The 144,179-nt window shown below is 40.2% G+C and overlaps 5 protein-coding genes across 8 annotated transcripts; 4 read left to right on the top strand and 1 right to left on the bottom strand.

The window, feature by feature from the left end:
- The first annotated feature begins 4,138 nt into the window (after positions 1-4,138).
- Positions 4,139-6,656, top strand: LOC145443521 (uncharacterized). The gene is made up of 3 exons (XM_080321477.1): positions 4,139-5,464; positions 5,521-5,729; positions 5,816-6,656. The coding sequence occupies exons 1-3, from the start codon at positions 4,139-4,141 to the stop codon at positions 6,654-6,656; spliced, it is 2,376 nt and encodes a 791-aa protein (XP_080177603.1).
- An 18,274-nt stretch (positions 6,657-24,930) lies between these two features.
- LOC145443348 (polypeptide N-acetylgalactosaminyltransferase 6-like) lies at positions 24,931-54,667 on the top strand. Of its 2 annotated transcripts, XM_080321326.1 has the most exons (12): positions 24,931-25,733; positions 29,756-29,976; positions 30,976-31,142; positions 34,320-34,469; positions 34,541-34,667; positions 37,466-37,676; positions 38,095-38,277; positions 43,236-43,370; positions 43,644-43,745; positions 44,434-44,580; positions 47,552-47,611; positions 54,325-54,667. In XM_080321326.1, the coding sequence occupies exons 1-12, from the start codon at positions 25,524-25,526 to the stop codon at positions 54,499-54,501; spliced, it is 1,890 nt and encodes a 629-aa protein (XP_080177452.1). In that variant the 5' UTR covers positions 24,931-25,523; the 3' UTR covers positions 54,502-54,667. The 2 variants fall into 2 exon arrangements, with proteins under 2 accessions (XP_080177452.1, XP_080177453.1); XM_080321327.1 differs by lacking the exons at positions 24,931-25,733; positions 29,756-29,976; positions 30,976-31,142 and adding an exon at positions 31,201-31,337.
- Positions 54,668-59,297: 4,630 nt separating this feature from the next.
- Positions 59,298-77,331, top strand: LOC145443350 (polypeptide N-acetylgalactosaminyltransferase 6-like). 2 transcript variants are annotated; one of them, XM_080321329.1, is made up of 12 exons: positions 59,298-59,706; positions 63,670-63,890; positions 65,008-65,174; positions 66,916-67,065; positions 67,137-67,263; positions 67,710-67,920; positions 68,404-68,586; positions 69,732-69,866; positions 70,368-70,469; positions 73,367-73,513; positions 73,892-73,958; positions 75,772-77,331. In XM_080321329.1, exons 1-11 carry the CDS (start codon positions 59,497-59,499, stop codon positions 73,940-73,942), a joined length of 1,704 nt encoding a protein of 567 aa, XP_080177455.1. In that variant the 5' UTR covers positions 59,298-59,496; the 3' UTR covers positions 73,943-73,958; positions 75,772-77,331. The 2 variants fall into 2 exon arrangements, with proteins under 2 accessions (XP_080177455.1, XP_080177456.1); XM_080321330.1 differs by lacking the exon at positions 66,916-67,065 and having other exon boundaries at positions 59,299-59,706.
- A 5,708-nt stretch (positions 77,332-83,039) lies between these two features.
- Positions 83,040-101,560, top strand: LOC145443349 (polypeptide N-acetylgalactosaminyltransferase 13-like). Its single transcript, XM_080321328.1, has 12 exons — positions 83,040-83,396; positions 88,334-88,554; positions 89,599-89,765; positions 90,951-91,100; positions 91,173-91,299; positions 93,584-93,794; positions 94,243-94,425; positions 98,025-98,159; positions 98,226-98,327; positions 99,416-99,562; positions 100,425-100,463; positions 101,093-101,560. The coding sequence occupies exons 1-12, from the start codon at positions 83,187-83,189 to the stop codon at positions 101,231-101,233; spliced, it is 1,833 nt and encodes a 610-aa protein (XP_080177454.1). The 5' UTR covers positions 83,040-83,186; the 3' UTR covers positions 101,234-101,560.
- Positions 101,561-105,065: 3,505 nt separating this feature from the next.
- Positions 105,066-141,477, bottom strand: LOC145442289 (ATP-citrate synthase-like). 2 transcript variants are annotated; one of them, XM_080320184.1, is made up of 26 exons: positions 141,218-141,477; positions 139,761-139,946; positions 138,251-138,364; positions 137,196-137,272; positions 136,648-136,727; positions 136,532-136,584; positions 135,294-135,490; positions 131,462-131,660; positions 130,767-130,884; positions 127,630-127,787; positions 126,950-126,961; positions 125,115-125,250; positions 124,327-124,444; positions 122,890-123,086; positions 119,004-119,080; positions 117,302-117,498; positions 116,536-116,617; positions 116,394-116,475; positions 115,275-115,431; positions 114,631-114,724; positions 114,410-114,564; positions 113,366-113,439; positions 109,027-109,103; positions 108,825-108,968; positions 108,015-108,128; positions 105,066-106,181 (listed from the first exon to the last, which is right to left on the bottom strand). In XM_080320184.1, exons 1-26 carry the CDS (start codon positions 141,371-141,373, stop codon positions 105,927-105,929), a joined length of 3,309 nt encoding a protein of 1,102 aa, XP_080176310.1. In that variant the 5' UTR covers positions 141,374-141,477; the 3' UTR covers positions 105,066-105,926. The 2 variants fall into 2 exon arrangements, with proteins under 2 accessions (XP_080176310.1, XP_080176311.1); XM_080320185.1 differs by lacking the exon at positions 126,950-126,961.
- Between the last annotated feature and the right edge of the window lie 2,702 nt (positions 141,478-144,179).

The raw sequence follows: 144,179 nt of genomic DNA, 5'->3' as shown, positions 1-144,179 counted from the left end.
TACTGGCAGCTGAACGACGCTTCCGCCTAATCGGGCATCTAGTGCGGCACCAAGACGAGCAACCAGCCGCCGCCATCATCAATCACATTCCGACGGAGCCATGGCGCAGAGGTGGCTGGAATCGGAAAACATGGCGCTCGACAATAGAGACTGACCTAGCGCAACGCGGGCTGTCGCTTGAAGACGCCCACGACCGCCTACGTTGGAGACGCTTAATACGAGCCTAAAACTGATTATCTTGATGTTTTTTTTGTTTCCTGTTTTCTTTTGCCCTTTTCATTTTACTCTAATTGAAAAGTCGATATATATATATATGCTTGCCAGCGAGTCCAGTGGTTAATTAGCGATTCCTCGGTCTCGCTTCAATATCAACTATTCACGAATACGCGCGCGAACAATTGAATACGCAACCTCGGTGACGACGAACTATCTTTTGATAACTCGGCCTTAAAACACAAATCTTCTGATGTTTTAGTATTAGCGGTAATAAATTAGGCCTACGGCCGTTCGAGTACGTTCGTGGCCAATTGCGCAGATTCAAAGTTATTCAATTTCACGCTTTCAGTTTCAAGCCAGTATGACATACCAATCGCACAACTAGAGATAGCAGGCAAATCATGCGAGGCCTGTAGCAGACGCTATAGTTTAGGCCAGCGATGTAATCACATGCGCCTGTCCTGCTGCAGACTCGATAGTTCAGGCAGGAACGATATCAAGCCTAGCCTGATGCACGTGATAGTTCATGCCAGCGATTATAGCGCGACCCCGCCACCCCGTAACTCGTCGCCTATGCCCTGGATTACATATTGGTGTATCATTATTTGTAATTGCGAGGATATTTGATATCATCATTTTAAGTGTTTATATATATGTAATGTCATTTGTTAGTAACATATTAGTGTGATTTATACAAAAATAACTAAATCAATCAATCGATACATATATAAAAGCTCACTGGTCAGTGCTTCTATTCGATTTATATTTAGAACAGACTCGCGGGCTACTCATCCGGTCCTCAAGGGCTACATGGGGCCCGCGCCCCCCGGGCACCGCGTTGGTGACCCATTGTATAAAAGTACACACGTTATAGACGACATAGCAATATTATAATGCCACCAGCACTCACAAATTGATGTATCAGATATTTATGATAACGTATAGACGCAGAGGCAAAGCTCAAGTCGTTTCTGCCACACCCGGTACAGTTACCGCATTTTAAAGCAGGATATTTGTACGTTCAATTTTGGGTGTAAAATATTCAAGATAAGTTATTCCAGAACACCAGTGGACAAACATCGATATGCCTATTATGGTATATCTATAATTTATGGTTTATATTCAACATGTGAACATATTAGGCACTCCATTGCCGCCTCTACTAATCGAACATTGTTGTGCTCACAAAATTCCAGATTATATCAGGTTGATCGTACCGTCCGTATTAGCATTTACTTTCAGCACACTCGGTTATACTAGCGCAGTCGTTCGTGTTGTAGAAATTCAACGCAAAGATTTTATTTCAATGAGGCGTAGGAAAGAACGTAGGATGGTATGTACGTAAGCACGTAGGATTTATGAGCGCGATATAATAATAATAATAATAATAATAATAATGACAATGCACCACATGCATCACCCAAAATCTGATACACAAAGACTGTACATCCCCAGAAAAAAAGGTGGTCGAGGACTACAAGAAATTGAACAAACTTTCAAAACAGAAATCATCGGCTTGTCACAGTACATCAACAACAACGAAAACATTTACTGCATACTCATTGCACAGGAAGACAAACAGCGCAAAACAAAATCTCTGAGCTATCGTCACGACAAGTACGTCAGAGAAGTCAACATGGAAACAGCTAACCTGTACACTGCTGAAAACACTGTTGCCAAACCCACAACAATAGCAAAAGCAGCACGAGTCCAGTACAAAAATGCAATGCTCAAAATGAGAGAAACGATATGGGAATCGATGCCTCTTCATGGACAGCACAAGAAGTTAACTTCACAGCCCCATGTAGACGAGCTTTCATGGACCTGGCTATCCAGCTCTGGCCTGAAACCGGCAAGCGAAGGATTCATTTTCGCAGCACAAGACCAATCGCTTCCTACAAAATACTATCGCAAAAGAATTCTGAAGCAAAACACGGACGGCAAATGCAGAATGTGCCACAACCAAAATGAAACTGTAGCACATCTCATGTCCGGCTGTGGTGCACTTGCAGCTACCGAATACACATGGAGACACAATAGGATTGGTCACTACATTCATCTTGAATTATGCAAACATTTTAACATCACCACTTCGACAAAAAATTGGTATGATTACAGCCCAGCACCAGTGACAGAAAACGAACAAGTAAAAATTCTGTGGGATGTACCAGTTATAACTGACCGCGAAATCAGGAGCAACCGCCCGGATATAATCGTCAAACTAAAAAAGAAAAGAGTATGCTTATTCATTGAACTGGCTGTCCCAGCTGATCACAACCTACTGCAAAAAGAATCAGAAAAATACTCCAAATACGCAGACCTCAAAATGGAATGTGAGAAAATGTGGCGATGCAAAATAAACATTGTACCGATAGTCATTGGTGCTACAGGGGTCGTGAGCAAAAAACTCATGAGGCATATCCAACAAATTCCGGGTAACGTTCGATTCGACATGATCCAGAAAATCACATTATTGGGCACTGTGCACATTCTTCGGAAGGCCTTGAATGCACCACTGGACTAAAATTACACTTGTGAATCACAGCATAATTTCTGTAATTTCGATTCTTCATCTTCAATCATCTCTACCTCTGCTCTGTAACCCTTGCCAATTCTTCATCTGCTGCAATTCTGTAATCTGACTTCTCCGTGTATTGCATAGGAATAACAATTTGAATGTATTTCTGAAATTTTAAAAATTTACTCCAATCCCGCCATTTTCCTTTGGGGGCAGGTTGCTCCCCGGATTATGTGTGTATCTACCAGTTTTACTGTGAATAAAGAATATAATAATACAGCCCCATGTAAACGAGCTTTCATGGACCTGGCTATCCAGCTCTGGTCTGAAACCGGCAAGCGAAGGATTCATTTTCGCAGCACAAGACCAATCGCTTCCTACAAAATACTATCGCAAAAGAATTCTGAAGCAAAACACGGACGGCAAATGCAGAATGTGCCACAACCAAAATGAAACTGTGGCACATCTCATGTCCGGCTGTGGTGCACTTGCAGCTACCGAATACACATGGAGACACACTAGGATTGGTCACTACATTCATCTTGAATTATGCAAACATTTTAACATCACCACTTCGACAAAAAATTGGTACGATTACAGCCCAGCACCAGTGACAGAAAACGACCACGTAAAAATTCTGTGGGATGTACCAGTTATAACTGACCGCGAAATCAGAAGCAACCGCCCGGATATGATCATCAAACTAAAAAAGAAAAGAGGATGCTTGTTCATTGAACTGGCTGTCCCAGCTGATCACAATATACAACAAAAAAAAATCAGAAAAGCAGTCCAAATACGCAGACCTCAAAATGGAATGTGAGAAAATGTGGCGATGCAAAATAAACATTGTACCGATAGTCATTGGCGCTACAGGGGTCGTAAGCAAAAAACTCATGAGACATATCCGACAGATTCCGGGTAACGTTCGATCCGACATGATCCAAAAGATCACGTTATTGGGCACTGTGCATATTCTTCGGAAGGCGTTGAATTATAGATAACTAACCTACGGATAGATGGGCAAGACGAGAGTCACGGTCGAGTGATGCGACAACGGCAGATTTGTTGTCGCTTCATAGCATGAAACGGGAGCGTAATCGCTAATCCCATAGATGAAGACCCGAGCGCTCAAATCAAATAAAGTTGATCTTATTTGAAAGCTACAGTCGCGCTGATTCTGATAATATACATTAAATTTTCATCAAGGCAATGGAACTGTAGTGGTAGCTCTATGGCGCCACTAGGGTGTGACGACATCGCAGGTGCTTCGGTGCTTGGTCGTCACTGAATACATGGCTGCTTGAGGACTCACGTCTCGTATATTAGACAGACCGTCAGTCACGTTACTACATGGTGACAGCGTTGTAAATGCAGCTGATAGCAATTACTTAGCTACTCAGAATTATGGCTAGTGGATATACTGCCTTGCAAGGACTGCACCCGAAGCCATTATCACTGGCTGGAAACAACCCGCCTCAAGCGTGGGTTGATTGGAAGGAAGACTTTGAAACGTATCTCTGTGCTGCAGAATTATCGCAAAAGGATGACTGCGTCAAGGTAGGACACCTACTGAGTCTTATTGGTCCGGAGGGAAAGTCAATTTATAAGAATCTCACGTGGCTTCCTGCTCGACGAGAAAATGATCAAGACATTCCTGCTGAAGATAAAAATGACTACAAACTAGTCATTGACAAATTTGATGCGTGCTTTGAGCTTCGTGATGATCGCTTCAGAATGCGAAGGAAGTTTTGGCTATTCTTGAAACGGGAGGAGGACGAGTCTTTTTTGCAATGGTCACTCCGTGTTCGCGAAGCTGCAGCCAAGTGCTGCTATCATCCGCAGAGGTGTCTTGAGGAAGTTATTATGGATAAACTCCTTCTGTGTTGTACGGACACCGGTACCTTGTCAGAACTCTTCGCCGAGGATCCGGAAACCTTGACACTGAGCAAAGTTGAATCGATCATCGATAAATGCGAATACGTCAAACAGGGTGTCGCGTCCTATAAATCTGCTACGATTGATGCAGTCACAAAGAAACCTCCACTAAAAACAGGATCTACTGCTCGACAGAAGGATGGAAAGGATGCTAAGACGTCGCTGATAAAATGCAAACACTGTGGTAAGAAGCACCAGTTTGGTAGATTTTTCTGTCCTGCTGCCGATTATAATTGCTCGGTGTGTGAGAAAACAGGACATTTCGAAACTGTCTGCCGTGCTTCTGCTCGGACAAATATACGCTCCGTGGAATCCGATACTGTTGGTGAAGACGATGTGGACGGATGCTCAAGTCCCATCGCGCCAGTCTTTGTGGGATCCGTGATTGCTGCTGTAGATTTGGATAGTGCTCCCAATACCGATACAGTTAACATGGAGCCTGTAATCCCACACCAGGGGCTGACCATTAGCACGGTGGAACCAGCGGAAGATATTGGCTGGTTTGTCAAGCTCAAGGTTGCCCTTGACCTGCTTACATGGTGCGTTGATACTGGCGCACAAGTATCAGTCATGCCCTTGCACATATACAAGCGTCAATATGGATCCATCAGACCCTCCGACAAACGGTTGATGACTGCAGGGAATAAGGAACTTTCCACCCTTGGCTATGTCGCTATGACGCTCTGGTTTGAGGATAACTCCGTTGTGGAAAAGGTCTACGTTGTCCGGGATACGCCTAAACTACTCTTGGGTATCCCAGGGCATTCAAAATCGGACTCCTGCAAGATGTGCCGGGTACAGTTAGCATCCGTGCAGTAGACTGTGCAGTAACTCCCTCGCTTCGGTCTAAGGAAGAGGTCATGAAAGCTTACCCTGAACTCTTTCAAGGAGTGGGAAAAATGAAAGGACAGTACTCTATCAAACTGAAGGCGAATGCTAAACCGTTTAGCCTGAAAGTACCTCGCAGAGTTCCCATTCCTTTGCTTGGTAGTTTGACTGCTGAGCTAAATAAATTGCAAAAGGCGGACATAATTGAGCCTGTCAACGAGCCAACAGACTGGTGCGCACCGATCGTTGTGGTACCAAAGAAAACTCTGAAATACGCCTGTGTGTGGATCTAACGAAACTCAATGATTCTGTTGATAGGGAACTCTACCCTATGCCGACAGTTGAGAGCACCCTGGGGAAGATTGCTGAAGGAACTGTTTCCACCAAACTGGATGCGAATAGTGGATTTTATCAAATAGAACTTGAACCTGAGTGTCGTAAGTTAACTACATTCATCACCCCTGATAGGAGGTTCAGATTCAAGAGGCTTCCATACGGCATCGCCAGCGCACCCGAAGTCTACCAACGGAAAATGAATCAGGTGCTTGCTGGCATCCCCAATGTGATATGTCACATGGATGACATCATAATTGCTAGCTCACCACAGGATTACAATACCACCCTCGGACTTGTACTGGATAGACTCCGAGATGAGGGAATTACATTGAATAAAGACAAATGTGTCTTTTCAGCGACTAAACTGGAATACCTTGGACATGTTATTGGCAAGGATGGCATCGGCAAGGATCCTAAAAAGGTTGAGGCGATTGCCAAGTTCTCCGCTCCCTCAGACGTCCCGGAACTGAGAAGGTTTCTGGGAATGACTAATCAACTCATGAAATTCTCACCCAACCTGGCTGAGCTTACAAAGCCTCTGAGGGATCTACTGAAGAAAAACACTTCGTGGCTCTGGGGTGCTGAACAACAGCTGGCCTTCGACCAGGTTAAGGCAGAGCTGTCCTCGGATGTGATTCTTGCTATGTATAGCCCGGATAAGGAAACTGTTGTCTCTGACGACTCCAGCAGTTATGGACTTGGAGCTGTGCTGATGCAACGCCAGGTCGACAACTCTCTACGCCCTGTCGCTTATGCTAGCAGATCGCTGACTGAGACAGAGAGACGATATACGCTCAAATCGAGAAGGAGGCCCTTGCTATAACGTGGTCTATGGAGAGATGGAAGGAACTCTTGATCGGCTTGCATCAACTTCGCGTGGAGACTGATCACCAACCATTAGTTCCACTTTTGTCAACAAAGACTCTTGATGAGCTTCCGCTCAGAGTGCAACGATTCCGAATGCGGCTGATGAAGTTCCACTTCATCATATCTCATGTTCCGGGGAAACTGCTATATACTGCGGACGCATTGTCTCGTTGTCCGTTGCCAACTTTCGAGGACGTTGATGGCCTTCATAATGAGACAGAAGCCTATGTCAATGCCGTCACATCCAGCCTTCCTGCGTCTTGCAAACGGTTGGATGAAATTCGCTCAGAGCTCCAGAAAGATGACGTATTGCGCACAGTGATGCAATATGTATCCTCCGGGTGGCTGAAATGCAAAGAGACGCTGCATGGCCCACTTAGGCCATACTGGAATGATAGAGCCTGTTTATCTACTTATGACGGACTCCTGCTAAAAGGGAATCGCTTGGTGATCCCCTGTACGCTGAGACAAGACGTTTTAAGATACCTTCATGATGCTCACCAAGGGGTGACAGAGTCCCGATTCAATGCATCACAGTCATGCTGGTGGCCTGGAATTTCTAAGGACATTGAAGAAACCGTCAGAAATTGCGAAAAGTGCACGGAGCATCAGCGAGAAAGGGTGGAACCGATGCTGCCAGCATCCTTCCCAGAGAGACCCTGGTCCCGTGTTGGTGCCGACTTCTTTCAATACCAGAATTCCATGTACCTGCTAGCCGTTGACTATTACTCCAGGGACATTGAGATTTGCATTGTCTCCAAAACAGTGAACGCAGCAGAGACGATTCTGAAATTCAAGAAGATTTTCAGTAGGCACGGCATCTGCGAGACTTTGGTCACAGATGGAGCACCTATGTTCTCTTCCCGTGACTTTGCGTCATTTTGCGGAAGCTGGAAAATTGAACATATCATGTCCTCACCTAGATATCCACAGGGGAACTCGGAGGCTGAGCGTGCCGTTCAGACCATCAAAAACCTTCTGCGAAAATGTGACGATGAATATCTGGCGCTACTCACCAGTGATGAGCATCGGAGCGGAGTCGGAGTGGATTCGGAGCGGAGTTTTGCCGAATTTGTGACAGTCGGAGCGGAGTCGGAGTTTACTACAGATATTTTTTCGGAGAATTTCGAAGTATTCTAACTTTTGTCTCCGATGTCCTTGGATAGCTCTGACCGGAATACACTATTGATTATGATTACAAACCAAGACACAGACAGTTAACACCCTGTAAAGTTGTAATATGACGGGTAACATGCAAAAATGATTGCCAAGTGCATAAAAATCAGCCATCTGCACTGCTATTGCGGACTGGAGAGTAGACAATACTGTGAGGCCACCCGTATTATCACATGTACCATGTTGTACCATGTGTACCATGTGCCATGCTTGCCACTGTTTCGGATACTTGACGAGATTCACCGGAGTATCTCGGAGTCTGGGATTAAGCTTTCCGGAGTCGGAGGGAGTTTTCCTCAGACACTAAAGTTGTCGGAGGGATTCGGAGTCTCGAAAAGCACTACCCGCTCATCACTGCTACTCACATACCGCAACACCCCATTGGCTATCGGCTACTCGCCGGCAGAATTGAGCATGGGCCGCAAACTAAGAACAAGAGTACCGTGTCATCCAGACGATCTTCTGCCCAAGTCTGCCGACCGAACCGCCGTGAAGAAAGCCGAAGCAGATTACCGACGCAGAGTTACTCGTGATTACAACAAAAGACACAGAGTAGTACCTGGAGATGAGTTCAAGGTGGGAGATCGCGTCTGGATTCCGGACTGCAAATCGCAAGGTGTTGTGGAAAAACTTGACACTGACACTCAACCCAGATCCTTGGTTATCAGAACTGGGCGTGGCACCTTCAGAAGAAATCGCCGAATGGTGCGAAGATACCAGACGGAGAATGTCCCGCAAGAAGGCGTCGACATTACTGCCAGTGAGGCAGCTGAATTCTTCAAATTTCCCGATCAGGGAGGTGATAGCAGTTCGAGCGCTACTAGTGTCGATCGCGATGACCATCATGAGGCGGCGATAGTCCGACGGTCGGATCGGAACAGAACCGCACCTCGCAGATACATCGAGGAGTACTGATGTAGTTGTAGGAGTAGTGTGTGTAAATATGTTGTGTCTTCATTCACCTCCTGCCTGCCAATTGCTTCATACCTTTGTACCGCTAACTGCCTCAATTCGGATTGTTTATTGTCTTCATTCTGTGCTTGCGTTGTATATGTTTGTGCTGCTAATAAGCTTTTGTGCTTGTCCCGAGAAGGGAGATGTAGTGGTAGCTCTATGGCGCCACTAGGGTGTGACGACATCGCAGGTGCTTCGGTGCTTGGTCGTCACTGAATACATGGCTGCTTGAGGACTCACGTCTCGTATATTAGACAGACCGTCAGTCACGTTACTACAGGAACCACCCCGAAATAGCCTTCAAAATATGAAAATCGGCATTGTTCTAAACAATCGCAACCACGCACGGACCGTTGTTATGGTCATTGTGCTGCGCCGTTGCAATTGTTTTAGAACAATGCCGATTTTCATATTTTGAAGGCTATTTCGGGGTGGTTCCATTGCCTTGATGAAAATTTAATGTATATTATCAGAATCAGCGCGACTGTAGCTTTCAAATAAGATCAACTTTATTTAATTTGAGCGCTCGGGTCGTCATCTATGGGATTAGCGATTACGCTCCCGTTTCATGCTATGAAGCGACAACAAATCTGCCGTTGTCGCATCACTCGACCGTGACCCTCGTCTTGCCCATCTATCCCAAAGTCACTCAACTATGACAAGTCGTCCGACTAATAAGCGCAATGTTACGACGGTACTGGAGCGCAAAATGTTGCTCAAAAGTCCGTCGGCGCTAACCTGCGGTAATGGAAAACCGTGCTCGCCGACCTTATATTTCGACTTTTACCGGTCATTTCTCGAGAATTATCTGGCTGTGTGTGATATAAGGAGTAAAGTATGTAATATAACGACATTAAAACGAAATATGTGTAAATGGATGACCTTCATACGAAATATACCGTATATATATGACGCATTATGAATTTCGGCTTAAACCGAAAATATTACTTGTCGTGATACGGGATTATTGCTGTTCATCGCAAGACCTTCCAATTATAGTGTCCTACCTCAGTCGCACGAATGCGATGTCCTGCTATCATTGGAGCTCGAGCGCTCACTGACTGGAAAAACAGCATACAAGACAACTGGTTTTGTCAGCAGCATTCTGCTTTTCTCTCTGTGATAACTGTTTTCTCTTTAGCAATAATTCACAATTTGACAGCAAATTCACGGATGATTTCTGAGATTGGCTGGTGATATTCTGGCAGCTAAATCTGTCTGATGCACAGACCCTCAAGTACCGTATAAAACTACCACCTGCCATCAAGTTTTGCAAGAAGCATTCCATCCCATCGATAATAATACTTGAATGCCATAACCCTCATGTCAGGACACATGTGGCAGTGACGTTTATTCAACACAACAAAATCAAAGATGTAAAAACCACAAAATTTCTCGCAATAAAAATAAGCTGTTTATTAGGGTTGTTCAAAAATAACTAGATAAATTTTCATTCAACAAATTCAAAATTTTGTAGGTACAACAGTTTTGCTTCTGCAAGCTGGATTTGAACCAAGTCTGGTGTGCAACAGCAGCAAATAGACAGTAAAATTGAAAGAGAAATGTTATTTTTGAACAACCCTACCATGTATTGTCCAGTCATTTGATACACGACCTTGCAGCACACTTACCTGCATACTGTTTCTTCTCTTTGATGGCTAATGTTTTCTCTTTTGCCAGAATTCGCAATCGAATAGTGGCAAATTTACGGGTGATTTCCGAAATCGGTTGGTGGCACGTTAATTGAAATTCTGGTAAGCCAATCTTACCCATGATCATGTCTAGGGGGTTGACCTGATCATGAATTTGCTTTGTGTTTAGTCTAATTAATGCTTCAGTTTCTTGAAAAAAGCGATAGATCCGTTGATTCGGATGGCATAAAAAGTAGGTGGTGGTGCTTTCATTGCCGAGATTGCCATCTGTTCTATAGGAACGAATCTTTGTCAAGGTGGCATCTGGGTTGTCTTGGGCTGCATGACTATCCAACAGTGCACTACGACACAATGAACAATTGTACTTTTTCAGCACTTGATGAATTGCCCATCCTACAAGGTAGTACAATCCATTGGATTCGCAAGCATCCAATGAAAAACTGCCAACTTCCGAGAGCAATTCCATGCAAGTATATTCAGAGTCCTCAAATTGTGGTTGTGGGCTAGCACCAATGTTTTTAATGAAGTTGACCAAATTTGGAACGTCATCAGCATCGCAATTTGAGCCCGAGATCGAAGTCATGAATTGAGCTACAGTGATCAATTTTAACGAAGACATGAATTCCGTTGGTTTAGGATGATTGTTCCCCCTCATGCGCACCTGGAGAAAATATAACATAATTACATTTAATTAAATAACCCAAAATTATTATAGATAGCCTACCAGACTGAATAAATTTTCAAGTGCATCTTGCGTGAACCGCCCAGACAGGACAAAATCAAGGATGCCTCTTGCACACAATCGGTCATGGATTGAAAGTATGCTTGCTGTTGAGAGTCTAATCCCGGTCTGAACTGGTTTCCATGTATCATTGGGAAACTTCATTAATTCGACAAACCTCATCACCTGCAAAATGCTCAAGGTGATGAATAGTATAACGAAGCACAAGATTACTAGCGAAATCACCTCTTTAAGAAAATTAGGCTTTTGGGTTGCATTGGCAAATAATGCCTCGCTGATGCGTCTTGCATTCACCGCATCAAACCAATTGTTAAAATACTGGCAGAAAAATGCGGTGGTCAAGGCTTCTTTTTTCAAATAACCAGCATCTACCATTGTGCGAATACCAGATGATGTTCCATGACTGAGAACCTTTCAAATATCATCAGGTTTCTAATGAGTTAAAGGGTGTACAACTGTGCAACGTAAAAAATGCCTTGCCTGTGCAGCAGTCCTGACACACATCTTCTGGTATTGCGATGGCTGAATATGCTTCCTGGATAAATTAGGAGCAATTTTCAGCTGCTTTCCTTCCTGGAACTTCACTAATTCTTTTACATCTGATGAACATACCTGCTCAATTGAAGAGTAAATACCACAGCAAATACCTGTGTCTCAATGAAGTTACCTTATTTGATTCAAGTTGATACTTTTCCACAGCAAATTGTGGTATTGTAATATTATGCTTCAAAAAGGCCGACCTCAGATTTTTTAGCAGATGTGGTACATCAGCTAGAAAGTTGAGTTTTTCCTCAGAAAAGAAGGGATGCTGTATTTCGCATTTCAGTTCCAATCTACAAATAGAATTAGATGATCCGATTTGGCCATAGCATTTTGCAGAGAATTTGCAGTCTTAATTGACTCTTACCCGTTTGATTTGATTCCAGCTGCTTTCCACATTGCCTGGTTAGAAGAAGCCATATCAGAAACGACAGCAACCACCTTGAACTGTTTTTGAGCTAGTTGGATAACAATCTCACGGGTTATTCTCCAGAGTGTGTCGCCATTGATGGAATTTCCAGTAAAATAATATGCTGCATATGACATAACCAATTAGCAAGATAGGAAGCATATTGTATTAGGGGTCAACAATCAAAGTTTCATGTTTGTTCATCTCATCACTCAAGTAAATTGCAATGTTTATAACAATGATGGGCTTTTCCAAGTCAATATTCAACGACTCACACTTTATTACAGTCTATATGCTATTTGAGCATTCAATTTTTGACACTCACCCACAGTTTGTTTCCATTTTTTGTGATACCTTTCACCATATAGCACAAAGCATGAGATGCAGGCGTGTCTGGCGAGTCGCGTGGCTGTCGTAGTTCAGGGTCAATATACCCAACAAATCTTTTGGTGGATGGATTGAACTCGATGGCTTGGGAAATCTGCATTTCATCGAGCATGAGACTACACATCTTTTCCTCATCGGTGGAGTTTTCCATCGCCTGGCCCATCCATTCAATGATTTCGTGTTGTATCCCCGAATAAAATGGAAGTTTAGTCACTCTTTGACAGAGTACAGACTTGCATGGAAGGGGATAGTCCATTTTCCGCAGAAATTCATAACTGAAACAAATTCTTTTAAATTAGCTTCACTCAATATCAACATGATTATTACCCATGCGAACCAACAGCACATCTAATCTTTAGAGCTTTAGTCACAGTGTCATCACTCCAAGTTAGCCCTTGACCTTTAAATCGGCTTGCCAGTGATTTCAATTGGTCAGGGTTGAGGAATGATGCCATCGAGCCATTGATTTTGGCAATACTTGACTCTAATACTTTTATCTGAATAAAATATACCAGACTAGTAGATCTTTATACATCAATCTATATGGCCTATGGTCACGTACGCTCCGCTCCTTTAAAACTATACCGTACCTTTGATCTCAGTCGGCGGTTTTCTAGAATGAGAGTGTGGCATTTCTCACAGTTTTCTAATTCGTTGTTCACATTGCATTCAGATTCAACGTCTGAATCAGGATTGGTAAATGCCGTTTCGGGAGCAGAGTAAGAGTGCTCTTCAATGATTTCTGAATGAAATATTGTAATTGCTTCCCTTGCATGAATGACAAGCTGAACTTTTTTCACTTTGCGCTACAACTGGCACATTAACTGCGCTATCCCTGGTGAGCACCCTTCTACCACTCTCAACTCGTTTCGGAGGATTGGGTATGTCGAAAATTGTGGGAACTGCAGTTCGTATCAATACTTTCCGGTTGTCTGAATTCTGTTTAAACTGACCTGGCTCGAAGTGTTTCTAAATGCAATAATTCGATTGGAAGCATTGATCCAAACTTTCAAAAAAACCGCTGAATAAAACTCAAGAGTAACACACACTTCACATAATCTAGATGAATCTGTTGGTTGCCACTTGTCTCGTCTCATATTAACTGCCCACTTTTGACGACGTTGAGTATTCTTCGGGAACCGAAAGAGGACAGAACTGGCACCCTCAGACACTTTTCTCTTCTTTCTTGTGCTACTACTACCAGTACTACCTGCTTCGTTTTCCTGACCTATCATATAGAATGAAGCGATTGAAAAAACAAACAAATCGATGATTAAATCCTGCCTCCGCACCGTTCACTGCCTTCCTTTTACTCGTACTAGAGTTACAATTGATAGCAGCACAACCAGCCATGTTTGCGCCGCAAAACCCAACCAATTCCACATACACAGCCGTTGATATCAATGCTGAGCTTACGAGACCAGGCTTCAGTTGTGCAACATTTCTCGCTCCATGAAAATACGGTCGGACGACTTGTCATAGTTGAGTGACTTTGATCTATCCGTAGGTTAGTTATCTATAATTGAATGCACCACTGGACTAAAATTATACTTGTGAACAATGATATATATACACAATGATTGGAAACTCCAGTGAGCTCTGCGTTTGAGCGCGTCGCGAGTCATGCTTCACTACAGGTATGAAATCGATGTAAACAAACGGTTCGCCAGCAATCTTTCTTCAGGAACTGGCGTTAACGTAGTGAAAAGTTTTTTATCGAGACCTCTTTTCACGTGAAATGTGTGCATACTGTACAGGTTTTGGCCAATACCAGTAGCATGGCTTAATATTCAGACGAAACTGATGTACCAGTGTGCCTACGTGATGAACATTGTGATCGTAGGTGGTCTCGCAGTATCAAATAAAGGTGGATACTTCATAGTACGAGCTAGAGTTGGGATCAGGTCACTATCTTCAAGTCATTGCAAATTTTTAATCAAGTCACGAAGTCATTTGTAAATTTTTCAAGTCAATTCAGGCAGGTTCTAAAACTGACTCTGAAGTCAGGCCTTCTGAAGTTGTGAAAGTAGGCAAAACCTACTTGAGGATATCGCAAAAAGCATCACGTTTTTGAAGTAATAATAGTCATTATTCCTTTGTTACGGAGATTCATCTTGTGATCCGAATGCTCATATATACAATTGAATAAAAATAAAAATATTTTTTATTTGATACATATCAGGAGTAATCGTCAGCAGCTTGTAGATACAGAATACAATTGACTAACAGATGTATACAAAGTAAGTCTAACTCATTTCTTCATACTACTCGAGTACTTTTCAGTCCGTTCATTTTCTGCTTCAACAAGTAGATTTCAATATCCAATTGACTAAAAAACTGCAAAACCTGGTCTTAACCTACTTTTTCAAACTACGGTACTTCATGAGCAATGTTCCCTCTAAGCTGCGCAAGTGCGCAGTGCTGAAGCGGTCCCTGCGCACAGAAATCTAAGTTGCGCACAGAAAATCTGAAGTGATGTTTTTTTGAAGTCGTTGCGCACTGTTGTCCAAGGCACCACGCAGGCGCGCAAACTCGTGAAAAATTAGAGGGAACATTGCCAGGGGCATATAGTGTTATCGCTGAAGTCTTACATCGAGGTACAAGTGCGGCCAGCAAAGGTAAATACTGCACTCCGTGAAGAAATGAGACTTTGCAATCACGAGCGCCTAACGAAAAATCTTTTCTTTTAGTATGGTCTCGTACGCGTGAGCGATACTGATATCATTTCAATAGCGCATTATTTTCCGGGAATGGCGAAATAACATGGTTTAACATAGTTATAAATAACAATGGGCGAGCTCGAAGTTAATCTGCGAGAAACTAGCGCATAGTCTTCTCCGCGTGTTATGAACATTGCGTAAGATTTCCTCAGGACCGTATCTGCCGCACCCAAACCCTCAATTAGGGGGCCGAGATCAGGGTTGTAACCAAGTCACATGGTTCCGAGTCACGAGTCAATCTTACTTTTGTGGTTTTGACTCGAGTCAAGTCGAGTCATTTTCAATTCATCACCGAGTCGAGTCCGAGTCCAAGTCACCGTTTAAAGCAGTGGTTCTCAACCTTTTTCGACACGCGCCCCCCCTGGAGATGGTCAAAAAACTCGCGCCCCCCCTGACCTCCCTTGCATTTATCGTCATGTCAAAAAGAGCACATCATCTAATACAGAGGTGGGTAACGTTTTTGATAATGATGACCGCATTTCGATTGCTTATGTAGCGTAAGGCCGCATTCCAGAGCATAGCCGCAATGAACGATCTGGACGCAAAATTCCTACGGTAAACTGTCCATATCCATTCCCGGTGAACACCGGACTATTCTACTGTTCTCAATGGCCTATTGTACGCACCGAAATCGCGAATGGCAATGTTATGAATAGTTGCCGGGAGGTGCATATTGTCGCGCGGAGCGCGAAAATTTTTCAGGGCCGCGAACGAATTGCTATTTCTTGCCAATTCCCATTCCGGCTCAGATTAAGAAGGGCGCTACTGCATTAAAACAGAAAAATGAAGTCTTGTTGAATTGCGAGGAGGGCGAAGAAAATTTCAAGATTAACTAAAATCTCTCGAAAATGCGGGAGTGAATTCGTAATTGCAATTTGCATGTCTACGGCCGCCAACGCATAGCCTACTAATTGCATTAGGCGTCGACGGCCGCTCAAATTCCCTTCTACGGCTGCAGACTGCCCACCCCTGATCTAATAGTATACATAAGGTATATCTTACACCAATTTTGAATCTGCATTCCAGTTGTTGAGTCTTTTACATTGCTGACAAATTTCTTCAAACTTGTTTGAAAATAACAAAAAACATTGAACAAGACATCCACTAATTAATTTCAATGTAGGTCACCCTGAGACTAATCCTGATGCTGGTAGTGAGTACAGAGAGCAAGGCGTCGTTCTGTCCTGCCAGGCTGAATTTGATCAGTTTTCGAAATGAATTAATTGTGTTGATTTATAGCCTAATTGAGGGCGAAACCGGGCAGCCTATGTTGCATGTAAGTCTGTTTTAGGCAGTGCAGTTCGCAAGCTACTAACAAGAGCTGCCCAGCGCGACCAGCTTTAGGCTGCTGTCAAAGCTATGAAGCAATGAATGACTTACACGTGGGAATTGCTCTCTATATCTCCAAAGAATTTCAAAAATTTGCTCAAATGAAGTTGAAATCGGACTATACTCAGTTGAGCGCTGTTGCTAGAGTTTGTATTTTGCAAGCTTTCTTGAATATGGAATAAATTTCATCTTCATTAATCGTCTTCTCATATTGGATGTGAAACACATGTTCAGACACGTACAATTTATACTGACTTTGTCAATTTCTCGCGCCCCCCCCCTATACTGACTTCGTCAATTTCTTGCGCCCCCCCTGAGAGCCTCCGGCGCCCCCCAAGGGGGGCGCGCCCCCCAGGTTGAGAACCCCTGGTTTAAAGGGTCAAGTCCGAGTCATAGTGTTATGACTCGAGTCCGAGTCCAAGTCACAGCATTGAAGTCGTGTTCAACTCATGTTTTCGATCCTGCTTGGGTGATATCGAATTCCTTGCTTGCCAAACATGCTTATTTTGTCCCTATCAGAGTATTGGCACATGTTTGTTTAGGCAGATAACGGACAGTTATCTGGCCTCATTTACCGATGCTACAGATAGATGAGACCCCCAATATGCTAACTTCACTAATCTTATAACATAAAATCAAATATCTGTCCTGTCAGTCTGATACATCCCAAATACAAGCAGTCAGTTTTTATTACGAGCACATCGACGACGGCTCACAAATAGCTGACGGAGAACCAACGAATTCAGGTCTACGTATCAGCTGATATAGAATGAAAATATGCACGTTTATGTAGAGGTATATTTTCACCAGGCCAGCATGCTGTAAAAGTGTGCATGCAGCTATGTGGCAGTGACAAAAGAACAGATACCTTTTGATATTACTAAAGGTTTTCTCAATTGCATTAAAGACTATATCGCAGTTACATCATTGGAGAAATAATTGTACAATGGGGCTGTTAAAAAACATTTCTTTAAATTTTCTGTCTACTTTTTAAAATTGTTAGATTGCCTAAAAAACTCAAATTTGGCACAATTTCAACCGTTAGAAAGCAATGCTATGAGAGAAAATTTTGGATTAATTACGAATAGAGCGAATTTTACCGGCTACCTCATGATATTGTTAGAGTGCGTGAAAATATGATTCATAGCACATTTGGCTCAATTCCAATTGGAAGAAGCGAAGTTATTAGAGTAGGATATTTTTGATATGAAAAAATAGTCGGCTTAGTACTAGTGTGTAATTATATTATATGAAAGAATTTCTCACTAAAAATACTCTATTAATTTTCAAGTCCAAAGTTTTCTCCTCGCATATCATTGCAAGATACAGTGTTCTTTTATTGCAACGTAACAATTTTATCAAGTAGCCATCCAGTAAAATAAAACAGAAGTTATTTTTGAACAGCCCTATTGTACAAACATCACACAAAATTAGCCATTCATTATTACTCACATGCACAATGCAAATACCTTACAAAACGTGAAATGGACGGAGGGTGTTGTGTGTTTTCACAGACGGCAGATCAAATGAATGATGAGTTACACTTCAAAAATACCAAAGTGGAAAGGAGATCCTCAGATATATTAAATCGGCATGGCCTTAGAATTAATACACATCTACTGAATACACTTTGCCCTGGTGCACTAGGTGAAGGAATTGACAAGCATTTTTGAACCTCATTGAAGAGTATTGGATACTCATTCTTTCTAGTCGCCCTAAAACGCAAAGTATCACCGCCTTCAAATCTACACATGAGCTTATCAGTCTCTTCCAATACTTGACCATCTGAGTCATTGCATTGGCTCTAATTTAACTTTGCATCGATTATTTCCTTGTATAATTGAAAAGTTTTGAGTACTTTGATTGCGGAGGATTTATTATCTCTTTATCACTGGATGATTTTGAACAATGCATTGCTACTATGTACCATTGCCTGTTGTTTTTACGGCGGCATATCTGATATCAGACGAGTGCAACGAAAGCAGTGGTGACAAATAGCGATCTCGGCAGAATTCGTCAGATGCGTTGATCTAGCCATTACGATTCGCAAATTTCTTCGTCTTCAAGTCATATAAAATAAGCCGAGTCAATGACTTGGACCAAGTCATGCGTAATGACTCGAGTACAAGTCGAGTCAATCGAAATATTGACTCGAGTCGAGTCGAGTCATTTTCCCATTTCAAGAAAATGACTCGAGTCAAGTCGAGTCACAAAAAAATCGTGACTCGAGTCTGACTCGAGTCGAGTCATGACTCGAGTCATTACAACCCTGGCCGAGATCGAAAGGAGCCCAAAATTATTTCGTGAATTAACATAAATCATGGTGTATTTTTTGGGAATTTTTCAAAATATTTATCGAGCCGCGCGCGAATTAATTTTGTCAAATGTCTTGGTTATTTGGTACCCGTCCCACAACAAAAAATAGGCGTGATTAAGAGAAATGGGCACTTTGGCGTCGGTCATTACCTTATGCCACGGCGCACCAAGACATATGAAGTTATAGGCTATGTGACATGCGACTCCGAGAAGTGCGCCAAAACGATCAGCAGCGAGAAAAGCTTGGCCGAAAAGGACTGCCCTATATGCTGACCGAAAACTTCGATTCATACATATAAGTTTAATTGTCCATAGGCGCGTAAATGGCTGGCGCTGAATGTTCATGTGCTGGCGATCCGAGTCCCACAACAAGACAAATGCCATGTCGAGGGAACATTATTTGCCAGTTGAGAAATACCAATTTTAAATCGTGTTCGTGTTTTAGTTTAGTACGTTTGAGCGATTTCAATGTCTTTTGACATAGCCGATAGGAGGTCACGAAATAGCATCATATAACGAAGTCATTATACCAACGAGTGCGCGCGAAGATGTTTAATTAATATTTAGAGGACCTACCTTTTCTAACACACCTCACTTGATCAGCTTTACCAGTAAATCTGATTATGTGAGCAGAGAGATGATAAAAATGGATAGCAATAGATATATGCTATGTAATTCCCGATCATATTGACCGATTCAATCATGAATCATATAAAATTTTCGCGCTCCGCGCGTTCAGGCGAGATAGCCACTAAGCCCCCCCCCCGATGTAGATGATATCGGCAAAAAGCGCAGAGCCCGATAGGGGGTCTGGGGGACTTCGCCCCCGATAAGTTCGGTTTATCACCTTATGTGGGGGGCTGGTTGCGCACTATTGTCCAAGGGCCTGCGCAGTGAGTTAACGTGTTTGCGCAGACTCGTGAAAAATTAGAGGGAACATTGTTCATGAGTACAATTTAACATGATATGATGGTATATCTTATAAGTGTATGTGTGCGCAAGAGCGACCCACAATAGGTAGAAAGTTCCTGCCACTGTCCATGTCAGGTTTGATAGACTTGTGCACAGCCAATGATCTATAAATGATTGTTCACAGCATATACTTTGTATGGTCATTAAATTGTAATGTTGTCCATGTCCAGTCCAGTTTGTTAACTCTTACAATCATAGTTGACTTGCAAGATGGTGACTTCGAAGAATGGGATGGAATAGAGACTATCCAACAATCCCCTTCACTCAACAAATCTCCGAACTTACACATCACCATCTATTCCCTCAACGGTCGAGGTGATCATGGAAGAAGTTGGTCGAATCCGAGCATCATAACAATGTGTCATCGCATGGGTATTACAGAAGCAGGATTTTGAACAGCTTAAATACCTCACCTCTTCATGGACTCCTAAATGCTCTGATACTAGTCGTGTCTAAATTTCAATGAGGATACCAACACCATAATATCATTAAGAATTTTATACAGGGTATGGATATTTCATTTACTATAACACTTGAAAACTGCATAAACAACTTTTGTTATCATGTCAGACTTGTTGTCATCTAAATTCAGAATAACAAGAACCAAAATCCTAGACAACGGAAAGCATTTAAGTCAAGTGAATATGTAGCAAAAGAGGATTTTCATGTTTATGCAAATTACAATATCAGATATACCTATGTTTAAGCCATTCGATAAATGTACTGTCTGCATCTATTTTTGTTGTAATTTATGAAACTGTGCTGTGCTATTATGAACAATCGAATAACTATGCCTAGTAGTTGATAACGTCAATGTTTCTTGTCACGTAACAAAAATATATATTCTCAAATGTTATTTTTTCGAGCTTTCTTATCCTCTCTTAATGATAATAACAGGACAGCAGTTGGATGGTAGAGCCGCAATCTCACATGACGTTGAACATCAGAGGGCATTCAAGCATCAAGTACCATGGCATTTGAACACTAGTATGTTTCAAGCCGTTCAGTCAGTTCATAGTCGTTCAGCAAGATTATTTTTCTCTGCATCAATCGATCCAATGAGTATCAATCCAATCCGGCACCATTCGTCAAAGTATTATTCATTTTGACTACAATCTTTGGAAATATCTCAATGTCTGAAGCAAAGTGGAACATGACATGGTTGCTTCTCATGGACGGCCTGGCGTGCCGAAATCCCATAAGATAATGATTTGCACTTTTATTAAGATCCCTGAATCCTTTTGAATTTCCTCGCGGCTGTGGGTTGCTTTGCGGCTGTTTCAATACACGAACAATCTTTTCTTGAAAGTTTGAATGGACTATAATTTATAAAAAATGTTAACGATCCTGTAAAAAATTTATGCATTAGACATTTACAGAATGGGAATTTCTTATGTCACAGTTTTGCCAGTCAACTACAATTGAAATCAAGTTATTTATTCAATCCGTCAAGTATTTTCCGTACTGCCGCATATGCAATATATATGAGCAATATGCATATTCAAGAGAAAGATTTTGCATTGAATGATTGTGGAGTTACATTGCTGGAAAAATAACCTGAGTATTTGAGGCAGCAGCACATACAATGCAAGTTGATGCTCATGCTCAGGTCATAAAGCGTGATGCAAATGGCGAAAAGTTATGAAGGTTATACATAAAAAACCATAGACGTACACACTATACAATGACGAAGGTTACAAAATCATTTCTTAACCTTTCAATGAATAAGACACCATAGAATGTTGCTCGCATATGCATAAATCATCTATTTTGTACAATCCTTCCAGCTATCAATCTTAACGAGTACTCCATGTTAATTTTCAAGGTTTACAGGCAATTCATGGGGAACACTTCACAACGGGTAGTTCATATCAAAGAAGTGCCAAAACGTTTACCGGGTATATTTTGAATAAATGGGCATTGGTAGACGCTTTCGGACACCCCGGTGTGAAAGATTCAACTATTTAGAGTAGTACGACATATCACGTGCACAATACCAACTATGGAGTGATTATCCTCAATGTCATTCTAGTGCATTGTTTTGCCGATGGAATATTGTTTGGAACAATGCCGATTCTCATCATTCATGTGGAATGTGGATTGAACGGCCTGACCCGGTAAAAAAGTTATATCTGTTAGCATTTTACCAATCAGTACAATGTTAGTTTCCGGTTAGTTCCGATTTTATATTATATGATGAAGGTACAATCGCTATGCTGATACTATGGTTGCCAGTGAACTCGGCCCTGCAATATTACAACATATACTATATAAAACAACTTAGTTGCTCACACAATTATCGTAATCAACCCTTCTCTTTTAAAAAATCAGGTGACATAAATGCTGCCAGAATATTTAAAATTCTCTTTTAACAATCCTTCTAGGTTCTGCACATCTATATTGACGCTCACCCACAGTTCCTATTACTTTTTTTGGATGTGTCGTACATGCATGGTTGCAACCGATGCTAAAATGCCTCACAGCTAGTCGGTACTTTGATAAATGTGCATTGTTAAAAGGTATATTAGATCCTAGTATGCAGCACTGCCTCACTATGCTCAAGAATCCAACAAAAACTAAACCAATTGGGGAAAAGCAGTGAATTAGTACCCCAGAAAGGTCGATTGCAGCACTCCCCCACAGTCGACATACGCAATTCCGTACCTCTACTCAAGCATATCCCGCGACGGACTGATTTCGCCGGGAATTTATCTTATAGCGTTAAGGGGCGTGGCAGTTTCCAATCATTGTATATATATCATTGTTGTGAATCACAGCATCATTTCTGTAATTTCGATTCTTCATTTTCAATCATCTCTACCTCTGCTCTGTAACCCTTGCCAATTCTTCATCTACTGCAATTCTGTAATCTGACTTCTCCATGTATTGCATAGGAATAACAATTTGACTGCATTACTGAAATTTTAAAAAATTTACTCCAATCTCGCCATTTTCCTTTGGGTGCAGGTTGCTCCCCGGATTATGTGTGTATTGACCAGTTTCTTACTGTGAATAAAGAATATAATAATAATAAAGAATTAAAGAATTGGTCACCGTAAATACTATTGTATTCATAATCCAAATTTTTTGACGGCAATAACTGCGCTTCCACTGGTTGGAATTGAACCAAATTTGGTGAGCATCGTTTCTATATACAACCCAACATTTTCATGGGGTGAACAGAACATTTTCAAATTTTTTGTTATTTATTTTATATAATAAATAGAAACTTTCTTCTCCTGTAGCAATGCGGCTACTGGTTGGAATTGAACCAAATTTGGTGTGTAGGCTTAAATTAGGTAACCTAACAATTTTATCAAGTAGCCAGTACAATTTGAGAAAAAAAAGTCATTTTTGAAGACCCCCAATGCACAGTACAATGTATAGGCCTATGTACAATGTACATTGTTCAAAATATACTGTGCATGTACAGTTGAACAGTGAATTAACAGATAACATAGAAGAAAAGCGATGAAAATCAAGTCTCATGTGTCGGTAGGCGAAGCATATTTTGTGGATATTAGTCAAATAAATTTGTGTGCAGACTCAATATCGTCAAGAACGCGCTATGTCGACAAGCCGTCAACGTATGCGACCCTACTCGTCCTTGATTTTTTTGCCCTAAGGCACCCAGTATGAGATGGAAGATCGGGTATAACCTACGTGGAGAAACACGATCAAGATCATGTCGTGCTCTAATAACAAATCGAGAGAATACGCAGCGCAGCCAGACTTACACAAACTACCAAACTAGTTAGTTGACGGTATGGAACGTTCGCGCACCCGATAGCCTGCGAGGGTATTCAGCGAGTCCGTGATCTACGAATAGCAGCTTACAATAAGCTTAACTGACAGTATAGCTGAGACGAACGTCCTGACGAGTGAGTCCTTGACTAGCAGTTCAACAGACGACCATTGCCTTCTCCATATATAGTGTACGGATAAATCAAACAGTATGTTTTATCAAACACGTGACTCTCTAGTCAATATACGATATACATTGGGTTAAAAACCATGTACGAATGGTGATCACGTGATGTGTCATTGTTATTCCATAGCGGATAGGAGAGAGGGGAGCAGAGCGTTGTAACGGTTAACTAACTCCTGCGGCGGCTCTCAACCGGCGTGCCATTTGGGCTGCTCAGAGGTGCAGCGAGAGAATGTGGTAAACAAGGTCGGCGTATAGCAAAACTTAGGAATACCAAATTCTGAGTCAGGCTTGGTCGGAGCTCGGAGGCTCTATTATTTTATCGGCTCAAGACGCCCAATGTACGATGTGATGAATAGAGGGGAATGTCGAAACGACCTATTATGGTCTCTCAATCGGGCATCCCCTCAGCCTAATTCCCGATGTAACGGTGTTCGATCTTGATATTTCTTGTTTTATGCCTCCTCGCTCTTTTCATTTTCTTCCTTCAATTCGTCCTTGATTGGGTCTATCTCTGGGGCCTTTGTTGTAAATCTGATGTAAGCCCAGCTACGTCTTCACCCGGTTAATTGGACCGTGATGTTGAGGTCTGGCCGAAGGTGTTGTGTTGACCTTTTTCTAGTCACCAAATCGAACAATTACTTGAAGTAATTAGATTACCCTTTTTCCTTTATTGTCTTTGCCAAATCCTGCACTCATGGTAGCATACCTCCATACGGGGAATTTTGAAATTTGTAGGGAGGGATATTGTGTTATGTTTTACCAACGGGTCCGCCGAAGATGTTTAATTATTATTTCGGGGCTCTACATTTTCCAAGATACCACACTCGTCTCGTTCGGTTTATCACCATATGGAGGGGGGGGGGGGGGGGTAACGTTTTTTTTTTACGAAGTGCTGTTACGGTCCTGGCCGTCCGCATTCGTCATAGTTCGGACATATCTGAATATGTTTGTCCATATATTGCTCAGTCAACAAATGGTTATGAGTTAAAATGCACCTTTTTTAATCACATGCAACTTTTTCATATTTGGGAAGGGGGGGGGTGAGTATTTTAGCTCAAATATCGGCCAAGGGGTCCTCGAGTCGAAAAAGGTTGGGAACCACTTTTTAAAAAGATGAGATTTCGATGCCGAACAACTACAAAACACGTATTATTGTTTGAAGGGAATCTTGATACCGGGTTCCGTCGCGTGACGTTCTCCCAGGCATTACTAGCCCAGAGTCATCACTAAGAACAGTAGCTTAGCCAGGGGTGGGTTTTGGGTGTCGAAACCCACTCCCATTTCAATCTTGTATACTGATGTTCAAGCGGAAAGCCGATTCCGATAAAATAATGATTACTGAGCTGGTTCCAACTTAAATCTAGATAGTTGTGTTTGATTTGGTTGATTGCAGATTTGGAAAGCTCGTTAGTTTTGGTGCTGGTTGCTAGTTTTGAAATGTGATTTGTTCTAGTGATAGTTCATAAGTTTGTACAAGTCTGAGCTCAAACTCATTCTATCGCGTTGACCTCTAGCCTAGTTATGATGCACTCAGTTGGTACGACACGTAGCCTGGTACATAAATGCTTTACACGCGAGCGTGTACTCCTCAAGCGTATGCTGCGCGGTATCTGATTTCATGTGATAATCAGGAACAGGTTGGAAACATAAACGACTGCATCTTTTCAGCATACCAACAGTAGTTTGTATTGTAGCATGAAATGGTCAGTTAAGAGCCTTTTCAAGCGCGGCTGCTTAATTATCGTGGCCGTAACTGTCATCTCGTATTATTTCCTAACGCTCAAATGGAGGAGAACTTACACCGAGTTCACACTTGATTTAGCATCATCTGAAGAGATCAAGGAAAGCCTGTCGACGTGGTCGTGGACCACTTTTGATGCTGAAAAGTCATCACGTGAGAACATAGTAAGTTATTAGATTATCGTATTCGACTTGTCGGCGCTCTGTTAGTCGTTGCAATTGTGCAATAGATATTTCAATTTTTCCTTTACTGAAATATTCACTTTTTTATTGAATATAGCTCAACGAAAAGAAAAACGAAACAAAACTATTTAAGGTCATAGTTTCGGTTTTATATTCTCTATTCTCCTTTGCACGCCCAATCTCCTTTTCTATAAGATGGAAATGGACACTGTATCAGCAAAAATAAATACATCGCTCACTGATGTTAAACTTAAATGGTTGAAAACGTTATTCAGGCTGTGGAAAATAAGGGCTGGATTGATGATTGCCGATGCAAGAAGCCTGAAAGTGGGCTGCGTTAGTCTGCAGATATGGAATCATACTGTAGGATATCGGCCTGGTGTAAATGACCATTGCAGTCGAAAAACATAAATGCCACAAACAACACCAATAACGCAGGCAAACGCAAAGGTAGTCATGAAGTGGTGTTATGGGGTCGCCGAATCGCGTCTATAGATTTTATTCAACAGTTTGGAGAGGGCTGAGATGAGTTGGTTGGCTTGCAAATGTCGTGGTTAAACTGTGTATGAAAAATTCGGTGTGGCAAGCAGACATGGGGTGATTACTTCATGAATGTAATCGATTGCGATTACGATTACTTCTGAATCACGCGATTACGATTACGATTACGATTACAGCAAAATCCGCAAGTAGTCGATTACGATTACGATTACTTTGGAAAAGTAATCACGATTACTCACGATTACATTTATTTTGCTTCTTAGAAGTTATCTTTGGAAGACAACAATGCGATGAAAAGGCCTCATGAGAGAAGGTCTTTCTTTTTAAATGAGATATCATAGCGTCATTTCGTGTATATGACATATTATAGTATCATTGCATGATTTACAGAAATCGTCATTTCGGTGCCGGTTAATACCGCGCCGCGACACACCAAGACATGCTACCTTTGCCGAAACATTGTGTATTTTTCCATTGTCCATAGCCGCGCTGGATGGTCGCGACGAATAGTATTCTCAATCTCAGCACCACAATACAAATGCCACCCGGGCACCCACTGAGGAAAATGATGAACCCCGTGTAGAAATTACAATTCATGGGTGCGACTCACGAAAGTTTCTCGTTTAGTTTTCTTATCGTCTGACACGTTACGGCGACTCCAATATATTTTTACCATATAGCAGAAAGGAGGTCATGAATCAACAACATACAATACAGTTGTGGTTGTAAATTACGTGCCTAAATATTCGTCTTGGCGCGACTTGACAGCAAATACACAGCGATTCCATATCGCATCAAATCGTGTTTTCCAGTTCTTGTGAAAAAGTCCGGTCGTTAAAGGGGGGTCTGGGGAACTTCGCCCGCCATAATTTTTATTGATCGCTTTATGGGGGGCCAAAGATCAACATTTTTGAGAAGGGGGTGACGAAATGCGGTTTCGGTACGGATTCTAGCTGCAGTCCGTGCTAACATGGTGCATAAGCGGATGGCTAGAGTGGCAGATTCAAATGTTAAGTATAAAATTGCGAAATAGAAATTGTTGCCCGTTTCAAGTAGGGCCGGATGAGAATATGGTGAGGTAAACATAGACTTCTGCCTACAATCCACTTAATACAGATATTCCGAGCTGCCGTTATACGAGTAACGGAGAATAACGGCTCGGTTATGATTTTTTATCAGCAGCCGTTGGTTTTTAATGCTTCGATGTAGAAATTGTCATGTTTAATTTGACGAGTAAAAAATTTCAAATCTTTGTCCGGTGTATAAGTAGATAGGCCAATGGTCAGCAATGGTCAAACTGCGTTTACCTAAAAGCATAACAAAACATCAATACATAGTAGCCCTACATACGTTACTATTCGAAACTAGGCAGAGTGGTGATTATTATCCTGCTGCGAGGTAGTGGCGTCTGCAGCGTATTGATAACCTGACATAATGCATAGCGGGTGTTCTTACAATCACAGTACTACATGTACTTCGAATATCTATTTACTATGTGCGGATAACTCGTTACGCAATCAAGAACCAATACTTGTGACGCCATAATTAGCAGAGGCGTTCGACAATCCGTCATTTCTGCTATCCAAAACCTGTTTTGAATCGCACTCTTCATTGCTCAGTGCTCACGAATGTTCACTGTTCAGTTTATGTCATGGGCATTGTACAAATGAAAAGTAATCGTTCTTTCACAAAGAAATCGATTAGATATGCGAAGTAGTCGATTACGATTACGATTACTTCGGATTTTTTTCGAATGTAATCGATTGCGATTACGATTACTTGGAAATGCTGTAATCGTCGTAATCGATTACGATTACTAATCGCGATTACCCCATGTCTGGTGGCAAGGTAGGAATGGCAATTGCATTCTAAGCAGCGCACGCTAACGGAACGTCACCAGTATTAAATAACAGGCGAACGTCCCGATGATACTTATAGATGTATATCTTAAGCCCCGAGGCAAGTAAATATTCCAGCTCTAGTCACAAACTTATGCTATATGGCCTATATGGTCTATATGGGCAGTTTACAAGTTCTAGTGTTGCATATTGATAAAACAAACATCAATGAGCCCGCAAAAAGCTCACGGGGACATGCGATACCATTTCACACAAGCCGCATAAGACTAGCCGTCCGCGAGTTGTTGTTTGTGGTATCCATGGTGTTTGCCAGCTACAATGGATACTTCCACCAGGCCGATTTTCTTTATTTTGATTCCATAGCTGTCGACTTGTAGCTCGGCCCACTTCTAGGGTTTTTAAGACACCGCTTACGCGATGAGATGGCGCGGAGGAGCCTAGATAAACCTCCAACACTAAGGTAGAAATTCTGTAGTCGACCTCGGTCCGACTCAAACCCGCAACCATTGTGGATTATACCACTACGCTACCTCGCCACTGAGCTGTTTGCGAGTAGGCGAGGAATCGATGAAGTTGACGGGCAATCACTAACTAAGGTTCCGGATTGGTTGGAGCCTGTAATTGAAAGTTCCCGATTAGCTGAGAGAGTAATTTTGTTATCATGGTCATTGCCGACAATGATTATAATTTGCTGGTTTGTAGGGACAGTCATTCATGTTGGTAATAGCACTGCGGATATGTTTAATTATTACCATTGTTACTGTTTTTACGGCCCACAGATTTATCTGTCGTTTGTAGACAAGTAGGCCTACTACATATCCGTAGTGTAAATACAGGGCCAACCGGGGGTATAAATAAAAGTGACTACCACAGATTACTCAGTCAAGTTCAAGTACTTGCATACAGGTAAAATTATTATTTATGTTGTTATAAGTCGCGAAGAATCAGTCGGAAAATATATCACTACGACTCCCTCCGTTGCTGCGCATACCAAATTGAATAAAGGACATATATCCTGTTCCGCCACTGATTACATTTTGGCCTGAAGGATAAAATTACTTGCGAATTACTACATTAACGAATATATATCCTGCATTTGCCAGCCTATGCAGCTTATAAGGTAGGCTTACCATATTTTGGAAATCTAAAAAGAGGACACTTTTTCAGAAATTTGCAACTTGCAAATCCGGAGTAGAATTCTTAAAAACCGGTGAATTTTTCCCACTTTGCGAGCGGTTGACTAAAAAAAAAAAAAAAAGGTCATCTTCTCCGCTCTGAGCTCAAAATACCGTTTTTCTCTCCACATTGCCAGGTGGATGACTAAAAAAAAAAAAAAAAAGTCATCTTTTCGCTCAGAGCTAAAATCACCGTTTTTCACTCCGAAATACCCGCCGGAGCGTCACTTCTGTGCTAATTTGCGCCATATCACTCGCAATTTGCTGTAAATCTGACCTAAATTTTCAAAAAAGAGGACAAAAGGGCGTCCTCCGAGGACTTTCAAAAAATGACGTATGGCAAGCCTATTATAAGGTCTTCTTTATAACCATATCTGATACACTTCTCAGGTTACTGATAGAATAGTGCTGCTATCTATTGATAAATAGGCCTACCTACATACATACTGATGACCTCAATTTCCATCAGGATAGCCGATACTACACAGAGGCGGAATTGACACCATGGATAGAAAGACCGACATATTCCGGCGAATATCCCGGGAAGAACGGGGATCCGTACGTGATGAAAAATGTGACCTCCGAGGAACAGCAGCGTATCGACGAAGGATATATGAAATACGAGTTTAACGAACTGGTGTGCTCGGCAATCCCTTTGCACCGATCTATACGAGACGACAGGGAGGAATCGTAAGTGAGATACTTTAGTTGTAATAGGTCACTAACAGACACATCAAACATGAGGTCATTCCATGGATAGCCGAAAGGGAATTCCTATGTAGGTCCGATTCATTCGGTCGGATATTGAACGCGAGTGACCCATGAAGCATTCGTCCAGCAGTTGTACCCAGACACTAGCAAAATCTAGGTGCTATTCGCCCCCGCGCATGTGAGGTATGGGACAGTGAGCAGGCATTTTGATTCCTGATGTCTCATCATTAAATAATCTTAATCAAGATTTTGGTTTACGCACCTCCGTTGTAAGACCGGACTTGGAAAAAAGTACCGATAATCCAATTCCAATCTAATGTGTGAAATATTTCCACGCTCTAAATTTAATTCTAATCTAATTTCGGGTTTTTCTGAAAATGTTACGGGCGACCTGCATCTTGCGAAACGAGCCGATCTTGGCGTACAGACATTTGCCACTCTCGTGCTTGTGGGAATGAAATCTGACTTGATATGAACTGAGCTTGATTTTTGGAGTATGTAATTCTTTCTAATTCACAATTTCATTCAATTTCCAAGTTTTTTGCGAATTCAGTAATCATAATTTAATTCGGAAAAAAATATGTCGCTGCCATCCTAACTCGAATCTAATTTGGAAAAGATGAAAACGTGTGAGAGAATTGAACAATAGCGCACATGATCCCGCCACGAAGCCAGACTTTTATGGGGTGTATTCCGGACTATGATGGGATCCGAGTCTGACATTTTTCATAACTTCCCGTGCCAGTAAGTCGTAACATTATGGGCAGTTTACTTCGATACTTGATGCAGTGAAACCCGACTACAACACTGGTTAAATTCGAAAATAAAACGCCTGCAACCTGTTTAAAAAACTCGACATCAGATCAAACTATATTCCAGACCCGGTTTTCAAAGTATACAGCATCGTAACTGTCGCGCTTCATCTAGATTGCAGATGAATGATATTCAGAAGCGGAGACTTATATCATTTAATAATAGGTGCAAGACGAGAAGATGGAAGAAACCTCTTGGGACGGCGTCCGTCATTATCATCTTTTATAACGAAGCCTGGTGCACATTGATGAGGACGATATTCAGCGTGTTGGAGACTTCTCCAAAAATCCTGCTTAAAGAGATTATTTTAATAGACGACGTTAGCACTTATGGTACGTAAAATCCGAGTAAGATCATGTGCTCAATGGCACACCTTCTGTATATTCTCGATCTTGAACTTAATTCATTAGCACGGATTGTGGTTGCGTTTGTAATTTGTAGTTTATGTCGGCGATGAGGATCTATAAAGCAGTTGTGAGTGGACGCTATGGAATACAACCAATTGAAGATTAGCGATCTTTTCATAGGTATATAATATTTGCTGAATTACTTGCAAAAAATTCTTCGCGTCCTGCGCGATTTTATTTCCGATAGTTTGGTTATGTTCAAGGTCACTGTGTTAAGTAGGCTACTATAGCGATACACCCAGAAAAGTGATTTCAAAACTATAGCTTGTTCACGAAAATGTGCCGACTTTGTATGACACAAATTTGTATGGTGTTGTGATAAGGTTTGTCTGACATTGGCTTCTCTTCGAAGCTCTAACTCCGTAATACTCGGGCAGGGTCGAAGGAGGGTGATATAGCAGGGCTGTATAACTTCCGCATCTCATCTTATTTTCGAATGCGCATAATTTACAGAAATTAATCTGACAGTATTCGCAATTGTGAAAGAACGGTATATTCCAAGTATCGCTTGACACCGTCGGATACAGTTGCGATGCTTTAGTATTGACAGCACAAGTGCGGGTGCGGGACTATCACAGACAGGTATTTCGGGACCAGACCATTTCGCGCCGGGACGCTTGAACACATGAGGGCGTGAACAACATGCGGCTAGGAAAAACTTCGGTGCCAAAAAACATCGGTGGCGATGAAACGGTGCCCCGAAATCACCATCGCTGGTTTAAAACCTTCGATATTTCATGCATGCCCGTGTAAAATGTAGCAACTGAACATGAAAAATCCATTATTTTTATGTGGGAGGCTTGGGTCGCGAGATGCCAATAAAACTCAGATTTGGGTGGCGGTGTAAAAAGTATAAGCCTACGGGAAACTGCTTAGGAAAATCCGTGAATTAATACCTCTCTATGTGCACCAACGTCAAACGTCAAAGTGGACTAGAGTCGTCCCAACACTGGAAAATACGATTAACTAAAGCTGCTAATCTGTATTCTATATAAGAGTAGAACGAGCATTGTTACTAGTAGCGATAGCAGTAAGCTAATAAGTGCTGTTTGCGAACATAATAATTTTGGGAAATAGGCAGTATAATCGACCGACACCGTAGAACAGGGGCGGGCAACTTCTTCAGTCCGCGGGCCTAATAATGGAAAATGAGCACTTGGCGGGCCGTATTCCCGAATCGGTACATTAATCGCGTATTTATCCAGCTATACAAGGAATAAATCGTATTCAATGTAAACTTTAAGCATAAAGCATAGACAATCGAAAAACACTATTTAATGAATTTATTAACGCAATGTACTTCAATAGCTGTTGAAGTGAATGTGAAGTGAAACTGTGGTCGATGAAAGTTGTAAACAAGTTCCTTTAACTCAGGTGGCATGTCGATGTCCGACGTAGAAACCCTTAATAAATACTGCACGTGAACAACGGTTAGATTGGAACGCAGCTTTGTATTGTTATTGCTCATGCTTGAAATTGTTTGCTCGAAAATGCATGTAGACACGAATAGTCTTAGCTTCGCTTTGAATGTTGAAAAGATTTTGTGAGCAAAAGAGCTCTTGCCTTGAAGTCCGGTGTTCAATTCATTATATGTTCAAAGAGATCAACTAAGAACTACAAACAAAGAAACTAAGAACACAAATAAAACAAAGAACTAATGAATAACCTATATGAGTGACTCTAATTTGACATATTAAGCAAGTACTGGTGAATTACGGCAGACTGTGGCTGCATCATGTATGATCGGGAACTGTCGGCGGGCCGCTTAAAATCCTGTCGCGGGCCGTATGTTGACCGCCCCTGCCGTGGAAGTAGCATATATTCATCTCCCAATTGCTGGGCACCAATTTGACCCAATTTGGGTGTCTGATTTCAAAGACTATACACCAATTAATTTCGACGCCTGCCTATCTTTTCATTGTATCGCGATCCTGTGGTGTTTTGCAAAGGATAAATTATTACCAATGTTATAAACAATAAACCCAGAACTTGGCTGCGTCGTAAATCTGTCGGCGTCTGACTTCCTATTGCTAAACAAAATCGCCGTCTACATACATCGTCTATCTCTAGACATCGTCTATCTATTAAAATCCTTGCTTTAGCTACTCCGATTCTCGATATCTCAATCCATCCAATTCTTTGTACCTTAAACGTGTAACTACGGCTGAGCACAATGATTCGAATACTGTAATTGGAATCGGGTATTAATTGTAGCCATTGGAATAGAGCAGAGAGATATGATTTTTCGAGTACAGAAATTATACGCTCCTTGTCACTATAAAGAGTTACTTTCTCAACGGAAATTAGAGTTCCGATACTATTTTACATCGTTGGAGCCTTGAATATCAATTTGTCCTATCACAGTTTACGAAACCTGTATCAAAAAGCTACAAATTGTCCAATTTAGATCCTAGTCACATTCTAACAGTTATAGTTTTGACTCGAGTCAAGTCGAGTCATTTTCAATTCACCACCAAGTCAAGTCAAGGTCTAATGCAGGGAGTCCAAGTCATAGTGTTGAGACTCGAGTCCGAGTCCAAGTGATTGTGCTCACTGTTCAGTTTCGAGTTCAGGTCATGTTCAAACCAATTTTTATAATCAGCTTGGGTAATATCGAACGCCTTGCATTTATAAAATACTAATTTTCTCGACCTTGATAGTTTCTGGCCCTGTTTTCCGACTAGCAGTACAGATAGATAAAATGAGAATAATGCAGTAGCTTTACTTTTTTTCAGAAGTTTCATTGAAATAACTCTCCGGGTCTCAAGTAATGTGACTTGGCCGAGACATGCGCAAAGGTTACAATACAGAAATAGACTCAAGCCGAGTTGAGACATTTCGAGTCACCAATAAATCGCTACTCGAGTCGTGTCCTCGAGTCTTTACAACCCGGAAACTACCTTTATGCTGTACACAATAGGCATTATATCATTTGCGGTCGCATAAAGGGCACATATTTGATCTTTCCATATCATATTGTTATGATTTATTAATGAGTGATAATAGAATGCTAGACTCGACGCCCAATACTCGATTTAGAGTCGAATAACTAATGTACTCCATTTTCCCCAACCTTAGATATAACGTATTTTACGCATACAGATGACCTCAAATCTCCCCTGGACGAAATCGTGAAAACACTGAAGATCGTGCGATTGATCAGATTCCAGGAACGGTCCGGTATCGCACCCGCGCGGATGGCCGGTGCCAGAGCTAGCACCGGGGACGTAATCGTGTTTCTAGATGCTCACTGTCAGTACCTTGATTCGAGATCTTGCTCGTATCTTTATCACATACTGGATCCTTTTCATATATTCTGATAGGTGAATGTGCCAAAGGTTGGTTAGAGCCGCTGATGGAGCGGATAGCCGATGAACCGAAGGCGCTTATATCGCCTGTGATCGAAGATATGCCGTACGATACCTTTAGTGTGAAAATCCGTAAAACAAGGTATGTCCGATTATTTGCGTATTGTCAGTGTTATGTACAGGGTTGTCATCGACAAGGACAATAGAAAAATCTGACTATCATCACCAGAGGTGGTCAGTAACGAAGTACTTCTACTTTTTCGAAGTACTCAAGTAGTTTTCCTCTACTTCTGGTACTTACTCAAGTAGATCTGATTTTCGCTACTTCTACTTCTACTTCGTAATATTTTGTGATCTACTTACTTACTTTTCGCTATTTTCAGTTTGTCAAGTAGAAGTAGTTCAATCTTCCAATCAGGAAGATAGACTGAGGAATTTCGGGGCTGTTTTCACGGAGTATCAACATTTAATTTTCATAAAAGTTGAGTGAAGCCCAGAATTTTCGTCGCGCTTCGCGCGCAGTGGATACGGAGTAACCAGAATGATTTCACGAAAGTATCGATGAATGTAATTTAGGTAGCGGGCTGGCGTGATTCCGTTCACACAGAGATATCTAGAACTAGATATCCCTGCGTTCACACCAGATTGTCGCCCTTCGCCCATATCAAATAATTCATCACAGTATATATCGCTCATCATATCGTTTGAAACTGATGTTTCGCAATCTATCATTTACTTGTCATATCGTAATCTAGCATGTCCATGACACGTCCTAACCCTGGAAAAGTGAACTCTGAATTTTTTGTTAGTTTTAGTGCTGTTTTAGCATACCGCCTTTGAAACTTTCTGGACTGAAGGCACGAAAAACGTATTCCGCTTTTACAAGTAGTATTTATGTTTTATTTTCAATTCCCAATATCATATACTTTGAGTCACAATTAATATCAGTTCTTTTGCCTGGATAAAATACATGTTGAAGTATAAAAGCAAGTGTAGTAATGCCTTTAATTTCCGGAAATAAAGCTACACAATGTGGCATTTTTACGGTCCCCCATATTTTTATTAACGTTTACTAATCGCGCAAAGTGTTTACACAGTATCCTATACAACTTCTCCGTATTGCTCTTCGACTAAACTACGGACCTTATACTATGGGGGATGGCGCCATACCATGCTATTTTCTAAAACGTGCTGTTCGAGAAAACAGAGGATAAGTATCGCATTTCCATAATAATACCATCATTTTCATTCTATGATGTAGACCAGTGGTTTCCAACCTTTTTCAGACCATCGCCCCCTTTTCAAGATCAACACCGATCATCGCCCCCCCTAATTTTGTGTACCGAAAATTGGGCATACAAACTGTAATCACCGGCGGGTTGACTAAAAATAAAAAATAAAAGTCGAATTTTCGACTCGATGTCTAATTTGACACACTTTTGTAACTAAATTTCCGTGGGTTGACTAAAAAAATAAAAAAAATAAAAAAGATCAGTCGTTTTGACGCGTCATCGCCCCCCTATCGCCCTCTTCGCTATTTTCGCCCCCCGTCGCCCCCTTTGTCCATTTTCGCCCCCCTGTCGCCCCCTTCGTCATTTTCGCCCCCCTAGACCGCCAAATCGCCCCCTGGGAGGCGATATCGCCCACGTTGGGAACCACTGATGTAGACGAATGCTTATGCTATCGAAAATTAGATACCTGCTGGTATGCATCAATATGAATCAAGCTAGTCACCTTTCGCATAGCTCAATTTGCACCTTTTTACAATCCATGTGAACGAATTAGGATCATTTTCACAACTACTTACTTACTTGAGTACTTTTGAAGTCAGTAAATTATACTTCTACTTCAAGTAGTTTTAGGTTGCTTATGGAAGAAGTACTTCTACTCGTACTTGAGTAGATTTTTCCGTCGCTACTTCTACTTCTACTTGAGTAGCTCACTTGACTACTTTGACCACCTCTGATCATCACATTGTTCATCGATCATCTTCAAGTAACCACTGGTATGAATCATCCCTCTGTTTTGGGATATCAATGTGATTTTCAATAACGGTCTTTCCTGTGGTAAACAACAGATTAATGTCAGAATTACAGATATCGCAGTTTGCGAAACACTCGCCCTTCAAGCTTCGTTTGATACTTTTGAATTCCCTCTCAATTGGTCACGAAAAACGTTATTTAGGCTTGGTCATTTCATCAGATTTAGCCTTATCAGAAGAAAAAAACCGATATGCGCATTGTACTTCGGATAACTGTACCAATCATTTATGGTTTAGAGCAGTGGCTCCCAACCTTTTCCGACTCATCGCCCCGTTATCAAGCTCGACACAAATTTCCGCCCCCCATATTTACGGATCAGAAAAAGATGACATATAAACGGGAAATTTATTGACCTTACCCTGATCGCTGGTTCATTGACAAAAAGAGGTAATTTTTCCCAGACGGTGCTCGAATAAGCGGTTTCCGAGACTACTTTCCGTTGAGTTGACCTTTTTTGGTCAACTTAAGCGTCATTTGCAGAATAAGCCGCCTTCGCGTGCATTTTTTGTGGTCGTGTTAATTAATTATATCTCACTGAACTTTTCAACATTTTCGCCCGCCTATCGACCCCATTCGCCCCTTTGAATCTAAATATCGTCCTCGTTGGGAACCAATGGTTTAGAGGTTATTCTCGACGGTCGAGCAATTTTGGTTGATCACCTAATAGGGGCCCTAAGAACAACGGGCTTTAGTTTCCACAAAAGTGTTTGTGTATGCTATAGTAATCGCATTTCACGCAACCAGGGTACACGAATAGTAAGTTTTTCCCTCGAGGATAATTAGCCAAGTGCCCGCGTGACAATTAATAATCCCTCTTTTAAAAGTGACTGATTGCTTAAATTATCTCAAGATGATGATCAGTCCAATAAATCAACCGTTTGTTCTTTCGGCACAACAGACAGGTACCGATAGGAGTCACGAATTGGGATCTCGGCTTCGGATGGGGCTTTCAGCGGAAACGACCGGCCGACGAGCCCACGGACGCTGTCATCAAATCCCCGGTGGTCGTTGGCGTGTCCGCAATCAAGAAATCTTACTTTTTCGAACTAGGAGGATTTGACGAGGAACTCAAGATTTGGGGGGCGGAACAACTCGAGATTTCGTTTAAGGTAGGTCGCAACGTGGTAGTACGGGGTGCGGACTTTGACAATTCGAAAAATATAGTTGTATAATTAGAATAATTACAGCGAAATGCCGGCAATCTAATTCCAATACAATTTTCAAAATGTCTGTATGCTTTTTTTAATTAGAATCTAATTTCCGGTTCTAATGAAAATGCTACAGGAAAACTGTACATTTCTAGACGAGACAAACGTACGGACATTTGCTATTCTTGTGCTTATGGATATGAACTCTGAATAGATATGAACTGAAATTGATTATTGTTGTATTTATATTTAATCCGGAATGTGTTTCAATTTCCGCGTTTTTGGAAATTCCTAATAATAATTCTAATCTAATTGGGAAAAACTGAAAAGTTGTCCAACCCCACGTTTAACACATTGTCTTATCTCCTTTTCAACGCAGGTATGGCTGTGCGGGGGCACGCTGGAGATTCATCCCTGTTCACACGTCGGTCACATGCACCGGCGCGGTTTCCAATACAATGACGTGGACAACATAATTACGCGAAATAACAAACGCGTGGTGGAAGTATGGATGGGTGACTACAAGGAACAGTTTTACCGCCGCGCGCCTAAAGCAAGATTTGTAAGAGGATTCTTCCGCGTATATAGGCTATATTAGTGAGATTTGTACAAACTGTCAATCTATTAGTTGACAGTCTTCAACTACTGATCTTTTTTGACTATAGTTCCAGTTCTTACAGCTGCCGATTTTGAAAATTAGTAGTAGTAGTTTTAGTTCTTGATCTAGTTGCGCATTCCAAAATGTAGTTTCCGACCAACTATAGAAATCACTCGTCATTCGAAGTGAATGGTGACACCGTTGTTCAATTTTGTGATGTTCTTGCTGCCATTGCCAACTCAGATTCATCGCTATTAACATGGCGTAGCCAGGGGGTGTTTTTGTGGTAAATAAAACTATAATTTTATACTCGAAACCCAGTTTTGTATTTGGGCTGCATTGAAAGCAAACGGTATTTTAAAACACTTTGTTTAAAACATTTAAACAAATGCCTTTAAAGAAAGAATTGTTTTTTTTTTCAAACGTTGTCTAATTATGCCGTAATTGTGTGAATACGCCCGAAGAACCAGTGGTTCCCAATCTTTTTCCACCCACGTACCATTTCGAGGTTTATGCGGTGCTCGCGTGCCACCTACATAAGTTACGCGCGCCGAAGGCGGTCCAAATGTTTCCACCGTGTTGATCTGCCGAAGGCAGCGAAACAGAAAATAAACCGCCCAGTTTAAGGCGCAGCAAATGATTTCTGTAGTGGTTCTATTTGGAATTATTGTGGTCAAATGTATTAAAACGGAATTTGGTTAGGTAAGAATCCCAATGCTTTACGACATGGGTCACCAACACGCTGCCCGCGGAGTCGTAGTTTGCGACCAGCGGTCAGATTTCAGAATTCGGAAAAACGCTAAGTAAAGCATTTTGAAATGCTGGAATTGATTTCAGTTTCAATTTTTTTTTTGCTTGAAAACAAGCTATTCTCATGTGTCCAACACCCCTATTCATCACTAACTGAAACCGCTTCGGCGATGGCAACAGCACTGGGTTTTAATGACTCAACTCACGATTTCCTAATGACCCGATTCGACTCGATTAATTGCGCATGACTCTAGCCAAGTCACATGACTCGAGACTCAAATGGCCAAGGCCGACATTTCATTGCAAATTCGAACAATAGTAAAGTAATCAAACTATTAGGATTTCGTCCATTGACACCAGTACTTGAAAATGCGACCAGAAACTACTAAAATTGAGGAAAACTTTTATATTTTAAATGGGAACAATTCGATATCACCAAACAAAGTTATAAAATGTGAGTTTAACAAGTCGTTTTCAATTCACCACCGAGTCAAGTCCGAGTCCAAGTCAACGATCAGAGGGTCGGGTCCGAGTCATGGTATTGTGACTCGAGTTCAAGTCATTGTGTTGACTGCTCAGTTTCCAGTTAAAGTCTTGTTAACCCTCTTGTTATAACTCTAATTTGGGATATCGAATGGTTCGCATTTATATTATACTAATTTTCCTCACTTTTCGCAGGTTCTGGTCGCATTTTTAAATACCAGTGCCAATAGACGAAATCCCAATAGTGTGGTAACTTTACTATTCTTCGAAATTACAATGAAATGTCGGTCTTGGCCGTCTGAGTCTCGAGTCATATGACTTGGTTCGAGTCATGCGCAATGACTCGAGTCCAACTCAATACACAGATTGATTCGAGTCGAACCGAGTCATTTCTGAATTTTGCGAAAATGACTCAAGTAAAGTCGGGTCATCAGAAAACGTGACTCGAGTCATTACAACCCTGTTCTTTAATAAAAGATTACTTCTTTTGTGGTAACTTTAACTATGCCCGTCGCCAATGTTGGAGAGCACAGAGCACAGCGTTGTACTGAACTAAAGATTTAAAAACGCGTTTGCTAAAAGGCTGGCCTCTATTTTGTCTCGATATTGCATTCTTGCGGCCCGCGGCCTCTACGAAATTTGGTAAGTGGCCCCGACCCGTTTTGAATTGGCGACCCCTGCTTTACGACTAGATCTCTTCCCCGTAGGCCACCATTGGTGAGATTGCCCCTACCCACGACGGCGACCTTACCACGACGGTGGCGACTCAAAAAACTCAAAATCCACCCCACCGGAACTAATAACTCCCTTCGGTCGACAAAAAGCAGGATCCACTCGCGTACCACCTGGAGGACCTTCACGTACCACTAATGGTAGGCGTACCACAGGTTGGGAACCACTGACCTAGGACGATTTCCACCCATATTTGTCGACGTAGATGCTGTGGGGGGGGGGGGGGGCTGGAACCCTCGAAATCGTCGTCTATTCAACAGTTTTACCATGCAGATATAGATCATTGGTACGGAATGGGTGTTCTGATGGTGATAACCGCCGACCGGGAAATTGCTGCATAACGGTGTATTCCTGGTTAAATATATTTTTGATCTGTTTATGACAGTGGTCGGAAGCCCCTTTCGTTGAAAGAGCCATATTTGTGACGCCATGGCTAAACATACAAACAAACAAAACAGTAAAAAATATGTTTTAAACAAGGGCCTTGTTTTAAAAATGTTTGTTACAAATTGATTTTAGTTTTAAATGCAACCCTACCTGTATTGATGTTCAGGTGGAATGTCGATCCGATTCCGATAAAATATATGTTAGGGAGTCGCTTCGCAATAGAATCTAGTTAGTCGCATTTTAGTAAGTTAGTTAGTTACTGAATTTTAAAAGTCCTTAGTTCTAGTTCTAGTTCTAGTTGAGCATTTTGAAAATACAGTGGTGTGTAAAAGTCTGATATCAATCTATGTGCGTCAAATCATTACAGCGAAGTAAATAAATACAGTTCATCCGACCACAGGTGGTGAAAGTGCTCGAGTGGTCACTAAAGTGGGTTCTCTGCACTGTGAACGGAGATGGTATAGTTCGCCGATTTTCACTCTAGAGTGAGACGGGTAAACGGCACTCCCAGGTGCCAAATGGTGCTTTTTTACCCTTGCCATGGGTGAAAATGAGTTAAAATACACCAGTTTCTGTGGTGAGAAATACCAAGGGTGTAGTAGGGATTCTGTTTCGGAGTACCACCCATAAAATGCCAAAAAAATGGTTCACGTAAGCGGAGCCCATGCAGCACTACAGATGGCCAGTAACGGGGTACTTCTCTTTTTTTGAAGTACTCAAGTAGTTTTCCTGCACTTGCAGTACTTTATCGACTAAATCTCATTTTCCGCTACTTCTACAATTTCGTCCTATTCTGTGACTCGCTTGCTTTTCGTTAATGACAGTTGGTCAAGCAGAAGTATTATGTTCTTTCAATATAACAGAGATAGAGACCAAACTTCCTGGCTTTGACGGACCATGAGAACGCATTTGTTACTTCTATTCAAAACTATTTACGTGTACTTTAGCAGTTTACAAACACGAGTTATTCTACTTTTAGTTGAAGTAGTTTTTGGTTGCTTGGAAAATCACTACTTCTTCTCATGATTGAGTAGAATTACGCTTCGCTGCTTCTATTTCTACTTGATTAGCCTCTTTGACTGCTTTGGCCGCCCCTGGATTATATAAAGATTGGTGTTAATTGACTTCTTTCCATTCAATACAACAGTGGTTCTTAAACTTTGTAGACCGCGACCCAAATCTGAGTTTTAGTGGTATTTCGCGACCCAAACCTCACACGAACGTGATTTCAAATGGGGGGGGGGGGCAGTATTTTCCTCTACGGGTCACATTTGTACTGCATTTGTACTACTGTCTATACTCAGATTGTAAGGACGGAACTATTCGGTGCCGACCATTTCGACGACCAAGAATATTAGCTTTGAACGTTTTGGCCAACCAGCGACGGTAAATTTCTGCCAAGCTTGTAACACCGCCGATCTTTTTGGCGACACACTTTACCCAGCCGTATGTTGGCCAGAACTCCATGTCTTTATGTGCCTCGGCGCGGCATGGGGTTGACCTCCAAATACCTCATATTCCCGCACCAGCTTGTTGCACAACCCTAGACTAAAGCATCCCAGCAGTACCCGATGGTGTTTTCCAGAGAAACTAATTTCGGACAAATCTTAACATGAATTCAAACCCATTTGTGTAATACAAAGGTCGGCATTTTTTGTGGTCAAGCTTTCCTACGTCTCTCGCTTATTGACTATAGTACAAAACGAAGTGACCTAGGATATGCACAAATTATCTACAGGAAATCGCGGAAAGCGCTAAGAAATTTTGTTGTTGCAAGAAATTCAACGCATGACATATACTTAAGATAGCTCTGCTGCAGTCACGACCCATTACTCAAGAACCCCTGCAATAGAATATGCGTGAAAGCACAATTTAGTACCTGAAAGTGCTGATCTCACGCGATTGACCAATTTTATTGTAAAATCCACTTGAAGAGCAACACAAAATTATGTAAGATGATTTATTGCGATGGTTGAGTTTTCTTAACTTTGGAAATCCGCGTCGATATAAGACTTGAGACACCTGGCCAATTAGAGCGAAATATCGGTAATCTACTTCTAATCTAATTTGCGAAATGTTTCTTTGTTCTCATTTTAATTGTAATCTAATTTCTGGTTTTCGTGAAAATGCTACAGGAGGACTATATAATGAAAAACGAGCCAAGCTTGGTGTACAGACATTTGCCATTCTCGGGCTTATGAGGATGAACTTCGATTTGACATTAACTAAACCTCAATTTTGTTGTATTTTTTTTTACTAATCGGCAATTTAATTCAAATTCCAAGTTTTAGTGAAAACAGTAATTCCAATTCTAATGCGATCTTGACTAAACTGTGTAGCTATAATTTTAATTATAATTCAAGAAAGCTTCAGATTTTCTAGTTAACATATTTGCAAAGAAAATCTCAATCGGTCACTTGCTTTGATATATAATCATACCCAGTTGAAGATCACAACAAATTACGTAAGATGATTTATTGTGATGAATATTTGTGGTCTGAATGAGTTGCCCGTCAAATCGCTAGTACCTGGCATGGACTAACACTAACAGAACACTGTCCTATCTTCAGGTCGATGCCGGTGACTTATCAAAACAAATAGCTATACGAGACAAATTGAAATGCAAAGACTTTTCCTGGTTCCTCGAAAATCTTCACCCGGATATGTACGCGGTGCCGGAGGATGATGTTGTCTACTGGGGACAGGTACGAAGCATATACAGACTTGTACGAGCTACCAATCTGTTTATTTGACATTCAACTGTATAACTACTGGTTCGTTGAGCAGTTTTAGTTCTATTTTTTGTAGCGGATTTTGAAAATTAGGTGGATCTAGCTTTAGTTCTTGCAGCGAAATTTGAAAAGTAAGTAGTTCTAGTTCTAGTTGTAGTTGCATATTTTGTAAATCCAGTAGTTTGTATAGGTCTGAGCATGTAGACTACTTTCAAGGCGGATTGCATGTTTATTTTTATCGCGCAGTGGGCGACCGGTAAAGATCCCTCGGCGGTATGTTTCGATTCGGGTTCTGACGTTTTCAAACCCATGGTATTGTTTCCATGTCACGGAGAAACTGGGAACCAGGTATGCCGTTTTCTTCACGTTTTCTATGCCTTTCTGAGCTTTTAAAGCATTCGTCCCGTGCTTGTTACGGTCAGGACTCGTAAGGTGCAATACAATGATACCGATAAATTGTTGGGCCGATCATATTTCAGAAAATCGAGCCGGAGGCAGCCGGTTAGATGACTTATCCTATGGCATTTTACTTATATGGCAAAATTGTTTTCATTCAAAATTATCAACTATCGGTATTGGTATCTTTAGCAGGCTAGGAATAGAATATTGCATATAGCCTATATATATATATATATATATATATTTCGGCTCGTTAAATCTGATCACTCACTTATGTTTTCGGACTTTGAAAATTGACTAGATCTAATTCTAGTAGTAGTTGTGTATTCAATAAAATAGCTCAAGGACAACTAGAAACACGGGTCGCGGTTTGGCGTGGCGTAGCTAAGAATCATTAGTAATAGTCAGGGGTTAGGTTTGGGGGATGGAAATACCTACTATTTCCAAACTCGAAACCTCGTCCTTTTGAAATGCGGATTCTATCCCCAATATTTCGTAGCTTGTCAGTAATTATGTGCTGTATCAGTAAATAAATGATTTGCTGTAAAAGTTCTATCTCCGGTCGCGCATTTTGAAATTCCAGTAATTGGAACAAGTCTATAGCATGGCCCTTGTCAAATTCTTGTCTACATTCCAGCTGCTCATGTACACGCGGCAGGGCGAAATGAGACTGAATGCCGAGCGCGAACGGTGCTTGGTGCCAAGGGGATCTAAGGTGTCTTTTACGTCTTGCGTTTATCCGAAAGCCGAAGTTCCTGAGAATCAGAGGTGGAAATTCGTAGAGGTAAGCTTGCGATGTAGATGGATTTGTCTTCATTTTAGACTTAACATTCACGCAGACTCTTTAGTCGACTATAACAGTGGCTTAGTGCTGAGATTAACAATTCGATGATTCTAGTAAAGTTGTATGAATAGACTAATTAGAGCGATATGTAGGTGATCTAATTCAAATCTAATTTGTTAAAAGTTTCTATGCTCTCATTTTAATGGTAATCTCATGTCTGGTTTTCCTGAAAACAGGGCTGTAATGACTCGAGTCAATTTGTGTATCCACTCGACTTATACTCGAACCATTGCGCGTTACGCATGACTCGACGAAGTCATATGACTCGACACACTCTGTTGGGTTAAAAACTCATGTTTAAAGCGAGAAAATGAGTATATTATGAATCCGAGGCCTTCGATATCACCCGAGGGTTTCACAAAAGTGAGTTGAACCTGACCTGAGCTCAATACTGAACAGTCAACACTGGTATGACTTGGACTCGATAGTCTTAACACTATGACTCGGACTCGACCCCTTGCTCACTGACTTGGACTCGGACTTGAATCGGTGGTAAATTGAAAATTACTCGATTTGACTCAAGTCAATACTGTTAAAGTCAAATTGACTTGTTACTCGGAACAAGGGCTTTGAAGCAGCCGTAAATTTGCATTGCTCCAGCTCCGGCTCCGGAGCTTTCTTCTATCATACATTAGCCCCGGCTCCAGCTCCGGAGCCACATTATTACCACTGCTCCGGCTCCGGCTCTGAAAACTATCGAAGGTGTCTCTCTATATTAGGGATGGGCAACCCGCGGCCAGCGGGCTATATGTGGCCCGCGAGAAGGTTTTGAGTAGCCCGCGAGCTAATTTCCCATTATATTATCGAAATTCTGTAATATTATCGAAATTGAATTGCTCAGATTGTGAACTTGCAAGGCCAACCAAAATATATAATCAGTATGGCCGCGACATTTGGGATGTTGATGACTAAAATGTCAGTTCCTACGCATTGGCAGATCCAGGATCCAGCAGTCACATTTTAAATAAATTTCAATACAACATCCATTGTAGCAGTAAATTCGAGTTTAATAAATTTACTGCTACAATGGATGTTGTATTGAAAGCTATATTCAAGTTCTGTACCACGAACCAGCTATTTTAATAAATTGTCGTACATTACATTAAACTAAGAAAGTAGTAAAATTTTTCTTCGCGCCTCGCGTGTTTAATTGTCACGCGATTTCTTTCTAGAAATTCGATTTGTACCAAATGGCCAATGGTTTGACGTTTGATATTGGTGTACTCGTTACCAGTCCATCCGGTGTCGATTAAGTTTATCCGAACAAAATATTTTCCCGTTGGAACGAATCGTATAATCGAATTAAACACTGTGCCATGCACATTGCGCCATGCCCATAACGAATTAAACTATGCAGTACGGACATTGCACATTTACAAGTTAACGAAACAGATGATTACAAATTGGAAATTGCGTATCAAATCAGTAATTTTCCTCCAACATAAAATACCATGGGGTTTTGGGCTACTCATCTGCCATCCCCTATTCACGCTCGAAAATCCTTACTGGAGTGAATGACGATGATGCGCAGTAATGAATTCCATTTAGCAGGCATAATTGCATATACTCAATAACACTGTCCAATTTCGCAGCCCGATTAAAGAACTATCACGAAAGAACGAGTATTTGCTCGTCCGATTCATAGCAACGGGTGGCGAGATAGCGCAGTGGTATAATCCGCGGCTGCAACACCAATGGGCGCGGGTCCAAATCCGACCGAGGTCGACTTCCGAATTCCGATGCCTAAGTGTTGGAGGTTTACCTAGGCTCCTCCTCGCCACCTCATCCGCGTCAGCGGTGTCTTACAAAAGCCTAGAGGTGGGCCGTTACGGAAAATAAGAAGAATATCGGCCTGGTGTAAATGACCATAGTAGTCGACAAACACCATGAATACCCCAAAAACAAACAAACATTCATAGCAACGATGAGATGGAATTACTCGGTTCGTGCTCGTCATATCGACTTGTGCAACGAAATCACGTTTTTAGCCTCTCTCATTTCGCGTAATACATAGTGATCATTATTTTCGCACCGTATACAATTGGGCAACAAGGTTGTGCTGACGATGAAATTGCGGGTATGCCGAATACCCACAATATGCACAGACATATTTCGCATACCGAGGCTCGGCACTAATGTACGAAAATTGAATATTAAACATACGACTGCTCTGCTGTTAAATCCCCAGGAAGAGGAAAAGATTCTTAATTTCGCGAAGGCCTGCTGTTGAATTATGTGAACTCAGCAGATATGGTTGTTGCATGTATAATAGCATCTTATGAAATTCGCCGGAGCCGGAGCTACCCCTCAAATAACTGGCTCCAGCTCCGGCTCCGGCTCCGGCTGAATTTTATCTAGAGCTCCGGCTCCGGCTCCAGCTTCGGTAAAAATTTACGGCTCCGGGGCTCCGGCTCCGGGCTCCGGCACCGGCTCCAAAGCCCTGCTCGGAACCTTGTAATTTGATTACAATCCTGTCTGGAAATGCTGCAGGATAACTCTACAGTGAGAAACAAGCCAAGCTTGGTGTACAGACACTTACCATTCTCTTGTTTTGGAGAATGAACACAGATTTGACACGAACTCGACTTGATTCTTGTGGTAATCGGAAATTTGACGTTTCCTAGTTACTCAACTCTGGTTTCGTGTAGGTTACTGTTCCAACTGTTCGAACTGTTTTAAATTTATTCGTGACGCTAGTAGTTTTGCATTTAAAACAAAAATCAATTTAAAACAAACATGTTTAAAACATGTTTTGTTTTAACTATGGCGTAACTAATATTCAATTGTGAACCACCAGAAATTGGATCAGAATATAAGTTAGAGCATAGAAACATGTAGTCTGATTAGTCCACGTCTGGTATAAGTGTAAATTCCCTACCTCCAATCTAACCATGGCTTTTCTCTAAACCAGAACCTCTTCCGTGAAGTCACCCTGTTTCCTATTTACGAAGCTGAACGCCTGACCGGACCGGTGAGTGTCTTACAATGTCTACATACACATATATCTTTGCTCTGACATAGGCCTACATTACGATCAAATTAGGATTTAATAAGGGCATGGTATGGTATGGAATGGAATGAGAATCTTCCATACTCCATACCCGCCCAATCGTTCCATACCATACTTGACAATTTTCCATACCATAGCAACATTCCTCCATACCATATTTGATACTTTTTCCATACTTTCGCAACTTGACCAACCTCTTTGGAGATATTCTATTTGTGACGTGCGGAAATATTCCAGTGTATATATTCTAATTATTTTGGATGAGATTATCCATTTACACTGCCCCGATGCACCAATGATATCCCCATTTTCTTAATATCATATGTCGACAGCGGTGTAGGAACGTATATAGGCCTATACACACGGGATTATTTGGAAATCACAACGGAATCTCACGACAGGAAAATCTGGTGTGGTAACGTACTGCTAGCAGTAACCTCATGTACAGAATTTCATAACACAAGGTATTGTCAAATTATAAGATAGGTTCCCAACCTTTATAAACTTTAGAATTGCTCCTCCAATAAAATTTGATAAAACTTTCTTTTGTAAAGACTTGTTATTGGCGAAAGTGAAAACCATCAGAATGGAATAGCACGCAATAAAATTAATGAGCAGTGAACTGGTAACCGCACACGCAATGTTGCGCCTCCGTAAAATGGATATGTGAGGTAAGCTGACAGAAAAATAGGAAGGGTTTGAAATTTTTTCAAATGTACCGAGGTAGCATCAATTTACCTGTGTAAATGCCGAATATATTGCATGGGCCAGATAAACTTCCTGGTGTTGACGAACTTTTATGCGTATGGTAGATATAAGCCACCATAATCTGCCCTGTCGCACGCTACTATAACACGAGCAGTAAGAAATATGTCATTTCATCAGTAACGAGTCCGGCTATGCTATCAGTTAGCGATTCCACGATCTCCCATGAGTGCATATTCATATACAAATGAAATTTTATTTTAACGAATCAGGTGCTTTCAATCACACCATTTCGCATACGAATGAATAAGAACCTATATGAGGGAGATCGCGTGCCGCTGTCCAATCGATTCTCGCTAATTGGAGGCAGTGATAATACGAATTGCTGAATTGCAAATGAGCGAGGAGCTATTAGAGATATATACGATCGGCATTTCATACAGACGTTTAATAAACGAAGTTAATAATGTAAAGAATATGTTTTCCAAGTGAGTCTATTCCCAACCAGAAGGCCCTAAATTCCCCACTATTGGGGTATTCCCCACCGGTTGCAAACAACTGCATTAGAATATATCGTTAAATATAATTTTACACCACCATATTCATTTTGCGATAGCTAATCAAATGTCTATTTTCTCCGCCAATCTGTGGGTCACACTCGTTAGCTTCATTAGCCATATCAAGGTGTCCGCTGGCCATTATATCAGAAATAACAAGATTTCAGGAAGTTACAATGCGTGTTGTAGGCCGGCATATCGTAACGTCGCTCCAAGACAAGCTACATATTTTTGAATCACAATGATGGTTATGTCAAATAGATGTTGCGTGATGACCATCCTCCCCAAGCGCAGAAAATTATTTCCAAGTTCAACAAATTGATAAAAATATTCATGTAACATACTCAGAGTCTACGATTTTAAAACTACTTTGGTTATTTACGTAGTGGGAGTTACGATAAGCGAAATGCAATTGTAACGTGATAGCGGTCGAATATCATTCATTTTTATGATATTTAAATCGGAATAATTATCATTAATATCATTTTCATTCATATGTGCGTCGCGAAACTTTGTTGTCTTCAAATAAATGTTGACCGGGATGGGTGAATCATGAATCACAATTTGAGATATGAACAATGAACAGAACATAGACAGTGAGCTATTTTCTGTGGTATGCAGTCAATTTGACAAATCGAAAGTAGGATTATTGTCATGGTTCTGGCAAAACTGTCAAAGTATGGCAAAAGTATGGAAGTATGGAAAACACGTTCCATACCATACTTAGGAAATTTCCATGCCATACCATACTTGCACTCTTCGATATTCCATACCGATATTTCGTTCCATGCCATACCCTACTTCCATACCATACCATACCATACCATACCATACCATATCATACCATACCATACCATACCATACCATGCCCTGGATTTAATAACATATTGATATTGATATAAACCTGAATATTTTCGTTTGACACTCGTCAGGTGTGATCGTCAGCAACTAGCAGTGAATTCAAAAGAGAACAATATATATGTCTACATAACTACATGTACCCTTTCATTAAGTGCCTTGGAGTCAATCTCCATCAAAATCCCGCAACCTATTTGCGCTTACGGCAGGATTTCGTATATTATAATCGTATGTTGAGGTTATAAGTCTCTTTGCCTCGAATATTCAGAATTTCATATGGGAGACGACATATTTGGTGATACGATTGTTGATAAACAGTACAATGTTATCTTCAATTCTTTGCCATGTTACTGACGATTACCCCTAACGAGTTTCAGCCGAAAATATGTTTTTCAATAATATATTGAACTTCTCCAAGAGTCTCATCACATTAGGAATGCTTAGGCTGTGAACAGCTGAACGCAGAACATAGCTTGGGAAATTCTACCTTGTGCTGGTCCAGCATTCTTGGCGCAAAGGGTAGAGAAGAAAGTTTTTGATTTATTATATAAAAATAAATGTATAAAAATTCAAAGTTTTCTGTTCACCCCATGTAATTGTTAGGTTGTGCATAAAAACGATGCTCGCCAAAGTTGGCTCAACTCTAACCGGGTGAAGCGGAGTTATTGTGATGAAAAATTTGGATTTGAATAATTTAGTATTTACGGCGGCTATTCCTTTAATTATTACTAGGGTAAGTTTTTGTTGCACAAATATCGCGAGAAAGTTGCACTTAATTTAGACATTTATAATTTTAGTTGAAATAAAAGAGTATGAGATACTCGAAAGGCTCCGTTGTACAACCTAGTCTCTGCAGAGCTGTCAAATATATTATTTTGCCATTTCACGGACATCTGACAAGCCAAAAATTCTGCCGATACCGCAAAAAATTACATTATATCTCGGTATGCAGCAAGAAAATCACGCAACGCGGGAATAATTTCCCCAAAAAAAGTCAAACAGCATCGCGATAACCCTCCCTCTAAAACAAGTAAAATAAAAGACCCCAAACCTCCTAGGCCTGCAAACTTGATACAAGGCGTTGCAGAAGAACTCACTCTTGGCGACTTTAACAAAGTCAATAGCCTGAATAAGGTGACCCAGTGAAATTGTTATTTTCGGCGGTCTGCCTGGGCATTCGTGAAATAGGAAACTCAAATTTAAACGAAAGATTAATAAAGCGATCTATTTACACATTGTTCGGACACGGTCGTGCTTGGCATGTGTAGTTGAACTTCTTGCTTGCAAGCCATTATGTCATAGATAACGGTGAGATGCAGCTAACCCATCATATAGCTCAGGGGTCACCAACACGCGGCCCGCGGGCCGCATGCGGCCCACGAGGTCATATTTTGCGACCCGCGACTTGATTTGAGATTTCGGAAGAAAGCTAAGAAAGCATTTTGCAAATGCTGAAATTGACCTGCAATGGCCGAAATACTGCCAATACCGAGACGTTTAGAAAACGGCTTAGGGCAGTGGTTCTGAAACTGTCGGGCGCGTCCCCTTGTGGGAGCGTGAAAGCATCTGAAGCGGGCGCGGAGCTGCAGTCAACTGAAAAATTTTTCGCGCTACGCGCGATTTACCTCGAGTTCATTCTTATGGTTATTGCTCTGTGTACGGTCCCGAATTCATATTATAGAATTCTCTCATCAACATTCATAACCATCCATGCCATTAAACTATCCGTTCGGATTGCTAGCTTTATGGATGCATTTTGTGATGTGACAATAAGGGGGGACGACAATTTTCAGTATCATAAAGCGGGGCATGTCAATAAAGGTTTGAAAACCACTGGCTTAGGGCTTCTTCACAAGATCAAGCTTTACGTGGAGATGGTCTTCCATCTAGTAACGTATCTCGCTAGCCCCAAAAAGCGTTTCAAGGTATCGTGCACAGCTCAAGGTTCAAAATAAAATGAAATTGATGACGGTGATATTCTGTTCTATTTTTATTCCTTTAATAAAATGTTAATTCTTTTGTGATCACTATGCCCATCGCCTATGTTAGGTAGCACTGCGTTGTACTGACATAGAGTTTTAAAACGTGGTTGCCTACTTTATATCGATATTGAATTCATGCGGCCCGCGGCCGCTACGAACTTTGAAAAGTCGCCCGCGACCCGTTTTGAGTTGGCGACCCCTGATATAGCTCTTTGTCATGGCAATCAAAGAGAAAAGAACCATACTAGAAATAGTTTATAGCATGTTTTTAAATCACTCGTTAACATCTTTGCGCAATATTTGATCAAGGCTACAGTAAAAATTGGTATGAAAAATAGAGAAAAGTTGCAAAAAGTTGCACCATAAAATCCCTTTAAACATCCTGAAACATTATAGTACATATAATGTGGGTATCTAGTAAGCTGTCGGAAGCTGTAAAAAAAGTTGCAAGAGTTGGAAAAACTGGCCCTAACTATTACTATTTTATTCAAATCCAAATTTTTGGACGGCAATAACTCCGCTTCTACTGGTTGGAATTGAGTCAAATTTGGTAAACATCGTCTATAAAGACAACCTAACACTTTCATGGGGTGAGCAAAAAATTTTGAATTTTTTTTATTTATCCATTTTTAAATAATAAATGTATACTTTCTTCTGTAGCAATGCGGCTACTGGTTGGAATTGAACCAAATTTGGTGTGTAGGCTTAAATTAGGTGACCCAACAATTTTATCAAGTAGCCAATACAATTTGAGAAAAAAGGTCATTCTTGAACACCCCTACTATACACATTCTCTTCGCTAAGTGTAAGAGTGTATATACGCTATGGTGTTAATTCCATTATCCATTCATGCGTATAAATTCGCAGAAAATGAAAATACGAGCGACAAATAAGTATAGGCTTACCAATTTTCAATTTTTTGTGCTGACGAGCGAAACGAAAAGAGAACTGATACGATTGCGTTTGAGGTTCTATATTTCATTGGTAGCTTCAGGTAATAGTTACAAAAAAAAACACGCAAAAGTTACAAGAACACTCACATAAAATACAAATCGAATTTTTGTATCAGATTGTGATAATAAATGATTTGCGGTTCCATTCGCTCTTGCCAATAAGGAACGATCATTTCTAACGATTGCGTGAAATTGTTCACAGGAAATATCAATGAAATATAACATACAGCTGTCAAGATGCTCGGAATTGATGTAACTAACAAATCTAAGTTCAAACTTGCGCCGTAAAAATCTCGATAGATCCTCGCATGTGAAAAGGCCTGGATGTTAGAGAGAACGTCGAGCAATGTTTGCAATAACAACACGAAGGTAGCGCTGGTACGGCAATCTGTTGGAAGACCATTTTTAAAACAGCATGTCCGCATGTGTCATGACTACAGTCATTTTTTATAAATAAATACAACGTCTGGCATAAAATGATTGTTGAAAGTATAAGCAACCAACTCCAAATGCGAAAAAGAGGACGTTTAAGCATTTTTTAGCGTCCTTCGAGGACCTATCACTTTTCGTGAGAAAAGAGGGTAGAACCCCTTAAAAGAGTACGTGTGATAATCCTAAACAACTGAGGCTCTGAGCCTCTGTCGTAAGTCGCAAAATATTCATAGACAACTGTGGACTATGAGCTAGCCCCTGGACGACCTCCATCTGCGTCGTACGTTATCACTACGATAGTGATCTTGTTTTCGATGGTTAGCGAACTATTGTGGTCTGGTCGCGCAAAGGGCGAACAAATATCAACGTCATGGTTGAAGTCGGTCAATGAAATTGGAATTGTATATATCACTGTCAAATTTTAACTACTGGCCAACGTGCTCAATTTACCGTTAGTACTGACAGAATTGGTGTCTTTGAAAATTTAGGACCCGTAATTATTACTTATACATCTGCGGCCGGGCTCAATATTATCAATTACTTTGTTGTGTGTTGCTATTTGGTGACCTCCCGTCTGTTATATGGTCACAAGATTTCGGAATCGCTGAAACGTATCAGACCTGAGGAACTTGTTCCGTGGGAGGAAAAGTGGCATTTCTTCTCAAGGCGCTTAATTTTTCTCTACGGGGGTAGCCTATTTGTAATGTGTGGCTCAGAAAGTCAGGACAAGAATATTAGGCGCCATCCATTTAAGGGCCTATGGAAAAGGGGTAATTCGACATATATAAATTGGTTTCGGCCAATATGAGGCGGTCTTTTGGGGGTGAAGGGTTTCTAGACGGGAGCTTTTTGGCACCACACTTCGCAGTCTAGTTAGCGAAATCGTCATTATATCGACGTCTTGGTGTGTCGTGACGCAGTTAGGATCAACGCCGAAATGACTATCTTTACAAATTATGCGTTTTTTTGGAGGGGGAAGGTACCGATATTAATATTAAGACAGCCGACGACGATAAATCGCGCTAAGAAAATTTACAGAAAGTCTATAAATATCTCAAAAAACTCTATAATTCATGTTAATTTACGAAATAATCCCCCCCCCCCTCGAGCTCACCCCCACCGCCCCAATTAGGTATTTTGGGTATGGGAGTTACAGCTCTGTCTAACCCGCAACGTGTTGTTTCCAGGAAGGTCATATCCAACATAGCACCGGGCAGTGTCTGCAAAACGTCGACAACAAGGAAGTGTGGTTGAAGCCTTGCGCCAACACACGGTCGCAGATCTGGCACTACCGTAATATGCCCGAAGAGCCGGGTTACGACGTTCAAAAGAGCATTGTGACGCCTATACTTGGATTCTTTTGATGCAGAAAAATCAGCCAGTATTCTAGTTTGTGCCATCCATTTCGCTCGATCGCTCTAAATGCGGATTCTGCTAATCGACTACGCTCTTGCACTAATATAATTTGTATCTCAATTCCAAAAATACAAGAAATTGGTTGCTTGTCCATTAAAAATAGGGACAAAAACATCACATTTCAAATTTATTTAGAAGCGTGAAACTTATTTTTACATGGTGTCACAATAGACCAGTGTTTCATAACCTGGTCGCCGGCACCCCTCACTCCCATAGGGGCTATTTGGATTTGGAAGGAAGCGGAAACGATCAGGAGGCGATAAGCGGGGATGCTGTGCTTAGGAGGCGGTATGGGGGAAGCTGAAGAAAAATGGCGTCGCAGTAGAGGGTGCAGTAGGAGCATATGATTAAATCCAAGAGTTCTTATTGCAAATTAACATTCGACAAATTCTGTCAAATCTCGAAATTTTTCGTCGCGCAATATACGCGCGAAATGTATGCCGAAAGTGTTTGCAACATGCTTCCATGAATGCAGTGTTTTACTATAAATCATATAAAATTAATTGCGCGTATTTTCAGATAGCCAATGTCCCGTTAAAATACTACTGTTACACTAGCTTGAATTAATTTCCGCAAAATGTTTCAAACTAGGTATTTTATTCCGCAGCGCACAGCGTGTCGAAATCGATGAAAGAGGCAGTGTACCACTTTTGAGAGTGAGTGCGCGTGATTTGAACCATGATTTTACCCAAAATATAGCACATACCACTATATTGTAGCGTTAATTAGTCGATTGGTCCTCGGGCTGGATTCAAGCTAGTTCCATTTAATTCGTAACCCGAAAAGACTGACCGGACTTCAAAATCTTACTTCTTGTTTTTACTACGGCCATTAAAATATGGGGGGGGGGGGCAGACCTAGGCAATTTTTGAACAGAGGCGCTGCAGGAAAAAGGTAAAGAACCAGTGCAATATACAGTTCATGGTCTACTTTAGGCGTTCGTCACAATGGTACACAAAGTGTTATAAGAAACTGTCAAAAAGTAGCCTGCAACTACTCTCGGATAACTTATATGTGAAAGCTACAGATACTTTTCAAGAAACTTCAATTAAGCAACCCTTGACAATATAATAGTGCCTATTGCAACGTCACATATCTTTCAAAGGACACCGAACAATCACAATCAAGTTAGTGGTCTTTAACAGGACTTCGCGGACGTCGCCTTGCAGAAACTTCTGTACAACCACGTAGAAATAGCTAGTATAAAAAAGGTATCATTAAATGGAGTTTCCAATATTGCATTACAGTTGTCGTAATTATAGGCTATATAGGGTGAATTTTAGTGTTTGAAGGTTCGCCGGTCCGCAAAACGGTGTTGTGACCAAGTCACAAGGCTCCGAGTCAGAAGTCAATCTCACTTTTATAGTTTTGACTCGATTCAAGTCGAGTCAGTTTCAATTCACCTCCGAGTCAATTCCGAGTCCAATTCAGTGAGTAGAGGGTCGAGACCTATACACTGGCGTAGCCAGAGAGGGGCGAAAGGGGCGATCGCCCCCCCCCCCCCCAAATTTTCGGAAAATTTTCGTGAAATCAATAAATATATTAGAGTATTTTGGGCAGATGAATGCAACCTAAAATTTTTCTTCGCGCTTCGCGCGATTTAGTGTCCGTACATGTCTTGATTTCGTTATCGTTATCCCGAAAGAAATTTCTTCTGCAAATACCAAATACCTATAATTAGATTTAGCTGCATCTTCAATTATGAGAATACAACAGTACAAGCAGATACACTAGAGTAGCCAGAGGTCGTTGGGTTGATTGAGTCCAGGGTAGTCAGTTCAGTATGGGAGTTGGGGAATGTTAGTTCCGGCAATTTCCGTTCCGGGACACACGAAGACATATAAAGTAGGCCACACGCGCTTCCGCAAAGTGACGGTCATAAAACCGACGCATGTATTCAGAAACCCAAGATATATATTTTCGGGTGCTTAAATGGCTCGCGCCTAATCATCCTGTCCCTGCAATTAGACTCCTCCGACATTAATGCGACTGGCACAGGAAAATGTCATCACCCCGTTAAAAAGTGCTAATTTGAAATCGCACGAGTCTGATCAAAGGAGTTTTTTTAATTGGTCTGGTATGTATCAGCGATTCCAATCTTGCAACTAGCGCCAATCTTTACAAGAGGTTACTAAATAACCGTGCTTCAACGAATTAAAGTAATAACAATGGACGCCACTTGCTCATATACACGCTCCAATATTATTGATCAAATTCTTCCATTTATTCAAAAAAATTTCCGCTCCGCGCGACTAGGCCCGAAATTCACACTGATTGTTCGTCGCCTAATGTCAGCGATTTGGGGTCGTCCGTGAAACGATCGCCCAATAAGCTATAGTTGGCAACAGGGAGCTTCCATAGGGTATGTGTGTGTGTGTGTGTGTGCGTCTAAGAATCGTATGTATAAAGGGTAGTGATGAAATTACCCATGGAAGGATATACAGTTCTGCGAGGTGTTCCCATAGGGGAACTTCGCTAAATTGCCCCCCTCCAAAAAAAATGTTTTTTTCTGGCTACAACCTTGCATGTGAGCGATCTTTTGAGTGATGACTGCTTTCTCCGTAAGTCATGAAGTAACAGCAATAAATGAAAATAAAATGAATGAAGGGGGGCACGAAGCTTCGGTCAACTGATAAAAAATTTCGCGCTCGGCGCGATTTATCTCCGATTCGTGGTTATTGCTATGAGTATAGTCCGAATTTCAAATTTGTGAATTCTCTCATCAACAGTCATATAACCTTCCATGCCATCAAACAATCCGTTGGGATTGCTCGCATTCTTGTTGCATTTTGTGATATGACGATAAGGGGGACGCGAAATTTTCCACTGTCATAAAGGGGGGCGTGTCGAAAAAAGAAACTCATAAATAGTCTTGCCGTGTGGTATGAACATAGTTCAAGATGTCTATAATTAAGTGACCTCTGAATGTTCGATGACACCACTTCTATTAGCCATACCGGTAAATCTGAAAATGAAAACGTATTTGCAATATGCAAGTAACAATATAATGAACCAATTTCATTCACTAACCATGAAAAATTTTCGCGCTTCGCGCGAAAGTGTTGACGCCTGAGTTTTACACAATCACTATATTATTACAGCACTTTATGTCTGTGAGTGGAATATATGTGTAACGATCGCCCCAGATGGTGTGTTAATCATCCAATAAGGGCCCTAAGACCATCGTCTTGACGTATTTTCTCCTTACCTTTAGGGGAGGGGCTCATTTACGTCATCGAATTTTTCGCCCCCCCCCCAAATATTTTTTCTGGCTACGCCCTTGGACCTATAGTCATAGTGTTGTGACCCGAGTCCGAGTCCAAGTTATTGTGCTCACTAGCTGTTCGGTTGTGAGTTCAATCCGGTTCAATCCACTTTTTTCAACTCTGCTCGAGTGATATAGAATGGCTCCCATTCATCATATCGTAATTTTCCTTCGACCAAACAGTTTCTGGCCCTATCTTCAAGTATCAGGACTGATAGACGAAATACCAATAATGTGGTGACTTTACTATTCTTCGAAGTTACAATGTCTTGGCCGTCCTAGACTCCAGTCATATGACTTGGTTCGAGTCATGCATAATGACTTGAGTACGAGTCGAGTCAATGCACAAATTGACTTGAGTCGAGTCGATTGATTTTACGCATTTGAATAAATAACTCGAGACTTGTCGAGTCACAAAAAAATCGTGACTCGAGCCATTACAACCCTGCCGCAAAATATGTTTTGAAGTTTTACAGGTCCGCTATAAAAAAAAGCTTGACAACCACTGGTTTGGACTATTTCAAACTTGACAAGAAAAACTAGACTTACGTTGTTTGAAAAGCTTCTTGGAGGTACAGAACATCAATAAACAATTAAATAATATATGCATATTGAAATAAACCCGAGTATTTTCGGCTGACACTCGTCATAGGGGAAATCGTCAGCAACAAGTCTTCAACGTATGCGACCCACTCCTTCGTTATTTGCCTGAAGGCATCCGATATGAGAGAGAAGATCGAGTCTACGTGGAGAAACACGATCAAGATCATGTAGTCCTCTAATATCAAATCGAGAGCGGGCGAAGCGAAGTCAGACTTATACCAACTATCATCCGAGTTATAGTTGAAGGTCTTCTAAATACTGTTCATTTTACTAGTTCTGCTTCTAATTAAGGATTTTGTAGTTTTAGTTCTAGTTCGTTATAAGATTAAGTTATGATATTTACGAACCATTGCGTGGGTCACTTCAATGTTGATAACCTTTTTTTTTAGTCTTCCGGTAGGAGCGAACCGGAATAGGTAAGGATGAAGACAATGCACTGTAATGATACGCATCAAAACCAATACCAATTATGACATAAAGACTCGGAGTGCAACGACTACATACAGCGGCACGCAGCGCGAAATTTTGCCAAAGTTAATGAATGAATTTGGACAATAATAATGTTAATTGCATACATTGCGGGTCGCCTCAGCATACCGCTGAGCTCATTTGGCAAGGACAGGATTATTCAGCACTTGGACTTATAAATATCGAAGATTTCGGCTAATACGCCAAATATTGTACTTTATTGTCGTATACGACGACCTGCGAAAAATTTGGCTGGCCCCTGGCTACGCCGATGCGTCGGAACTGATATATTTTAGTCGTCAAAATCCCAAATTTCACGGACCGGCTAATCAAATTTTGGTTATCTTGTTATGGTAATTTATTTTCTGATAATATACCTAGTTTCGAGAATTACCCCGCTAGACACTCAAGACATTATCGCGGGCCACGGATTGGCCGCCTCTGCACTAGGTCGATACGATGCGTAGCCTTGTACGTATCTGCTCTATCCGCTAGCGCGTAGTCAAGAGTCGGCCCGTTATCTGACTTGATGTGATAATCTGGAACAGGCCAGCAACATAAACCACTGCATCTCTCAGTATACATATACAGTGGTTTGTTGTGTAGTATGAAATGGTCGGTCAAGAGCCTTTTCAAGCGCGGCTGCTTCGTTGTCACGGCCGTGACTGTCGCGTCGTATTACTTCCTAACGCTCAAATGGAGGAGAACTTACTTAGAATTCAGACTGGATTTATCATCATCCGAAGAGTTCATGGAAAGTCAGTCGTCCTGGTCGTGGACTACATTTGACGCGGTAAAGGCATCACACGATAACACAGTAAGTTACCTATGCTAATATTTAGATTATAGTAGAAATGTTTGATACTGAACATATACATATAACTCTATCACGAGTATACGTTTTCAAGCCAACCTTACACCTATACCGATAAACGCTCGACAGTCGCTTCTGGTCGTAGTGGTATGAGTGGGCCCATCAGTTTCATAATTTCAAAACACCACAAGACTGCGATACAATGGAAAGATATTATAGGAAGGTTTCGAAACGACTTGTAGTAGTCTTTGAAATGGTCATATTCGGTTCAGGTCTAATCACAAATGGTTGTTATCGTGGGCCGCCCTATTTCAATAGGAATACGCAAGCATATTCATGTAGTGTTTTTTCGTCAGATCGACAAATCGCGTCTGCAGATTTTCGTCAGTCTGGCGATGTCTGAAACGAGTTGGTTAGCTTGTAAATATCGTGGTTAAACGGTGCAATGATAAATCAGTCTTCCAACGTAGAAATGGAAATTGCTGCCTATAAGCAGTGACCGCTTACGGAACGCTACCAGTATCGAATAGCAGCCAAGCGGCTAGACGATACTTATAGATGTCTGTTGATACTTATCGTAAGCCCCGAGGCAAAATTATATTCTATAGCTATAGTTATAGCTATACGCAAACTCTAGTCAAACATAAATGTACTATGGAATGTCAGATATTTTGAGTATTTAACAAGTCCTGCTATGTAACATCTAATTCTGCTGCATACGGATAAAACAAACATCAATGAGCCTGCAAGAAGCTCGCAGGAATTTCGTTTACATGTCGCACAAACCGTTTGAGTCAGTTGTTCTCAAACATTTTTAGACACGCCCCCTTGGTCACAATGGAAAATTTCGCGCGCCCCTCATCGCCATATGAAAAAAAACTATTTAAAAGAGCAACAAGAATGTTTGCAATCGCAACACTTAGTTTGTTGACATTTAAGGTTATGACTGCTGTGAGACCTCTCGAATATGAAATTCGGACTATGCATAGAGCAATAACTATCAGCTGGAGGTAAATGGCGCGCAGAGAAAATAATTTTTCAGCTGAATGATTTGTCAAAAATAATAATATGCAATGTTACGGCACGTAGCATATACATATTTTGTCGATTTTAGTGTATAATACCTTCTATTACCTGACTGGTCTTGGCTCAAGTGAACCCGACGATAAGCTTAATCAAAGACCGATGATACGGTGCCGTTCTAAGCCATTTCGATTTAAATCCCCATTTATAATATCCAAAAGGCAGGTTACATATGGTATATGGCAGTGGTTCTCAACCTTTTTGGCATCGCGGACCCCTTTTCAACGTGACGGACCTTCGCGGACCCCCTAAAGTTTTAGTTCAAATTTGGCACAATTATGGTGCGACCGTCATCTATGTCTTGTGCAAATATGAACTGTAGGCTTGTGATCAACAGCAACTAAATGACTTTTCTTGAAAATAACACCATACTACTAATGTAGAAATTGGGTAGACTTTTATTATTTTTTTAGCTAATTTTGCAGCGATATTTCTTGAAGTAAGTGGTGATATGAACGAGTGCCGAGAATCCCTTTCCACAAAGATGGATGGAGGCTAATGTAGTATTAACGAGTAACGCTTCAGACGATACTTTTGGTGTGCTTGCAACATTTATATCGCACCATGATGAAGAAACATATTCTCATACTCATTTTAATCTAGCATATCATCTCGAAGTTATTCTGGAACAGTGGTTATGTTAGTATATTATTATTATTCCAACACACGACGTTGGTGCTTATAGCCTATTTTAGGGCTTTGTGCTCCACGACAGGATATATTTCACGCATATGTATTTTTTCATGGTCAAATTCTCTTGCACTCTCAAAGTCTATTTATCTTCCAGGCTTTCATAGGTTCTTTTGCCGTAAAATCTCAGCTCGACCCACTGTCATTTCTGGGCTTTTTAAGTCACTGCAAGTGGTTATGTATATCACAGGATGAATGGATTTCGTGGCGAGGTTTCAATCTATTTTTTGGAGAAAAATAGGAAAACTACTTCAAGAGTTTTTATTTCATACTACTGCTCACTAATTTGATGACACCGACAACTTTAAATCAAAAATAATTCTCAAACATTTACAAAGTCAACCTGGTTGACATTACTATCTCCATATTTTTATTTTTTTCCACAAAGACCAACAAAACATCTCTAAACAGCAATATGTTTGTATCAGTAGGTTATTGGCGATTTGGCAATAAAAATGAATGTTCATAGTGAGATATTTCATGTCAGAAGATTATTCTGATGATGCGAGTAATGAGGTTTTACCAATTGTGGAGGAAAACTGCCTCAAGCGTTCTCTAATTTAAAAACAAAGTAAAAACTAGGTTATCAATCCTTTTGTATATTTAGAGGTCTCGCGGACCCCCTGAAATTGCTTCGCGGACCCCCAGGGGTTCGCGGACCCCCGGTTGAGAACCACTGGTATATGGCATGACCTTACAAATAAATATTTTATTTCTCCATAAAGTTGCGTCCTACTGCGCGCTCTGTGCTGCAGATGCTTGACAGCCAGAACGTTACAGCATCAGCTAACACCGACATGCATTCACCAGTTCATCCTAATTCAGGGACATATTGGTAAATATCAGTCACAATCTAGCGTCGGTATTTGGATGGTATGACGCAACTATGATATGTAAAGTCGTAGTACAAGCCGGGTTATTGTAGTTATTTAAAGTTGGAAGTTTCAGCACATATTGAACTCATTCCGAGTTCAAGTAACTCAATTTATCTCATGCGGATTCGCCCCCCCCCCTTGATGTGCTTTTTCGACCCCCTCCCCAGTTTGAGCACCAATGGCCCAGCACCATTGGCGATAGGCGGGGAATCGGTGCTATAGTGACGGGCAATCCCAGATCAAGGATCCTGGTCAGTTGCAGTCTGTAATAAAAATATCGTGATATGAGACTGATTATGTGATCATGATCATCGCCAGCAATGATTTTTTCTGTCGGTTTACGGGTGCAGCCGTTAATTTTGGCAGCACTGCAGATTTGCTGAGTTACCATTGTTAAAGCATCTAGAAAATGTCTGCGTTGTTTATATAAAAGTAGCAGCATACTACAGTCTAAGGAACGGGAAACTCATGGCATATTAATGATAGTGACGAATATGCAATGCAATTCTCGTGGCTCAAGTTGCGAAAAATCAGTCGGCAAATAAAACACTCCGACTCCCTCCTTTTATACGCATTACAAACTGCATAAAGAACATTATCCTATTCCGTTCCTTTTTCAGATTCTCGCCTGAAAGGTAGAATTCCTGACGTAGTACTGTAGTAACGGGGCATTATCCTGTATTTTTAAGACTGCAACACTCGATGTAGCCCATTAAATCTTATTTATCACCTGTTGTAGTTGATATTTATACGTAAGGTTGCATTTAAAACAAAAATTAATTTGAAACAAACATGTATAAACAAGTTTTTTTAATTGTTTTTGTTCCTTTTTAGCCATGACATCACGTATCTTTAGTTGTGACGTCTGAGTGGATTGACATTGACAATTGAAAATATTGGGCAACTATGGCTTCTTTGACGAGAAAGGCTTCCGACCTCATGTCATAAACGCAAAAAAAATATCTTTAACCAGGACACGCATCGTTCTGAAGCATTTTACTGTTTACGGTCATCATCATTACAACACCCATTCCATACCAATGATATCTCTACTTGGTATATTATGTATATACGTTTAACTATCGGGTGCAAATCGTCCGTATGCTCATTGCTCATATTATATGTTTTGTCGAAAGTATTTACGCAATTATGGCGTAATTGTACAACTTTGAATAAAATAATTTTAAGCCATTCAAAAAAAAACTGTTTCACACACCATTTGTGTTAAATACACATACCCACTGTTAGTGTTACTGATAGAACAATGCTGTCACGCTATATTGGATACACATGTACTGATGTCCCGTATTTCCATCAGGATAGCCGATACTATACGAAGGAAAAATTGGCACCCTGGATAGAAAGGCCTACGAATTCAAACGAATATCCGGGGAAGAACGGGGATCCGTATGTGATGAAGAATGTGACTGCTGGGGAACAGCAGCGTCTCGACGAAGGGTGGAACAAATACAGGTTTAACGAACTGGTGTGCTCGAAAATCCCTTTTCATCGAACCATACGAGACGACAGAGAGATATCGTGAGTGTTATACTTAACTAGCAATTAGGTCTCGGTACGATTATCCGAGTACTGACTCTGAATGTTATCAATTCTAAGGATTCGAGTCGAATTCTCGACTACTGAAATAGCACACTCATCGCCAATAAGAGAAATATAGGTTTGGATACATACTTTCTTACCGTGGAATGTCGTAAACCTTGATTGGTATTATCGCAGCATGCGAGTCATGTACAGTAGCCTACAAAGCTAATACACGTTGGTGGAAATGAAGTATCTGTGAAGTCGTGATGAAGTCATAGCATTGCCACAACCTGTCATGAAATAGATTTATTCGAAAAAATACCCAATCATATTTTATATGATGTAGAACTAGTGTTATATTTTTCTTGGCTGACTCCGGCTCGGGTTAAATTTGCAAATGACACGCTGGCTACCACATTTTAAAAAAGCGAATTCAGGTCAAACTAGGGTTGCATTTAAAACAAATGGTGCTTTAAAACACTTTATTTGAAACTTGTTTTAAACAGTGTTTTTTTAAATGCCCTTTTTAAAAAACGAAATTTGTTTTTTCGAACGTTGTATAATATGCCATGATTGTGTACATGCTTTCGAAAAAATGTGTAGTATGGGCCTACGGACGATTTACACCCGATATTGTCAGCGTATACGATGGGATGGTTGCAACCCTCGCAATCGTCGTTGGTTCAACAGTTATAGCACATAAATATAAATCATTGGTTCTGATGATGATGATCGCCAACCGTAAAAAATGCTGCATAACGATGTTTAGTCCTGCAGAGATCGTTTTAGTCCGTTTATGACAGGGTCAAAAGCTTTTTTCGTCAAACGGAGCCATATTTTTACCCTATATTTTCAATTGTCAATGTCAATCCACTGTAACGTCGCAGTTAAAGATTGGTGACGGCGTGGCCAAAAATAGAAATAAAAAACCTATTTTAAACAAGGGCCATGTTTTAAACATGTTTGTTTTAAATTGGTTTTTGTTTTAAATGCACCATGGATCCAACTATACCTGACCCTGATTTCCAAATCCACTACTTCATGACCGCCACGCTTTATCTTGATTGCAGATTAGTGATATTCAATAGCAGCTACTTTGTGATTCGATTGATAGGTGCAAAACGCGAAGATGGAAGAAGCCTCTAGGGACGGCGTCCGTCATCATCATCTTTTATAACGAAGCCTGGTGCACGTTGATCAGGACGATATTCAGCGTGTTGGAGACTTCTCCCAAAATGCTTCTTAAAGAGATAATATTAATAGATGACGTTAGCACTTATGGTATGTAAAATTCTAGTATGATCTTCTAACTATAGCCGCACACTGTTTCCAGAGAGTCTATATTTTATCGATATTGAAATTATTTCATCAGCGCAGATTATGGCTGTGTTTGTAATCGAGCTCTTAACGACGCAGTTGTGAATGAATGTTACGGAATATACACAAGTAAATACTTTGTTACTGTTGATAATCACCCAGGCACTTATTTGGTGTTTTTTACAGAATAACTGTGTAAAATTGTTCTGCTTCTATAGGGAATTATGTGGTTGTCCGCGCCTTACTGGAAATGTTAGGAAATATTTGTCCAACGCCTCGCATACAACAACTGTGGTTATACGCTTACCAAAAGCTTCTAACCTATATTTTGTAAGAGTACACAACTGGCATTGGTACTATTACTGGTTGTAGTAAGCTTGTAACTGCTGTTTGGGAACAAGACCATTTTGAGAAATATGCAGTAGAATCAACCGACACTAAAGAAGTAGCCTATTTATCACCCAATTATTGTGCATCAAACCCAATTTGGGTGTCTGATTTCAAAGACCGCTCAAATACATTTCCACGCCTTCCTATCACTGGGTCGCAATCTTATGATGATTTTAAAGGATAAAATTATGAACAATAATATCAATAATAAACCCAGTACTTCAGAACTTGGCGGAGCTATAAATATCCCGAAAACAATACTGGCTATTACTAAACACAATCGGCATCTCTATATCTATAGTAGGGGAGATGTGGTACCGATGAGACACTGGACCGAAAATACTTAAAAATTCTGTGTTAATCTCATGATTACAGTACGCGACTTTGTCTACAATGGCATGCTGGCAGGATCTTTCCTGACATGCAAAAAACTTCGACCTACGTGAGTTATGGAGTCTGTGACAAATGATTTACGTTTTAAGGGGTGTAAAATAAATTTTGATCGACATATACATTTTTCTATATCACCCTCCACTGTAACAAACCAGCCATAATTTTAATGGGAAGTGTAGGGCTTGTATCAGAGTATATAATGGCACATATGTTTTAAACAAAACCCTCCTCGAGGGGACTATTTTCAATTGAATTACAATATTTATTGGGTGGGGGACCTATGGTACTATAGCCAAATTAAGCAAAACAGTGAGGCCAACTAATCACTTAACAACAGAAACACGCCTACATATGGAGGCAGTAAATCATAGTTACTTGTGGTGTTTTATCGCTATTACGAGGTAGGCCTATATGAAAGTCAAAATGTCCATTTGCAGGTAATGTGTATGTAGCATTAATTTTGTAAGTTTCGGCGGAAATCAAAACGTGATTTTATCCCAACATTTGAGTTGATATAATCTATTTTATTCTTTAAGGTGGTGACGAAATATTCTTCATTGGCTTGCTGTAGCTTAGCTTAGATTAAAGAACACAGCAAAACGAGTTAAAATTGGACCCACCGGGTGGGGACCGACGATACGTTCGAGCAACAAATTCTAAACGTTATAAATACTTTTTTAAGGCGGATATCCATGTAAATGTCCGCGATAGGTAGATAGGTTTACCGAAGTGTTGAGACAACAAAATATCTGCTATTCTCGGCGGAAGATTTGAGGGCCAGAGTTCATCCATCGGTACCACATCTCCCCTATATCCAGATATTGTCTATTCATATTCTCCAATTTAGCTTGTCGAATTGTCCATCTCTCCCATTCATCGCACTTCAAAATTGTACTCCATATCACCAATGCTGCGCATACAGATGACCTCAAATCTCCTCTGGAGGAATTTGTGAAAAATCTAAAGATCGTGCGATTGATCAGACTTAAGGAACGGTCCGGAATCGCACCAGCGCGCATGGCCGGCGCCAGAGCCAGCACCGGAGACGTCATCGTGTTTCTAGATGCTCACTGTCAGTACCATGATTTGAGATCTTGCTCCTACCGTTATCGCAAACTGTACGCTTATGTTATATTCTGATAGGTGAATGTGCCAATGGCTGGTTAGAACCGCTGATGGAGCGGATAGCTGAAGAACCGATGGCGCTTATATCTCCTGTGATCGAAGACATGTCGTATGACACCTTTAGTATGAAAATTCGTAAAACAAGGTAAGTACGCGATGGTTATTGCATGTGCTATTTACAGGGATACCATCAACAAGGATCCAAAACATAGGGCAACCGAAAGATTAATTAGCATCAAATTATTCCTTGACCGTCTTGAACTAAGATCAGCGTTTCGGGGCTGACGAAGTGTAATTTCGGTCCTGCTGCTGTTGGGAAAGATAATCTATGCTTATCTGCAATAATTATATTTCAAACCTCGAAGGATCGGGGGCGGATCGATCGCTCATCCGTATTGACTATAGTTTCCACAATTCCAAAAGTTCGCTAAAAAATTGCATTTCACACGACGCGAGTACACCAATTATACCCCGTGGATAGCGAAGTGCCTCTGATATACCCACCTTTAAATTGACCGATTGACTGTTTATGTTCTTTCGCGCTAATAAACACTCCAGTAAAACAAACCTTTAATTACCGCTACACGACAGAGACGTACCAATAGGCGTCACGAATTGGGACCTCGGTTTCGGATGGGGCTATCAGCGGAAACGATCGGCCGACGAACCCACGGACGCTGTCATCAAATCCCCGGTTGTCGTAGGAGTGTCTGCTATAAGGAAGTCGTACTTTTTCGAACTCGGTGGATTTGACGAGGAACTCAAGTTTTGGGGGGCGGAACAACTCGAGATTTCTTTCAAGGTAGGTCGCGACGCGGTGGTAAGTCAGGCAGACTTGCACAATTTGATAATTTTAGTTGTCTAGTTATATTAATTATAGGGAAATGCCCGTAATCTGATTCTAATTTAATATTTTTTGAAATGTTTCTATGCTCTAATTTTGATTGTAATCTAATTTCTGGTTTTCCAAAAATGCTACAGGAGACTTGTGTAGTGTGAAACGAGCCATAAGCTGGTTGTACATAGTACATACATTTGCCATTCTCGTGCTTATGACAATGAACACTGACTTGATGTGAAGTGAACTTGATTTTGTTATGTTTCCTTCTAATACATAAAGTAATTCAATGTCGAAGATTTTCCAAATGCAGTAATTCCAATTCTAGTCTAATGTGAAAAAGCTACAACTTCACTAGTTGTCCTACTCTCTGTGTGAATAAACAGCAGCGATTTCTATGGCCAACTGTGCGTTTAACACATAGACTATTACTCTTTTCCTACACAGGTATGGCTGTGTGGGGGCACTCTGGAGATTCATCCGTGCTCACACGTCGGTCATATGCACAGGCGCGGTTTCCAGTACGATGACTTGGCCGACGAGATCGCGCGAAATAGCAAACGTGTGGCGGAAGTATGGATGGGCGACTACAAAGAACAGTTTTACCGCCGTTGGCCAAGAGCCAGATTTGTAAGATGATTCGTCCCAGTGCATATCGACCAAAACTTCCGATCCGGTTAGTTGACGGTCAACAACTATGCCGGTTTTCTCAGTAGGTCTAGTTCAAGTTCTAGTTTCCGATATAAAAAGTGAGTAGTTTTGTTTTTTAACAACATTAACAACAACTTAAACAACCATAAGGATTGGTGTATTTGACTCATTTTCCTCCACTGGATGGGGCGTAAAAGCATAATTTAGTACCTTAAAATACCGATCTCAATCGACCAGCACATTTGGTGATAAAACCCACTTTCATGGAGGAGATCATAAAGTTAGCTGATCCGGGAGAACGCTAATCGCGTGATTGGGAACTGGTAATTGTGGCGCATTTCAAGCGTAGATCGTAAAGTTAACTGATCCACGAGAATGCTAACCGCGTGATTAAAAGCTGTTAATCGGGGAACATAAAGTCTAATAGTGTTACGATGATTACCCCGACGCATCCCGAGTTCACAATCAAGTGGTTTGCGCAATGTTACCTGTTGCATCATGGTGGGAAAACGCGTTATTGGCTGTCAGTTTTCACTTGCCAGGTTGCTGGATGGTTGTTGCTGGTCAGGTTGTTGCTGATAAAGACGCTGCGATTGTAGCAGGTAGAATTATCATCATCGCGAAATGAAAGTCGTGTCCAATTAATACGGTGCATAATTCGCTGATCGTCCGATTGTTGAGTTATCAAACATTCAATAGTTGAGTGAAGCCATTATCTATAAAGCAATCGTCCAATCATGACGGAAAATATTTCTGTGTAGGAATTTTACGCAGTGAGTATACAATACAAGTAGTCAAGTACACACTGTTCATTTTGTCAAGGTTTGCCAAATCATGAGATTAAAAATGTAACTCGAGCAACTTTATGCGCAGCGATCAACCGGGTTCCTTAATCCTGGGCTGCGATAATCGACACTTTTTAAGACTGTATGATCTCGGACCTAAAGAGTGCAGTTCAATTTCCTAGTTTTTGCTAATTCAATAATTCTAATCTGATTTTGAATCAAATGAGTGTAAATGATCTCAATGGGTTTCGCAAGCTTTGAATATCGGTGTTGCTAGGCATGTCAAATAGATACTTCCAGCATCAATGGGCTGAAGAATTAACTCTATCATTTCTTCAGATCGATGCCGGTGACTTGTCGAAGCAAATAGCTCTACGAGACAAACTAAAATGCAAAGACTTTTCCTGGTTCCTCGAAAATCTTCATTCGGACATGTACGCCGTGCCGGAGGATGATGTTGTCTACTGGGGACAGGTACCAATACAGAATTGTACATACCATACAAATCTACGTAGTTGACGGTCAACTAATCACTGGTTTTTAGTAGTTCTAGTTTTCTGTTATTTATTTTGAAAAGTGAGAAGATCTAGTTCTTTAGTTGCATCCGTTTAGCGTTAATAGTGATACCGGTGTTCTGCTGTACGATGTTCTTGCAGCCATTGTCAGCTCAGAGTCATCACTACCAACTGTGGCGTAGCCAGGAGTGGGTTTTAGGGGTTGAAAACCCTCACATTTCAAACTCGAAAACCAGTCCCTTTGCAATGCCGATTCTATCTTCCATGTTTCGTAGCGCATTTGCATTTTCGGAATATAATTTAAGTGGGTTTTAGATTGTTAAGTCCGAATTGTTAATGTTGTAATGTTGTAGATACGAGTTTTAAAGTGTGAGTAGCTCTAGTTATAGTTCTAGTTCGTAAAAGTCTGAGCATAAAGGATACTTTCGGGGTGATTTGCCTGTTTACTTTAATCGCGCAGTGGGCGACTGGTACGAATGGTTCGGCGGTGTGTTTCGATTCGGGTTCTGACGTTTTCAAAGCAATGATATTGTATCCATGCCACGGGGAAACCGGGAACCAGGTATGCCGTTTTCTTCGGGTTTCTTATGCCTTTCCACGTCATTAGAGTATTCGCTGCTTTACTTGATACGGGTAGTGCACGAAATTCGCAATCCCAATGATACGAAGATTCTTGTTTTCGAACCACTTTAAAGCGTTGGCAAACAGTTTCATGACTTGTCCTATGGCATGTGGCAGATGCGACCTTATTGTATTCATTCATAGTGATCTAAATCTTCGGTAAAGCTATGGACACCATACCTCCTCGTTTAGAAGGATTTGTCCTCTTTCACGGCCAAATGCTATTCTTTTTGGCAATTCGTCTTCTTTTATTGCTTTGAGGGCCAGGCGATTGTACACTAGGGTTGTCCATAATTTGGAAAATCTTACAAATCCTCGGTTGTAATGTCTTATTCGATAGATTATTGATAAAAAAAACGACACTGAGCCTGAAAGAAGCTCACAGAAAGGCCGTTAAGATTTCGTGCAAAGCGTTTGAAAGTAGCTGCCGAAGAATGGGCGTGCCACCGACCATAGAACGGCGAGAAGACTAGTAATCAAGAAACCACGGCTCTTGATTGGATAATCGGCTATGCTTCAATGACCACGTCAGCAGCAGCTTGCTGATAAGGTGAACAAGGAGTCTGCTACTGGCGGCGATTCTGAAAGCGCATCGTATGTAGGTTGACGGATAATGATTTAGGATTGATTCAAGGTATCTTGAGGTACGAAATACATGATGTACAAACAACAGCTGCTTCACAAAAACGTCTAAAGCATGACCGCTTCATTGTGCAGGAAACCGCTGTAGCCTATATGCCTTGTTTTCAACGAGGGAAAGCATAGGCGCTTATGCAAGTGGCAACGGATTCCTAGTTTCAGAAATAATATATCATTATTGAATACAAAGATAAAGCTTAACAATGACACTATAAGTTAGGTGATATTATTGGGCTCAGGTTCCAGTACATAGTTAAAGTTTTGATTGCTCTAGCGATCGGCTGAATCAGACGGTTTGGCTTAGCACTCATCAGACGTTTGCAGCAAATTGAATTCACTTGTAAATGTTTTCAAAGTCCCTACTGATGTCGCAGAAACGAGGTTTAAATGCAAGCACAGGCCCTGCTTGATATGATATGCAAACTATGCCGGATACTATTCACTATGCAGCATTGTCTGTGTTTACCTTTACACCCCTTTTCTGCGCGATTATTAAGGAATTTGACATATCATATCCAGCATATTATGTGCTTACTTTTACGTCTCTTTTCTGCGTCATCATCAAGGACTCTGACAACACTTGCAAGTGAATACAGTTTGATGTAAGCATCTGACAAGTGCCAAGCGTGACCCGCTGATTCAGCCGACCCTTAGAGCTTTCAAAACTTCAACTATGTACTACAACCTGAGCCCAATGAGATCACACAAACTATAGTGTCATTGTTAAGCTTTTTATCTTTGTATTCAATAATTATATATTATTTCTGAAACTAGGAATCCGTCGCCACTTGCATAAGCGCCTATGCTTTCCCTCGTTGAAAACAAGGCATACAGGCTGCGGCGGTTTCTTTCACAATAAAGCAGTCATGCTTTAGACGTTTTTGTGAAGCAGCTGTTGTTTGTTCATTATGTATTTCGTACCTCAACATACCCTTAATCAATCCTAAATCATTATCTGTCAACCTACATACAATGCGCTTTCAGAATCGCCGCCAGTAGCAGACTCCTTGTTCACCTAATCAGCAAGCTGCTGCTGACGTGGTCATTGAAGCATAGCCGATTATCCAATCAAGAGCCGTGGTTTCTTGATTACTAGTCTTCTCGCCGTTCTATGGTCGGTGGCACGCCCATTCTTCGGCAGCTACTTTCAAACGCTTTGCACGAAATGTTAACGGCCTTTCTGTGAGCTTCTTTCAGGCTCAGTGTCGTTTTTTATCAATAATCTATCGAATAAGACATTACAACCGAGGATTTGTAAGATTTTCCAAATTATGGACAACCCTATTGTACACGGACAAATAAAATTCCTATAAATGACGCCTCGACGGCAGAGACAGCCAAGGTTGATTTAAAAAAAGGGTATACCCACCCTACGAGCGCCTCTTTCGGGAGTCGAGTTGAAAAAAATGACCTTTTGTTAGTCAACCCAATCATTATATTTGTTCATTTTTTGAATGACCCGTTTTCTCGTCCGCTAATACATCTTTTGTAACTTGAAAAAAGTGCCTCTTTTCGGATAGGATAGGTAAATTTATCTTACATAGGCGATGACTGGTGTACACTGTACATATATTGGGTTCATGACATGTGATCACTCGCATTTTCTTTTAAATGGTGGATTATGTGAGTTTCTGTAAAAACAAGGGCCCGTTTTCAATTTGCTAATAATAATAACATTATTTAAATATAATATAAAACCCCACGTCACACACCAACCATTTATAGTTGATGGTCAACTAACCACAGTTTTTTTTAGTAGTTTCAGTGGATTTTAACAGTGATTAGTTCTATAGTTCGAGCTGTATATTTAAAAAATAGTTTACGAACAACTAGAAAACAAGTGTCGTCGTTTGTCGTGGATCGTGATACCGTTGATCTGTTGTGTGGTGTTCTTGATCCATTGATGGTTCAGAGTCATCACAACTAACAGACTCGAAGCCAGTGGGTGGATTTTGAGGGGCGAAACCCCTCCCATTTCAAACCCGAAACCAGATTTTTTTGGAGTGCCGATTCTATCCCTAATTTTTCTTAGCTCATTTGCAATCCAGCGTCAGTGAATTAATGAGTTGCTACGTGTTTTAGTTAGTTATAGTCAAGGATTTAAAGGTGGTCAGCTCTAGTTCGAGTTGCGCATTTTGAAAATCCGCCAGTTTGTACAAGTCTGGCATGGCCCTTGTTGAATTCCTGTCTGCATTCCAGCTTCTGATGTACACGCGGCAGGGCGAAATGAGACTGAACGCAGAGCACGAATGGTGCATGGTGCAAATGGGATCAAAGGTAACTTTTACTTCGTGCGTTTATCCCGAAGGCGAAGTTCCTGAGAAGCAGAGGTGGAAATTCATAGAGGTAAGCTTGCGATGTAGATAGGTTTGTTTTTATTCTTGATTACGCATTCACGGAGACTCTTTCATTGAATTGGACAAGTAGATATTGTGCAACATTGTAGCTTTTTTCACATTGGACCGAATACGAAGTACGGAATTGGCAGAAACTTGGAAATTAAGTAAAATTTCGATTTAGAAATATACATCAAAAACAAGTTCACTGATATCATCAAACTTCATTTCCATATGCATATTCTTGAAAACCATATAATAAATTATATCATTAAAACGAGAGCAATTAGATTATTTAGATTGTTCTGTAATTACTCTGATTAGTTCAAGTCTGATATAAATGTAAATTCCCTACCTCCAATATAACCATAGCTTTTCTCTAAACCAGAACCTCTTCCGTGAAATCCACCTGTTTCCTATTTTTCAACGTGAAAAGTGAAGACCTGGCCGGACCGGTGAGTGCTTTACAATGTTCACACGCACATTTCACATACACCCTTGCTCTGACCTAAATCATACACACGTGGTACATGAAACCAGAACCTACCTCAGACTTATACCGCGTTATAAATCGAGTAGCCTACAACAGTTTAATTTTAACCACCAAGTGACCCACTGGGTCTCCGTATAAAGTCACGTAATACATATGGTTTGTTTGTTTGTGGTGTTCAGGGTGTTTTATCTACTATGGTCATTTACACCGGGCAAGTTTCTTCTTTATTTCGTAGCTGCCGGCTTGTAGCACGCCCCAGTTCCAGGCTTTTGTAAAGCACCGCTTACACGGATGAGACGGCGAGGAGGTTCCTTGATAAACCTCCAACACGTTGGTAGGAATTGCCTATTTGGTCGGACTCAAACCCGCAACCCATTGGTGTTGCAGCTGCGGATTATACCACTACTCTAACTCATACATATGGTTAACTGTGCTCTATAACAGTGGTTCTCAACATTTAGGGGAGTCCGCGAAACTTCCAAATTTGCAAAATTATTGATAATCAGTTGTAATTTCTTTTATAATTAGAAAATCACGAGGCAGTTTCGTTCCATAGCTGCTACAACTTCGGCACCCACATAAACCATATATCAGATGAAATATTGTACTATGCAAACTCATTGTGATTGCCAATAGCCCAAACATATTGCTGTTTAGAGATGATTTGTTTGGGTTTTGGAAACATTTGTTTGCAAACACCATATTCTTGGGTGATATAAATAACTGCTATTCCAGAATAACTTCAAGATGAGCTGCTAGATAGAAATGACTAGACTGGACGGTATATGTTTCTCAATTTTGGAGCCATATATGCTGCCATTTGCGAACATACGCTAAGGTGTCGTCGGTAGGGCTGGGCACAATGATTCGAGTACTCGAATCTGAATCGAGTATTAATATTAATGATTCGAGTCGAGTAGTAAAAGACGATTTTTTCGAGTACTGAAATTATACGCTCCACACCACTGAAAGTTAAATTATCAACGAGAATTATAGTTTCGATATTAATTTTCACTGTTAAAGCCTTGAAACCTTGATTGGCGGTATCGTAGCATACGAAACATATAGTACAAAGCTACCAAGGTTACTGGACGTAGCACATTTCTGAAGTCATGATTATTCCACAACATTGTCACCAAGTGGAATGCAATCGGTACGGTCGAAAAATGCCCCAATATCTTTTATGTGATGGATGACAGACATTTTATTCTTTGTGGTGGCTTATACGGTACATATTTGAACTTTGACTTCTTACATTATGTTATGACGTCATAATGAGTGATATACTCGGTTACTCGACTCGACTCGAAGCATATTACGTGATTCAGAATCGAATCACTCAGGTACTCGATTTTGCCCAGCCCTAGTCGTCGGACACGTTACGCGTTATTACTACATATTCGCCACTATCTTTGTGGAAATGGATTTTCGGCACTCGTTCATACCAAATACACGGCGCGGATTCTAATGAATCGACTGCGTATTTCAAGAAATGCAGCTACGGAATTTGCTTTGAAATAACACAAGTCTTCCCAATTTCTACATAAATAGTTATGATGTAATTTCCAAGACAAATCATTTTATTGCTCTTTATCACTACCCTACCAGTTAATATTTGCACAATGCAGATGACGGTTGCACGATAATTGAGCTAAATGTGTACTAAAAGTTCGGGGGTCCGCGAGGGTCCGTGACGGTGAAAAAGAGGTCCGCGACGACAAAAAGGCTGGGAACCACTGATCTATATGTTATAATTCACAAAGTTCTACTTTCAGAGAGGTCAAATCCAGCATAGCAGCGGGAAGTGTCTGCAAAACATAGACGACAAGGCGGTGTGGTTGAAACCTTGCACCAACACGCGGTCGCAGATCTGGTACTACCGAAATATGCCCAACGAGCCGGGTTACCAACACTGAAAAAGGCATTGCAATGCCTGTACTTCGATTCGATTCTTTCAATGCAGACAAATCCGCCGATCTTGCCGTCGTCGAATCTGCGCCATCTATTTCGCTCGATCGCTTCAAATGCGGATTCTGCATGACTGCACTCCTACATTACCGAAGCTATACCTCTTATATAATTTTACGAGTGCCCATATTGCTCATAAGACTGCAGCACCAAATATTTCATACGCAATCTGGAAGCTTTTTACATGTAATGTCGAGTAGACTTCAGTAAGTTGCATTCGTGATCATAACGATACTTATATGTGCGTCGTTTTCTTCGTAGAAACGTATTTTGTGTGTTTCAAATTGCACATGCTGCTTCTATTTGGGTCAAATACGAGTATGCCTACACATTTCTTCGACTAGGGCTGGACAAAATGATTGGAGTTAGGGTTGCATTTAAAACAAACGGTGTTTTAAATTTTTTTGTGTGTGTTTTTCAAGTTGAAAAATTATGCCATAATCGTGTAAATACTTCCCAAAAACATATTTTATGAGCCTGCGGACAATTACCACCAGATTTAGCCGACGCATATCGATGTGGGATGGTTGGAACCTTCAAAATAGTCGGTTCAACAGTTTTAGTACAGATATATTGTCAAATGAGCTATATTAACCCTATATTTTCAATTGTCAATGTCAATCCATTATGACGTCTCAATTGAATATTCGTGACCTCATGGCTTAAAAAACAAAACAAAAACAAATAAAAAACATGTTTTAAATTAGGGCCTGGTTTTAAACATGTTTGTTTTTAATGGATTTTGTTTCAAATGCGACCCTACTTGGAGTACTCAAATGTGAATCGAGTACTAATTCTAATTGTTCGAGTTGAGTGTTTCGAGTACTGAATTATATGATCTTTGCGACTAACTGTTCATTTATGAACGCAAGTTATTAAAGTTTCAATACTGTTTTCCACTGTGGAAGTTTGTAGACCTCGTTTGATCGTGTCGTAGCATACGAGACATGCAACTCATATACACGTACGTTGTTGCATATGATATTGCTGTAAAGTCGAGATCAACCCGATAAATTTGGTATGACCCAAAAAAGAACACAAAAGAACACAAACGAGTAATTCTGCGATACTCGACTCGACTCGACTCATAGCCTATATAGCTAAGACTCGATTCAGCATCGAATCATTGAGGTACTCGATTTCATCAAGCCTTATTTATTGCTGCCAAATGTCTTCAAATGAAACCGGATTAGTATATGTTTTACTTCAGCTCGATATAGTCGAAATATCCCGTCATGCAGTTTGGGGCTATTTTATGGAGTCACAAGTTTTCGACAAGGTTGTAGAAAATAAATCCCTTCAAGTTGATACTGTCGTTGTGGTAATTGTACGAGATTTCGAGCATGCCTTGCAATTTTATTACCTTTTCATTGTTCACAAATTCCTTGTTAAAATACTCGAAGGCAGACATAGGTTTTATATCAAACTAGCGAGAGACCGCTGCCTTGCTATTACCGTGGAGAAAGAGTAGCGATAGCTAGTTTTTTTAGTTGTGTCGTAATAATCGCCTGGCTATCATAGCTATTAAGAAGGTCGAATTGCCAAAAATTACGACATATGACCGTCCTTGGTGGAAATTTTCGATTTCTTGAAAAGGAGGAAGTATGGTAACCAGGGTTGCATTTATAACAAAAGGTGTTTTAAACAGTGTTTTAAACAAACTCCTGTTTAAAAAATACAAAATTGTGTTTTTCTAAGTTATAAATTATGCCATAATTGTGTAAATTCTTTCCGAAAAACATGTTGTATGAGCCTACGGACAATTTCCACCCGATATAGCCGACGTATATCGATATGGAATGGTTGGAACCCTCAAAATAGTCAGTTCAACTGAAATAGTACAGATATTTCGTCAAAGGAGCTATCTTTACCCTTTATTTTCAATTGTCAATGTCAATCCACTATGACGTCATAATTGAATATTCGTGACGTCATGGCTTTAAAAACAAAAAAAAAAACAAAAAAAAAACAAACAATAAAAAACATGTTTTAAACAAGCGCCTGCATCCTTAATGGTAACCCGGTAGTTAGTAATTGGAACAGCTGATACTGAACCATGTGAGGGGGGTCACACTAATTGTGTTACGCGAAATGCTAATTCGTATCCTTTTTCACTGCAAACGTAAAATTCTGAGTAGCCTATGCCAAAAATTAACTTTTCAAAATCGTGGATTTTTATGGAAATTTTTTATTAAAACGATCAACAAGAATTGAAAGAGTTTGTATGGGGAAAAAAGAAGTGCATAAAGTAAAACTCACACACTGGAGTCTGTGAACTCTTTTATGGTTCGCGGATTGGATTCGTGAGGTCCGTGAAAGGCGATCTAAAACGTTATGATAAAAGCCAAAAGTAAGGTTATTATTTATAGATTTACGGCCAATCTGTGGATTGATAAATCCATCAATTAGGACGAAGATGATCCTTGCCCCAAAAAGTAGCGAATCGACTAAACAGCTTTTTACACAACTAAACTAATACGCGCGTTTGAAATAACTTTGGGAGTTATGCGACGTGATTCTAAAAATTGTCATATAACCCACGGGAACATAGAGAAAACAAAGTTTCAGAAAGATTTATTACTCTAAATCCCATGATTTGGCCAATATCTCTTGAACGCATTTTGACACAACTAAGCTACGCGCGTTTGATGTAACGTGATATTTAAAACTTGTCATATAATCCATGGAAGCATGGCGAAAACCTGGTTTCAAAATTCATTTATACCCACAATTGCTGGATTTCTGTAGTGCAGAAGCAGTCGGTTTGGCATTTGGTGAATTCGCCCTCCAACATCTTTGTCGATTTGGGTTTTCTCCTTGTTATTTGTTGGCACTGAGTGGATATTACACATTTTGTGACTTCCGTTTGGTGAGAAGGACCAGACTAAAACGTCTCGTATGGTTCATTTGAGTCTAAAAATATTGCTTCACGGCGATGTCAAAGTTGCCAAAAATAAAAGAACAAAAATGCCCAAAAGAAGCTATTTGCGGTGTCTCCGTTGACATAGGCGCTCGTGAATTTTGATTGCCCACGAAACAACTTTAAGTTCAAGTCATATTTTGATGGTACTCAGTCACCAATCTCTGCATACGATGGTGAAAACAGGCACGCAGTCACAGGCGGGAGCTATAGATACTGTTTGGTATTGTATTTCAAAAATGCGACATTATCAGTTACTTAGCCAAAGCTAACTTGGACATTGTGACGTCAGAGCATTTTGAAAACATGTAGGCTCCTTTTCTTGAGTACAGTTTATTATTGTTGATATTGCTGTCCTTTCAAAACACCACAGTCATGCGATGCAATGAAAAGATAGGCCGGGGTCGAAACGACTTGTAGTGGAATAGTCTTTTGATATCAGACACCCGGCCCGGGCCTAGGTGATGTGAAGAAGACGCATGCGCACTGAATGAAGAGTGATACAAGTTAACATAAAAGGTCAAGCGGCAAAATGATGTTTGATGTAAAGGAGGGGGAGGTTGATATATATCAGGTCGTGGCCCGGTAATCTCGAGCGATGAATAGTATATATTCAGCAGAGTTTGCTTGTATTTTGATTCTAGTTACGCCTGTGAGCAGAGCAAAATATCCAAATGCAGATCGATGCATGGAAGGAGTCAAAATACATTTTTAAGGTACAACAAAGGCTTATCTATACGTCAATGACAGCATCAGGATCTGTGTCTACTGTCTACGCGGCAAGTGATTTGCGTCTTTAGTCGGGATGGGCATATTCAAGTACCTCAGTGATTCGATTCTGGATCTAACGTGACTGAATGACGTGGAAAGTTCAAATACGCATCTTTTACACGACCAAGGCACGAAGAACATAATCCAGGTTCTGCTTCACGCTAAAGATGATTGGATATTTCCCCAGCAGATCTATTTCGCATTGCACTTTGTGACAATGCTGCGGGTTGACCAAGGCTTCACAGTGTCATTTCCACTAACGTTGGTTGCTGTTATGATACATGTTTCGTATGATGCGATACGACCAAAGGAAAATGAAGTATCTATAGCAGGGGTCACCAACATGCGGTCTGCGGGCCGCATGCGGCCCGCGAGGTCATATTTTGCGGCCCGCGACTTGATTTGAGATTTCGGAAGAAGGCTAAGAAAAGGATCTTGAAATGCTGAAATTGATTACAGTGTCAACATATTGTTGTTGTATCAAAATAAACTGTTGTACTGAGCTCAACATAACTATTGCTCACTAACTAAAACGGCTTTGGCGAGGGCAACAGCATTTCATCGAGGGAAAATCAGCTGATAAGAATGCGCATGCGCATGTTGCCTTTACGTGCAATGGCCAAAACGCTTCCAAGACCTATAGACGCTTAGAAAACGGCTTATATGGCTTTGCCATGAAATCAAGCTCGACGTGGAGATAGTCGTTCAGCTAGTTACGTCTCTGGGTATTCTCAGATTAAATGAAATTGATTATCGTGATTTTTTTGGTATTTGTATTCGTTTGATATAATATTACTTCTTTTATGGTAAATATGCCCATTGCCTAAGTTAAATAGCACACCGTGGTACTGGCATGAAGTCTTAAAACATGGTTGTTAAGCTCTGTGGCCTATGTCATATCGACATTGAATTCATGCGGCCCGCGGCCGCTACGAAATTTGAAAAGTGGCCCGCGACCCGTTCTGAGTTGGCGACCCCTGATCTATAGTGAGCTCTCATAGTGACAAGTAGCGTATAATTTCAGTACTCGAACAAATCATTGCTCAATACTCGAATTTATTCGAATTAATATTCGATTCAGATTGTTGCTGTTTTATGGCGTTTATGGTGTTTTTCGACTATACATTGGTCAATTTTCTGCAGTTTTTTCCGTAGATGGCGACACGTAGCACGACCCACTTCTAGGTTATTTATAAGACGCCGCTTGCACGGATGAGATGGCGAGGAGGAGCCTAGATAGACCTCCAAGACTTAGTTAGGAATTCTGGAGTCGACCTCGGTCGGAGTCGAACCCGCAATTCATTAGTGTAGCATCTGTCGATTATACCATGTGCTATCTCGCCACCGCATAGCCGTAGTCTTCATCTATAGTAAGCGCCGTAATAATCCACAATTTAAACCGCCATCGAGGTTACCCGATACGCAGCCAGCCCTTCATTAAAACCTAGTCATTACATCGTATTCTTTCTCGAGTAGCGCATTGTACATTGTGCGTTTTGAACGGATTAAAATAATAGAACCGCCAATTATACCGATTACAGACCACACAAAATTCCCTGCTCTTAATCACAAGTCTGCGGTACAGCCTCAGTGTCAATCTCAGTTTATTACTAACTTTATAATTTTAAAACATCAAAAGACCGCCATACAATGAAAAGATACGAAGGTGTCGAAACGAATTGGAATGTTATTTGAAATCAGACACTCACATGGGTCTATAGGCGATGTAAATAAGAGGCATTCTCATTGGGTGGAACGAAATAAGAGATCACATAAAATGACGATGTCCGGTAATCTTGAGGGTTGACTAGCATCGCTTCCCGGTAGTTGGCGCTGCAACTCACAGTGAGCACAGGACAACTATCGACAATTTTCAGTTTTTTCAAAATAGAATTAATGATAGCTACACAGTTACGTCATATTCGATTATAATTAGAATTAAAATCTGCAAAAAAACGGAGAAATTGAATTAAATTCCGAAATAGAGACATAACAAAAATCAAGTTCAGTTCATATGAAATCAGAGCTCATTTTCGTACTGATAAGCACAAGAATGACAAATGTCTGTACACCAACCAAGCTTGGATCGTTTCGCACTATACAGTACTCTCAGTGACGTGCGGTGAAGTTCATGTCTGGTGAGGCACAGACCCCCCCCCACACACACACACAAACACACACGTACGTAAAGTAGCCTACATGATAAAGAGATCCAAAATGTGAATAACAACAACAGCGGGTATGGAGAGCATTTTCTTTGCACACTGATAGCCGTTGCAATTCCACATTATACAATACATGTAGGACTGGTCGCTATTGTGCTAGATGGGCAAGTTTAGACGGATAATAATTACTATCTCTTCAAGTACCGGTATAAATTATTCGAAGCATAAAGCAACGACAATGCAGCCTATGCAAGTAGGTATCACATACCATAATTTAACGGAAAATAAATAACAGCTACAAAAGTAAGGTAATGTATTTGCTCCGCATTACGTATTGGCCGTCGCTACTATACAACAACTACTATACCTACAAGACTGTTGTATTCCGAAATCGATAGCGCGTTTCACTGTGCTGCGATTGTCCAATTGTTTGCGAATAGTGCATGAGGCAAATTCGTTTGTGCCTCACCTGGCTATTGTTTCTCTGCGATGGCATTGTTTGTAATAAAGTCGAATGTCACCTTCCTTGGCGATTTTAAGGGGGTTCCGGTGGTCTGACACTGTTAATATTTGGATTTTCGGAATCAGTGTGACGATAGCATTTGATTGATACCAGTTGTTATGAATTCCGAGCTATTTATGATGAATTGCATTGTAGCAGGTGAGGCACGACCCGCCCATGCCTCACCTGCGCCGCAACTCTCCTTTCGCGCTGTATATTTTTGAATAATAATTATGCAACTTGATGATGTTGTGTGAAAAAATGTTCAAATTGGTTATTTATGAACATTGAACAGCGATGTAAAATATCAATAATCATGGACTCGTGGAGGGTTTTCACAATTTTCACTTATTCGCCCTGACGACAGGTGAGGCACTGCCGCACCTGCCTCATTGGACCGCACGTCACTGAGTACTCTGTAGCATTTTACCGAAAATGATAAATTAGAGACCTTGGAAAGATTTCACAAATATGATTAGAATTATATTAACAGCATTTGGCTCTAATAATAATCTAATTACATAACTAGATATATCTAGCTTTCCATGTCTGAACGTGAACGTGAATACTTATACCGAATCACCAAATAACAACAACTTAATCGATTCCCTGTATACGTTGCGGGTAGTGTGTTGTCGTGTAGATGAGCCTTGAGGCATGGGAAACTTACTGTAAACAACTAATTTTCGAAAGTCGGTCTCCCAACAACTCGTCTCGTGTTCTCGCCAGTGCGTATTGGAGCGTCACCGCGGTATTTAAAATCCGAACGCATACATTTCTCTCGCGTGACTACGACCTGACTTCACGTGAGTCAAAGATAAGACCCGTGTCTTTCAGTTTGCCAGCAGTAGCTGGTGATTTAGTATGAAATGGTCGGTTAGGAACCTTTGCAAGCGTGGCTGCGTACTAATCGTGGCCGTGACTGTAGTATCATATTATATCATAACGTTGAAATCGAGGAAGACTTACGTCGAGTTCAAAAGGGATTTACTATCGCCTGAAGAGCTCGAGGAAATCCACTCAACGTGGTCGTGGACTACTTTCGACACGGAAAAGGCATCCCTTGAGAACAAGGTAAGTTTAGTATAAAGTTACATCTGTCATCATCGCCTGTGGATGGAATTATACATCACAGTATTGAGAAATTAAACCTGCCTTGTAAACGAATGTGTTGGTAATCCAACCATTCGTGATACCGATACACCGCGATGAAATTATATTGATAAACTGATACTGATAATGCTACATTCGTCGGTACGGTTGTCCGCATAACTTATACACATTACTAAAAGCTTGTGAATTCATAGATATATTAGTCCCTTTTGGTCGTAGTGGTGTTTTCGCATTGGGCATATTCAGCCGTGTCCTGATCACAAGTGATCGTTATGATTTGTGCGCAAATGTAACCATGTGCATAGTTCGACAACTATGGTAAATTTTCAGTATATTCAGTATTCACGTTAGATTAGAATTAGAATTATAGCTAGATATTTATCCCTGCTTAGACTGAAATTAGAATTACTGAATTCGCAAAAACTCGTAACTTCACTGAAATCTCGGATTGGGAAGCAATACAACAAAACTTAAGTTCACTTCATATCAAACAAAAGTTCATTCTCGTAAGCATGAGAATTGAAAATGTCTGCACACCGAGCAATGCTCGTTTCACACAATACAGTTCTCCTGTAGCATTTTCAGGAAAGCCAGAAATTAAATTAAAATTGTAATTAGAGCATAGAAACATTGCACAAATTTGATTAGCTGCATATCGCTCTGATTAGTCGAATCCACGGATTTCTAGCCGGTGGGCAATGACCCACTGGTGGGCCACAGGAGCATTTTAAGGTGGGCCGCAGAGCTATTTGGAACATTGTGGAGTTGGTGAAAGTTCAGTTCTATTTGTCGTAATATTCCCGCAATACATATATTCGTATTATCGAATTAGGTTGCAATCTAGGATTTCTCAGTTGACTCCGATATATATATGAGGCGTATTGACACGCGTGGCGTCACAATGATCAAGTCGGTAATGAGAGGGTGATGACGAAGGTAATGCAGCAGAAACGAAGTATTCCGCCAGCGTTACAAGCCATGTGCCTTTCGAAAGAGTATCCAGCAAAGTCGGACTAAAATGTATTGGATGTATAGGTAATACGGTACTGCGGTATACGCCATAATAATGAAGCATAAAATAACGCTAATGGCAATTAATGATGATAAAATATTATTGACTTCCGATGAAAATATACCGCACTACCACAACGAATTACAAATTTACCGGCAGCATTAATCTCCATTCCAAGTATTTCTACAATAATGTAAGAGCCGCATGAATTGATTGTATCACCGGAATGAATGTTCTGGCATAGCAACCTCAGTAGTCACAAACCACGAAGCATGCACACTGCATTGCACAGCTTGGAATCAAAACCATTTTTCCACTTCTCCTCCGTATCCCATTTACCAAAATCTCGTTTGGAATAGTTTGAAGCTGCCCCGTTTCGCTATCACAACTCTATGCTTCCCACCATATTGGACCTAAAACCCAGGTAATGCGGACGGGGTCAGAGGATTCAGGTATTAAATTGGTGTGCTCCGCGACTTGATAGTTGATAGGTACATCGTACGGTCATTATAAAACTAGCGAATTGCAATCAAATTGTATTGGATTGTAGTATGCAGTTATGCACTATGCAATGCAACCTCATGCAACCATGAACTACCTCATTCTTTCGACATGCGATATGAATGAAGAGTCGGTTCCGAAACTGCTGATAAATCTATCACTATCAAATTACATTTTGCAATAATATATCGCCATGTATCAAAGTATAACAAAGCCAGGTAAAGTCAATATGAAAGCCATCCGTTCCAATTTATTTTCGTCCCAGTTTGCTGGCAATTGTCAGAAGCATGATAACTTGCAACTATATTACCAGTTTAGTATATTGAGCTGAATCAAAACTCAAGAAGTGGGCCACAGAACCTTTTCACACCGTAGAATGGACCGCGATCGAACAAAGGTTGAAATCCTTGGTCAGGTTTAGTTAGTTTCTTAGGTCTGATCATATTGTGGTTGTGTGTTGTGGTAGCCGAATCACGCTTGTATATTTTCATCTGTCTAGTAACGCATGACATGAGTTATCATCTTTACACAAACGCAAATCAATCATACGGCGGTGTATTGAGATTTGAGAATCACGTAGGCAGATATCATTATGTCTGGGACGTCTGCCATGAGTTGGCAAGCTCGTAAACAACATGGTTAAACTGTGCATAAATAAGTCAGCATCTCAACGTACCATAATGGCAATGATATTATAAGCATATAATTGATCATTTTCGGCTGGCACTCGTCAGGGCTAATCGTCAGTTATTAGTAGAGAATTGAAAAGAACGGTGTATAAGTGTATGTATATCAACAATCGTCTATTAGCATTGCACGCTTACGAAGCGCTACCACTATCCGACATCAGGCGAATTAATTTACTACCAAGTACGCGGCAGGGGCCCGAGGCACAAACATGCCTATAAGTTGAAGCGTATACGAGCTTGGATATTTCAAGAGCTTCTTGGAGGTACAGAACTTCCATATACAATTGTAGAGTATATTGATATGGAAATAAACCCCCGAATATTTTCGGCTAACACTCTTCCATACTAGTTGCTGACGATTACCTCTGACGAGAGTCAGCCGAAAATATTCGGGTTCATTTCAATATGAATATACTATTCAATTGAACTTGGATATGTATGAACTCGGCATAAACTGCCAAATAAGATTATAAATAAGCGGCGTGCAGCGTAATAGTTCACTCATTTCTAATTTCCAGGGATTACGCGCGATACACAAGCCATTCAGAACTACAGTGTACGATCTACTTGATTTTCAAAATGCGCAACTAAAACTAGATTTAGCCTACTCACTTGCAACTATTGAACTGTTGACATTTTAAAATCCGCATTTAACTCACTAAAACACAACTTACTAGATTCAATTCAAATGAGCAAAGACGTATTGAAGATAGAATCGGCATTTCAGATGGACGGGATTTCGAGTTTGAGATGGGAGGTCGCGAACCCCAACACAACATCCACCCAGGGCTATGCCACTTTTAGTAGCTATGACTCTGTGATAGTAACGGCCGCAAGAACATCACCCAATAGAACACCGGTATCACGATTCAGGCCAAACGAAGACGCGTGTATTCTAGTTGTTCAGAAACTGTGCAAACTGTTCAGGTAGAACCAGAACTATAACTAGTCACTTTTCAAAATCCGCAACTATAAGTTGAACTACTCAAAAAACAGTAGTTGCTGACAGTCAGCTAACTGAACTGGTAGTTTGTGCGTTGTACAAAGTCTATTTGATATGCACCCAGTCTAGTTGTTCGGAAACTAATATCTTAAAATGTGCCACGAGAACGAGAACTACTCACAAATCCATGCAGTAGTTACATGACCGTCGTCGAACTACGTTGGTAGTTTGTACAAGTCTTGATATGCACATTATTGTTCATTAAAATTGCGTGGGGATGACGATCTGTAGCGATAGTTCACAACATATTAGAGCAATTCTAATAAGTGAACATGGTATTTTGAATTAGTAACTGTGTCGTGTAGATAAAGAAGTATAGTAGTCTCAAAACTATGCAATTCAAGGAAAATAGTGGTAACGCAATAGATTACTAGGGTTTGGATCCGTGTTAGGGTTAGGGCTGGGCAAAATCCAGTACCTGAGTGATTCGATTCTAAATTATGTATTATGCTTCGAATCGAGTCGATTATTCGAGTATCGCTCATAATGACGTCATAACAGAATGTAATATGTCAAATTTCAATTATGTACCTTTTATGCTATCACAAAGAATATAATGCCTGTTCTACATCACATTCAAGATAACTTGGTATTTTTTCGACCATTCCGATTTCATTGCACTTTGTGACAATGTTGTGGGATGATCATGACTTCGGATATCTGATATTTCGAGTAACGTTTGTGGCCTTGTTCTATGTTTCGTATGCTACGATTTGGCCAGTAAAGGCTTCAAGGCTTCAACAGTGGAAAATAGTATCGAATATAATTCTCGTTGATAAATTAACTTTCAGTGGCGAGGAGCAAATGATTTCACTACTCGAAAAATTCGTATTTTACCACTCGACTCGAATCATTAAATCAATACTGGATGCAGATTAGAGTACTCGAATCATTGTGCCCAGCCCTATTTAGGGTTAGAGCTGTAACGCCTTACAATTTAGTAGCGAAGTCAGCAAATATAACACTCAGTTTACCATTTACTACGCACTGCAAACTATATAAATAAAGAGCATTGTCCTGTACAGTTCTTTGTTTGATTTTCGTCTGAACGGCAACATATTCCTCAGAAAGTTCTATAGCAACGAAAAGATATCTTGCATTTCCCAACTAGATACACCCAATCTTATTCATCGGCGGGTACCTGTGATTGTAAGCTGCTAAAGCTACTTATAGAAACATGCCGCCGCTCTCTATGCGGATCAATTGTTCTTAACAGAGTGTCTAATGTACAAAAACTATTAAAGTATGATTTTCACACAAAAGGAATAATTATAACAAATAGTGAGACTTTTGCTATTTCCTTTCAGGTACAATACTCTTACCGAAGAAAGTGCGTATTCACACCCAACAGTTGGTACACGACAACAGAACCTAACTCAGAATTCTATTGGGGGGTTATAAATTCTACACGCCTACCCTACGTTCGCCCTTACATACAAGCATCCTTTGGATTACAATGTTGTGCTTGATACATAACGTGGTGTCAGTCTGAGATAGGTACTGGATCTGTACCACGTATATCACGGGTGCATGGTACACGGGTGCGGGACGTATCATCACGAATCATACATATGAGTAGAGTGTGTGCCTTAACCTCCAGCAAATCCTTGGATTCATGTGATCCCCGGTTAATAATCACTCATATACCTACGTACAATCGTACATAGATACTTATGACCGCGATTTCCTCAAGGATGGCCAATACTATACGGAGAAGGAATTTATATCATGGATACAAAGGCCTACGTATCCAGGCGAATATCCCGGCAAGTACGGGGATCCGTATGTTATGAAAAATATGACCTCTGAGGAACAGCGACGTCTCGACGAAGGATGGAAGAAATACGAGTTTAACGAACTGGTGTGCTCGAAAATTCCTTTGCACCGATCCATACGAGACGACAGAGAGGAATCGTGAGTGTTATACTTGAATCGCAACTAGGACTGGGCAAAATAGAGTATCTGGCCTGGGGTTAACTCGAGTATTCATATAGCACCCATTATAGATGATTTGTTATTTTATCAACCATATCTATTTCATTGCTCTTGTGACAATGCTGTGTGTTGATCACGACTACCTAGATATGTCATTTCCACTAACATACGCCTCTCTGTTGCGAGATAGCGTAGTGGTATAATCCACTGCTACAACACCAATGGGTTGCGGGCTCGAGTCCGACCGAGGTTGACTCCAGAATTCCTACCCAAAGGTTGGGGGGTTTACCTAGGCTCCCCCTCGCCGTATCATCCGTGTAAGCGATGTCTCATAAAAAGCCTAGAAATGGGCCGTGCTACAATTCGGCAGCTACGTTATAGAAATGAAGAAAATTGGCATGGTGTAAATGACCTTAATAGCGTACAAACACCATGAATACCACAAACAAATAAACCTATCGAAATTACGAGGCTTTCCGGATGGGAAAGAATCTAAACTAACTAGATTTCCCGGTGATAATGCAACTCTTTTCTGGATATGGACGTGTACTTTCAGTATTCGAATAAATCTTCCCATATTACTTGATTTGAATAATGACAAATAAGACTCGATTCGGATTATCAAGTAGTCTACTCGAATCATTGTGCACAGCCGTAGTCACAATCTAGGTCACTAACAGAACGCACTCTGAAAGGTCATTCCGTTGATATGTAAAATGAAATTCCAAATTTCATTCGGTCGGATATCGAACGCATATCAGCAATGTCGCGATTGTACACTATGAGCCACGTCCCAAAGGTTGGGAACCGCTGCCGTATAGTCTTCTTCGGATTGCGATTAACATCAATCAATCAATCAAATAATTATTAGCAATTTCATCATTTTGATACACCACAATACTGCGATTCAATATAAAGATAGGAAGGTGACGAAGCGACTTGGAGTAGTCTTTGAATATCATACTTCGTCAAGACTTCAGATAGTGATATTCAGAAACAGCGACTTATGCGATCCATTGATAGGTGCAAGACGCGAAGATGGAAGAAACCTCTAGGGAAGGCGTCCGTCATTATCATCTTTTATAACGAAGCCTGGTGCACCTTGATGAGGACGATATTCAGCGTGTTGGAGACTTCTCCCAAAATCCTACTCAAAGAGATCATACTGATAGATGACGTTAGCACTTATGGTACGTAAAATAGACCATGTAGCCAGCAGAACATGTTGGTTCAAGTCAGGGTTGTAACAATTCGAGTCGTAAGTTTTTGTTGATACGACTTGACCAGACTCAAGTCAATTCGTGTTTTGACTCGAGTTGTACTCGGGTCATTGCGCATGACTCGACGCATTCTATATATGACTTGTGTTTCACGATCGATCATTGAAATATAGGATCACAAAGTCTCTTTTAGCAGTTTAAATAAACATGTGGAGAGTCAGAAAATTGAGTATATCATGAATCCGAGGCCTCGATACACCCCCAATAGTTTTCCAGAAGTGAGTTGAACCCGACTTCGACTCGATGCTGAACAGTAAACAATATCACTTGAACTCGGATTAGAGTCTTAACACTATGACTCATACTAGGCCCGACTTGGACTTAGTCTTGAATCAGTGTTGCATTGAAAATGACTCGACTAAACTTGAGTCATTAAATTGACTTGTGACTTGGAACCTTGTGACTTGGCCACAGCCCTGGTTAAAGTCGGCGCTGAGGTTGGTAAATAAGTTTTTAATGACCGTTATTGGAAGTACACATGATAATACAGTGCTAATTCTGTGTTACATTGAGCCACTTATGTAGCAGTTTGACAGAATAAGCAGAGTAAAGTCGCTCCATCAATATAGTCTATCTAACTATACAAATGTTCTGAAGTGTTAGGAAGATATTGTTTGGCAATTGTTTCTCTGCCTCTCGTAAAACATTGATGACGCTTACTAATAGCTGTTAACCTATTTTCTGAAAGAGTAGAATGAACATTCGTACTGCTTGTAGTAGGTAATTGTACACCGTAATTGCTGTCTAGGAACAGAATCATACGGGTAAATATTACGTAGAGGTAGAATCAACCGACATTGTAGAATTAGACTATAGTTGACTACGGACCGAATCATGTTCACGCGAATGAACTGTGATTTGAGTTACATGAACTGGACCTTATTTTTATTGCATATATCCAAAATTCACAATTTAATTTAATTTCCAGGTTTTTGCAAATTCAATAATACCGATTGTAATCTAATTAAAAAGAAACGATGTAACTTTTCAGAATCGTAATCTAATTTGGCTAAGCTGCAAATTTTTTAATTAACCAACCATGCCTCGAAAATGTGCCCCACAAAATTACTAATGCCACGCATTTTGCGCGTACAGATGACCTCAAATCTCCTCTGGACGAATTCGTGAAAAATCTGAAGATCGTGCGATTGATCAGATTCAAGGAACGGTCCGGAATCGCACCCGCGCGCATGGCCGGAGCCAAAGCTAGCACCGGAGACGTACTCGTGTTTCTAGATGCTCACTGTAAGTATCCTGATTCGTGATCCTGCTCGTACCCTCTGTCTCAAACTGGATCCTTGCGATATATTCTGATAGGTGAATGTACCAAAGGTTGGTTAGAGCCGCTGATGGAGCGGATAGCCGAAGAACCGAAGGCGCTTATATCTCCTGTGATCGAGGATATGCCGTACGATACCTTCAGTATGAAAATCCGTAAAACAATGTAGGTACCAGTACAATTAAAAGCTTAATGCCCCCGGAATGTTGATGTCGCAATATCAATTGATTCCCACGCAGGCTTAAGTAGGCCTTGGTTATGTTTATATTTATCTTAATGCCCATTGTCACATGTAAGTTTAGCTCATCTTATTTTAAACAGAAATAAGCGCACTGCCCAATATTTCAACCTGAGTTAAATGACGAAATAACGTAACAATCGGACCGTGACTCTATTTCATTAATATCAGCTGCATCCTTTCCTACCCGACTTTGTTGTCTGGCAATTAATTCCGAGTATTGTTCGAAACGCGTGTTTGCGGGCGGGCATCGAAACGTGTCGACGTTGGCAGTTACCAATTTCCCTTTCGTACTTGAAATTGCAATTCTATTCTATAGAACGACTCAGCAACCTTAAATGCGGTGCGGTAAAATATATAAATCAATATATTTCGATCGATTATGGCATTGCAATTAGCAAGAGATAGTGTTTGCGTTACAAATTATCGAATTTCACTCAACTGAAATTCATCTGAACAAGAATGGGTCTATAAGGTACTACTATAGATAAATAGACAGTGGTAATTACGGCGCTTATCACGTCGAGGCGCTATTTACGCCATGGCCAGAGATAAGATAACACTGGATGACATTCGTAATATGTCACGTAAATAACCTAATACACAGTACGCATGTGCTCATAAAGAGTATGTATAGGTTTTAAAAACTTCTTACCGCCTATCAAACATATTCAACCATCGCATCAAGAGGAATTTAACGCAAAAAAAACAGACAGTACGGAACCGAACAACCAAAGATGTCTACATCCAACATCCAGTTATCATGGATAGGTCCTATTCCCACCCACTTTGAAAAACAAATGATTTTTGCGGTCAAAGTGTTACTACACAGGGAATATCAACGTGATTTTTACGACAATCCAACTGCAGAACTGCTCCCTGCAAAACGTAAAGACGTTCTTCCTTCTTATCAAAGTAATGTGGTATGTGGTCTATGAATATAAGTGCCACAGTGATTGTTGCTACGTGGGAAAAACGACACCACGTTTGCAGGACCGCATAAGACAGCATGCCCCAGGATTTATTACAACACGCGTTTCACGCTAGGAGAAAAGCTCACCCTTGACTTATTCCCTGAAGCCTGATCCAGAACAGGCAAATGCAATGAATTCTGCCATTGGCAAACATTTGTTGGATATTCTGTTTATCGAAGCGACAGATTTCGCGTCGTCGGAAGAGGCCGTTAACACTTTATTTATGGCCATTGGAGTCGACCTAGTCTTTCCCAATGGAAGGAGTTCATGTACCGCCCAATATAGTACATTGAGTTTGAGCTCTCTCTTCGCCGATGGCGATAGCATTCTTGATATACAATATTCATTCCAATTCTCTACTAGTGGTTGACGATTACCCCTGACGAGTGTCGGCTGAAAATATATGGGTTTCTATTAATATGAAGAATATACTATTCAATTGTCTATATCCAAGAAGCTCTTCAACTACATGTTACAATATTTGTGGATCGGTAAATTCGCCTCTGCATGATGTCGGAAGCACTCTGTAATGATGGTTTTTATGCAATTCGTCAGATAGAGCTCTATGGTTCCATCTAGGGTTGCATTTAAAGCAAAAATCAATTGAAAACAAACAGGTTTAAAACAAGGCCTAAATTTAAAACATGTTTTTTTAAAGATATGACGTCACGAATATTCAATTGTGACGTCATCATGGATTGACATTGACAAGTGAAAATATAGGTAAATACAGCTCTATTGACGAAATATCTGTACTATAACTGTTGTACCGACTATTTTGAGGGTTCCAACTTCCAACCAACCCATATCAATATACGTCGGCTAAATCGGGTGTTAATTGTCCGTAGGCTCATACAACATGTTTTCGGGAAGTATTTACACAATTATGGCATAATTTGACAACTTAAAAAAAACACCGTTTGTTTTAAATTCAACCCTAGTTTCATCACTACTGCATACTTAGCATAGTTGTGAGTCGCTGCATCCGATCTTGTTCGGATGGTAATTTAGTCTGCAATGGATTGACTAAAGTGTCCGCAATTGCTCGTGTTCGCTGTGAATCGCAATTCACACGACCCGAGTACATGAATAGTAATCATTCTCCACGTGGATAATTAGCGAAGTGCCCCCAAGACAGTGATTATATCCATCTGTAAATGCGATTGTGATTACTTGATAGTCTTCCACGCTCATTAACACCACTGTAAAACAGCTATTATTTCCCTCTTCACGACAGAGACGTGCCAATAGGGGTCACGAACTGGGATCTCGGCTTCGGATGGGGTGGTCAGCGGAACCGACCGGTAGACGAACCCACGGACGCCGTAATCAAATCCCCGGTGGTCGTAGGAGTGTCTGCTATTAAGAAGTCGTACTTTTTCGAACTCGGAGGATTTGACGAGGAACTCAAGTTTTGGGGGGCGGAACAGTTGGAGATTTCATTCAAGGTATGATATGTTCGGTCCCGTTATAATGCGCACTGCTTGGTGAGGTATTTTGAACTCAAACTTATGCCTAAACATCGGTTCAAGAGGCAGTTCTTTACCCGTGGTAGAGACATATCTTGCTTCAAGTTTACACGACTCTACGATGCTGTTTGAAGGAATTATTCTGAGATCCGTTGCTATCCGTCGTTTATACGTATGCATCAATTCTTATGGAGATGTATCACTGGGATGTAGTGACTTCTGTCTAGGCGCACCAAATTTTTGGGATTTCTACGGGTGGCCATTGTATATGTCTCCAAAAGCATTAGTATATGTGGCTCAATTTCTTCCTTTGAACGGTGCGTAAGCACAATTTGATACCTGACACTGTAGTTTACAATGACTTCAACACTAACTTCTTTTATCAGCTCTGAATTCACAGCATAGTCCATTTCTCATCTTTACCCAGGTATGGCTGTGCGGGGGCACTCTGGAGATTCATCCGTGCTCACACGTCGGTCATATGCACAGGCGCGGTTTCCAGTACAATGATTTTGGCGACGCTATCGCGCGCAATAACAAACGTGTGGTGGAAGTATGGATGGGCGACTACAAGGAACAGTTTTACCGCCGCGCGCCGAGAGCGAAATTTGTAAGATGATTCGCACGAGTGTATTAGTGCGGAGCATGGTCCGGGGCCAGATTGGATGTATGGCCGGATCGGAGCCGGATCAGTGCTTTTTTGATCCTGCTAGAATCTTTATTGATAAGTGTGACTTTTGTAACTAATAAATAACTACCAACCAACCAACCAACCAACCAACCAACCAACCAACCAACCAACTAACCACACGCAAGTAACCGCCAAGCCAGTGCGAGAATAAACGAGCCATATGTATAAATTCACGGAACCACCGTACCGTATAGAGCGGAGCATGGGCCGGAGACTAGAGAATTTGTCGATCCGCTCCGCACTAGAGGGTATGATAGGACTGTTCAAACGTGACTTATAAATAAATATACTGGCTACTCGATAAAATTGTTAGGTTGCCCAAAAACGTTGCACGCCAAATTTCACTCACTTCCAACCAGTAGATGCATTGCTGCGAAAGAATAAAATTTTTCCTTTTATTGAACAAAGATTAAAAAAATTTCTGCCGGATACCCAAAGAATTCTTCAGGTAATCTTAAAAAACGATGCTTACCAAATCTGCCTCAATTCCAACCCATAGAAGCTATGTTATTAAAGTTCACAGTTGAAAACTTTGGCTTTGAATAAAATTGTATGGGAAATTCGTTCATTATTATAGATCAATGGTTCCCACACTTTTTCGGCATGTGGCACCAGGGTTGTAATGACTCGAGTCATGACTCGACTCGAGTCAGACTCGAGTCACGATTTTTTTGTGACTCGACTTGACTCAAGTCATTTTCTTGAAATGGGAAAATGACTCGACTCGACTCGAGTCAATATTTGGATTGACTCGACTTGTACTCGAGTCATTACGCATGACTCGACTCAAGTCATTGACTCGGCTCATTTTATATGACTTGAAGGTGAAGAAATTTGCGAACCACAATGGTTAGATCAACGCATGTGACGAATTCGGTCGACATCGCTATTTGTCACCACTGCTTTCGTTGCACTCGTCTGATATCAGATATGCCGCCGTGAAAACAAAAGACAATGGTACATAGTAGCAAAGAGCAATGCATTGTACAAAATCATCCAGTGATGAAGAGGTAATAAATCCTCCGCCATCAAAGTACTCAATAATTTTAAATTATACAAGCAAACAATCAAAGCAAAGTCCAATTAGAGCCAATGAAATGACTCAGATGGTCAAGTAGCCTACTTGGAAGAGACTGATAAGATCATATGTAGATCTGAAGGCGATGATTCTTTGCATTTTTTGGCGACTAGAATGGATGAGTATCTAATGCTCTTCAGTGTGGTTTAAAATTCCTGCATCTAATGCACCAGTGGAACGCGTATCCAGTGGATGTGGATTATTCATAAGGCCACCCCGCCTCAACATATATGAGAATCTCCTTTCCACTTTAGTATTTTTCAAGTGTAACTCATTGATTTTATCTGCTGTCTATCAAAACACACAATACCCTCCGTCCATTTGACGTTTTGTTAGGTATGTGCATTGTGCACGTCAGTAATAATGAATGGCTAATGTTGTGTGATGTTTGTACAATAGGGCCGATCAAAAATAACTTTTTTTTTTTATTATACTGGGTGGCTACTTGATAAAATTGTTACGTTGCATAAAAAGAAAACTGAATCTGGCGTGATTTCAAAAAGTGGAATCAATGATATGAGAGGAGAAAATTTTGGATTTGGAAATACATGGAGTATTTTTAGTGAGAAATGATTTCATACAATATAATTACATAATAGTTGTAAGTCGACTATTTTTTCATATCCAAAATATTCCACTCTAATAACTTCGCTTCTTCCAGTTGGAATTGAGCCAAATTTGATATGAATCATATTTTTACACAATCTAACAATATCATGAGGAAGCCGGTAAAATCCGAAAGTCTCTATTTGTAATTAATCCAAAATATTTTCTCTTAGCATTGCTTTTTACTGGTTGGAATTGAGCCAAATTTAAGTTCTTTTAGATCATCTAATAATTTTAAGAAGTAGCCTCCTTTTTGAGATTCTGTCCTCATTTTTGAGAATTTTTTTGGTAAATGTAGGGCAAATTCGACTAAGATAACAGTAAATCAGCACTAAAGTAACGCTCCGGCGACTTTTTCGTGAGCTGAGCAGGAAAGTTGACCTTTTTCTGGTCAACCACCTGATATAATGTGAAAGCAAAACTGTACCTCTACATAAACGTTTATCTGTTGATTCTTTACCAGCTTGTATCTAGCTAGACGTGAATTCGTAAGTTCTCTATCAGATAGTATGTAGACGTGAATTCGTTAATTCTCTATAAGCTATTTGTGAGCGGTCGTCGATGTGCTCGTAATAAAAACTGAATGCTTGTATTTGTGATATATCAGACTGACAAGACAGATATTTGATTTAAAGTTCTAAAATTAGTAAAGTTATCGTATTGGCGGCCTGTCTCGTCTATCTATAGCATCGGTAAATGAGGCCAGGAACTGTATGTTATCTGCCTAAATAAACATGTGTCAAGACTATGATAGGGACAAAATAAGCATGTTTGGCAAGCAAGGAGTTCGATATCACCCAAGCAGGATTGAAAACATATGTTGAACATGACTTCAATACTGTGACTTGGACTCGACTCGAGTCAAAACACTATGACTCGGACTTGACCCTTAAAACGGTGACTTGGACTCGGACTCGAGTCGGTGATAAATTGAAAATGACTCGACTCGACTCGAGTCAAAACCACAAAAGTCAGATTGACTCGTGACTCGGAACCATGTGACTTGGTTACAACCCTGTGTGGCACACTATAAAAATTATAAAATGCTCGCAGCACACTTACAAGAAACTTGCGATTGCGATGACCATGTTTGTTTATAAAACATATATTAGACTGAAACGATGCTTAATTGTTGACACACATACGCACGTCGTCGTTTTCAAGGCAGTGTCTCTCGGTTACGGCGTTTAATTTCAGCAAAAACGAAAAAAACACCAAGGTGCAAATTATAATAAAATGTTTGTTTACAGAACATCCAGAGAAGTTTTGTTGATGCGAGTTGAATTCCAGACAATGTTCCCACGATTTGAGGCACGATTCCTTGTTTATGAGTTGATATGAGACGAATCAACGTATTTTATCCAGACTCAACAGCCAAATTGTGATGTACACATTACTCTATTCATCGGCAATGTAATGATTGGTCTCATGGACATGGTCACATGTGCTTATTTATCAGCTGCTGAATGTTAGACCGCTTTTAATTTGCATCTTGTGTGTTTTCAAAAAATTCTAGAAAAACACACAGTTTGGGAATCACTGTTTTTAATTAATTAATTTAAAAAAATTGTTCACCGATTTTATTGGTTATTGATTGATTCTAGAGAAAGTTTGTGACTAGACTAATTAGAGAGTAATTCCAGTAAGCTAATTCTAATCTGATTGAACAGGTTTTGTTGTTTTTCTTTGTCATTTAATTTTCAAGTTTTTTCGGAAACCGTAATTCTAATCTAAATAGGAAATGAAACTGTGTAGTTTACTTCTAATTCTGATCTAATGTGAAAAGGCGGAAAGTTTTATATTTGCACAACTCTGAACACTATCGGTTCTGCAGATCGACGCCGGTGACTTGTCGAAACAAATCGCTCTACGAGACAATCTAAAATGCAAAGACTTTTCCTGGTTCCTCGAAAATCTTCACCCAGACATGTACGCGGTGCCGGACGACGATGTTGTCTACTGGGGACAGGTACGAAGCGAAGGCTGCTTTCGAAGTGTATTCAAAATATTTTGCGTGTTTTCTAATCTCGCACAGTGGGCGACTAGTAAAGATCGCTCGGCGGTATGCTTCGATTCGGGTTTTGACGTTTTCAAACCGATGATATTGTATCCATGCCACGGAAAAAGCGGGCATCAGGTATGTGATTTTATACGTGTTTCCCACCTGTTCACGTCCTCACATAATGTATTCTATGGCATATGACCCGTGCGACATTATCGCTTCGACTCACTATGACATCGGTATAGGCCAAACTCGGACAACTATAGAAAATTCTCAGCTTTCTCAAACTTGGATTAGAATGAGAATTATAGATACGCACACCTACGCAGTTTTATTTCCAAATTAGATCAGAACTACTGAATTCGCGAAAACTTGGCTATTGAATCAATTTCAGTGTAATCTAATCATAGTTGATCCTCACGAACACGAGCTTGGGTCGTTTGTCAATATGCAGTTTACCTGTAGCATGTTCAGGAAAACCAGAAACTAGATTACAATTAAATTAGAGCATATAGCAACATTTCAAAAATTAGATTAGAATTACATGACCGAAATTCCGTCCTAGTTAGTCCGATTTGACAACTGTAATTATCTAATTGTCCAAGGCTGGTATAGGCATCTTTAGCAAGCACTGCATGCGATATATATAATACGATTGATAAAACGTTGACGTGATAAGAAAAATTCATGTCGCGCGCGGTTTTTAAAAGTGAGATAACACGTAATTACTCTTCCTCTGTTCCACTATGGGCAATTACATCACTATCCGAGAAAACAGGAAAGTCTTTTTTTTCTGTTTGCTAATAATAATAATGTAATAGTATTCAAATATTATATAAAATATAAAGCATAGACAGAAACACTTCATGCTGTACAGAGCTTATTACTGTTCGGTATATACATTGGACTGAACCCGAATATTTTGGCTGGCACTCATCAGGGGTCAGGCGCTGAATCCCGCCCCGATTATTCGATATTTCATGCAGATGACGTCATTTTTGGTTATACGATTGTTGATATATCATGTTCTTTCCAATTATCCACCACTTGCTGACGATTACCCCCAATCGAAAATGTTCGGGTTCATTTCAATTGTACATTACAAGTTCCGTAAGTTCAAGAACTTCTTCAAGAATTTAGTATATGTTTTACTAATATGATCATAAACGAAATATATGTACACCCTAAGGATGATGTATTCCAAATTTCTGGCTACATTCCAGCTTCTGATGTACACGCGGCAGGGCGAACTGAGACTGAACGCCGAGCGCGAATGGTGCATGGTGCCTACGGGATCTAACGTGACTTTTGCTTCCTGCGTTTATCCGAAAGGCGAGGCTCCTGTCGAGCAGAGATGGCAGTACATAGAGGTGAGCCCGCGGAAGTATAGTTGTTTTTGTATTATTTCTCGATGTTTACGGTATTTCCTACTATAGCTGTGGTTTAGCGATGGATTGCCGCGACTCTAACTGATATTTTTACTCCATCTATGACTCTTGTACCCTATTTGATGGTTACCAATTGCATAAGCTTGAAAATTCGTTGAAGATATATTAGATCGCCACGCTTGCTGCCAGAGTTGGATAACTCGAAAATATTCATCTGTCCAAATTAGATTAGAAGTGGATTTACTAAATTTACTAAAACTTGGAAATTGTATTCAATTCTCAATTACAAACAAAGCTGACAAAAGTCAAGTACAGTTCGTATCAAATCAGAGTTCATTGTCGTCACCATGAAAATGGCAAATGTCTTTACGCCAAGCTTGGTTCGTTTCGCGCGATACACTTCTCCTGTAGCAATTTCAGAAAAAACTGAAATTAGTTTAGAATTGAAATCATAGCATTGAAACATTTCACAAATTAAAGTAGAATTAGATTACCGGTATTTCGGCCTATTTACTCTAATTAGCCGACTAGAATCACCTACCCCTACTCTGGTTACAGGTTCTTAACGCCAATAAATTGTCTGCGAAAATCCAGAATTTCCGCATTAGCAAATTGTTGAAGCTGCGTAAATCATTTGTAAAAGGATCTTTTTTATGTGCGTTTTCTATATTTTCGCCTCAATGTGGAAGCTCTGTGGCGTGGCAGTTGTCACCCTGCGTCTGTGATTTTCCCTGTCAAGTTTTCAGAATATCATATATCGTACCTATATGTCGTGTTGCGGATAGTGAGGAATGTCGCATATATACGTTGACGTATGATATACAATAATCTCTTGTTATTTCAGGTGTCCAATACACTGTCCACGCAAAGTGACATCGGACCGGTGAGTGCTTAACATTATACCAGACAACTACGGCTTTGTCTTTACCTAAGTTACGATCAAATTCGGAATTAATAGTCTGTGAACAACGTCCGACGGAACATAGCTTGAGAATTCCACTTTGTAATCCTGGAGCAGTCCCCCAAGTTGGGACCAGACCAGACCCTCTCGCATATCCAATACCTAGTCCGGACTTCGCCAGGTAGGTGACATCGACTCTGATCGAGCGACGATATTCTACGGGGCACGTGTTTGTGACGGTTTGTGACCTCTGCTCTACCTACAAGAAGCCCGTTTAAGACTATAGTTATATTATATTTGAATCTCTGAAGACTTCGTTAATTTTCGGCAGTGGTATTATAATAGCGGGTAGCAAGCAACAATCACATTTCTTTCAAAGAATCTGAACAATCAAAATCAAGTCAGCGATTTTTAAAATGTCTTCGTCTTTCTTCAATAGAGCCACGTCAAACGCGTCTAATTTCAAAAAGGCAGCATTAAATTATATCTTCAATATTTACGTTAGAGTTGCGTACATTTCTCGTAATCGCATATTCAAGTGTCTAAGTTTTGCCGGTCCGCAAGGTCAACAAGGTTGATAGCTCCGAATCTAACCCACAACGTATTTACAGAGAGGACAGATCCGACATAACAGCGGTCAGTGTCTGCAAAACATCGACAACTCGGCAGTGCAGCTGAAGCCTTGCAACGATGCGCAGTCGCAGATCTGGTACTACCGAAACATGCCCGAAGAGCCGGGTTACGAACCTTGACAATGAAATCATGATCCTACTTCAAGACTTACCACTAACACTTCCGCCGATATTGCAATGATCGGAATAATGTCTTCCATTACTGCCGCAGTCGATTCCCAGATTCCAAGCGACACTCCATCGCTCTAAATTCTGGAAATAGACTACCTTCTTGCGCTATCCAAGATAGTTTTATTTATTTGTACACAAACACGCAAACTGTTACGCGCATTGCTCATAAAACTGCTGTATCAAATATTTCATATGCAATATGAATGCTTTTCAGATTCGATGTCGCGTAGACTTGAGTAGCCTGCGTTGCTTTGAATAAGCATCATTCACTGACTTTATGTAGCGTAGGGGAGACCGGGGACAATTGTAACACTTTTAGGATTTTCCAACATTACGTGTTGTTCTCATGGAAATTTCATTTCCAAAGTTTAATATAAAGAAGCCAACAACTCGATAGTTTATATAAAAACTGAAATGGAACTCAATCAACACTCAATCATGGAAATTTTGGGTCGCGAAAATCGCCGCTCAAATGTTACAATCGGCCCGTACCCAGGAGCAATTGTACCACCCATGCGGGGCAATTATAACAGTGTTATTTATAAATAAAAACAAACGAAATGAACAACTAAAACGCGACCACAACTTGTATTATTGCATTAAACTAAAGAAATAGAAGTTTGAACGCTTCCAGGCTACGCCTCATAGCATTTTGGCATTTGAATACAATATCAATCACCCTTCGTGCCTTCTTCATGAGCTCAAAGTCTACAAGAATCACATTCATTCCATCATCTCCCTACACATATTAGGCCTCTTCTACTAAGGTGCTGTTGTTCAACGTGCACAATGGGTTGGACTTTGGATCACCTGCGAAGGTGCGAAACCGACCTGGCTAAAATATTTTTGTTGAATGGGTCGATGATAGTGTAGCAAAATGAGGACACAACATTCTGTGGAGTCAAAGCTAATGGCATTATCCTGTTCTGTACAAAATTAAAATAAATTCTTCACAACAAATGACAAAATGTAGTTGGGCCATGCTGAGAGTCAGGGGATGAGGATTCAGTCATGGACAAGTTCTTAAGTGACCACTGAAGGTTGGCACTCCAAGAGTCGATCAACATGAGAAAGGGTGGTAGAATCACGGAAATAACCGAACCGTAAGATTCACATCACCTCTGCTGTATGACCGTTCCGACAGATAATCATGTTAGAATTGGTATGGCAAGGTATTATCTGTTCTGGTATTGAACTTCTGGCTGTTTCAAGATTCATCTGCAGTAGATAAATGGTTATACCAACATATGAACAAAGATATTCAGCATTGAACAGATATTTTAACGGGGCAAAAGTAACAGAGTGTTACGTTTGCCCCTGACACGCTCGACCATGATTAGTGTCTCAGTATGGTACCTTTCCGGCGATGCAAGTCCTAGTTTTTCTATCATCACGGTAGACTGAGGTAACATTGTTCCAGCTACATATATTACGTTGTAACCACTTGAGGTATTATTCGTCTGAACAAATTATTCCAGATCAGAAAATATTTACTCACAAGTGTGCAAAATTCCGTTTTTTTCAAATTATTTCAGAGTGTCGCGTCGTATCTCAACGTAACTTCAGACATGTTAGGAGAGATAACAACCACATGCTCACACAAAATATCAAGGCGATTTAACCCCCCTACTAGCGGTGAGGTCGATTGTTACATTTGCCCCTAGTTACACTTGTCCCCGGACTCCCCTGTCTTGCTCTTAATGTTGCGTGATTGCGGGTCCATTCAACAGCAGAGAGTCACTATAAATATTCACAAACGGCAAGCTAGATATTTCTAGCAAACGTTTGTAACAAAGCAAGTAACAGTATCTGAGATTGACAAGACGCATGCAGTGGTGGCTCTTGGGGTGGGCGAGGTGGGCGGTTGACCATTTTTTTGGCGTCCTCCGAGGACACTTTTAAAAAAGTCAAAGAAGAGGACAAGTCCTCTTAAAAGAGGACGTATGGTAACGCTATGTTATAATGACGTGAAAATTGATACAGTAAACATATGAAATCGAGATGGACATCGTACGCTTGCTAGATTATTTCCATCAGACAGCGATATCAATTTTATTAATTGGTTGAATAAGTATATCAGTCGTTGACTAGGTAGCGTATTTCGCTCTTGATGTTGTTTCATTACGGGTCAAGCTCACATCAGAGAGACACTAAATATTCACAAAAAGAAAACTGGATATTTCGAACAAACTTTTGTAACAAAAGCAAGTAAATTTTTTGAGATTGTGAAGGTGCATGCTCGTTTAGTATTGATTTCTGATGCTACAAGCGCCATGCATAGAGTGACCTGCGGTTGAAACGCAGTAAATGTCAACCAAAGATATTATAATGACGTGCAAATTGTAATATATGAAAAAGGTTTACAGTGCAGAACCTACCAAGGTTCGTTTGTGAACGTGAACCTCTAAATTTCTGAGATTCACACATAGAACGCGAACGTGAACCTCACGTTCACACCATCCCTAGTTGTTTCCTTCCAGATACCAGTCCAGAACTGTGAGGCTTCGCCTTAGAAATTGAAGTGTTCGGTCGGAACGCAATGGCTTAAAATCCCAATTGCGTGATTACAAATGAGCTGAGAAATGTTGGAGATAGATAGATAGATTTCAGAATTTCAAACTCTCCCGCGGACGCCACTGCACCTGACCTACCATCACGACAGTGACAATTCGACTGTAGGCTGCTGATCGTGCACCATTTCCTGCAGCCAATGATGGTCATGGTCAAGACGGGCGTATCATCGTGAATTATATTTACAGGTTGAGTGTGAGTCGTTACCTCCAGACCTCAGGGAACCCATAGTGTTTCATGGAACACGGTTCAAATTTAATGTTCCCATAATTGCTACAGGAAAACTGTATGATGTGAAATGATTCAAGCTCGTTATACAGATATTTGCCTTTTGCCACAGGTTAAGATCCAGGCCAGGTGTGGTAACCCATGGTCAGCGACAAGGTTCTGAGCGACCCCGCGATAATTTTCGAAATTTTTCGCCATAATCAGATTATTCAGTTTTATCGAACTGTATTGGCAATTGTAACAAGACGGAATATTCGCAGTATGACCTGATGCCATTCGGTAGAGTTACCATATGTCCTCTTTCAAGAGGATTTGTCCTCTTTTTTGACTTTTTCGAAAGTGTTCTCGGAGGACGCCCAAATGCCCTCTTTTTTTGACAATTTTGGTTAATAATGGGGCCAAATTCGACTGAGATACAATAAGTCAGCACTGTAGAAAGGCTCCGGTGGCCGGAAAGTCGACCTTTATTTTTAGTCAGCCACCTGATAATGTCAAATAAAATACTGTCTTTTCTGTAGTTGACCTGTTTTTTTACTCAACCGACCACGAAGTGGGAAAAATTTACCATTTTCTCAGGATTTTCCTCCGGTTTTGCAAGTTTGAAAATATTGAAAAAGTGTCTTTTCAGATTGCAAAAATATGGTAACCCTACCATTGAGGAGCTCTGAGTATAGCAGTGTGCCACCCACGGGTGCCGGACTATTACGCTCCGGCATTTCGGCACCAGCCATCTCTTCGCAAGGACACACCAAGACATGTGTAGTACTATAAATTTATGACCCAAATGCAACTATCTACTCAGTGCGCTCCAGAAAGATTTAAAAGACTACTTCAAGTATTTTCAATACCCTCCCATCTCTTCTTTGTATCGCAATCTTGTGGTGATTTGAAAGGATAAACTCACGCCAACTCTGCTGTAGCTTCAGCACGCAACTGCATAAAAATGCGCACACTTAACTATAGCAGACCACGACCAAGCACATGATAGTAGCTTTATGTATTAAGTCTATGTCTATGTAAACGGAACATATGTGTTGACAAGAATCCGTTACATGTGAAGCGGAGAGCACCAGGCGTGAAATAACATCCACTGGTTTGTGTCATACTGCGGAATTGGGTATATTAGATATATCACACGTAGAAAAAAATCACCTTCACAAGTGCGTGACTCGCACATAAATGCCAGGATCACGGTCAAAGACACAACTAGCAGCAGAGCATTTTGAAATTACGAGACGCAAAATTGACAGGAATCGCAGTCACAAAGTCAAAACGATATCTACACCTCTACAAGGAGCAAAAACATCACAAGATTTCAGGTGGTACCGTGATCGAACACAAGTTAAAGACAATACTGTACAATCGTAGTGAAAAGCCAGTCAATGATATATCAAACAATTACCGCCATGCACATCCAAATCACCAGTGTAATTAACATTCCAGGGTTATTAACCGGGCTAAGCACAATGAATCGAGCGTTCGAATCTGAGTGGAGTATTAAGTATAATGATTAGAGTCAGTGGTAGAGATATATTTATGAAGTACTGAAATTGCACGCTCGTTGCTGCTAGAGTTCATGTATGAGCAATGAAATAGGTATGATAACAAATCATCCTCAATTTGATGTAGAAATGGCATTATATTCTTAGAGGTCGAGTCATATATATCAATACAGCACTGCACTTTGATTACTGCAATGAAATAGGAATGTATGCGTCCAATCTACGATTCAAGAAGGTAACATATCAGTAATATCGGCGCTACAAATACCACAGACGCTATATAAGTATATATATATAATCAGACACTACGAGCCTGTTCTGACACTACAAACATATCATGCCTACGACGAGTACGTTTCGGGTAGCACATAACTGATATCGTCCCACGGATGACGATAGAGGCCTTGTTTCAATCTGCGTTGGTCCAGGTAGTGACCTATGAACCCCATGGACCGGCCTAGCACGAATACTCCGTTGAGAGCGCCGATTTCGATGTATTCCGCGGCTTCCTCGGCCGTGAAACACTCGCAGTTTCGCAGCAGGTCAACGAACGCGACACCGATGAAGCCGTCTACGTTTAGGATGAGGTTTGGTTTCTGCAAACAAACGCAAAGAGAGTGATAGAACCTTTAATATAACCCCAGACGTCGTGTAATGCTACATCAAGTGCATACTGTACAAACTATCAATCTACCTAGTTGACAGCCAACTAAGTACTGGTTCTAGTTGTAGTACTAGTTGCAAATTTTGAACGGGAGTAGTTTTAAAAAAATTAGTTGGCGAACAGCTAGAAAACATGTGTCGTAGTTTGGCCTGAATTGTGATGTCGGTGTTCTGTTGTGTTCATTGCTAGCTCAGTGTCATCACCACTAACAGTGGCGTAGCCAGGAAGTGGGTTTTGGGGGTCGGAATCGTTACCACTTCAAACTAACAACTCTGTCCTTTTGAAATGCCGATTCAATATTTCTCAGCTCGTTAAATCGAATGTAGTTAGTTGCGTATCTTCAAAGTTCTAGTTCTAGCTCTGGTGGCGAGTTTTGATAAGTGAGTAGTTGTAGATATAGCTGCCCATTTTCAAAATCCAGTAGTTTGTAGTTACATTAATAGACTAGTTCCAGTTCTACTTAAACAACGGATTCCCAATCTACTTTACACCGTGGGCTCCCTTTGAAAATTCTAAAAACGGCCCCTGTTTTTTTCATCTCTCGGAAGAAAAGTAAGAAACGTCATTTTCATGGAAAAAAATGTTCTGTGCAGTTATACAAGAGTGGATTTAGAGATGATAAATTCAAAAAAACGTAGTTTTCAAATTTTTCATGGCTTTCTGAAAAGGGCTCATGGCAGGGTTGTAATGACCGAGTCACGATTTATTGGTGATTCGACTTCACTTGAGTCATTTCAAATGAGTAAAATGACTCGACTCGAGTGAATACAGAGATTGTGCATGACTTGAACCAAGGCATATGACTCGAGACTAGGACGGCCAAGACAGACATTTCATAGCAACTTCGAAGAATAGTAAAGTCACCACCTTATTGATATTTCGTCTATCAGTCCTGATACATGGGAAATAGGGCCAGAAACTGTTGGGTCTGAGGAAAATTGCGATATTATGAATACGAGCCATTCTATATCACTCGAGCAGAGTTGAAAAAAGTGTAATGAACCGGATTGAGCTCAAAACTTAACAGTGAACACAATCACTTGGACTCGGACTCGACCCTCTACTCACTGACTTGGATCCGGTGGTGAATTGAAAACTTGACTCGAGTCAAAACTATAAAGGGAGATTGACTTGTGACTCGGGACCTTGTGACGTCGTTACAACCCTGGCTCATGGGCCTTCGATTTCGAAAAGTATTTTTGTAAAAACTAGTTACTTTTACACTTTGGATTTTGTAAAGTGAAAGGTTGTTTTTTTGATGCCTGCGTCACGTTGCTAATAAACTGTCATGACAACCGTGCGAAATAGCACCCAAATCCCGCTAACTATCTGACTATCTATTTTCGAAAATTGCAAATATCTGTAGTGATTCTAGTTGAAAGCTTAGTCAAGTATTTGAATACCACCATCATCTACTTCCGCTTGAAGCTCTTGCAAGGCAATAGTTTCGAAGTGTCCTGGAAACTGCTACTTCTAATTCTATTTGAGTGGAAATTAAGGGGTACAGAATGTGCATATACATTTCAATAATATATTCATTATGTCAATATATTATAACCTGAAGCTTTTCGCGCTGGCAACACTATTCATGGCAATCGTCAAGAAGAGAAGAGTTTCAAAAACTTCCATTGAACTACATATCATGCATCTAGTTATGACGATATTAAATCCGAAATTGGAGTATTGGACGGTAAAACTTCAAAATGTTCTGGTCAACATATCACTTTCGAACGCAACAAATCGACAGTAAACGAGACTCCCGTACCTTGGCAGTGGTGACTTTCTCTACTTCGCGGGCGTAGTCCAACAGTGGCGTGCACGGAAAGTTTGCCTTCACAAATTCTTGCAAAATAACCACGCGCTGGTCTGGGTTGTTGATCTGGAACGGAGGTTGAGTATTGGAGCTGTGTGACAATCCTTCTAATCCAATTTGGAATAAACTGTCTACCTATCATTCTAATTCGAATTTAATTTGAAAAAGCTGCAGATTTCTAGCAGAGTTGTAATGCCTCGAGTTATGACTCGACTAGAGTCACGATTTTCTGACTACTCGACTTGACTCGAGTCATTTACTCAAAATACAGATATGACTCGACTCAAGTCGATCTGCGTATTGACTCGACTTGGACTCGAGTCATTGCGCATGACTCGAGACTCAGACAGCCAAGACCGACATTTCATTGTAATTTTGAACAATAGTAAAGTAACCACACTATTGCGATTTCTTCCATTAGTACTGGTACTTGAAAATGCGACCAGAAACTGCTAAAAGTGAGGAAAATTAGTATATTATACATGCAAATCATTCGATATCACCAAACAGAGTTATAAAAAGTGGGTTTACGAGACTTCAACTGGAAACTGAGCAGTCAGCACAGTGAATTGGACTCGGAGTCGAGTCATAATACCATGAATCGGACTCGAACCTCTGCTCGATGACTTGGACTCGGACTTGACTCAGTGGTGAATTGAAAATGACTCGACTTGACTCGAGTCAAAACTATAAAAGTGAGATTGACTTGTGACTTGGTTCCAACCCTGATTTCTAGTTTATCATCTACTAACTGAGCATTACCGATTTCACGCGATGCCCGATTCCCATGATGAGCTTATGTTTCTTCCTCATATCGTTGACAAACTCCACGGGCAACAGACCCTTGTCGTAGGCTTCGCTGAACTGCTTAGCCGCCCCGTCTAGCGCGCCTCCAAATCTGTCTCCCTGTAAATGATGCAGATTTAAAAACGGGCCGATGACAAAAAACGGATCGCGGCCATACAATGGTGAGAAGTCCAGACGTTAGCGATGAGATCAAGTCTTTTCCCGCTCTGGCGCAGACGATCGTGTTGTGCGCACCTGCGAGATAGTTCAAAATTACGGGACTTGGTGAGGCTATATTCAGGGCTGGGAGAAAATCATGTGCCTTAGTGATTCGATTATGAGTCGAATAGTAGAGTTCAGAGTAACACTCATTACGATGTCAAACAGTATGGACAATGTGGATACAGTAAAGCAGATAGTATTTTTGGTTTATGTTTTCATCACCCTTAATAGAAATTGTCACACTAGGATTCCCCAATCAGATTGTTAGGTGGCCTTGAAAATGCTGCACACCTAATTTGGCTCGATTGCAACCCAATTTAGTATAAAAGAAATAAAAAAAAATTTGAAATTTCACTGTCAACCTCAATAAGTTGTTGAGTTGTTTGCAAAACGAATTTGACGCAATTCCAACCTTTAAAAGCAAACTTATTAAAGTGTTTCAATAATATGTCTTGGATTAACCCTTTGTAACCGGCCGGCCTACTGACCAAGATTTTACTGCATCCACAAAAAAAAACGATAAAATGTCATCCATATGGCTTGAATCGACGCCCAATATATTGCCGTAAACCTGAAGTAGCCGCCTAGCGGTCTGAGATACTCTCACGGCTCACACGCCAGAGGGAATAGCGTTATGCGAGAAAATGTTCTCGATTTCTTGAAAATAAAATACAATTTTGTTCTTCTATATCTCCTGACGTCATACCTAGGTCCTCTCTTGGTATATGACCACCTGATTGCCTTCCGCATGAATCTATGCGTTCCAACGAGACATTACACGCTACTTTAGCGTTTCATAGCCCAGCGCTACGAACTGGCAAAGGTAGAGATGGTAAGCACAATCACGCGGCCGCTGCCGATGAGTAATCGATTACGTTATCTCGTATTCTCGCTGAAGGCAACGCGCGTCCAGCCCTACATAACATAGTAACTGCCTTGGCAATTTTGCCTGTCGTATATATCTTCATGCTATTGAAGTGTTATCAACCCCAGTTGCTTGTTATATGTAACTTGCAACTGCAAAGGATCCGTAAGTATACACATATTGCCTTATTCGACACTGCCCAGTGCCCATATACGCTCGAGAAGTCATTTCATGTGATACATTATTGCTTTATTTCACATCAATTTGAACTGTATTCTACACGGCTAATGTTCCATGTATGATCAACAGTGGTCATAGAAGCCAACAGTAACTTCGTGTGCCATCTAAAACAGATATATAACTGCCTCTACATGATGTTGTTATTACAGGCTCGGGTACCAAAATAGCCTAACTCGCACGCTTATTTGTTGCAGTGCTGGTGTTGGCTTTCTTATACAAAACTAAGCTCCATGATAGGGATATTGATGAATATGCCAGGTTAATGGCTATCCATATGTACAATTTGCTATTGCCTGAAGCAATTATACATCTGTTTGAAACCGCAACGAGTCAGGTGATCTTACGCAGCCATGATTTTCACGTAATAAAGGTATGCTTCTTTCACGTCAATTCGAAACATCTTTTACGTGCTAATCTTCGATACAAGGACTTTCATAGAATAGTATGACCAACAACAAGTCATAGAAGATAACTGTAATTGGTTATATGACGTCTAGAACGGAAGATACAATGGTTTATATTTCAGGCGGTCATTCACGCGAACATCATTACAAATTCAATTTTGCGGGAAACATTTTTGCGTGTTCAATCTGCATTTCAAGCAGGATATACATTGCAACAATAGGTTATACATGGTCTGATGTATGCGTATTTATAAGAGCTATCCATACAAACCGATTGCAATAGTTTATGACCAATACAGGTATAGCTATCTAGGATTAAAGACCGACTCCTCTGTGTTAAACAGTCGCGGTCTAGTATACTAGACCGCCGGTCGCAAAGGGTTAACTACCATCAATGCTGTTTTTGCAGATCCAAAACTTCTAACTGCAATAACTTCGCTTCTACAGGTAGAACGTGAGAAAAAAATGTTGTGCATCGTTTTTTCAGGCAACTTAACAATTTCATGGGATGGACAGCAAAATTTCTAATTTTCTGCAAATTTGTTTCTAATAAATTGAAAAAATTTGAATGGGTCTGCGTCGGCTTCTACTGGTTGGGTTCGAGCCAAATTTGTTGTGAAGCGTTTTCAGGCAAACTAACAGTCAGTAAATCACCGAATCCGGAAGAAATGTCATTGCGATGTCACACTGACAACTCGGCAAAATTGCCCCTGTATTTAGGGTGAACAGGATTTATCTTCGAAAATTACACCCATTTACAGTTTCATAAATTACACTGGTCAACACATTTTTTTAGGCAGACAAAGTAAGAGTGGTTTTGGGAGTTCTGAAGGGCACTGATTCCGATTATGACCTTGGTTTTTTCAAATTGGCTCTTGTTGTGGAGATAACCCATGGGGCTATTTTGACCATGAAATCTTCCATTTTCGCGATAATGACTAGATAGAAAATCGGCTCAGTCGTACTATGAGGTTTAGAAAATCAATCTACTTGTTATTTTTACACACAGAAGACTCTTTTAAATCAAAATACAGCAACAGGACTATATTTAGGGGTAATAGCTTTATCATAGTTACAGATTTTCACGGATATCATGTACAAATTGTACATAAATAAACTCCAGTCATGTACATAAGTATTTACCTTGATACTCAAATAACGTGGCATTAATTCAATCAGTTTTACGTCAACCAGCTATCGTAAAGTTGAAATAATCAGTTGGAACACAATATTATTGATATATTTTAAATCACAATTGTTTTTTGTAAGATTTTCGCCTGTCAGCTATTTAGTGCAGTTTCTTGAAAGTTTGCGGCAATGGTCTGACATAATATGTTCAATTGTTCATCTCATCTGCCCTGATATCTTTCTTTTGTTGTTCTAATGTCTTTTTGAATTCGAATTCGAATTTTCGGACCAACTGCTTGTGGTTGGGTGCTTTATGATCATTTAAAAAGTTTTATTTACTACATCTTAGGAGAAATTACATGCAGTGAACTCCTGCTTAATGTGAAATTGGAATCTTTCATCGGTATTCGAATATACCAGATACCAGATTTAAGCTTCTCGTTTTATAGGGTTACTTGATATACCCACTTTTGTTGACTCAGCGGAAAATTATCCATTTACCAGTCGAAAGAAAGGAGACGCATATGAGTATTGTAGTTGAGCCTTCCCAGAGCAAATTTTATAGTTTTATACTCATCTTTAATCTTGGTAGAATGACCAATTGATACGGGAGAATATGTATTTCTGTTGTGCAAAAGTACAAATTTTAGGCTTGACAAACTGCTTTTTCTACAAACAAATATTTCGCATCATGTCATGTTAATATTGATAAAATGACTTGAAATGACATGAGGGTTCTTCATAGTCAATAATCTATTTATGCGCAGTATAAAATTAGAAAAAACTACGATTTTCTTCCTACCAAGTGAAATATTTAGGGGCAAACACAGTAAATTTTGGGCTTTTTTAGAGGTGTAAATATCTCCTGACAAAGAGCCAATCTGACAAAACTAATGTGATATTCGTAATCAGCAACCTCGAAAATCCCAGAAACAGCTCTCAGATGTTCTGCCTAAAAACATTTTTTTCATTTTGTTGACCAGTATTATCGGTGCTCATTTCACGTTAGTCGCCAAGATGGACACTGAAACCAGACCATTATTTCAAATGCATTCGATGTAACTTTGACACGCCTTGGCAGGGTTGTGACGACTCGACTCGAGTCACGATTTTCTGATGACACGACTTGACTTGAGTCATTTTCTCATTTCATTTCATTGTAACTTCGAAGAATAGTAAAGTACCCACCCTATTGGGATTTCGTCCATTGGTACTGGTAATTGAAAATGAGACCAGAAAGTGCTAAATGTGAGGAAAATTAGTATATTATAAATGCGAACCATTCGATATCAACAAACAGAGTTATAAAAAGTGGGTTTAACAAGATTTCAACTGGAAACTGAGCAGTCAGCATAATGACTTGGACTGGGACTCGAGTCCTAATACCATGACTCGGACTCGACCCTCTGCTCAATGACTTGGACTCGGACTTGACTCGGCGGTGAATTGAAAATGACTTGACTTGAATCGAGTCAAAACTATAAAAGCGAATTTGACTTGTGACTCAGAGCCTTGTGACTTGGTTACAACCCTGCGTCTTGGATATCAATGTTACTAACGTACAAGTTGACGACGGTACTTCTACTTCCACTTCAACCGCTTTTAGCAATTGGACAATCGAAGCAGCCGTCCCGCAAAACCTGAGTAATCGCACAAACCTGAAACCGCGGGCCCGTGGTCGGCAGTCACCATCAGACAGTGCTCCAGGAACTTACAAGCGTACGGCGGCAACCTGCGATGAAGGGTTTAGTTAATGTTATGCTACAGGGTTGTGATGACTCGAGTCCGATTCAAGTCGCGATATTTTGATGACTCGACTTGACTAGAGTCATTTTTTCTAACGCGTAAAATGACAAGACTCTCTTCTACAGTGGTTTTGAAACTGGGGGGGGCGTGAGAGCATTTGAAAGTGGGTACGGAGTCATAAGTAACTGAAATTTTTTCGCGCTTGGCGCGGTTTACCTTCACCTCATAGTTATTACTTAGTCTATTGTCCGAATTTCATGTTTTAGAATTCTCTCATCCTTTGTGATTGCTAGCATTCCGATTGCTCTCTTTGATATTTTGTAATACAACAATAAGAGGGGCGCGAAATTTTTCACTATCACAAAAGGGGGCGTGTCTGAATGTTCGAGAACTACTGCTCGACTAGCTGACTCGGACTCGGGGGGGAATCAAAAATGACTCAACTCGAGTCAAAACTATAATAAAAGCGAGATCGACTAGTGACTCGGAACCTTGTGACTTGGTTACCATCCTGTTATGTTCGCACATTTGCGTCGGTATCGTTAGACTCTTCGCTGCATTTTCAAAATGCGCAGCTAGAACTAACAAACTTTAAGAATACAGAACTAAGTAGATTAAATTCGGGGCAAAGACGTAGGCCAGTCTCCGCCAATTGGAGATGTAATCGGGATATCAAAAGGGAAAATAATATATTCTAAATGCGCAACTAGAACTGCAACTACTCACTTTTCAAAATACTAGAACTAGAACCAATCAAAAAAACAGTAGTTGAACGTAAACAAACTAAGTTTGTAGTTTGTGCCAAGTCTCACAGGACTAGTAATTAAACAGTGCCTGTGTCATAGTAATAATGCTATTCAAGATTGAGCATACTGGATTCTTATTGGAATTCCGTCGTGAACTGTTACTGTTTTACAAAGAACCTAAAATGCAAAGGTTATTCTCCCAAAAACTACCTTTTCTGAAACCACAACAGTCCCAGAACACCGCCGATACCCAGATCGTCCTTGAACACTTTTGAAATGGGCATGCCGGCGTACAACAGCTCCTGCCCGCGTTCGTCCGAGATACTCGTCATGAAAGAGGCGGGCTTTCTGATCAGGCCAAGTTCCTAAAGTGACACACACCGTGTGTGGAAGTTATTGCCTGCACTACATAGCGAAGCACTCAAACTCACCCTAGCCCAAGAGTAGTCCATGGGAACAGTGGGTGGCGGTACTTCTTCGGCCGGCACAATCACACCTTTCTTTACCAGATTGTCATAAACTTCCCTGTCAAAAGTCGAAATAGAATTGTCAAAAAATTGATTCTTCACAGTTATTTTGGCCGGATTTGTATCATATTTGCCAGTGAATTCGGCAGTTCTCGAACTTGGCATAATAATTGCAACAACTCATATTCATATTAAAAGGGTGCATCGATATAACATTAATAGGTTAGTAAATAAGTGAATTTTGTTATATGACGTGAATTCGGTAATCGGTAGCCTATGTATGTGTCAATGCATTCGGGCTGTGGGTTAGGGGTTATAGGTTAAACTATGGGTAATATTTGGGGCCGGAAAGTATAAAATTGACCGGTAACCAGACGAGTTTACACAGTTTTCTAGCCGTTTCTGTACTTGGGCATACAATTTTCCAATTTCAATCGACTTTTGAGCAAATGTCGTTTAGTATCAGGTTTGGAGATGGACCCGTCCGACTGAGAATTTTGGCTACTAAGGAAAAATGTGCGAAAAATCGAGATGACTTGTGACTCGAAGGCACCGACTCGTATGTTCCCAGCACAAACAAACCAAAAAGATCATTGCCATTCGCCTACTTGATCAGGATATTCAATTCGTCGAAGCTTCTCGGTACAAAAGCGCCAGCTTCCGATAAAGCTTTGTTCTTTGCGACTGCTGTTTCGTTCTCCTGCCCTGCGCAAGCGCCCGCGTGTCCGAACTGCACTTCCGACGTGAACATGGTGGCGCACGTGCCTGTTCGTAAAGATATCAACTGGATTGACAGCAGGTATTGCTACTTTTTAGAGTTGCAATGACTCGATTTGCGATTTTTGGTCACTCGACTTGAGTCATTTTTTCAAACGCATAAAATGACTCAACTCGAGTCAATTTTTGTACTGAATCGACTTGTACTAGAGTCATTGTGCATGACTCGGACCAAGTCATATGACTCGAGACTAGGACGGCCAAGACAGATATTTCATTGTAACTTCTAAGAATAGTAAAGTCACCACATGATTGGTATTTCGTCTGTCAGTCCTGATACTTGGAAAATAAGGTCAGAAACTGTCAAGACTGAGGAAAATTACGATATGATGACTGCGAGCCATTCGATATCACTCGAGCAGAGTTGAAAAAAGTGGGTTGAAACAAATCAGGAACTCGAAACTGAACAGTAAACATGGACTTGACTTCGACTTGGACTCGACCTCGAGTCAAAATACTAGGACTCGACCCTCTATACACTAACTTGGGCTCGACTCGGTGGTGAATTGGAAATGACTAAACTTGACTCGAGACAAAACTATAAAAGCGAGATTGACTTGTGACTCGGAACCTTGCGACTTGGTTACAGCCCTGCCACTACTAATAAATACTGTTGATGTCATAGTAATCTCAGCGTTAGTGGACTATTGTCCCATTTACTGCTATTAATCCGTTCAAAAATTACTTTTTTGAAATTTTACATGATGCTTGATCAAATTGTTAGGATGCCTAAAAAACACAAGTATTATCAAAAAATTATTGTTGACAATATTTGCTTTCGAATCGCCTGCATTTGTCGGTAGGCCAACATATAATTATTTTGAGATAAATTTGATCTTTTTAGGTTCACCATACACTAATCACCAAGCTAAAAGGCTGAGATCAACTGACGCAGACTAATTCAAAGAAAAAAATACGCCGAACCAAGCCAAAAAAACCAGCAGCCTTACCGGTGCACCAAGCCACTATCGGCTTTGAGATTTTTCCAGACTTGATAGCGTCGCAGATTTTGTATTCTTCGGTTCCGCCAACCTTTAATAAACGAACTTCATTTTACCACTTTGACAACGCAAATCACAAAGTCGATATCACCTCGCCGAGAAGCACCAACATTTTGACGTCCGGATTTCGCTCGTATCGCATGATGTGTTCGATGAATGTCGTGCCTGGGTATCTGCGGGAAAGTTTCACGACAATATAGTTACTAGGGCTGTACAGAATGATTCAGGTAATGATTCCAGTGATTCAAGCCGAGTAGTAAAATATGAGTTTTTCGAGTACTGAAATTTTATGACCCCAGACATTTTTTTCCAATTTCCAATCCAACCCTCCGCAATAAAATTTGGCAAGGCTTCTCCAAGTAGGGAATTTCTATTGGTGCAAAATAAAACGCACCACGTTCGGTAGCGAAGACTCGTGTTAAGAAAACTAATGGTTGTAGAGGATGCTCATCATTTTTCTGGACAGACTTGAATCCAAGGTTGAGTTAAATAGTTAAATATGTTTGTATACTCTTTTAACTTTAACAGTCATTGCGTGTTTTCAAATGTTAAGATCACCAGAGCGATATGCCGTATTAACGGACAAGTAATTTGTTTCTTTTGGTGCACCCAATATCCCCGGGATGTCTGACGGTAGACATAAAAAATAGTCTCTTACTTCCACCCCCAATCTTGGTTATCCAGAATTCAGAATAAGTTTTTTCCGTATCACCCTAATACTTTACTGTCGATTTTCGTAGTGCCACATGCTTAAATGCCGGGCAAACTTACTGTCACTGACCACCTCTGCCAATGAATGACGCAATTATGCCTGCAAGAGTGCCAGCATACTCAATAAAACATTACCGGGAACATACTTATCGCCTCCGATAGCAACTCCCTCATGTACGCCATCCGTGTTTCGCGATATGATATTGTTCAATTCGTTGGACATGCCTCCGCTTCGAGACACATACGCCACACTGCCAGGTCTGTACAACTTGGACGCCAGAATGTTGTCCATCATGCCGCCGGTGTTGCCGATTTTGAAGCAGCCGGGCTTGACTCCGCCCACCTAAAAAGAGTGCATGGTATCGGCACTGACCACGGTCTATTTCAGGCGTTCCCAACCTGGAGCCTTCAGGGGGTCATGAAAAAATTTGAAAAAAGTTATCATCTCTATTTCGTATAAATATATTCGGCCCGTGAAGCAATTCTGAGAACATTGAAAAATGCTTATATTATCCGGCACATACGTAACAAATCTTGAGATATTTTTGTAGGAGATGCTTCCATTAAATAATCCCCAAGACAGAAAATGTTGTGAATGTTCGTAAGCCACATTATAACCACCCGGCTGGCGTGTTGTGATTTAACTCCAGATACCATTAAAAACAAGTCGGTGGAATTGACGGCCAATTTCGAGAAAACTGTAAAGTGCACAATGAGTTCATAGTTTTACGGGAAAATGGACCAAAAAGTAGTTATTCACAGATGCGAAAACGGCAATTTGGAACTGCTACCGTAATTTTCCGAATATATTAGGCCGCCATGTATAATACGCACCCTCAAAATGACGTGTAAATTCTGTACCCATGTACCGTACGCTGTACGCACCCTGCATTCGCAGCACATGAATAGTTATGTTTTAGTATTTGATGTCATTCTGTTTTGCGATGTCACTGTTGAACAATCATGACATAACGATCGCTAATCATTATACACTTAACGGCATTGTCTGTAAACGATAGTAGATAGCAGCGAAAGCCTGCGAGGCCCGTGTCGCGATAGTTCAGGCCAGCAAATCTTGCGCACGAAGGCCTATTAAAGATGCGATTGCTTAGGCCAACGGTTATGTCGTGCGCACCAGGCTTGTTGGAGACGCAACTGTAGTGTTTAGGCCAGCGATTACTTCTTGCGAACATTGCCTGTTGTATATGCGATTGTTCAGGCCTGCCGTTGACGCGATGAATTAGAGAGGATTGCCGCGGGCGCCTGCAGCAGTCAATGACCCAATTCCGCTGGAGTGCAAACAGCATGAGACATGGAAAATTACGGTATATGCATGAAGAACACATTAGTTTTATAAAAAAAATACATTGTCCTACTGCTGTACAACTTCCGACTGAGAAGGTCCCTGGCCTTCACAAAAACCCGAATCACGATCTTCCAATAATAAAACAAATTCCAACGTCCAAGATTACAGTTAAATCTATTACAGTCCTCTCAAGTCATACGCAGGGCCAACACCGCATCACGACTAAAACAAAGGGAGCATAGAAATATGCCAGCTTATATTGTCGTTGGAGCCACTGTTTTGGTGGTTCATAACTGTATTCAATCTGACAATTTTGCCGATGCGATTGTTGGCGAATAAATGTGGTCAGAATATAACCCTATGATCCGTGATATGCCGGTAAGGTTATATCATAATATGTAAATTGCACATGTACATTGTACATACGCTAGATAATAAGTCAAGTGTTCAAACGAAAAACGAGGGAACATTTTGGAATCATTTGATTGGTCCGAACCTGGTAACTGCGTAGCAATCTACTAAGTAAAGCCTGTTCAACTCACTGTGGCAGGGCCGATGATTGAAACCCCTTTCTCCTTGGCCATCTTGATCAGCTTTTTGGTGCCTGCTTCCGGAATTCCTAGACAGATCAAATATTGTGTAAGCACACAAATCGAGGTACCGTACGATTTTATGCAAAGTTCAGTCCGAGTGTCATAGGCAGGGCAAATGTAAACATGTAACTAATACCTCAATAAGAACTCAGAAACCATTAGTTGCCATTTCATGTAGGGTAGTAACAGTTTAATGGATGGCAGACTTTTAATGATGAGAACAACACTGATTCCAAAAATTGATATTACTCATTGTAATCATACTTTTGAGTCAGGATTTTGCATAAAACATGACTTGATTTATCACATTTTGACTGATCCAGATAAAAGACTGTCAAACCATCATTTATTGTCTCACGGTGACAATTTTTCACAAACCAATATAATTCAAAACCTGTGTCGTGTCAAACTGCAGTTACAGATATATCAAATATATTCACAATTCACAAATATCTACATCGAATTTAAAAATAATTATTTCACATCTGCTATACGGTAAGTACCTTACGAAATGATACTTAAACATGAAACTTATATGAGAAAACACTCGGTCTGCCACACGGACGTGACTGGTCACAAGGGGGGTTTCTTCAGCCTATTATTAAACCATTTGTTAATTAGTAGCCTACACAATATTTGATATTGCCTTTGAAAGATATCTTCCACATTTGTGCTGTTTACAAAATTGACGGTACCGTACACCAAATACCAACTTCAATATCTACTGTTGGTAAAGATTACATAGCTCTAGTTCAACCGAGTCTCAATTCGCATCTCTAGATTTCCAAGAGTAACAACGGGGCCTCAACCCCTGGTGTGGTTCAAGGATACCCAGAAACTTTATGGGTTCAAAGAATTACTTCTCAGTCACCAAACTGTTGTAAAATAATTGGTATAGTATCAGACAGAACCGAATACCATACAGTCAATGACATACAAATAATTGACTCCGTCATTCAAATATTCTCGTAAAAATCCGGACGCACACTGCGAACACACTCTTGACTGTCAACTATTTCTTGTAATGATTAATCTCGTGTGTGTTTGATTGGGATTGTACCGTAATTTACAAGTCATGGCAGAGGCTGGGCACAATGATAGGTCAAATCTGAATTGAGTGTTAGGCCTAGTGAGCGATGGCTTTTCAAATACTGAACTTATATATGCAATGAAATAGGCATGCGCCCCTAAACGGTTGGTACCGGCTGGTTTTTCCGAAAAAATTTGCATCACTTTTCAAAACCGAAAAACACGACCTTAATGGGATGTGAACCCAGTAAGTAATATACAGTTGGATTCAGAATTTCAACGCCTAACCAACTAGGCCACGAAACTAGTCGAGAGCAAGCCACACTGCGGGTCAGACTGCGTGTTTATGGTGAAGCGCTCTACCATGTTTTGATAGTATCAATGGAATTAGTTCAGCAAAAGCGGTCACTTGTTCGAAAGAAGATATCGCTGTCGCCATGAATAGCGCATACTTATTCGCAATAGGTATACGTTGTGGACTCCAGAAGTAACTAACAAAAACTTGTCTCTTTCTACAAGGTTAACTAGTCCTTTTGATTACATACAGGATACACGCATGGTTGCCTTGCTCTCATCCAGCTTCGTGGCGTGGTTGGTCAGGAGTTGAAATTCTGAATCTAACGGTATATTACTTATTGGTTTCACATCTCATTAAGGTCCTGTTTTTCAGTTTTGAAAAGTGAAGCAATGTTGTTTGGAAAAAGCAGCCTGTACCAACCGGTTAATGTGATGTAGGCACTCAAATCATTAACATAATTTGAATTGATCAAGACTACACATTAAGATTACAGGAGCAACATATAATATAACATTTAACCATATCACTGTTTTAAGATTATGTTGATGCCCAGGATAATTATGTTGATACGATGCTCCGAGTTATATACAGCAGGAAATGACCATTATCACGCTGGATAGCGTCACTATTCCCAGGATTGGAGTAATCAAGCTACTTTCACTGTGCGTCAGTGGCAAGGATATGGATTTCAATGACCCACACGAGCCTTGATTTCGGATGCAGTGTGTGACAGTTAACTAATATTGAATAATTCATTGAAAACCAGTCTCAAACTCTGTCAATATTGCACAATTGCTCCAAAACTTTTGTGGTGTCGTACAAATTTTGTTGCGATTTGTTGCCATCTAGTGCGCATTCAGTATCAGTTACCTAGTTGCAGTTGCTCTATTGAAAATCCAGTAGTTTGTACAGGTGTGGTATACGCATTGGTATTAATAAGTGAAACACACAGAAGCTTTATATTCACAGAGTCTCCATTGGACATACACCAGCAACTCATAACCCGAAGACATATTCATGACACGTCATGGAAAAGCGTCGCTCAAAATATCTTAGGATACCGAACATTCCAATAAGTAGATCGAAACCAAACTAACCAGTTTGGCAGCATTGGCCTACAGGATATAGGCTTATGCTGAAGACATATTCTATGACGTTAAACAGATCTTGTGGTTATTAAAACAGATTTAGACTAGCTTCCAGACTTGGACATCAATATAATTTTGAGCTTTTTAAAATAAGACCAGAATCAGAATAATAGCTACACCATTATTCACATTACATTACAATTAGAATTACAGCTACAGATTTTTCCCAAATTAGATTAGGATTATAGCTACAGTTTTTCCCAAATTACATTAATATAAGAATTATAGCCACAAATTTTTACAAATTATATTAGAATTAGAATTACAACATCATTTTTTTCCGAATTAGATTGAATTAGAATTGTAGCTATAAAGCCTTTTCCACATTATATTAGAATTGTAATTATGAAACATATTTTTTTTCCAAATTAGATTTGAATCAGAATTGTAGCTACGTATAAAGTTTTTTCCAAATTAGATTAGAATAGCTGCAGGATTTTTCCACAATATATTAGAATTACAATTATAAAGCACATTTCTTCCCAAATTAAATTAGAATTAATAATCTCACACACAGTTAGTTCCAAATTAGCTTCAAATTATAATTGTGGCTGCAAGGTTTTTCTACATTATATTAGAATTACAATTATATCACACAAGTTATTTGCAAACTAGATCCGAATTAGAACTATATTACAAAATTTTTCCAAAATTAGATTAGAATTACTAAATCCGCGTAAACTTGGACATTGAACAAAGTTTAATTCGTATCAAATCAAAGGTCATTATCATAATTCACAAGCATGAGATTCACAAGCAAGAGCAGCTGGTTAGTTTATCAAACAGATTCAGATTACCTTCAGCCAACATCAAACCGTTTGGCAAAATTGCAATAATTACAGTGAAATACCGATAACCGTATTCTATAGCCTACCTAATTTGTGGAAAGTTTTTTTGATCTAATGCAAATTATAATCGTATTTCTGGTGAGATTAACACAATCAAATTCGGCGTTTATTACAATTTCCAAGTTTTTGCAAATTCAGTAATTATAATTCAAATCTAATTTGGAACGAACTGTGTGTTGTAATTTTAATTCGGACCACATTTCGAAAAAAAAACTTTGTAGCTATAATTCTAATTTGGATTGAATTCGAAAAAGAAATGTGCGTTATAATTGCAATTCTAGATAATGTGGAAAATGCTTTGTCGCAACAATTCTAATTGGAATCTAATTTGAAAAAAATGCTGTTATAATTCTACTATAGTTTGGAAAAAAACTTCGTAGCTATAATTCTAATTTCAATCTAATTTTAGAAAGCTGAAAATTCACTATTTCACCAACACTACGTCTGGGGAGTGGGGAGGACAACCTTAACATCAGACAGATATCATCTTTACAGAACAGATTTAGCTTTACCTTCAGCTATGATCGCGATGGTCCGAATCTGCTTGAACTGCAAGGCTTCCACTGTGCTTTCTTCCGCGGAACGTAACGAAGCGAAACTGATGAGCGTGTCTGCGTCGCTGTGTCTGTCCATGGCGTCGTTCATGTGCTTGTAGACGGGTATCAGAATCTCTTTGTGCCCCCAGTAGAATTTCAGCTTGTGATCACCGCTGCAGTAATGGGGGAAAGGTATTTGTCATCATGCATAACGTGTAGGCCTACTTAAAAAAGTCAGCTCTTACTACTAGACTCATACTATTATCAATTCAGATTTCAGTGCTGGAATCATTGTGCCCAGCCCTACTTATCAATGAAGTTGCACTTAATTATATCAATCCATCAAGAATATTGACACAGCAACAGTCAAATATAAATCAGCAAAACGCCGCAACAAATTTACTCGATAAACGGTCCCAAATAAACTATTCAATTGGAGATTCAAAGTTCTAAACTATCAGCGTAGTTTTTGAGAACACTGCTACACTTTATGTACATTATCTCCATCTATTGATAGGCCTAAAGTAAATGCATTTTTTCTAGGGTCACCATATTTTGAAATGGGGAAAGGAGGACAATTTTATGAGATCATAAAATTCAGTTAACCAAAATTGAGAACAGCTCATTCTGTAATATTTACTGGAAATCTTGTTGTGTTGACCAAAAAAATAAGAGAAGGACTTATGGTAACCCTAATTTTTCAGAATAGAAAATCTTACTTGAGCACCTAATGGATATTACAACATGGTGTACATTCACAGCATTACAACAACGGAATACGATTCCTCACTTAAAATCATATGCTCTCTCAAAACACAGCAATAAAATTAAATAATAACGCAGATCACACGCCAGAGCAATGCCAATGCAGCCAGATAAGTTAAAAATATGTCTCGCGCTGTCACAAATCAAAATTCACAGATTCTTAAGCTGTTTTCATATGACTACAGACAGTGACCTATATTGTGAGGCTGTCAAGATGTGCACTACTGACACAGATCCAGGCATAAATTCATATTATTATCACAGGGGTTTCACACCATAGGAATTGTTTTTTTTTAAAGTGGGCCAAATTTCAGGTTGACTATTCATAATTATGATCAAGGAATTCATAGATTCTTTGATACTCCTTTGAGGTTACCAGACTTGTTGATCTGTCCTATTTCAGAAGATAGTCACCCTCTTGAGATAAAATTTGAAAATGCTCCCAGAAGGGACGGATTCTAGGCAACGAAAGGACAGAGATTTCGTTTTGGTCTCATTTGGTCTCACAAGAAATGATTAAGTAGCTATAGTTTCAAAACAACCGAAGATATTTGGGACTTCACCGCTTGGCATATTTAATTCGGACAACACTATTCAGATTAATATTACGGACAAGATTACAGGTTTAATATTAAAAAGGGCCCTTACGTGAAGGGATACACCATGGCGGCCACCGAAGGAGTCTTTCTCGAGCAAACGAAATCAAAATCAAGCATGCTCTGCACGGCCCGCGACTGCAAACCCCACACAATGGACCGCGTCTTCGCTGTAAAACGCAACCAAAAATAACGCCACGACAAGTCCGTCGACAAATCGACAGTAGAGTTGTTCAACATAACTTTTTCATTCAATTTTACCGACAATGCAATAAAATTGTTAGGTAGGCTAAAAAGATACACACCAAATTTGGCTCAAGTTGAACCTGTAGAAAAAAAGTTATTGTCAAGTCAAATTTTAATTCATCAAAGAAAATCTTTTCCAAATGCTGCTGGCATCCACACGAAATTGTCAATTTGTGGGAAAAACGATGCATAACGAATTTGGCTCGAGGCAGACCAGAAAAAATGACGGTATTGCAGTACAAATGTTTTGATTTGAAAAAAATAGTAATTGCGGTAGGAAATTATTTGTAAATCATTACAGAACTTACCACTGAAACTATTTCATATCCACATCTTTGCTTCTACCAATTGGAAATGATATAAATTTTCTATACATCATTTTTTTCAAGACAGCTTGACAATATCATAGTGTGGCCAGAAAAATTTGAATTTTTATTTTTAAATAAATTTAAAAAGCTTCGCTTCTACAGGTCCGAATTGAGCCAAATTTGGTGTGCAGTGTTTTTTCAGCCAACCCAACAATTTAATCGCATAGCCATTGAAATCTGAAGAAAAAAGTTATTTTTCACAACGCTAATCAACAGCTCTGCTTACACGAGAACATTGGTTTTTCGATCGCATTTCTCACCACAGCTTGCTTCAACGTCTGTTGTGATATGTCTCCATTTTCTTTATGGGCCGAGTTTGGCTCGCGGAATGAGCTGGCTCGACTTGTTCGGGGCGTGCTGTTCTGTTATAGAATAAGAAGAGTTTCTTGGAGGTACAGTACTTGAATATACAATTGCATAGTATATTCATATTGAAATGAACCCGAAAGTTTTCGGCTGACACTCTTTGTCAGGGGTATTGTCAGCAACTGGTAGGAAATTGAAAAGAACATTGTATGTCAACAATCATATCACCATATAAGACGTCACAGTTCGTAAAAAATTCGAATAATCAAGACACATAGATGGCTTGGGGCTTGATATACTATTTTTAGACTGTAGTCTACATAAATTCCTGTTGGCAGAAACTAGGTTGATGTAATTCTGATAGAAGATGACTCAAAGGCACATAAGCAAAACAATGAACAACCGATCCTATTGTCTGTTGATATAGCCGACATTGTTCTTCTGAAATCTCTACTAGTTGCTGACGATTACTCCTGATGAGAGTCAGCTCAAAACATTCAGGCCTATTTCAATATCAATATACCATTCAATTGAATCATTGATCTTCACGAACGTATCATCAAGATAGAATGTAACAGACATGCCAGTCTAGGGGTGTCAAACTTAACTTGCATCGCGGGCCGGATTCAAACCTTCAGATTCCTCGCGGGCCGCACTAGTCAAATGATTCCAAAATATGACCTTGAAATCTCGTGCCCTTGAATACTTTATTATCAAGCCAATGCATATAATAGTATACCGTATTACATTATGTTACGGATCATAGGTGTTCTATTCTAGCTACACCGTTATTCGCAAACAATGGAATTATGGCAATATTACGATGACTGGGCGGTTGGATGTCGTTATAAACGGCTAAAACAGAGGCTCTCACGATCATATGAGTTGTCATATTTCTATGCACCCTTTGTTTTAGTCGTGTACTGGCGTCAGACGAACTCTGCATCCACTTTTTTGCCTTCTCGAAATGGGGTGTCCACGTGAACGACTTGTTCCCAATGGCGACTAAAGTTAAATCACATGTCGGATATGGTTATGGCCTGGACATACTCTACATTTGATGTCAAGAGGGATAACTTAATGGAAGTATACCGACATTTGCTGTTGGAAATATGCTCGATAATACATGTATTTTTCAATCAACTGAAAATTGGTTTGTGGGCTGGATAAAACCGTCTGGCGGCCCGTATGGTTGACACCCCTGTGCTAGGCCAATCACCCAAAACGTTTGGTAAAAATAATAAATATAGCACTCTTCCAATCACAGCATTATTTAGTTCATCGATTTCAAAATGGTGTAGAAATTGAGAAAAAGACTTCAATATACCAGTCATTGGCAATTACCCTTGACGTGTTTATTTCAATATGAATTACTCAATTCTATATTGAATTAAAGAGCACAACTAATTAGATTGGAATGTCAACAAAAGCTTCAAATCAAACTTGGTAAATATCATCACATCATTACAGCATCCAAAACAAAATGTGTTCGATTCACACCATTAAACTTGTACGAAATGAATCTTCATTCCATGACAGAGTGAGCCAGTATGATACAGGCAACCCTCAAGAGTATAAAGAATCAATAACGTAATCGAATACGACATAACTTGGAAGCCACAGTTGAAAAATTACGGATCGATAAATCAAGTTTCTTAGAGTAGGCTCGCAAGCAGAATTGACGGAGAACGATATGAAAAATCACGCGTCCAAAAATTACATCGAACTGCTATTCGGGACAACGGCACGCGTTACCTGTGATCCTTCCTTGAAAAAATATAGAAGGTTACAGATAACTATATGCAGAAGAGACTTGTGGCCGTACAGAGAACCAATATACATTTGAATAGAATAAAAGCTTTTGAATAGTATATCCATATTGAAATGAACCCGAATATTTTCGGCTGACACTCGTCAGGGGTAAATGTCAGCAACTAGTAGAGAATTGGAAAGAACATCGTATATCGAAAATAGTATCACAAAATATGACGATCGTTGATATACAATGTTCGTAGATTACCCCTGACGAGTGTCAGCCGAAAATATTCGGGTTCATTTCAATATTGATAAGCTATTCAATTGTAGATTGAAGTTTAGGCTACCTCCAAGAAGCTCTTCAAATAAAAGCTTTGTATTACGGTACTGTACACGTTCCGTATGCTGCAATGCGACCAATTGAGGTAGAAAATGTAATTTTTGTTGATTGGGAAGGAATAAAAAATATCAGTAGCCTACTCAAAAAACTAGTTCTCACTACTCGAATTTGTTTCAATTGATCAGATTCAAGTGCGGAACTAGAACCGTTATGCCCAGCGTTAGTTACGAAGACAACTTCCTCGCTCCAATAAATAACCTTCCAACATCCAATTAATATATTCAACACCTTTCAAGACATCAGCTCGCAAAATTTCATAAAAGCAATCGATAACACTCACCGAATACTGAGAAGTAGCTCCTAGTAGGAAATTGGCAGTGTGTCCCGGGTCACTGGGTTGCTTGTCTGGTATCGGCGACGTTCCAAGCGCCATGCCGACAATAGCCGTCATATGCGTTTCGGTGCCGAAAACGTGGACAGGCACTCCGAGACCTTGACCTGAGGAATACATCGGTGCCGTTCAGACTAAAACAGCTATATAGGCTACAATTAGAATACAATTGGAATTATAGCTACACAGTTTATTTCAGTTCGGTTCGTATCAAATCAAAGCTCATTTTTAGAAGCATGAGGATTGCAAATGTCTGTACACCAAGCTTGGCTCCCGTAGCATTTTGAGGAAAACCGAAAAGTGGATTAGAATTAACATGATAGCTACTAGGGATGGTGTGAACTTGAGGTTCACGTTCGCATTCTGTGTGTGAACCTCGGAAATTTAGAGGTTCGCGTTCACAACAGAACCTTGGTAGGTTCTGCACTGTGAACCTTTTTCATATATAACAATTTTCACTTCATTATGACATTTTTGGTTCGAATTTATTGCATTTCAACTGCGGGCCACTCTATGCATGACGCTGGCAGCATGAAAAACACAAAACGAGGATGCACCTTGACAGTCTCAGAGATTCTAGTTGCTTTATTAAAAAAGTTTGCTCGAAATATCCAGCCTTCCGTTTGTTAATATTTAGTGAGTCTCTGCTGTGAGCTTGAACCGCAATCACACAACAGCACAAGCGACATGCAGTACACGTAGAGAGCGAATGATGCTTATTCACCAATCAATGAGATTGATATCGTTTTTTGAAGTAACAAATCTAGCAGGCGTACGGGGTCAATCTTGACTTCATAAGTTTACTGTATCATTAAAACCAAATCCGTGCGATTGAGGTGCTGGCTACAGCTGTATAACTTGTGACGTAGCCTAACATCGGTAGCAAGTATAGAAACCTGTTTTACACTCTGCCCAATATCAATGTAGCAATACTCAGATGCCGAATACACTGTCCGGTCTGGCCAAGACCGTTGCGGCGTAAGCTTATATTCCCTGGCAACTCCTCGTCGAAATTGTTGGTAAAGCGACGGATGATATCGATTTTATGGGAGTATTATATCATTTGATTGCCTCAGTTGATACATTGAGCGACGTATCACACGCCAATATGTACTTCAGCATTGTGTCAATATGTGGCCCGGGTCGTCGCTAGGTATCGAGTACATTAATATAGGCTATCACTTCATTGAAATGTAGGGTTGTAATTAGCAATATGACGTCACGTGACGTCATGAGGTTCACGTTCGCGTTCACACAAACCTGAACCTTTCAGAGGTTCACACCATCCCTAATAGCTACACAGTTTGACAAATTGTAACAATTATACTGAATTTGAAAATCTTCGAAATTTAATTTAACTTGGAAAGAAATACAGCAAATATCGAACTCAGTTCATATCGAATCAGATATCATTTTCATAAGCGTGAGAATAGCAAATGTGTGTACGCGGAGCTTGGCCTGTTTCTCGCTATACAGTTCTCCCTTAGCATTTTCAAGAAAAACCAAAAATTAGATTGAAAACAAAATCAGAGTATAAAAACGTTTCACATATTACATTACAGTTAGCCTACATCACCGACATTTCAATCTCATGACATGGCCAGAATTATCTAGTCTGGTGCGTGGTGCCAGTACGCCACATAGGAAATATCTACCGCTTGCATATAAATTGTATGGGATTGACTAATACCGGATATTTACGTGACGTAAACAGCTTCCTGCCGGAGGAGCGAGGGCATGGTGTCAGGAATGGGTCACACATATTTAAAACTATATTATAGGCCTACAAACAGTGCTTGCTTCAAAAGAGTTTTACGCCACATGGGCTACATATCGTACGGATAACTGCACAAGAGATTCTGTCATTGAAAAATTTACAATTTACAATTCAAAGCAGATTGCGAACCAATTTTCCTTCACTACACTTACTACACTTATCACAAGACCACTGTAAGTTAATTAACCTTTAGGGCGGAGATAATAAAGTTCGCTGATCCGGGGAAATGCTAATCATGTGATTAAAAACTGCGAATCGGGACGAATTTTGGGTGGGGATAATAAAGTTAGCTGATCCGGAAGAATGCTAATCGTGTGATTAAATACTGCTAATCGCAACGGATAAAGTTGGAAAACGTTAAGCGCGATGGTTAGTAGAGGTGTCCCGAGTTTTCAATCAAGTGGCGTTATCTGTTGCATCATAATGCAAAAACGCGTTATACGCTGCCAGTTGTCAATTTGTTGAATGAAACAGCAGCCTGCTGATAACGATAATACTGTCACTGCAATGGACCGAATAATTATCATCGCGAAATGAAAGTCTTGTCCAATTTGTAACGTACAGCAGAGCCGCAGCCGCTCTGCAATGACGGGTACATAATTCGTTGATTGTTTAGTGAAGCTATTTACTGGGTGACAGTTATCATTATCGGAAATATTTGTGCGTAGGAATGGTATACGCAGTTTTTGTGGATAACTAGTTATCTATGGTTTGTTCCGGTTTGGTAAATCATGAGATTAACATTAAATTTATGCGCTGAGATCAACCGGTTTCCTTAATCCTGGGTTGATAAATCCTAACGAATGCGATAATCGACTTTATTACTAATCCAACTTTATTATCTCCGTCCTTAAAAAATACAAACGGACAGCAAGAAGACTTGTAGAAACCATTGGATTTTCAGAATGCACAAAAGCACGACTAGAACTAGAAATAGCGTATTCACTTTTCAAAACTTGCCATCAGAACTAGAACTTAAAATTCACAACTAACCAACTAAAACACCACTAACTAAATCAAACTCAGTGATGAGAATTACTGGCTTGCAAATAAGCTGAGTAATTATTGGAGATAGCATCCGCATTTCAAAAGGACGGAGTTTGAAGTTGGAAATGACAGGGGTCCGACTCCCAAGCCCACCCCCGTCTACGCCGCTGTTAGTAGTTATGATTCTGATCTAGCAATGGCTGAATTAAGATCACACAACAGAACACCGGTACCATGATTCACGCCAAACGATGACACCTGTTGCCTAGTTGTTCTCCAACTAATTTTTTTTTTAATCCACAACTAGAACAGAAAAACTTACCAACTTCGCGCATGACCCGCAGACCTTCCTGATAATTGGGACCACCCCGCCGAACAAAAATCGACACCTCAGTCTCGCGTAGTTGGGTCTGATACTCTTTCAACGCGCGGACTATGCCCTGCGAAAAGAAAACGGTAGAGTTGGTCATCTAGAAAATTTTCAGGTTTTCTAAATTAGATTAGAATCAGAACGATAGTTACACAGTGGCTATTCCAAATTACAAAGAAATACAACAAAAAGCAAGCTCCCTTCTGTAGCATGGTCCGACAAACGAGACATTACATAAAAATTAGAGTTATAGCTACGATCATTTGTCGTAACTTGACTCTTATTACAATTACCAACACGGAATTCTCGAAAAAAAAATGGAAATTCTATACAATTTCGAACAAGAAAGATATACCACAAAGACGAGTTCACTTCGTATCAATCAGAGATTTCTTTCTCATAAGGAAACCGCAAATGTCAATGTACTAAGCTTGGCTTGTTTCGCATCATACAGGTCACCTGTGGGATTTTCAGGACATCCGGGAATTAGATAAAATTAAAATGAGAACACCGAAGCAGTTCACAAATCATATTCCAATTAGATTTCCCGAATTTGACTCTAATAAGTGTGATTAGACAATTGGTATTATCCGGTCTTCCAAGTTTGAAGAGAGAGATGTCATGTTAGAAGAACCACAACTACGCACCTTGAACGTGGCCGCCACGTTTGTGAAATTTGCGATGCCACCGCCGATGATGAGAACTTTACCGCCGGTACGTTTTTCCCTCGTCATCAAAGACAGAATGGTGCGCGCGTAATCGTACGTTTGTTGTTCGCTGGGAGCGCCGCTATACTCTCCGTAATTGGCCAGTTCCAAAGCGCCGCCGAGGTCACAAATAGTGTCGCTGTACAAAAATTCAAATCAGGAAGATTTGTACTCGAGTACTCAAATCTGAATCGAGTATTAATTCCATACATTCGAGTCGACTAGTGGGAGATGATTTGTTCGAGTACCGCACCAAAATTGTATGCTCCTAACCCAGGGTTGTAATGACTCGAGTCATGACTCGACAGTCGATTTTTTGGTGACTCGTCTTGACTCGAGACTATTTTTGTATTGACTCGACTTGTACTCGAGTCATTGTGCACGACTCGAGACTAGGACGGCCAAGACAGGCATTTCAACTTCAAAGAATAGTAAAGTCGCCACATTATCGGTATTTCGTCTATCAGTCCTGATACTGGGAAAATAGGGCCAGAAACTGTTAAGACTGAGGAAAATTACTATATTATGAATGAGAGCCATTCTATTACACTCGGGCAGAGTTGAAAAAGGTGGGTTGAACCGGATTGAACTGAAAACTGATCAGTAGGGCTCTTCAAAAATAACTTTTTTTTCCCGATTCAAGCCGGTCACCTCTTAAATCGTCAGGTTACCCTAAAAAACGCTGCACACCAAATTTGGTTCAATTCTAACAAGTATAGGGCTCCGCGGATCCAATTGAATTTTTTAATTTAAACAGGAAAATTATTTAAAAAAAATTTCCAAATTTTTTTGCCAACCCCATGAAATTGTAGAGCTGTCTTCAAAGACGTTGCAAAACAAATTTGAGTCAATTCCGACCAGTAGAAGCGGAGTTATGTGAGTTTTTCGTTGATAAATCGTGGATTATCCACCAATCAAGGATAATCCGAGAAATATCAACGAAAAACTCCAATAACTCCGCTTCTACTAGTTGGAATTGAGTCAAATTTGTCTTGCATGGTCTCTGAAGACAGCTCAACAATTTCATGGGGTTGACAGAAAAAATTGAAAAATTTTTTTTTTAATTTTCCTATTTAAATTAAAAAATTCAATTGGATCTGCGGAGCCCTATACTTGTTAGAATTGAACCAAATTTGGTGTGCAGCGTTTTTTAGGGTAACCTGACGATTTAAGAGGTGACCGGCTTGAATCGGGAAAAATAAAGTTATTTTTGAACAGCCCTACTGATCAGTGAGCTTGACTCAGACTCAAATCAAAACACTGACTCGGACTCGGCCCTCTACTAGCAAACTTGGACTCGGACTTGACTCGGTGGTGCATTGAAAATGTGTCGACTTAACTCGAGTCAAAACTATAAAAGTTTTGACTTGTGACTCGGAACCTTGTGACTTGGTTACAACCTTGTCCTAGCCATTAGGAGTCAATTTATCAACGAGAATTATAGTTTCGATACTATTTAATAAAGTGGAAGCATTGTAACAGCATATTGGTTTTATCACAGCATACCTGATTGGAAACTTCAGAATTTGGATTGGTACAAGAATAAAAATTTCTGAATGCCTTTGTGAGAAGTCGACCCACATATGGCTGCAGTGTATGGTCTCTTTCGGAAAATCAAAAGAACGTCCTGGATGTCTGGTACAGATAATTTTTGCGAAAAATAGTACCGGTACATTTAGGCTACACTCGAACGCCTTCAAAATTAGCAATCAGAATCTTCAGAGAATCTGTCGCACTAAAGATCTCTCATCATTCATTGATCACCAACAAGCTAAATTTCTTGCACACATAATTCGAAAACCTAATGACAGTGTCGTCAAGTCGAAAACGTTTGAGATGAGATGAAAGGAGAACGGAAAAAGGAAGACCCTCTGCAACGCTGATGAACAATGCCCTCAATCAGAATGACACCGACATCGTGACCAACTCACAGCATTGGCACAAAGTGCCATGAATCGGTATGGTCAAGAATACCAAAGAAACTTTATTGTGATGCAAAATTAACATTGCATTACTTGTGGTCACATTAGTGTTATTCAAAAATAAATATTTTTCTTCAAATTTTACTGGCTATTCGATAAAATTGTTAGGTTGGCTAAATAAATAACACCGCATACCAAATCTGGCTGAATTCCAACCTGTTGATGCAAAACTAACAAATTTTCTATTTAAAAAGATTCTAATTTGACTGGCAGTCTCCCATGAAATTGTTGAGTTGTCTAGAAGAACAATGCAAAGTATATTTGGTTCAATTCCAACTGGTGGAAGTGAAGTAGTTGGTGTTCAAAATTTTGGATTTGAAATAATAGTATTTATGATGGGTAGTTCGATAATTACTTATTAAAGAAATTGCCAAAAATTTGTTTGAACTACCTTAAGGTACAGAAAGTATTATCAATTTACGAACCATTCCATACTGTCCATCGTAATACTCGAATATTCAACACAAGATCTAACACTTGAATAAAATCACTGGGGCACTCGGTTTTTCAAAGGTCTAATTTAGAGTCGAGAGTATTTTTTGCATGCCATGGTGTGTCCATGTGATATTTTGTTGTTTTTTTTACAAAGAGACAAACCACAGAACACGACGTGAACCTGAAAGACTCAAAACAGACATACGCAGAATATTCTCGTAAAAAGAAACACATTCACATCAGAACAACTGTAATATCCGATACGTTTCCTTTATAAGCATAATAATGTTGGTAATTCAGAGAATCTTCGAAATTAATATCCTGCGATTTACTGCAGTTCGACGAATTGCATACTACGCGTGAGGAGTAAGTAATCATAACACGACAGTGACATACCAAAATCGTCGGAAGCATTGTGCATTGCGTGCTACCTCGTGAACCGGAAGTGTGCTTGAAATTGGACAATGATTTGTCAATGCGCATAGCCTTCAAAGACATCTTGGATTGGGATTACAAAACTGAAAACGACGCACAGCCTACAACGAATTCCAGACAGCAAACAGCAAGCAGGGTTGTAATGACTAGAGTCAAGATTTTCTGACTCGACTCGACTTGACTCAAGTTATTTTTTCAAAATGCGGAAATGAATCGAAGCAAGTCATACGACTCGAGACTCAGACGGCCAAGACCGACATTTCATTGTAATTTCGAAGAATAGTAAAGTAACCATACTATTGGGATTTCGTCTATTGGTACTGGTACCGGTACTTGAAAATGCGACCAGAAACTGCTAAAAGTGACAAAAATTATTAATTATAAATGCGAACCATTCGATATCACCAAACATAGTTATAAAAAGTGGGTTTAACGAGACTTTAACTGGAAACTGGGCATTCAACGCAATGACTTGTACTCGGACTCGAGTCATAACACCATGACTCGGACTCGACCCTCTGCTGGCTGACTTGGACTCGGTGATAAATCTAAAATGACTCGACTTGACTCCAGTCAGAACTATAAACGTGAGCTTGACTTCTGACTCTGACTGCATTTTGGCTTGGTTACTACCCTGACAGACATATTCATCATTAACTGCAGTGCAAAATAGCTAGTTTTTGGCATTTTTCAGAATTTATTTGACATTTTCATTTGCCTTTCATGGAATACATTTTATAAAAAAAAATGAAATTCTTCAGTTGAAACGCGCTCTTTACAATTCCTGTCGATGTGTGTATTTAAAACCAACACAAAAATTTGTTACCTCAAATGCCATAAATAATCATGACTGGCCAGTGATCATGACCTAAGAAAAGGACAGAGGCAGCCTACAGCAACAATACAATTAGTGTCCATACCTGTAGACAACTGAGGCACCACCCCCAGCCACCATCGTCCAAATACGCCCGCTGGGGTTGAGAATAGTCAATTTCAACGATGCCCCGCTCTTAGCGTCGAGATCGGCGATGTACGCCTCTTCTCGGTAAGCCTCTCTTCCAAAAGGAGGCGGGAATTCGATTTCGCCCCACTGCCTGGCGCACAAGTACTCGGCACACTGACGAAAAACCGTACGTTGGAAATTTGCCTCATATAGATACACGTGTTTCAGTAGCAGGGAAGGTGCCAGGAGGTGAGTGATGATGGTTGTTATATTCAAAACACGTTAAATATTTTAGCAACCTAGCGCTGCCGTAGTTAGCGATTTATGCCAAGAACTTCTTAGGTAATTGTAACCTATTGCTGTTGATATACCAAATCAGTGGTCACCAACACGCGGCGGTCATATTTTACAGCCCAAATCCTGATTTTAGGTTTCGGAATAACACTTAGAAAAGTCTTTTCAAATGCTGAAATTGAATTCATATCGAAAATATTGGTGTTGTTGTTCAAACTAAGCTATTGTCCTGTGTTCAACATCACTATTCCTCACTAGCTGATACGGCTACGACGATGGTAATAGCATTCCATGGGAGGGGAATTTGCGGATATGAATGGACATATTGCCTTGACGTATGCAATTGCCCAGACACTGCCAAGACCAAGACGCTTAGGAAACGAGTTGGGGGCTTCACAAATTATTTCATTGTAATCGGGAGGCAATATCGTGAGATTTGTGACCGTCTTGTCTTTATTATTCAATTTTTGCGTTTGTGACTAGCTGGTGACTAAAACCTGGGATCGCAGTTTAGCGGTAGGCCTACGGTTCGCCAGGTTAGCAACGATTAAGGTAGGAAATACAAATCAAGTTCAACACTATCGAAATGTAATTGTGTTGACATGTAATTGCATTACATGATCCGTGCCGCAGTCACTTCATGATTAGAGGGATTATCAAGGACCAGTCAAGGTACTGATAACTGAATATTTCACAAAAGTAAACTAACTCCTTACTGTTACAAAACTACCTCCTAAAACCGTTTTGCTTCCAATTTACTAATACTTTCAGTACATTCTTCAATTCTATATTAAGGAAATATTATATCCTTACTCAATTCTACAAAAGATCCACGGAAATAAGTAAAAGGTAAATTTCAATAAACACAATTTCCAAAATTCAAATTAATTTTTCAAAATATAAAACTTAGCCAGTGCTGACCTGATCCAGTTTTCCCGCCACGTCCAGTACGAAGATATCGGACCCGCACACAACTAGAAAAACACAACATGCATTCAAAAAACCATATTTAACGAGCCCATAAATTTGCGACATACCCAGAGGATTAATTTCCAGATAGGTGAAGTGAAGGTTGCGATACATTTCAAAAAGATCGCAAATGAAGCCTTTCAGCACACTGAAAGATAAAAGAATGACTCAATTATTACAGTTGGGAATAGTTTTATTCCCCATGGCATTGCAAGTAGGTCTAGGCTACATTTCATTAAAAACTGTTGGAGATATAGAACTTCAAAATAGAATTACCTGTACTATATATCAAATATTTAGTGATACGATTGTTGATATACAATGTTCTTTCCAATCCTCTGCTAGTTGCAGATGGTTACCCCTGACGAGTGTCAGCCGAAAATATTCAGGAATATTCCAATAACAATATAAAATTAAACTGTTCATTAAAGCGAAAACCTACAGTGCTAGCTATCAAGATAAGTCTCCAAGGCATAGACCCAGTATTAGCCTATATCCCAAAGCAGTCATTGATATTACTGAAGTCAGTGTCACAGCCCAAATCAATACAAATCCCTGGAGAATCTTCCTCAGTAGTAGAGAGTTAATTTGAAATGAACCTGATTTTTCAACTCACCTTTGAGCCTCCGCCCCAACGCTGCCAAGCAGTTGCGTGCACACAGATTCTGGATCGCACTTTTCGTCAATGTCAATCTAAGAAGCATTCGGATAGTTCGACTCATCTACGCATACACTCGGCTTGTTCAAAACTACGAATTTTTTATCCAAATTTTGCTTGGTTAAGTGAATAAATTGTCAGATTGCCGAAAAAATCTCTACACACCAAATTTAAGTCCATTCCGACCAGTGGAAACCATGCAATCTAAAATCGAAATTTTGATCAATTTTTGAAATAATAATATTCATGCTGGCAAATTTCGACACTTCGATATGACCAAACATCCTGTTCCAGATATCCCTGAAAGGTGAGTGATGTTTTTTCAGGCATTTACATCGTTATAACTGTGATAGAGTTTGGATAGTGACATTGGGAATTAATGTAAAATAGATTGGAAACGGCACTTCTGCTTGTAATTAGGTAGAACCTGCAGTGTGGAGCAGTATCGTGTCGGCTATCAGACAGTCATTGAGTAGGCCTATGTAAGCATTCAAGTCCTAATACAAACAATTTTTACTGAACCAAAACTAGTCGGCCATCTAGTTTACCGGACCACGACCTCACATATCGACCTCGGATTCCGAAAGATGCCATCACTTTTTGTCGCCTGTCCTTTTATATTATCTTCTTTTACTTCTCATTTACTGTAGATGCCTCCTTTTTAACGCCATCTAGGTCAGGTGGGTGACTCGAAGACTACTCCAAGTTGTTTCGACACCTTCCTATCTTTCATTGTATCGCAGTCTTGTGATGTTTTGAAACAATGAAATTGTTAGCAATAAATTGAATTGAATAGTTCTACTTGCGTATCAACGCTGAATACTTTGAATTTCTCCGTTTCAGAAAGACAATCCAACTCAGCTTTTCCACAGGATAGATATTTTAGAATTGAGAACAGAAGGGATTGTTCGTACACCTCATTTTCAAAGCAAAATTCATCGATTCACTAAATGAGATACCTGATACTGTGTTGTAATATGATTCAACCAATATAAAAATAGCATTAACGTTACCTCGATTTTATTAGCTTTTGAATCCACATCCCCAATATCAACACCGCCTTCGTGGTAGAAAAGAATAGCATCTCCTTCCCGTGTGCCGTGAATACACACGTAGAACTCTTCATTCTGCACAAGTAATGACACAAATGTTAGATATGTTATAGCCTACTTATAAATTAAAATAGATTACAAAGTTAATGTGGCATTGGCTTCAAAATTGCTAGGTTATCCTGTTCTAGAAAAATGATATGAGTTGGTCTGAACAACACATAGCATTCTTCATTTGACACAAAATTATAATGCCAGCACCCAGCAATCGTAGCAGAGGCTTCAAAATTACTAGGCTATCCCTGAATTCGCCAGGACCAGTTAGCCTCCGACTGAGCACAATGAATCGAGTATTAATTCTGATGATTTGAGTGCAGTAGCGAGAGATTATTTTTTCGAGTACTGAAAATATATGCTCCTTGTTACTAAGAGTTGATTTATCAAGAGGAATTATAGGTTTGATAGTTTTTCCACGGTGGAAGGCTGTAAACCTTGATTGGTACCGTCGCAGTATATGAACATGTAGTACAAAGCAAATCACGTCTGTGGAAATGACATATCTGCATATTCCAGCATTGTGATAAAGTGCAATGAAATGGGCATGGTCGAAAAAATACCGTCATTTTTAATGTGGTGTGGAAAAGGCATTATTTACCTTGCGGTAGCATAAAAGGGTCATATTTCATCTATCCACATCATGTTGTGTTGTGACGTCCTCACGATAGTAGACATGAAGCGTAAAGTAATTAAAGCATTTCAATTATTTCTAGCATTAGATCGCAACAAATTATCAACAGAATGAACGAAATTAGCAGAGACATTGCCTGCCAATCAAGAAAACGTAACGCTTCACCGTTAACTTAACCAGCTTTTAATTTAAAGCGCCATTGATCAATGTCAATTCATCCCATGCTTTGTCATATTGTACAGAGCCCGATATTGAATGATACTTCGCACACTCCCAAGAGGAAAGAACAGGAATCCGGTGATTTCATAAAATCAATAGCATCGTACTGCAGCAATACCAATAAATCATCATATTATACAGTCGATCCCTTAAAAGTCTAAAACACTTGACACAAAAGTGATACTTTAAGAAGTCCCATTAACGTCTTATAGATAACATGCATGCGACTAACAATACAATACACCCAAGCTAAATACAATGGACTTGACAAAATGGTGATTACGATAGTAGCGGAGTTTCTAAATTGGTAGGATTGAAATAAAAAATTAACCCCTCTTTCAAAGCTGTGTGATCATTCATTACTAGTGCTGGGCACAATGATTTGAGTGATCGAGTATTAAATCTAATGGTTCGAGTCAAGCAGTAAGAGATAGGCCTACTTTCACGAGTACTGAAATGATACGCTCCTTGTCAATTTCTGACAATATCGGTTGTCTGTACAATATTATCAAGCATAAATATAATTTGAATGGTACTTCGAATAGCAAATAGCAAAAACTGAAATACCTGCTGATGGGGAACAAACGATTCCACTATAAAGTTTTTCAACGGTCCTGTAGAATTGCCGACGGTAATGTCTTTATCCACTCTGTCGCTGATCCATTTCTTGGCACCATCCACATCTACGTTTAATTCGACCAAGCCAAGTTTTCCGCGTCTTTTTATGAGCTGGTCCGGTTTCGCAATGAGTTTCTGGAGGGAAATGCGAAAGGAATTAAATTATGCGAGTAATGCAACACCGTGCACTGATATCAGACCTGTGCGAATTACTGGATTTTCAAAATGCGCAATTAAAACTAGAACTATTGAATTTTGAGAGCTCGCAACTAGAACTACAGTACCTAATTTTGAAAATGTGCCACTAGAACTAGAACTAGTTATACTTGATTTTCGAAGTACGCAACTAGAACTACTTGAATGTGAAAATGAGCAGCTAGAACTAGAACTACTTCTTTTTAAAATGGCGCAGCAAGAATTAGAACTACCGTAATTTTCCGAATATAGTGCGCCCCCATGTATAATACGCACCCTTAAAATGACGTGTATATTCTGGGAAAAAGCCTGTACCCATGTATAGTACGCACCCTGCATTCGCAGTAAATGAGTACATGAATAGTTGCGGTTTAGTATTCGATGTTGTTGTTTTGCGATGTCACTGTCGAACAATCATGACATAATGATCGCGCACGCTTGTAGCAATCAGCGACCTAATTTCGCTCGCGTACATACGGCAAACCAACTCAGTAAGAGATCGCGTGCTTTGCAGACGACTCTCGTTAATTAGAAACACGCTTTTCGTTAATTGGCTACACGCTTCTCTATTTGGCAGCGCGTTACACTCTATAATACGAATTACGGGGCCCAATCGCTAGAGGTGATGCGCGATTTAAACAAACATGAAGAAAGGTGTGATTTCAAGTTTTTGTTCGAGGGATTTTTTTAAGGCTTGCTGTACCCATGTATAATACGCACGCCCCTATTTTAGGGCAAAGAATCGGTAAAATTTTGCGCATTATACATGGAAAATTACGGTACTCACTTTTCAAGACCAACAACTAGACCTAACGACATATAAAAATCAGCAACTAACTAAAACACAATTCCGAAACAAATAATTTTTATTTTAATGGAATCGGATTGGCTTTCCACATCAACATCAGTACAAGTTCGAAATGGGAGGGGTTTCGACCCCCAAACCCATCCCTGGCTATGCCAGTGTTAGTAAAGTATAGATGTCTCTGAGCTATCAATGGCTTCAACACTGGTATCACGATTCACACCAAACTATGACACATATTTTGTGGTTGTTCAGCAACTATTTTTTTTAATGCACAAGCACAACTAGAACTAGAACTAACCACTTTTCAAAATACGCAACTCGAACAAGAACTATGCAAAAAATACAGTACGGTTAGTTGACCGTCAACCAGCTAGATTGGCAAGTTTGGCCGAAATTCACCAACCTCATTTGACAGCCAAAGGTTCGATTGGATTATTTGAGCCCAGTCGGAGGTTCCTTTTACGGAGACAAATTTGAAGCGATTCTTCAACTGAGGCGTCTTCAAATGCTTGGAAAGGAGGTTCTTTGCAGTGGCTTCTGTGACTGCCTTGGCTGACATGGTTGCTGACTCTAATCACGGCACAGCATGGAATAACAGATATCGAACCAAGCAGTATAATTACGTGTTCAACTGAGAGGCACAAAATTATGTCATTAAATAAAATTCCATAAAATTCAATTCTATCAGAGCCTCACATGTTCATTAGATTTGGTGAAGCAAAATGCCTTCAATCTTCAACCCGATTTGTGAGTTGTTTCTATGCTCCAATTCCCATTCTAATCTATAATTTCTAATTTTTCTGTTCAGTGCGGGATGAGCCAAGCAGTGTATACAGACATTCGCCATTCTCATGCTTAATTGCTTATGAGAATCAACTGATTTGATATGAACTGAACTCGGTTTTTTCATGTATTTCTTCCTTATTTGGAATAGAATTCAATTCTCAAGTTTCCAGTAATTCTAATTCTTAATTTTATGCGACCCCAACCTAACCCTAATTTTATGACACCTCAGCATCTCTTTGCCTAGTTTGTGTTCCTGTAGCCAGTGCCATTGTGTGCCAGTGCCATCTCGTCCATTCTCTAGGTTACCTACTGTGAATGATTCTGCTCAGTTTTTCATCTGTATCGCGAACATGTTATATTTTTTGCTTTGCCAACGTGCTATATTCTGTTATAAGTTTCATATTACAACGATCCTTTCAGGCTGTAGCTGACTTGATAATCTCCCAATCCCTTCGCTACAGCCTGGTTCTGAATTGAATTATATATACTTTGCTTTGTATTTATCTATATATTATCACAGCTTCTTTGAGGTACAGAACTTCAATATACAATTGGATAGTATATTCATATTGAAATGAACCCGAATATTTTCGGCTGACACATTTCAATATGAATATACTATTCAATTATATATTATCAATGTACATTGAACCGAATAAATTCTCTCTCTCTCAACCTAATCATAAACCGATTGTAAATGCCATAAATATTGACCTGTTCATGGGGAAAACTGAATCGTGATATCCTTGTGAGTTGTGGATAAGAAAGTAAAGTAGACTAGACCCAGCATAGTTATAATTAGAAAATTCTAATCTAATTTCGGAAAATCTTTCAGTTGTTATATTATAATTATACCATGCTACTTCAAATAGGTGCACGTCAACAATTACCATGCCACATCGGCCTGGGCCTGATATATCAGGTGAGCAGCGATGATTTTCCAAGTTAAAGTAACTTGATAAAAAATAATTGAAAAAATAAAACATAGTGAGCACAGGACACCGATTCCATACAGGCACATGGGTATCAACGGTTCCCAATGTATTGGTGTTCACACTGACCTTGTTTACATAGTCAATCTGAATATAAATATCAACACACGAATTTTACCATTGAATGGTGCCGTAGCCTGCTTTTCTTGATCTTGAGCACCTCAACTAAACATTTTCTGAGGGCATGCGTCATGCTAACATCTCATAGACCGTTCTTTGGTACATTTTATGCGGTCAACTGCACACGACGACGTTATTTAGTAAGCCAACTTCACAACATACGGTAACATCATTTGAAGCAAACACGAAATGCTGATACTAATACTATATTTAAAAACGCAGATCTTCGAGATAAGCAGTACTAAATCTAGCAAATAAATGAGAAGCGCAAATTCGCGTGGATGTGTGCCATCACCGTCGTCATAGCATGCACGATTTCCTTCAACAATGTCGCCACTTGCAGATGATGCATGCCGCGAATGCCGGCAAATCCTCTTGCATGGGATTTAAAAACCGAATGAACCGGTTCGGATTCCGGATTTCCGGGTTCTTTCAATCGACGTCTCATATTCAGTGAGCCGAATCGAGAGATAGAGAGAGAAAGAGAGGTACGCGAGAAGATTCTGTTTTTTTTTCGACCGAAGGGAGTTATTAGTTCGGGTGAGGTTGCTTTTGAGTTTTTTGAAGCCGTCGTAATCGTGGTAAGGTACTACTTTTTTTTCACCACTGTGGAGTAGAGGACATTTTGGATTCCCTGAAAAACGAGGACATATATGGTAACCACACTGAACAGCGAATATTCATCGGAAATATTGTGTGTGTGTGTGTGTGTGTGAGAGAGAGAGAGAGAGTCTTTATTTTCATCCAACCAAAATACATAACACACGGCAGTGGTGGTGGTACAGAAAAATGCTCGCACAGTAAAAACTCTTAACTCTTAAAAGTTGAAGATATCCACTTATATGAAATAGGTAAGCTCATGCATGGCTACTACAATGAGAGCCTACCAGAAATCTTCCTAGACTATTTCACTCATCTCACCAGTCACCATTCACACAATACCCGAGGCTCTTCTATGAATCTATTCTTACCCCGAGAACATCCTAAGACTATCAGTTTCCAAGGTCCTCGTATATGGAACTCCATTCCACCCCATATTAAAGATAAACCACTCCATATCTTTAAACAAATGTTTCACGAATATCTTGTAGGAAAATATGAACATTCTTTATAAATGTGTCAATCAGCATCTCTTTGCCTAGTTTGTGTTCCTGTAGCCAGTGCAATTGTATTATCTCGCCTATTCAGGTTACCTACTGTGATCCCACTTAGTTTTTCATCTGTTTCTGATACATTGCGAATATGTTATATTTTTTGCTTGCAAATGTAGTATATTATGTGATAAGTTTCATATTACAACCATCCTTTCAGGCTGTAGCTGACTTGATGATCTCCCGATCCCTTCGCTACAGCCTGGTTCTGAATTATATATACTTTGCTTTGTATTTATGTAACTGTGTATTATCAATGTTCATGGACCGAATAAATTCTCTCTCTCAGTATTCGGTATTAGATATAGGAATGATC

This window comes from Botryllus schlosseri, chromosome 7 (assembly GCF_051294905.1).
Source record: "Botryllus schlosseri isolate E-star chromosome 7, Bs_hap1, whole genome shotgun sequence".
Classification (NCBI taxonomy): Eukaryota; Metazoa; Chordata; class Ascidiacea; order Stolidobranchia; family Styelidae; genus Botryllus; species Botryllus schlosseri.
Note: the sequence above shows the minus strand (reverse complement) of the source record. Positions and strands in the feature narration are given on the sequence as shown.

Bases quoted from the DNA above. Each gene is read 5' to 3' on its own strand.
- LOC145443521 (XM_080321477.1), top strand. From the start codon at position 4,139: ATGGCTAGTGGATATACTGCCTTGCAAGGACTGCACCCGAAGCCATTA. The intron at 5,465-5,520 runs GTACAGTTAGCA...CTTCGGTCTAAG, and splicing joins ACTCCTGCAAGATGTGCCGG to GAAGAGGTCATGAAAGCTTA. The intron at 5,730-5,815 runs GTGCGCACCGAT...TTCTGTTGATAG, and splicing joins GTCAACGAGCCAACAGACTG to GGAACTCTACCCTATGCCGA.
- LOC145443348 (XM_080321326.1), top strand. From the start codon at position 25,524: ATGAAATGGTCAGTTAAGAGCCTTTTCAAGCGCGGCTGCTTAATTATC. The intron at 31,143-34,319 runs GTACGTAAAATC...TTACGCATACAG, and splicing joins AGACGACGTTAGCACTTATG to ATGACCTCAAATCTCCCCTG. The intron at 34,470-34,540 runs GTCAGTACCTTG...ATATTCTGATAG, and splicing joins CGTGTTTCTAGATGCTCACT to GTGAATGTGCCAAAGGTTGG.
- LOC145443350 (XM_080321329.1), top strand. From the start codon at position 59,497: ATGAAATGGTCGGTCAAGAGCCTTTTCAAGCGCGGCTGCTTCGTTGTC. The intron at 59,707-63,669 runs GTAAGTTACCTA...TATTTCCATCAG, and splicing joins AGGCATCACACGATAACACA to GATAGCCGATACTATACGAA. The intron at 68,587-69,731 runs GTAAGATGATTC...TCATTTCTTCAG, and splicing joins GTTGGCCAAGAGCCAGATTT to ATCGATGCCGGTGACTTGTC.
- LOC145443349 (XM_080321328.1), top strand. From the start codon at position 83,187: ATGAAATGGTCGGTTAGGAACCTTTGCAAGCGTGGCTGCGTACTAATC. The intron at 89,766-90,950 runs GTACGTAAAATA...TTGCGCGTACAG, and splicing joins AGATGACGTTAGCACTTATG to ATGACCTCAAATCTCCTCTG. The intron at 91,300-93,583 runs GTAGGTACCAGT...TCTTCACGACAG, and splicing joins ATGAAAATCCGTAAAACAAT to AGACGTGCCAATAGGGGTCA.
- LOC145442289 (XM_080320184.1), bottom strand. From the start codon at position 141,373: ATGTCAGCCAAGGCAGTCACAGAAGCCACTGCAAAGAACCTCCTTTCC. The intron at 119,081-122,889 runs GTAAAGCTAAAT...TGATCTGTCTAG, and splicing joins CATCGCGATCATAGCTGAAG to GAATTCCGGAAGCAGGCACC. The intron at 106,182-108,014 runs GTACGGGAGTCT...GTTTGTTTGCAG, and splicing joins AGAAAGTCACCACTGCCAAG to AAACCAAACCTCATCCTAAA.